Source organism: Phacochoerus africanus, chromosome 15 (assembly GCF_016906955.1).
Source record: "Phacochoerus africanus isolate WHEZ1 chromosome 15, ROS_Pafr_v1, whole genome shotgun sequence".
Classification (NCBI taxonomy): Eukaryota; Metazoa; Chordata; class Mammalia; order Artiodactyla; family Suidae; genus Phacochoerus; species Phacochoerus africanus.
In genome coordinates, this window is record NC_062558.1 from 721,369 (window position 1) to 835,437 (window position 114,069).

At 46.5% G+C, this 114,069-nt stretch overlaps 2 protein-coding genes across 2 annotated transcripts; one reads left to right on the forward strand and one right to left on the reverse strand.

The window, feature by feature from the left end:
• Positions 1 to 10,124: 10,124 nt before the first annotated feature.
• S1PR3 (sphingosine-1-phosphate receptor 3) lies at positions 10,125 to 22,641 on the forward strand. The gene is made up of 2 exons (XM_047761473.1): positions 10,125 to 10,407; positions 19,153 to 22,641. The coding sequence occupies exon 2, from the start codon at positions 19,296 to 19,298 to the stop codon at positions 20,427 to 20,429; it is 1,134 nt and encodes a 377-aa protein (XP_047617429.1). The 5' UTR covers positions 10,125 to 10,407; positions 19,153 to 19,295; the 3' UTR covers positions 20,430 to 22,641.
• Positions 22,642 to 50,622: 27,981 nt separating this feature from the next.
• LOC125116209 (SHC-transforming protein 3-like) lies at positions 50,623 to 103,887 on the reverse strand. The gene is made up of 11 exons (XM_047761225.1): positions 103,853 to 103,887; positions 101,566 to 101,713; positions 97,871 to 97,990; positions 95,452 to 95,505; positions 88,942 to 88,993; positions 78,452 to 78,578; positions 61,467 to 61,617; positions 60,108 to 60,207; positions 55,304 to 55,462; positions 51,239 to 51,534; positions 50,623 to 50,688 (listed from the first exon to the last, which is right to left on the reverse strand). The coding sequence occupies exons 1-11, from the start codon at positions 103,885 to 103,887 to the stop codon at positions 50,623 to 50,625; spliced, it is 1,308 nt and encodes a 435-aa protein (XP_047617181.1).
• Between the last annotated feature and the right edge of the window lie 10,182 nt (positions 103,888 to 114,069).

Sequence of the window (114,069 nt, forward strand, 5' to 3'; positions counted from 1 at the left end):
TGGAAGGCTATAAATTAAATGAAACCTCCTCTGCACACCCCTGGCCACCTCTGGGGCTACATGCCCCAGGTACATGGCCACCTGGCTGCAGGCTGTCAGGATTCCCAGATGCTTCTGGGACTGCCAGGTCCCAGCTTGGGGTGGCTGTGACATACCAGTGTGAGACAGAAACTGTCCCTACATCCTGAAAGGTCAATGAGGCTACATGTGCATTTTAATTACATAAATTCAAAAAATAAAAATAGCACTTCATGTAAAAAAGTTGAAAAAAAAATAGAAACCCCATTCCTTCTTCAAAAAAGAGGTCAGGAATTGCAGACTTCCTAGCAAGCCAGCAAAGTGAATGTAAATTATATTTCCTCTGTATGGGAGAACAGAACGCCCTCCATTGGGGCTGGCTTAAATGATGCAAAAAACCTTAGGAATGTGCTGTTTAAATACCACAGACATCCAAGCCCTCTTGATAAAGGAGCTTAGGGTCTGCTGCAGATGGGGGTGAGGGGAGGAAGAATTAGAGGTGCATTTACCTCTTCAGTGGCCAGGAAGGACCTTGAGAGAAACAGAGGCTTCAAGGAGGATTTTTGCAGGAACAGCCTCTTCATCTGGAAGCCAAAGTGTGTGCAGGATCTAATGAGACGAAAAGGGAGGCAAGTTCTCGGGGGGGGGGGGGGCAGCATTTGCAAAGGCCCTGTGGTAAGAAGCAGTGTGTCAAGGAAGAGGTTTCCAAAGGTGGAGGGGAAGAGCTGAGGGAGCGTGGGGTGTAACACAGCAAGAGGTAGGCTAAAGAAAGGACACATGTGGGAGTTCCCGTCGTGGTGTAGCAGAAACGAATCCGACTAGGAACTATGAGGTTTCAGGTTCAATCCCTGGCCTCGCTCAGTGGGTTGAGAATCCAGAATTGCCTTGAGCTGTGAGTAGGTCGCAGATGTGGCTCAGATCCTGTGTTGCTGTAGCTGTGGTCTAGGCCAGCAGACGTAGCTCCGATTTGACCCCTAGACTGGGAACCTCTATATGCCGAGAATGCAGCCCTAAAAAGCAAAAAATAAAAAATAGTTAAAAAAAAAAAAAAGAGGACACACATGGCACCAGGCCAAGAAAGAATGGGGAGCTGGGAGAAGCTAGTGGTGAAAAGTAAGGCAATCGCATGTGCATTTTGAAAAGATCCTTTAGGCTGCATTGTGAAGGGAGGATTAGCAGGAATTCGGCTGTGTTGGTGTATGAACATTATGGAAATTACAGATGAGAAGGCCTTAGATCCAGCCCTGAGGGAAGCCAAGGGTTAGCCTCAAGTGAAGCCAGGGTTACCCCCAAAGAAGGGTAAGGGAACATCAGGGAAGAAGAAAAAAGGACTGCCCAGAAGATGTGTCCACATGACAGTCCGTTGAGAGCTATGTAACTTATTCCTTTTTTCCCTTAATTGGCTGCTAGGACTTCCAGAACTATGTCGAAGAGAAGTGGTGTCAATTGGCAGCATTGTCTAATCTTAGAGAAAAGAATTCTGTTTCATTATCAGGTGTGATGCAAGCAGTAGGGGTTTTGCAGATGCTCTTTATCAAGACTCTCCCTAGATATCTGAGTGTCTTATCATAAATGAGTGTTGAATTTGGTCAAGTGCTTTTTATGCGTCCGTTGATAAGATCATGCGGTTGATCTTCTTTAGCCATAAGTATTGTGGATTATATTGCTTGATTTGTAAATATGAAACCAGCACTCTATCCTTAGAATGAACCCAACTTGCTCATTGTAATAACTATTTCATATACTGCTGAATTCCATTTGCTAATATTTTCTTCAGAATGTATGTGTCTACATTTATGAGGAATATTGGGCAGCAGTCTTTTTTTCATACTTTCTTTGTCTGATTTTGGTATCAGGATAATATTTACTTTATAAAATGAAGTGTTCTCTATTTTCTGAAAGAATTGTGCAGAATTGAGATTAATTCTTCTTTGGTAGAATTTTCAGTAAAACCATCTAGGCCTGAATATTTTTTTTTGAGAATTTAAAAATTATGAATTCCTTTTTCTTAATAATTACAGAGCTATTCAAATGGCTTATTTTATATTGGGAGAAACTGTGGTAGGTAGATTGTGTTTTTCGGGGAATTGTTTCATTATATCTAAGTTGCCAAATGTACATGTTTGGCATTGTTCCTAGTTTTCCCTTACTATCTATCTGATGTCTGCAGGGTATATAATGATCATTTGTTTCATTCCTGATACTGGTAATTTCCACCTTCCCTATTTTTTTCTTTTATTTTCTTTTTTTTGGAGGGGGGTCTTTTTTTTTTTATGGCTGCACCCTCGGGGTGCAATTCCCAGGCCAAGGGTCAGATCAGAGTTACAGCTGCTGGTCTACACCACAGCCATAGCAACACGGGATCCAAGCCGTGTCCTCAACCTACACCACAGCTCACAGCAATGCTGGATCCTTAACTCACTAAGTGAGGCCAGGGATCGAACCCACGTCCTCATGGATACTAGTCGGGTTCGTTAACCGCTGAGCCACCATGGGACCATGCCCATTGTTTTCTTGTCAGTCCTGTTAGAGGTTTGTCGATTTATTGATCTTCAAGAGAACCATCATTTATGTTTTTCTGTTTTAATTTAATTAATTTATACTCATCTTTCCTGCTTTCTTCCGTCTGCTGGTCTTGGGCTTATTTTGCCTTCTTTTTCTAGCTTCCTGAGTTGACAGCTTAGAAGATTGATCTGAGACTTTTTTCTTCTCTAATCTCAGCTTTTGAAGTCATGTTTTAATCAAGAAGAAAAGTTTATGCATGGTTTCAATTCAATTAATCTGGAAAGGAAACCTCCTCCTTTTTGTGAAAAGTTGTAGAATTTCTGCAATCTATTGAAATGTCCAAATAATATTGTACCCATTGAACATGGTACAGTGTACCCTTCTCCAGATGAGGACTCTGACACTCAGATGTTCAATGGTTTCTTCATTAATTAAGAATGATGGTGGAAGCAAGATTCCCCACCCTTCTCCCCACTACAGCACTCCAGCCCAGACTAGCCCTCCTCACAGGCGGGGGCAGAGGCTGTGCCCAGAAGGGATCTGGGCAGGTTCCGTCCAGTCTCCCCGAAACCAGCCATGCACAGTCCATAACTGACAGTAGATGTGGATGTGGGCAAGACCAAGGGTCAGTGGGTGGTGTCTGTTCTGCTCTTCCTGCCTTCAGGCTCCAGTGAAACCAGCTCAAGGGAACCAAGCCTTGGGCCTCTCTGCAGGCACCCAGTGATTGGTCATCCATGCCTAAAGTTCAGCCTTATGTCTTTCAGGAGATTTCAGTCGCCAAAGTGCTAAAATAAATCAACGAACTCCAAAGAGAGCATCCCAACTCTGCTCCTTCCTCAGCTAGGCTTTGGGCCAATATATGATCGTCTCTGTGTCTTAGTTTTCTCATCTGAAAAATGGGATGATATTGGTGTTCATCGCATAGGACTGTGGCGAGGGCTAAGGAGTTACTCTTGTGCAAAGCTCTCTGAACTGGTTTGCATATTTTCTCTGGTTCTAGTATCAGGATAACAGCAAGTAATAACCCCTGGCAGGACTGAGCACCAAGTCAACGCTGTTATTTGCTCTTACTGGCCCCATCCAAACTCTGTCAGCCCCTTCTGCCTAAGATCCACAGTCTCAGAGGGTAGAGGCGTTTCTCTCCACCCCCATCACTCACCAAAGGCTTCGGCAGCCAAGAAAATGCCAAGTTCTTCAACAATGTTGCAGACACTTGTTCTAAAAGCCAGGGGCATGGGAGGAATACACAGAACTGCTCCAAGCAGACCGCAGACAGGTTTGCACGAAACCATCCCATCTATTGCATGCTCTATGAAAGATGGGATAAACACGACCGGGGCATTTTCGTTGAATTACACCCCAGACTGTGTTCAGCAGCAGTCCTCCCTAAATGGAAAGTGCTGCTCCAACAAGTCAGCCCCCACCACGTTTTCCCAGGTGCTGCATCCAGCAAGAGAGGCACTTTTTTGGACTAATTTAACTCAGCATCAGGCCACCGAAGACTGAGCCACCTGGTTTGTGGGATTCAGGTGCAGGCATGCCCACTGCAAGCCGTCAGGCAGACCTCCTCATCAAAACAATGGAAAGAATCAAGAGTGCCTCCACCCAGAGCAGTGCCTTCCAACCAGGCCCTTCTCCTCTCAATGTCAGGGCACACAGTCTTCTACTGAAAACACACTACCAGGGCAAACACACAAACACGTTAGACCCTTGCCACCAACTCAGGCTGAGTTCACATTTTCCTGACTATATGCTCCCACTGAACCTTCTGCCAGGCTGACCACAAATTCGGAGGTTCCACACCCTCCTCAGGCTTGGTAATTTGCTAGAACAATTCACAGAACTCAGGGAAAGACTTATGTTACTGGTTTATTGTGAAGGATACTGCTCAGGAACAACCACGTGGAAGAGATGCGAAGAGCAAATGGATGGGATACAGCATCCATGCCCTCTGTGGGTGTACCACCGTCCCAACACATGGCGTGTTCACCAACCTAGAATCTCCCCAAACTCTGTTATTAGGGGCTTTTATGGAGGTTTCATTATGTAGGCTTCATTTATTAAATCATTGGCCTTGGGGGATTAACTCCATCTCCAGCCTCTCTCCCCTCCCCAGAGTGGGGCTAAAAGCTCTCTGTAATCACATAGTTGTTTCCTCTCCCAACCAGCCCCTCATCCTGACGCTGTCAAGGGCCCCAGCCAACAGTCATTTCATTAGCATGCAAAAAACAGTAGATTCAAGGATTTTTAGGAGCCTCGTGCCCAGAACCAGGAGCAAAATCCAAATACTTATTTATCTTTTTCATTTTAGGGCTGCACTTGTGGCACATGGAAGCTCCCAAGCTATGGGTCAAATTGGAACTGCAGCTGCCGGCATACGCCACAGCCATGGCAATGCGGGGGCCTACACAGCAGCTTGCAGCAATGCCAGATCCTTAACCCACTGAGGGAGGCCAGGGATTGAATCTACATCCTCATGGGCACTATGTCGGGTTCTTAACTCACTGAGCCACACTGGGGACTCCCACCAAATATTTATTTCGTGGTATACTACAAGGTCCATGGGCTAATCTTTCAGGGATAATAGAACATATGACCTACCTCAAAGGAGTACAGTCCCTCTGCAGCACACACACATGTACACACACACGTGCACACAAACACATCTATGCATATACTTACACATGCATACATACGCACGCATGCATGCATGCACACAGACACCTGTATGCATACACACACATACACTCATATACACATGCACATAGACACATGTACACACATGCACACAGTGACACACTTAAATGAATACACACATACACACACTAGTTAGATGTCTGAATATTAGAAACATCCTTACAAAACATGAAATGTGAAAAGAACAATTTCTGGAACCTCCAAGAATGAGAAAGGGGATGTATGAGGCATATAGATGGGGAAGGGCGATGGAGAAACAATGGAAGTTACAGAGTCACAAGGTCCAGCTTTGGGAAGTGTCTCCATCAATGAATGAATACTTCTTGGGAAAGAGTTTTGATAGTGAGCCAAAGGCTTCACTTGGCCCCAGACAGCGTTGTTAGGTACAAAATCCAAGTTTCATTTTGCAAATCTGATCCAGATCAATGTTTTAGAGCTCCTTCTCTCCAGCACTGTGTAAATGACTTCCATCGTTGCGATCTGTTGGAGAAACAGACCTGGGTTCCTCACATTGCCCAAGGCACCCCCAGGGGCTCTTTCTATCAGGTACCCTTCTCTGTGACCCACCTACCCTACCTCATCTACTGCCCGGGGCTCTGCCACAGCCTTGTCCACAGGTATGAACTCACACCACATTGTCCTGAGCGCTTGCAGAGTGGCATCTGAAACCCCCCAAAAAGGTGGCATGCACACTTAGGATAAAAGCTAAAACAGAGATCCAAGGAGCAGAGGCTGGGAGGGAGGAAAGAAGGAAGAAGGAGGTTGCATTTCATTTATAGGCACAAGGGTCTGGCCTTTCTTCTCAGTTGTGCAATTGGTTCCTGCAATGCCTCAGCTCTCCTGGGGAAGACTTCCCTACGGATTAGAGTCTTAAAACGGATGCCTTTTAACCACGTGGCATCTGCATGCCAGACTGCTAGCCCCAGTGTGTTGGGAAAGTGGAATATATTTCCTATTTAAAAATTACAAACAGGAGTTGCCATTGTGATGCAGCAGAAACGAATCCGACTAGGAACCATGAGGTTGCGGGTTCGATCCCTGGCCTCCTCAGTGGGTTAAGGATCTGGTGTTGCCGTGAGCTGTGGTATAGGTCACAGACGAGTCTCGGATCCTGCATTGCTGTGGCTGTGCTGTAGGCCAGCAGCCATAGCTCCGATTTGACCCCTGGCCTGGGAACTTCCACATGTGAAGGGTGCAGCTCTAAAAAGCCAAATAAATAAATAAATAAGTAAATTACAAATAAGAGTTCCCAGCAGGGTAAAAACCTGACATAGGGTCCATGAAGATATGTCTTCCATCCCTGGCCTCACTCAGTAAGTTAAAGACCCAGTGTTGCTGCAAGCTGTGGTGTAGGTCAGAGATGTGGCTCGGATCCCTCATGACTCTGGCTGTGGCGTCAGCCGGCAGCTGCAGCTCTGACTCGACCCCTAGCCCAGGAGCTTCCATCTGCTGCAAATGTGGCTGTAAAAAGAAAAATTAATTAATTAAAAATTACCAATAAATATTAATATCACAGTACTTATACATCATAATATGTAACACATTTGCTCAGATAACATTCAAGTTTGGGGTCACACGGTTTTCAGAAGTATTCAGTATAAGTCATCTTCTCTTTCTATTTTACTCCCATAAGCCTAGATATGATTTGATAATCTGAGCACAAAGGTGGAGAAATTTTTTAATTATTTAGTAACTGACACTCTATTTTTCACCAGTTTTTTATTATGGAGAAATTTCAGGCATATAGAGAAGAGGAACGCATCATGCAACTCCCTCCACCCACCCCCAAGATCCAATAACATTTTGTCATATCAGCTTTATGTGTACATCTGCTGAATCTTTTAAAAACAAGTTTCAGATAATAAGACATTCCATCCTTCAATAGCTCGTAGACATGTTCTAAAAATAAGGTAATCTTCTAGACAAGCAGTGTGCTATTATCAAATGTCATCGCAGGAACAATCATTCCACAGTATCATTCAATTCTCCATCATGTTGAAATGTCTTCCAAATCCATTCATGCCCCGGTTGGTTGATCCAGGAGTCAACCGAGATCTATGTTTTTGGTTAGAATGTCGGTTCTTTTTAGCTGTTTTGTACTGGAACCGTTCCCACTCTTTCTCTGACATTGACTTTTTTGAGGAGATCAGGCCAAGTGACACACAATGCCCTGCTCTCTGGACTTGTCTGATGTTTCTCCCTGGTGTCATTTGCCTGGCTGCTTGAGCTCCTCTTTCCCGGAAACTGCAAGTGAAGGCTAAAAATGCATCCGTGATGCTGTGTGGTGAGTGCTACATCCTTATATGATATAATATAATAGCAGGTCACTCCAGGGTGAGGGATGCCAAGTTTGTTCCCCATTTAAGTTCCTGAAAGCCAGTGTCTCCACTGAAAACGGGGGATGTTCTTCCTCGGCTGCTTAGCATTGTTCTCCGCACTTTCACTCTGTGCATTAAATTGCCTTCTCTGACTCAATTATTTCCTTGAGGGCTGCACAATGGGAACGTCCTCATTCTCCCATTCCTTCTATATTTATGAGCCACCATTCCCCTGTGAAGAGCTGTCCCTGCAGAGGGCATTTTTATTCAATAGACTCTTAGGGAAAGCTGGTTCTCTCCAGAGAAGTAATGAAGTCTCTAGGGGCTGGGGGGGGGGGGTGCACACAGCACCCCCCCGCCCCAGTCAGGGTCCAGTGTCTGAGCTTTAAGGCCCAGGGAGAGGGGAGCAAGCAGGGCTTAGCAGTGGACCAGTGAGAGGAGTTTCAGAAATGCCTTGTGTCAAATCTTCAGGTCTCCCTTGAGACACCTGCAGTGAAAAGCCCCACTGTTCCCCTGCTTCTGGAGTCCAAGTCCTGAGGCTGGTTTTAGAGGCATCACTAGGCATCAAGGTTGCCCTTGTATGTCTGGATGTGACCCTCTCCAGTGAATGAAAAAGACATGGTCACCAATCAAAACAGCTTCAGCCTGTAACCCAGCAGTGCATGTTTCATAGTGTGAAGCAACGAACTGAGCAGAGGTGTTGATGAACCAAGGGACCGTTTCAGTCAGGTGTAGGCACAGTGGCTGTGGCGAATGGCTCTTTTCCTGGCTTGATGCTGTAGGAGTATAAAGATGAAGGCACACTCAGTTCTCCTTGCACTGCAGTGAGCCAGTGTGGAAGGCTACACTGCTGGAGGGGACTTGGCAACACAGGCAGAGGAGATTCAGCAGACACAAGGACATGACAGCACCAGCCCTCCACTGAGCCCCAACAGCCAGCCAGAGCTCTGCAGCTGCCACCCCACCCCTCTCCCAAAACAACTTTTTCTCCAGGGCTTGGCTTTCCCAGTGGGGAACAACTGAGAAGACAGCAGAAGCCCTGGCAACTTGCCCTTCAGGCCTCAATCCCACCCCCTCATAAGCATTCGCTCCTGGCTCCAGGGGAAGGATGCTTGGGGCTCTTCCTAAGATTCCCCAACTTGCTCCAGGACCCCCTGGGCCGCAATCCGCTCTGCCCAGGAATGCGTAGTCTTGCTTTGGCAAGAAGGTCCCCTGGTGCCTTCTTCTTGCCTCTCTCCTTTTCCTACTCCTTTCTCTCTCTCTTTTGCTTTTTTTTTTTTTTTTTTGGCTTTTTTGTTGTTGTTGTTGCTATTTCTTTGGGCCGCTCCCGCGGCATATGGAGGCTCCCAGGCTAGGGGTCAAATCGGAGCTGTAGCCACCGGCCTACGCCAGAGCCACAGCAACGTGGGATCCGAGCCGCGTCTGCAACCTACACCACAGCTCACGGCAACGCCGGATCGTTAACCCACTGAGCAAGGGCAGGGACCGTACCCTCAAGCTCATGGTTCCTAGTCGGATTCGTTAACCACTGCGCCACGACAGGAACTCCTCTCTCTCTCTCTTTCTTTCTCCTTCTCCCTGAAAGCTTCAAGGGTTGATTGCAGTGATCGCTCACTCAGGGCCTTCGCTTTCCCTGTCCAATCTATTTGGTACTCCTCTCCCTGGGGATTCTTCTTTCAGAAGCGCTTTGCAAGGTAACTTCATTTAGCCACACAAAAGGAGCGAATCGCTGAGATCTGCCACTGCAGGGCCAGGAGCTCTTGTCCCGGTGTGGGTCTAGGGATTCGGAGCGAGTGTGCTCCCAGGAGTGGCCTCTGCCAAGAGGCTCAAAGAGGGAGGGTGGTTCCAGGCGCGAGGTCCAAACCAGATTTTTGCCTGATGTCACCCCTCAAGTCGGTGGTAGGTCTATTTCAAACAGCAATGATTGTGATGAAATGACAAGGATGATGATCACGCTAATACCAACCATCTGCCAAACCCTCGAGCTCGGTGCGCCCGGACCAAGCCTGGGACCCGGGGGTCGGCAGTCCGGAGCTCGTCAGAGCGGCACGGGGTCTGGAGCCCGTTCTGGGGGCCGAGGCGGAGGGGTGAGCCAAGCCCAGGAGGACTACGGGGCGGGGGGACGGGAGGCGGTGAGAGAAGGTCCAGGACGCGCCAGGTGCTTGACTGGGAGGCGGAGAGACTGGAGCAGGAATCCGGGGGCCGGAGGAAGGGGTCTGGAGGTGAGGACAGGTGCGGGATGCGGGAGGGTGGGATACAGGGTGAGGGTGGGGTCAGGGCCGGGGAGATAGGGGCAAGGCGCTGAGGGAGCGGGTCTGAGGGTGGCAGGGGACTGAGAAGTGAGCGAGGCGAGGGCGGTGGGTCGGAAGATGGGGGCGAAACCGCGGGAGGCAAAAGGAGGTGTGGATTTAGGCGGCGGGAAGATGCGGAGGCGGGTGCCGGGAGGAAGGGTGCTGGGGGGCGGGGAGATGGGCTGGTGGGCCCGGGAGGTGGGCGGGGCGCGGGGAGGTGGGGTCCAGGGAGCGGGGCCACGGGGGAGGGGCGGCGGGGCTGCGGGGGCGGGGGCGGCAGGGCCGCGGGACTGGAAGGCTGAGCGCGGCCCCGCCCCGGCGGGCGGCTGGAAAAGTTTGCTCCCAGCCCGGCGGGGGCAGAGGCTTGAGGAAGCCGGTGTGGGAGACACGCGACAGGAACCCGGCGCCAAGCGCGGTGGCAGGACGAATTCGAGCGAGAGACTCTCTCCGGCCCGGAAACGTGCCCCCCCCCCATCCCCGAGCCCCCAAGACGGACCCCGGCGTCCCAGCCCAGCTAGCATCTGAGCGGAGGAAGGGGGCCAGGATGCCGGTGGCCCAAGAGCCTTTCTCGGACCGAGGTGAGCTGGCGGCGCCGAGGGCCCGGGGCACCCGGGGTGGGTAGGGCCAGCCGTTCCCACCTCTCTTGTAAAATTCCAGCCAGTCCTCAGGCGCGACAGCGACCGGGACGGAGGAACCCTCCACTTCGGCATCACCCCTCCCCCAGGTCGTCCGTTCTGGTGTCTGAGCTGAGGCCGGGAGCGTGGGGAGGGCTCCTCCTTCACTACAGCTGGAGCATTGGGATCTAGCTGCATCTTAATAAGCCGAATGAAAGAGAAGTGACTCTTCACGGGGAAGTTCCATCAGTCGTTTTCTTGGGACAATTAAAAAATTAGGTGCCCTCCCAGGATGAGGAGGACCTGGGGACTCTGAAAGTGTGTGTGTGTGTGGTTTTTCTCTTGGGGAACTCATTCTATTTTGTCCTCCAAAAGCAATTCTAGTTTTCCTTCTATTTCTTGAACAAGGCCATCAGGGCTGTCAGAATCGGGGGCTGGAAGATAAAGTTCCTAGGATGCAGTAGTGAGGTTGCCAGGAGAGATCAGTATGTTACATGCATGACTGAGATAAAGCCTGGGGGAGGGGCAGGACTGGTTTTTCTTTGGCCTGATGCAGGAAAATGCTAACTTTGCCACTTTTAACCCCCCAGTCTCCAGATGGTTCTCTCTCCCTCTCACTGTCCCTCTCTGACTTTGGACACTCCCAAGGACATATTTCTTTGTGGTGTTTTTACATTTCAATATAAGAGAGGGACATCTTGTTAGTTTGGTTTTTTTGTTTTTGGTTTTGGTTTTTTGTCTCGTTGGGTTTTTAAAGGAAACATGCTTTGCTTTCAAGATGAAGAAAGGGTAGCAGCGTTAACAGAGTCTAGCTCTTCTGGAAGATTGTTTGAAGAATGGGAGGTTCACCCTCATAGTACCGGACCCCAGCCGGGAGCCCTGGGTACTTCTAGGCGTAGGCGTCTTTTAAGTCTGCACCATTAGACGTTGCAGATACTGTATATAATCACGGGTTCATAATTTATCTTTTCAACATTCATTTCTTCATTAATGAAAATCTTGCAGGCATGCATGGTAAGAAAAATGTAATTCCTAGAAAGAAAAAGGGCAGGATTATGTTCTGTGAGTGTATGCATAGCAAGGATGGCCCTGCCTGCTGCTGGTGTAGGTAGCGGTTCTGGGTGTGTGTGTGTGTGTGTGTGTGTGTGTGAGTGTGTGATACTCAAGGAGTTGTGAGACCGTCCAAATTTGTACAGTTTCTCACTTAGTTGATGCAGAGCTCAATGCCACTATGAATAATTCCGTTGCCCTAGTAGAACCACACAGTGGGTTTTCTCAGTCAGCAGACATTCACTATGCACTGGTTAGTTCAGGCGCTCTTGTCGCTTGACCCCAGGGATCCAAAACTCAAAGGCAGCCCTCAAGACGATATAGAGAAAATGATTGCTCAACCGACTTTCATCTCTGAAAATTCTGCTTTCCTCTTTACATTTGTGCGTTTCATTAAATGCATGACACTCCTAATTTTCTGCCCTATGTGGGTTGTGAAACTCCCATTTCCGGTACAAGGAGCCTCAGATATCAGCCTCCTGAGTTTATTTCTCAAAATTCAGAGGCCGATTTTCCTTTTTTCTGGAAATCGTGGTACAAGTTTGATTCCATGGTATCTCTTATATCTCCTAAAAGCGCTTCAGTACCTACAAAGTATGCATAGGTTTTTGTTACAGAGAAAGGAGAATTGGAGTGTGTCATAATCTTGAAAACATTTGAGGTTGCCCAACTGGAGAAACCCTTTTTTTTCTGCCAGGACTTGGAACTATGAGTCTGGCGCTGGCACAGCCTGCAAGGCACCCTTGGGCAATTGGTCATGTTGGCCGTTTAGCCAAGATTGTGGTGCCCTGGGCTAGACAAGCCGTTCTACTTGTATGCATCTGGCTTTGTGATTCCTTTCTTATCAGTTTTGGAGCCATTTCATATGATTCCTTTGCCATACAGTTTCTGTAAAAATTAATTCATTGCCTTAAGAGATATTCCATGAGCTTTTAGAGGGAATATTATCCTGTCTAGTTTTAGGTAATAGTATTTTTAGGTAGTTGTTATAGTTACTAGGCATGAAATTCTTTTTGTTTTGTTTTTAATGGCTGCACCTGCAGCGTATGGAAGGTCCTGGGCCAGGGATCAAACCCATGCCTCTATAGTGACCCAAGTTGGATTCTTAACCCACTGTACCACAGCAGGAACTCCCTCCTTTTGTTTTTCGTAGAATGTCCTCATTCTGTTTTTGAGGCATTATAAGCTGCATCTATAAGAGGCCAGGGAACAGGCCAGTCAGGAAAATTGGTGACAAGGTTGTTTAGAGGCGAGTGTGGCACTGATTGAGCATCTCTAAGGTCCCTTTGGCACCATGTGTTGGAGAGAGAGTCCTCTGAGTCAGTTAACTCAGCTCTTTGGCCTTAAAGACACTACTTCATTTCCTTAGGGCCAGAGCTTTCCGTATATTCCGTGTACTTCAGTAAAGCCCCCAGATTAGCGTCCCGGCATTTTGCTAGCAGAGTGGCAGAGAAGCAATTCAGTCTCAAGCATGCAACATTTCTTGTCACTCTCTAGGTGAGAAACACATGGAAGGGTGGCAGCCTCCGGAAGGGCTTATCCCTAACTTGGAGCACTGGAATCCGATGACACAGGCATGCAGCCCAGTGCAGTCTCTTCCAGGCTGTGCCCCTGAGGACAGTGACTCCCAGTCCTGGGCTCAGTTTCCTCCAGTGCACATTCAGAAAGTACATGCTGCAGTGGGGACCAAACACGGTACCTGCAATGTGTGATGCGTGTATTGTGGAATTGAGCAAGAGCACCCTCTGGGAAGGGGTGAAAGGGACTCCATAATTAGGACTTCCTGGGCGGGACTTCTCTTCTTTGCATATGCCTGGAGAAGCTCATTTCCGCAAACTTTCATTTACCTGGTGCCAGTTTGGGTAGGAATTCAATTCTGTGTCCTAACTTAGAGCAAGCAGAGAAGAGAAGGTTGGAGAAACCTGGCTGAAAGCAAGGAGGGAAAGATATCTTGCATTGAAAGCATTTGCCCTCCAAGCAACCAGCCTGGATGCCCAGGAGAGTGTGCATGGAGACAGATGCTTGCCAGTGCCAGGTCCTGGGCACAACCTGCGTGCCTGGGCTCCCTAGATAGTGCCCAGATCTGTGTCAGCCTCTGAGCCTTGTTTGTCAAGAGAATAACCTGTGGAAAAGCCACTGGGAAGCAGGAAACCGGACCAGGGGCTCACTCACTTCCATGCTTGGAGAAGAGAGGAGGAGAAATGGAATCTTGACGCCATTCATCTGTAACAGCCATTATCTCCCCAGGAGCACCACTAATGGGCCCCCAATAACTCGCAGGCATGACTGCTGGGTGTGTGAAGCTTCTTGCCACGCACCGTCTCTGAAAGCAGAGTGAGGTCACCTAGGAAACCCGAGTGAGGGAAAAATACTCTTTAGCAAAGGAGTTTTGTTGGGGCCATGAAACAGCCAACTCATTATTTCCTGTGTAAACCCTTCTACACAGACCAGAAAACCCCTTGCTTTCCAAGAAATTTTGCTTGTTGGCAAATGCTTCATATTTTAATTCAATTAAGGCATGCACTGGAAGAATGTGCCTTTAAGTATACAGCGTCCTGCCTCCGACCAGGAGCAATACATTTCTCACTATCCTAGGTTTTTGTTTGTTTGTTTGTTTTGTTTTCGTTTTTGCCATTAGAGAGAGACAGACTCCAGATTGTGGAAAGGTTTTACTTTTCCCCTTTTCCTTTGTTTTAGAGTTTTTTTTTTTTTTTTTTTTTTTTTCAAATTGAACGGCTAGCATGGCAAGCACATCTGGAATCCATCGGCCCCTGCCGGGCTCACCCCTCCCCACAGATGCTCCTCCTTGGAATGAAGGGAAGGGAATGAGATGCTGCTCCTCTGAACCACCTTCTAGAAGGTGTTTTAATCCTTCTCTGCACAAAGGAAAAGCCTTGGTGTTGAAATGCCGTGGGGTAGATCTGAAGACCCCAACTAAAGGAGCATGAAGTGAAAACCTTGGATAGCGGGTCCCTTTTAAGCAGGTCTCAGGCACGGGTGAGGTACTGCCTTTACCTTCACTCGCCAGCCCCACTGTCAAACCCTCACTCAGAGTGGTTGGGGGAAGGGGTCTGGGGATCCGGGCCCCGGAGCTCAGCTTGGAAGTAAGAGCTCTGCTAACGGATGTAACAAGGCCTGTTATGGGCACACATCTCTCACAAGCTGGGTTTACTGGAGGAGCCCTGCCGCGAGCAGAAGCATCTCTGGCTGAGTACCCGTGTAGCTTCTGTAATGTCCCCGGCTCTCCGCATATGCACAGGACTAGCCAGCACTCAGCCACACTTCTCAGCATCAGGCTGTATTTTCACGTGTTCAGGTGGAAATTAAGCAGTGATCAAACTCCTACAACATCAAAGCAGATGCTGGGCACTGCCAGCCCCAGACACTTAGCTTCTAAAATAAAGCAAAATGTGAGCATTTGTAATGTGTAACTATTGTCTTGTGGGGGCTTCAGCTCCCCCACAGACACCAGTTTGCAGGACCACTGGCCAAGCTCCATAAGCCTCTGTAAGGACCCTTCCATCAAAGCCCAACCCCGACATCAGCACAACGCTAGGAAATTCGCAATGCTGCCTGAAAACGCACAGGCTCGCCAAGAAGGTGTCCTCCCCCCATTCTGGCAGCACTGCTTAGGACAACCACACCTGGAAACCACGCCATGTCCACGACCAAGAATGGAGAATGCTACATCCATGCACATGCTGGGAACGAGAGGAAGGAGTCACCAGCATCTCCACATATAGTCATAGGAGCATCATATTAAGAGGAGGGTGCCAGGCGCGGCAGAACACTGTACAGCTCCATCTATGTGAAGGTCAGGCCCAGGCTAAGCTATGCTAGGAGATGAGAAGCCCAGAGAGTGGTCTCATTTGGGAGCAGGTAGTGACTAGAAGGGGCCAAGGGGGAGAGGACAGCCTGGTCTCCCAGAAGCACAGGTGCTGGCAGTGCCCAGCACTCCCGCAGTGACCTACAGCAGCAGGGTGGATGAACCAAGTAGGGCCGACGTCCCACGGCGCTCTGAGCAGGGTCCACTGATTCTTGGGGACTGGGGACCCTGGGATGCTCAGAGTCTTCTTCCGGCAAACACGGAGCCTGTGCTACACCCCATCAGGAGTGGAGGCCAGAACGCTCCAATGAGGTAGTTTCGACAACACACAGTGGTGTTCAGATGCATCCGAAATCAATCTGGCCGTTATCCCAGCACTTACCTCTCAGAGAGGTCTACTTTCCTAATGTTGATAATCCAAAGAAAATAAGCTTTGGGATTCCAGAGAGAGAGACGGCTCTCTTCCACTTAGAAAAAAATGCAGAGACTCACCTTCAACAAAAGAGGTTCTGAAAAAATATACTCCTTGAGTGATGAATATTTAATTAAGGGAAAGTATAAATCAAGCATTAATGGGAAAATATGTTCACTTGGGGTTCATGGTTTTGATGCGTTTATGTTTCTGGCATATCTTAGACTACGGACTATTTTTAGTTTGGTTATTTTCTTGCTGATTTTTAGTTTACTGTTTCCTTTTTTTCCTCTGCTCAATTCCATCAAAACTCTACATATTCAGGGGGGAAAAGTTGGTGTGAGTCTGCAGAGACTGCGGTCTGTTTTCCTCTGTTCTCTCTTCCCAAGAGAAGTCCAGATCCAGCAGTGTTAGAGGGACCGGCTTTCCTGCCGTCTACATTGGATGGTGGAGACTGCCCTGGAGGGGGCCAGGAGGTGTTTAAATGCCCTGGGAGTTATCGTGGGGGAAACTGAGGCACAGGAGACAAAATTCAGACCTACCCTGGTTGCAGATGCCTTTCAGATGCCAGTGTGAGTGGCAGTTCCTGTACCGTTCACATTCCCGTCCTTTTAGGTAACTTTGGTCTATTTTTGTCATTCAGACTGTTCCGGTGCTAAGTCAATTCCGATCATAACTCTTCGTGTTATGCTGGCCAGTATCAGATCCTGCAGTAGAAACCCCTGGTGGGAAAGCAGACGTCTCAGAGGCATTTGGGGGCAAACCAGACACGGCGGTGTCAAGGACACAGGGCTGGCCACCTGGGCATGGCAGCAGGGGGCCTCACGTGGGGGGGGGGGTGCAGCACGAGAAGGACCCTTGGGCCAGCAGTGTGGCCATGTTGTGTCAGTGACAGCCGCTCCCAGGATGCGGCTGAGGTGTGACTCTCAGTGGAGTGGCCCATGTGTTCCTGTTCCCTGCCTTAGTGCCGCACCTTTTCCTTGAACAGGGACACACGTGGCACAGGGACCGTGGCTCCCCATGGGGATATTGAGCATGCTCGGGTTGTGCTCTGGGGTGGGAGGTGGTGGGCACGTAACCAGGGGGCTGAGTTCTCCTGTGCCCGGTTTTCCGTGACGGCCAGGAAAGGCCAGCAGAGTGGGGGCACGGCTTCCCCGTGCACTGCCCACAGAGGAGAGAGGAAGCAGCACACAGGTGTCCCGGGCACCCTTTAGCGCACAAGGTGCTGAGAGGAGAGATGCGCCATCTTCACGGTGTCCTGCGAGGATTAAATAAGGGGCTCCAGGGAGGGTGCTCAGAGGGTGTCAGCTGCTACTCCTATTTCCACTGTTAAGAGGACAGCTTGCCATTTGCTTGGAAACCTGGCCTATGGGGGCAGTCACCAGGGACAGGATGATTCCAGAAAATGTTACAGAGCAGGTAGAAGTTAAAGGACGGACAAGATGTCAATAAGAATGGGGGAAGGGCAGGAGCAGGAAGGGGTGGGTAGGAAGGCTGCCCACTGAGCTGACCCCCCCCCTCACTTCTGTCCCTGCAAGACCTGCTGGCAGGGCCCCTTGTCCTTGCTGTGAGAGACCACAGGAAGCATTGGGGGTGGGTGGGGAGCCCTGTCTCCTGTCTGGGGCAGCCCTGGGGGCCTGTGCTGCCCCTGGGAGCTCATTAGCGATGGGGGGGGGAGACCTTGGCAGGCGCCCCTCCAGTATGTCGTCATTTTAGTCCAGCCTCAGAACCTGCCTACTTGTCTGTTTTGAAGTTAGAAGAGGTTTCGGCCAATGCTTGGCAGTCAAGCTGACCGCCTCAGTCCTTCGTGACCTCAGACGGCTATCGTGGAGAGAACTGGAAGGGTCCTGAAAAGGGCCAAGAAGCTGAGCACAGGTGTCAGCTCAGACCCAGGGGGCCCCCCTGGTTTCTAAAACAAGCTCCCATCGAAGCTCCAGAACGCTGGAGAAAAATCTCTGCAAAGAAGCAGTGGGGCCGTCTGTGCCCCATGTCAGAAAACTGGATGCCCCCAGATTAAGGGAGGGGAGGTTTAACAGCATCCTCTGGGCCCTGGGTCCAGCCCCCAAGTGGGAGGAAAGCAGTTACCTGGAGGGTCCCTTGGGCAGGGAGCCCTGTCCGCAGCCTCCTCTGCTTGTCACGCACAGAGCAGCCACCAATACTGAGGCCCAGGCTCCTTCCAGAACCAAAGTCTGGAGTTCAGTGAGTGGGCGACACCTTCAGGTTCCATCACAGCCCAAAATTCAGAGCCCCGGGTCATTGGAGAGCGGTCCTTTGCCTCTGAACCATAGTAACAGTTGTAACTTAAACGTTATAAAAGTTAAAAAAAAAAAAAAAAGACTTTACTGGCTCTATAGTAGGCTGCTATAATTTAATCTCACTTGATCTTAATTAGATACTTAAATATTCAAATAATTTTAATGTAGAACCGGTGCCTTTAGTGAAAACCATTTCTCCCTTGGTAGTGGGGTCTGCTTCGCCTTGGACATGACAGGAGGCCGGTGGAGGATGCCACAGGTGGGGGTGGGGGTGCCTCCAGGTCCAGTGGGGGAAGGGCTGTCTGAGGGCCTGGCTCTTGGTTCTCTGCCCAACTCTCCTAGTGGCCCCAGGTTGGCGCTTTCTTTGGGCTCACATACTCCGACTGAGCATTGAGGGGTTTTGGGACAGTTATATGGGAACTCTGAATTTTAAGCCAAATTCAGAAGTCCCCAAGGTAGTCCCTGCTTTTCTTCTGTTTGTCTCAATGGCAGTCGGGTATGATTTTGCAGGTTTGTATTCCTTTCTCCTCTGGCTCCACGTTCAGCGCTTTTGCTAGAGGAGTAGCCATACATGCCCTGTGTTGTTCTTCCTTTTGAGGCCACGTAGCCGGCCTCCGAGCTCTCCACTGGGCAGACCCAAGGGCCATCTAGACTCAATATCTGGCTGTGGCCCTGGCACCAGGGGTCCCATCTGGGAAGTGTGAGAACTTCCCACACTGCGGCTCCAAAACCCACCATGTAAGTTTCACACATTGGGTGTGCATTATTCCAGAGGCCATCCTGTTTTTTTGGACCTGACACAGTCCTCAGTTTCTCTCTGGATAACTGGGATGAGGGTTTACCTGCTCCTGAGCAGTAGATGCGGAAAGACTGGTGAGTGCTGAGGTTTCCAGATGGAGGTGTGATTATGGTTCCATGATTGAATGGTGGCAGTGCTCACACACTGAATTTTCCTCCTCACAACTGCAGACTCAGAACTGCTCCTTCTGGTCTCCACGGTCACTTAGGAACTTGGCGTGTGTTGAAAGGCTCTCTCTGGGGCCTTCAGGACCAGGCGTCCACACGTTTCAGCATTTTTTAGTGCCTTTCTCCAACTTTGCGGTAGTTGTGGCTCTTGGGTGCTGTTGCTTTATCACCGGGGACCCTCTCCTTTTATCTTTTTGCAGGAGCCCGGTCTCAGCACCTTCGCTGGGAGCTGGCCTGGATCACTATGGCAGCCTGAGCCGCCGTTGTTGTTTTCCCTGGAAATGGACGTTCCCAGGGCGCCCTCTGGTGGATTCTGGAGCTAACTGCTGGTACATTCCAAGTGATGGCCGTGCTTCTCACATCCGGCGCCAGACCCTACACCTCCAACGAGACTCTGCATGAACATTACAACTACGTAGGCAAACTTGAGGGCCGGCTGAAGGATGCCCCCGAGGGCAGCACGCTCACCACCGTGCTGTTCTTGATCATCTGCAGCTTCATTGTCCTGGAGAACCTGATGGTTTTGATTGCCATCTGGAAAAACAATAAATTTCACAACCGCATGTACTTTTTCATTGGCAACCTGGCTCTCTGCGACCTGCTGGCCGGCATAGCTTACAAGGTCAACATCCTGATGTCCGGCAAGAAGACGCTGAGCCTGTCTCTGACGGTGTGGTTCCTAAGGGAAGGCAGCATGTTCGTGGCCCTTGGGGCGTCCACCTGCAGCCTGCTGGCCATTGCTATCGAGCGGCACTTGACCATGATCAAAATGAGGCCTTACGACGCCAACAAGAAACACCGCGTCTTCCTTCTGATCGGGATGTGCTGGCTCATCGCGTTCTCCCTGGGCGCCTTGCCCATCCTGGGCTGGAATTGCCTGCACAACCTCCCCGACTGCTCCACCATCCTGCCGCTCTACTCCAAGAGGTACATCGCGTTCTGCGTCAGCGTCTTCACGGCCGTCCTGGTGGCCATCGTGATCCTGTACGCACGCATCTACTTCCTGGTGAAGTCCAGCAGCCGCAGGGTGGCCAGCCCCCACAACTCGGAGCGGTCCATGGCCCTGCTGCGGACCGTGGTGATCGTGGTGAGCGCCTTCATCGCCTGCTGGTCCCCGCTCTTCATCCTCTTCCTCGTGGACGTGGCCTGCAAGGTGAAGGAGTGCGCCGTCCTGTTCAAGGCCCAGTGGTTCATCGTGCTGGCCGTGCTCAACTCCGCCATGAACCCTGTCATCTACACGCTGGCCAGCAAGGAGATGCGCCGGGCCTTCTTCCGGCTGGTCTGCACCTGCCTGGTCAGGGCCCGGGCCGCACGCTCCTTGCCCAACCAGCCTGCGCTCGATCCTAGCCGAAGCAAATCCAGCGGCAGCAACAACAGCAGCCCCTCCCCAAAGAGCAAGGAAGACCCCCAGCTGGCTGCCTCACCCTGCATAACCGACAGAAACAAAACCCTGCAGAACGGGGTCTTCTGCAAGTGAGGGCGCCAGCCTCGAGGAACAGGGGATCCTTGCGTCCCCACAGTTGGAGCAGCAGCCAGCCCTGCAGCCTTATTGATTCATTGCATGCCTCACCCCTGGGGGCTTTTCCAGAGCTGGGACTCGGGAAATCTATGCTGCCAACAGCCCGCCTGGTGTGAACGTCTCTTCAGGAGGCGACCTGACGAATCACCAACCCACTGCAGTCTAGACGAGAGTGCCTGATCCATTTAGGCTCCAGGGTCTTCTGAATGTACCAAGCTGCTGAGGTCATCAGCTCCCCTCCCCAGAATCCCACCGGCCGCTGTCCACTGTGCCTGGAGAGGGAGGCTCGTGGACCACACAGCGTACAAGGTGTCTCCCAGAACATCTGGGTGGTGTTTGGTAACTTTACACTACATTGACTATGCACAGAATGGATGCTCTCTGTTCATCATTTCTGCGTTACAGAGCACTTGTCTTTCAAATGTCTGCCGTTGGTCCATGCATAAGCTTCAGTATATGGCCCAGTCATGTAACAGGGAGAACACGTATGTTCTGACTGAACCACCAGGTGTAATTATATGCTGGGCACTAGGTGGACATGCTGGTCCGAGTCTCCTTGAACTAGCAGGAAGTCTCAAGTTAAGCAGGTTTTGCAAAGCCCAGACACCCACCCCCCCCGCCGTTCCCCCTTCCCCCCAAGAGCTTGTTTAGGGCTGGTCTCAGATGTGTGAGCCTGACCCCAAACTGTCCTGGGACTTGCCCTTGACTTTGTCTGGAGGCTGCTGGTGAGAACAAGTAAATTCTGCGGGCATATGTCCCCCAAGGGGACCCCTGCTTCGCTTCTGTCATATGTCTCTGCAGAGTCTTAAGAACATCCAGAAGCCAAATTAGCCATGTTATGGAATTGGTTGGGGTTTCTCCAAATCACAGAAAAGCCAGCCAAGTATTTGAGGAGCCTGACCCCAGCCCAAGCAAAAAAAAAAAGAACCCATGAGGGAGAAGCAGAGGACAGGCCTCTGGCCCATTTCACCTTTCCAGGGGGAAGGGGAGTTTCTGTCTGATTAGAGTTGAGTTGGAAACTGTATCAGAAAAGCGCCAAGTCAGTCGCCCCCCTGTGTTGTCACAGCTGAGCAGCTGGGCCCCGTCCACAGTCTCAGATTCCCGAAAGCTGACCCTGACAGTGACCGTGAGGGCAGTTAAATCGTCATCCGGTGGTTTGTGCTTTCTTTACAGAAATGTAGTAATTCTGTAATCTTCCCCTTCAACACAGGTTGACCCCCTGTTTACCTTATGAAGGGATTCCTTAGAAGGCGTTTCTGTACACAGTCACCCCTAAGTATTCTTCATGCAGCACAAATGGATGAAAAAGAGACAAATTTGCAAAGCTATCATAAGCATTTAGTTGATGTGCTGAGTTCTTTTTTTGAAAGCAACCTTCAGAAGGATTCTTCCGTGGGTAAACCTCCTCCCATCAGAACCCCTGAAGTTTTTAGCTTCAGTGGGAATTTTAGTAAAGACTAGGAGAGAAGTCTTAATACATGAATAACTTTTCAAAGAGAAAGTGACTCCTCTTTGTTATCTGATGCAAGTTCCTCTTCATTTAGAAGCATTTCTCTAGGTCCTGGGCGATCCGATACCAACTGACATCTTCCTTAATTTTTTGTTACCAGTGAGACACATCCTATTTATAAGGAGAGGCTCATCAGCAACATTTTTGTTGCCTTCATTAAATCACTGAAAAGGAGCTTATTTTCTTGTCAAATAGTATGAGAAAACCCAGGCCATTTCTAGAAGAGGTAAGCGTTAAGGTACCGGGTTAAGAAAATGACAAGAAAAAAGCTGCCTCAAAAAGCCAAAACATTGGCTATTGCATTTTATCTTCGGTAATGGAATGGCTTGAGAACTTTCTTTTAGTTCTGACTTGCTTTGGGAAATCTGGACCTCTGGCACTGATAACAGTAACACTTTGCACAATAACCCCAACTTTTCTTGAAACCTGAATGAAAAATATGCCAAAAGAGAAACTGTGTCTGTTTGATAGGTGTTGAAAAAAATAATCAAATTTAGTACCAAGGTGTCCATGCGTAACTGGCTACCTGGACATCATTTAGACGTTGAATGCATCAAAGCCACAGGGAACCTGTGCGTTAGATCTCGCTCGGTTAGTAACCTTTACCGTGTCCCGTGTATGTTTGTTAAAGAAAAATAAAGCCGAGAGCCTTTGTATGAATTTGTTGTTGGGAGTCCACGTTGGGGGCTGTCTTCACCGGGCCACCCTTGCTGATATGCAGAATGGCAGCGTGACCTCTCAGTTGGTGCTGGTGTTTCTGCAGGAATTAAAGCACTCTTGGAGCTCCGATAACTTTTCCCTTACACATCCCAACTAGCACGGCTGGTGTTTCAGGAAACTCTGGGGTATTGGATGCTGCCAATTTGGGTGGGGGAAGAAAGGGCATGCTTTTGATGGTGAGAAAGAAGTCACGGCAGGCAAAGTACAGCCAAAAGAGATGAGACATATGGTTCTGCTTCCTTTGCTGTAATTGAAGCTATAGGAGAGACTAGGTCAGAACCAGCCTTTTCTCCGGTACCAGCGCTAATTTTTCACCTCTCCACACTACATTCTACATAGGAAGAAGCCACTGTTTGGCGCGACGAGTTGGTGGTGACATTCATGAAGAAATCTGCCCAGCTCAGCCAAGAGCTAGAGCCTTCAGCCACCTTTAATGCTGCCCAAGGCTGAGTGGGCAAAGGTTAACAAAAGTCCCACCAGGACTCTTTTAGCCAAGCTGCCATTTTCATTCCGCACCTTCAGTGTCCCAGGCAGAGCTTGTATTTTAAGAAGCCTCTTGGGGCATAATTGAGAATATCTGCTTTCTGTGGAAAGGCTGCAGGCTCCCTTCCCCTCCTTTTTGAGGCAAGACAAGAGCCACCATATGAATGAGAGACTTTTCACAATATTCTTTATTGCCCACAGACTCACATTGACAGTCAGGTAACATCAGACTATTTAGAGAACAGTTGTTTCTCTCCACCCTTGACCCACAGGTATTCTGCACTGGTAAAGAGCCTTTCACAGAAATGTAACAAGGTGTACAGGATAGAAAACGTCTAATTAAATTACCAAGTCCATGCTTTTAAATGGTATCTACGAGTGCAAAACCTCAACACCCAAATGTTTTTAGTATCTAATTCAAATATCAAAGGGTTTGCTACATACTCAGAAATGCACACACCACTATTCTGAAAATGAAGGCACATTTTCCGATAACCAGTGATAAGGAGAAGTGCAGCATTGCCTAAGTGAGCATGACAACCCTGCTCCTGGGCCACTGTGATGGCACGCATAGGACGCCATCCAATGTGTGGCGCCTCCAGCTGGCTGCCCTAGAAGCACAGGGATGTGCCTGGTGGCACACCAGGGCTCACGATTGGAAACCACATCATTTACTGAAGAGTGAAGTGGATTCATCGACGGCGAGGAGGGAATTTAAGCCAATTCTCTTTACCCATTGTGTTGGCAACGCTCCCAAATGTTGGCCACACAATTTAGGTTTTATTATTTTTCCTGTGACAGAGATTAGAAAACTTGAAATTGGTTTTGTAGTTCCACTCCTCCAGAAAGTCCAAATGCCAGTTCTGTTCCTGTATCAACATGGAAAGTAGTTAATTGGTAATAAACCCAGACAGAGACTTTTACATTCTTTTTTGTTTCACAAAAGTTAGTGGAAAACAAAACAGAACAAAACTTTTCAAATATTTATCAATATGTATAATTTGCCATCTAAATGCTTTTTAGAAAGTTGTATCTCATTATTACACATCAAATTTACACGGAGTTCTCTCCTAATCCTTGGATTTAAACATCAAATTTTCATTCTTATTTAATTCTGGATACAAAGAAACATTCATGTACTTCATTTTACAATATTTATTCTGGAACAAGTGATACTCAAAAGTCAAAAGAACAGAGAACATTCCGCTTGCAACCAACACACAGTTGTTACCAAAAAAGTTAATTCAGTGTTCAAAAATGGATGTGCCCGTGGATTTCTGCTTTAACTGTCGCTTGATTCATTGGATAGAAACTTTGGTTGTGATAAATATTTCCCAGACGTGTGTGAATTCGTCACCTCAAACACCCAATGCCACGACATGTTTCCCCCGGGTGCCTATTTTTCTGTCTACAACATTTCAAAGGGAAACAGCAAAGTAGAAACTTGTATGAGATTTCACTTCCAGAGCTTTCTCAACGAGAATGGCTCTTCCTCCTCTCAGGAGGGAGCCACGTGTCTGGGCCTAAGGGAGTCATTATTGTGGGCGTCTGCGGATGCTGGAAGGAGGTGAGAAGGAGAAGGGACCCGCCTCGGCTCCGCCTCCAGCATCCTCCCTAACGCCAATCACTGTTCAGGCACATGCGCACGAGGGGGGCCCCGCCCTTTCCTGGGCGGTCCATGCCTTGCCTGCTTGTCCTCACCCTCCCCGTGCCAACTGCCACCCGGTTTGCAAAACCTTCAGATTCCCTTAGACCCATGCGGGAGCTCTGCCCTCCAGGGTCCTATTGAATTTGGTCCTACCAGCCATCAGACTTGTCACCTTCCACACCGTGTGTGTGTGTGTGTGTGTCTGTGTGTGTTCATTTCCTGTTGGGTTATAACCTTGGGCAGGCAGAACATTTGCACCCTCACAGGAGCCCTGCACAGTGCCTGCCTCACGTGAACTAACCTAAGACGAGGCCAAGAGAAGGCTGGGCAGAAAAGCCAACAAGCCACGTGGAAGACAACGCTGGGCCCCCAGCACACCTACAGAGGCCTCCGCCCCCCACCCCCAATACCTGCCCTGCTTGTCTTTATACACTGCTGGATACACACAGGACGTAGGTCCAGACTTGCTGCCCCCATCCCCACTCCCGCTTCTTCTTCCTTTTTCCACCCCTGTCTTCCCAACCTCTCCTTTCCTGTCTTCCCCCACTAGCTTCTGTTCCCTTGTGTCCCTTTGTCACTTCCCACAGTGGGCCCCCTCGTGTCTTGTTCCTGCAGCATCCAGGACCCTCCTCCCTGTGTCTGAGGATGGCAGGACATGTCAGTCTCCAAACTCTCAGCATTAATAACTTTCTAGTTATCCTTGTTAGTTAAAATACTAAAATCCAGGGAGGAATCCTGGGATGCAAATCGCCCAGGCAACCTGCCTGTGCACACACGGACAGAGATGCGCAGCTGTTGTAATCAGCATAGGTATATGCATGTGTATATACGTATATACATACAGAGACGCACAGCCGTCGTAGTCAGTAGGTATATGTGTGTGTGTGTGTGTGTATATACATGTGCGGTTGATATTCACAAGTCCTGGTATAAAGTTGCAATTTTTCTGGCTGCTATAAAATGTGCCAGTTTCAAAACTGTGTTTGTTTCTTGCAAACTTATAAATATGTATAAACCCCATTATAAATAAATTGTGGCTGGCAGATGGCATTTTATCTGCCAGCAATGATTGCATGGAGTTATAAATGCTTATTAATCCTCCCCTTTTAAACCCACAGCACAGACTCCAGGATCTACTACGTGAAGTGGCATGAAAACATCATCATAAGTTAGAGAAGGAAAGCCCTCAAGGAGAGACGGGGGGAGCGCTAACAATTCACACCTGATGATGGTTCTCAAGGGCTAGATGCTGCCTGAAATGTATTAGAAATGCAAATTGTCTGGCCCCATCCAGACCTCTTGAGTCTGGAACTCTAGGGAGGGCCCCCAATGGCTCTGATGCCTGCCTTTCACCCCACGTCTGCTCAGGAAGGTCCATCTCTCTGCCTGAGAACTTCCTGGCTTGGTACGCACGGGGCCATCTGGGACACTGTGGCTGGAACCAGCCTTCCACCAGTGCTGGGCTGGGTGGATAAATGTCCAGCTCTGAACTGGCACCAGTGGGTTAGCTCTTGAGGCGTGTCCAGCCCTGCCTCCCCTGGTGACCTACCTGATCAGACCTTCCTTGTCAGCTTCCTTCCCTTCCCCACCCCTGGGTCATCACCCAGAAGATCCAGATACACTCAGAGTCCCTCTCAGGGTCTGCTTCTGAGGGACCTCAAACTAAGCAAAGGCATAGAAACATTTCCTTGTCCATGTAAACGACTCACACCTTTATGCATTTGGGAAAAAATACGGAACATAAATGTAAACTCAAAGAGGGAAGTCTTACCTGCCATTTCCCATCAGGGGCTGAGCTTTATGTACAAGCCCGAAAGGACCCTAATAAGTCCGCCACTCTATCCTGGATTCAGCCACTGACAGTCGCAACCCTCAGGCAAGTCAATTGGCTCTAGTTTCCTCATCGAAAAATGGGTCCCTCCAGCTGTAGGATCCCAAGACGCCCCCTTACTTGCTGTCCTCTGGGGAGCAGGGTCAGCTCCAGGTTTACAGCCTGTGCCCCTAAAGTAGTTTTTCCACTTCTTTCTCAGGACCAACTTAAACTTTCACTGCAGAGCCTGAGCGTATTATTATTATTTTTGTGTGTGTCTTTTTGTCTTTTTAGAGCCAAACCCGCAGCATATTGAGCTTCCCAGGCTAGGGGTCTAATCAGAGCTGTTGCTGCCAGCCTATGCCAGAGCCACAGAAACGCCAGACCTGAGCCGCATCTATGACCCACACCACAGCTCACAGCAACACCAGATCCTTAACCCACTGAGCAAGGCCAGGGATCGAACCCTCAATCTCATGGTTCCTAGCCGGATTCATTTCCACTGCACCATGAAGGGAACTCCTGAAAGTATTATTCTGACAGCCAAGGCCAAGATTTGTCTGTGTCCTGCAGTTACGTCTTTGCAATCTTTCCACAATCTCCTTCTCATTTCCAACCAGGCTGTCACCTTTCACGGAAAGACATTTATGGATGGTCCCCTATGCGCTCAGCCAACGAGAGAGCATAGACACTTTTGTGAGTGAAGCAGCCAGGAAACTCCTGTCCCTGGTGTTTAACCATATTCACAACCCGCCCCCGCCCAACGCCCTCTCAGGAAGGGAGTGCCCAGTCCTGCGGTGCAGGGGGTGAGCCAGGGCTCAGAGAAGCCCGGCAACTAGCTTGAGACCACGTGGCTCTGTGCATGTAGAAGCCCAGGTGAGCTGCCCCCGGGGAGCCTGGCATCCAAGGAAACGTGGGACTGGCCTTCACAAGGTGACCCATTCAGGGAAATAAAGACCCAGACACTCGTTTAAAGTGTTGCTTATATAAAGGAGCCACCCAGCATCTGATGCCACCTGAAAGGGGAGCTCCATTGCAGGGAGGGGGCATCTTCAAGATGCCAGGCTGGACCAGGAGACATGAGTCGATGCGGTCCCCGAGCACGGGACCCTTTTGGGGTTCATACAAAGTGCTACTCCATCTACCCCTCCCCCAGGCCTGCCTTCCCTTCAAGCAGGCCTTTCCCTTTGCACATGGCTTGTCACTTTCTGTCCTCATTGGAAATGACGGGTGCCACCCTCTGCCTTCGGGACACCCCCAGTTGGGCCTCTGTCCATTGACCCCCAATAGCCCAGATGGCCTGAAACAGAAGTGTTGCTCAAGTGAAACACAGGTTAAAGCCAGGCAGGCTCCCGATCCTCCGGCTTCTCAAATATAAAAGGCCTGGAAGTGGCAGCTTAAGCATAGGATTTAGATGGAAGTTATCCGAATGCACGCCTGCCTGGCTTCTACTCTGAACTGTTCAGGCAGGGTCTCCTCAGTAGTCAGGTATCAAAACTGACTGAAACCAGTGAGGAGCACCCCTCAGGAAGCCCCGCAGGCTCTCGGTGGACAAGAATGTCCTTGGAAAGCGCAGCTAATTCCCACAGGACGGTGTGGGTGGGAAGGGACATTGGGGGGAGGGCCGCTTAGCAAGAAGGGCCATTTTAGGACTGCTAGACCCCCCTTGATCTCCCAGCAGACACAGAGTCCTGGGTCAAAGTGGCAAAGGGCCCATGAGAGGAGCAGCAGGTCCTGGCATCCTTGCGGGCTCATGCTGGCCCGGTGCTCAGGGACCTCGCCCTGGGAGTCGGAGGCTTGGCGTGCACAGCAGCCTGGGTCTGCGTGGAGTTTGCCTCTGGGTCCTGAACTCCCAGTGCAGCAGAGCTCAGGAAGCACTGAGTGAGCGGCACATCTCTGCTGCCCGCCACCTGCGTGGCCTTGAGCAAGGTGGGCACCACCTGAGCCTCAGTTTCCCCATCTGTAGGTGAGGTTCCAAGATGCCCAGCGCACGGTGCTTGCAGAAGAGACGGGATGACCCAGGTGAGCTCTTACATGCTTTACAAATGGGAGAAAACAAAGACTGGGAAATCACAGCCATCTGCTCAGTTCTCACATCTGCTCCAAGGGCTACCAAGCAGTGCCAGTTCACCCCACTAGTGCTGTTCTGTGGGAGGCGACTTTGTCATCGGAGCTTCAAAATACTATTTTGAATTAATATTGAAACAGAATTAGATCGCCATTCCTTGTAATTTTATAAATTGATTCTCATGCAAAAAAAAAAAAAAAAACCCTCTATTGCTTATCACAACTGAGATAAACACTGACTTCAGAGCAGAGAGCTCCTAAAACTGCTGCTTACCAGTACTTATGCCCCCCAGAGAAGAAAGAAACAGATCAAATGTTCAGGGGCTATCAGTTCTTAACTCTCACTTCCTGCTTTGCTCTGCCCTTGTGGGACGTGCAGGACTGCTGAAAGAAGTCATATGACCCATGTCTTCTTCTTTTTACAGGTGCACCTGCAACATATAGAAGTTCCCAGGCTAGGGGTCGAATCGAAGCTCCAGCTGCCAGCCTACACTACAGCCACAGTAACACCAGATCCGAGACAAATCTCTGACCTACATCGCAGCTCATGGCGACACGGGATCCTTAACCCACTGAGCAAAGCCAGGGAATCGAACCCACATCCTCACGGACAATGGGTCTGGTTCTTCACCTGCTGAGCCACAACGGGAAACCCGTGATCCATTTTTATATGCGTGTACACTGGCACACAGAGAAGGCTCGTGTGTCCCCACAGAGGTCTGACCTTTGTTAGGTCTGCAGGATCGCAGGCCCCCAGGAGACAGAGTGCGGGGCCATTCTTACAGCCACCCCAAAGTCAACATTGTCACATGGTAGGAGCCTAAACCAGCTGCTGCCCTGCACCCCCGCTCAGCCCCCACAGCTTCTGGGTAACTTGGGGCAAGGTATCCATTCTGCGCCTGAAACCAGAACCATTCTAGGAAGAGGCAGAGTGATCTAGATTAGTGCCACACTGCCCACTGAGTTTCAGTTCACTGTAGAACACTCTGGAATCTGAAGCCACTGTGAACTGAGATTCACTGGACCTTCAAAAGGTCCAAACTCCACACAAGGCTGATATAAAGCCCTGGACCTGCCTCAACCCATCCTCAGTCATCACTTCATGCTCCCATCCCGGCCACAGACACCCCCTAAAAGTAGGAACGAGGTTCACACACTTAGCATAGGAACTTTGCAGAATTAATGCTCATCAGAAATTTTAAATCTACCTTTAACTCCTCATTCTGGAAGCATCAAATTTACTGCTATCCCGTGCTTAGCGTGTGCCTTGCTCTTGCACTGATGAAGGGGGCGCTTCTTGCCAAGGGATTTCACTGGAACAGGTGCCCACGTTGTAGCACCTGAGAAGGTGCCCATGAGGGAACGAATCCTTCTGTCTTTTCAAAGACAGCCCTTGTTCAATCGCATGGTACTCTCAGGCCAGACTTTTTTTTTTTTTTTTTTTTGAAGGTTAGAAACATCGTCAGCTTCCTAACACCAAATAACCCAGTGAGACATCAGTGTTTGATCCCAAAGGAGGGAGCTGAGACAGCCCTGCAACAGGGCACACCTCCTCTTCCTGGAGCAGCACTTGACCCACCAATCGCTCCCAAAGCGGGACCTCAAACTGATCCCCCAAACTCCTGGTCCCCTGCCTCAGGCAAACCTGAATCAGCCACGGTGGATGGAACATCTCCAGGCGTGAACTCTGAGCACTCGTGTTTGCACAGGTTTTTCTTGGAACAGCTCATACACATGCTTTTCCCTCTACTGAATATAAATGGGGGTGCGCTTTGCGAGCAGGTACCACAGCAGCCTGTCAGCTGAGAGGATGTCCAAAGCCCCACCTACCCAAGACTCCTCTACATAACCTCGTTTTATCATTTACAGATAAAAACAAAGGAAGCATTGACCAGTCAAGATCTTGATCAGTGAGGCTTATTTTGAGCTCTCCTTGGCAGTAAAGTGAATCCCCAAGAACCCCTGGACAGCCAGGGTCATGGGACACGGCGTTTCTGTGCTCGGCACTACCCGAAATGGCTGGAGTAGTGCCTGCTTTTTAATGCAGGAGCCTTCAACTCTGGTGCTGGAAACCCATGCACATGTGTGTGATGCAGACAGCCAGGAGGTATCACCAAGGAGGGGGGACAGCTGCGACAAGCAGCGCTTCCCAGTGCTTCCCACACAGAGCGTGGGCAGCATCTCACCTGCTTCTCTTACAATCCCAAGTGTTTACTTATTACCCGCCCTCCTGCTGTTTCTATCCCTTGTATTGTGCTTGGTAGGTAACACCTGCCCCGTGGACTTGAACTTGCCCAGTGGAAATGGGTCAGCTGAATTAACATTTTGCCTGGACAACTACAGTCAAACTTTTATCATTAAAAACATACAGCACAGAACATTAGTCTTACGTCTTTCTTAGTCTTAAAAAATATAAATATAGAGGGATCATTTGTACAGGATGTATAGGTATGTACACCTTTAATATGCACATGAGAATTCGCAACAAGTTTATGAAACTTGCATTTCACGGAGGCCTTCCTCCCGAGGCTTTTGAACAAAGCCCTGACCCAGTGGGCAGCCGCCCGGGTTCCCATGGCCCAATACCATCTAGCAGGAAGAGCGGAGTCTTCCTGACCACAGAGGCACATCAGGACAGGGCAGCTGGCAGGTCACGGGTTCCTCTCCACTGGCTGCTGGAGGCAGAGCTCGCTCCCAGCAGAGACGATGGGCAGGCTGTTCTCCAGGTGGTGGTTGATGAGGTGGCTGATACTGTCAAAGATCCTGTCCTTTGTCCGGACCTGTGAGGACGCGGAGGGAAGTCAGCATGACCCGTAGGCAGAAGAGAAAGACCACCCCCCCCCAGTGCGAGTCAGAACTGGAGCGGCTTGGAGTTCCCGTCGTGGCGCAGTGGTGAACGAATCCGACTGGGAACCATGAGGTTGCGGGTTCGGTCCCTGCCCTCGCTCAGTGGGTTAACGATCCGGCGTTGCCGTGAGCTGTGGTGTAGGTTGCAGACGCGGCTCGGATCCCGCGTTGCTGTGGCTCTGGCGTAGGCGGGTGGCTACAGCTCCGATTCGACCCCTAGCCTGGGAACCTCCATATGCCGCGGGAGCAGCCCAAGAAATAGCAAAAAGACAAAAAAAAAAAAAAAAGAACTGGAGCGGCAGCCTCCTTAGGAACCCGGCGGGGAGGGGGAGGCTCCTTCGCTTTCAGAGATGGTGTCTGCAAAGTCCCCGGCCACTGTCATAGACCGGTCGATTCGGTCAGTTCATCTGTCCCTCCCTCAGGGACTAAGCCATGGCCTCCCCCCGTCTTTAGCAACCCAGGGCCGTGGCGAGCTTCCCACCTCCCGTCAGCCGCCTCTCTCCTGCACCCCTCCTGTGCTCAGAGGATCCATCCCAGAAACCCCTGTCCTGTACCATCCACCAGGATCCACAGGCTCTCGTGCCCCTGCCCCCTGAAGCCCTGGGCTCAGTGGTCCCTGGCCCAGAATGTGCTTCTTCCACCTGGGACTCTGGCTCAGCTTCCATGTCAGCACCTGCAAGCCCCTTCCTTCCTTCCTCAACACCCCTCCCCAGGTCGGTCACCAGCATCCTGAGGAGCTCATGGTTGTGAGCAGGGGCCCCCAGCCTCCACTGGAGGGTGACCCTGGCTGGCATGGATGGGTCACTCAGGTCCAGAGCCTCGGATGGTGGACCTGAGATGGGGTGAGTGTCAGGAGGAGTTTTGCCGCTTCCCTCTGCTCCCCGGAGCCGATGCTTCAGTCCTTGGGAGCAACAAGTCCCCTCACCCTGAGCGGGTACATTCACGGTAGAGAGACCACACTCAGAGGAGGAAGTATGAGGTCTGGCCAGAAGCAGGCTCCCAGCATGCCCTGGACATGGCCCCAGATGCCTGCTCCTTAGAGGGGAAGAGGATGGGGCAGGGGAGCAGACACCCGCCTACACCCAGTAACGCTCCAGGCCCACAGATGGGCCTCATACTGGGTCTGGCTTGAGCAGGTATCCCAACCTCTCTCTCCAGCCTTATGTCCGGAAGCCCACCCCTCCCGCAGGGATCTGAGGGCACATCTGTTCTCCACACTTACTCTCATTCCCCTTCTCGAGTTCTTGCTCTCATCCCCCTTCTCTGATGTGGCTGCTCTTGTCTCTCTCCCTCCATCAACTCACCAACGGACGTTCACCTCTGGGCCTCCCGTCCCATATCTCACTCTCTCCCTAAATCTATGCTCCAAGCGTACATACCAGAAGCCCCTGCCTAAGCCATGTGCTCTGAGCTCTACTGACTAGAGGCCAAAGACAACAGAAAAAACTTTTAAAAATTAGGACCTTTTCCTCTCCTTGGATCCAACTCTGATGTGAGGCCCCCTCCCTGTCCATCTCGGTAAGCACTAGAGGGGAAGAGTCTTCCTGGGCCGTGGGGTCCCCTGAGCCTTGGGCATTAAGCCTTAGTAAGGATATAAGCTGATGGGCACACTCAGAAAAGAGCACACAAAAGAATAAGTCATATAAAGAAACAGGCAGTTTCCTTCACTCCCATAAATATTTGCTGAAACCCTGGTCTGCCTCCCTCCCAGAGAACTTGCAGCCCACAGAGCTGTCTTTGTGGACTCACCTGCCGCATGCTGGAAATGCCAATGCCAGCAGCCCCGACAAACCTCGGGCAAACTTCCCCAGATACAGAAAGGGATTCTGCTACGGTCATGACACATGGAATGTTAACCCCAGAAAGCTAGGTGAGGCTCTGCATTGGAAAAAGTGTAGAAAAACGAGGACGAAAGCCTTTGTTTTAGCCAGGCTGCAGGAGAATAGGATAAAATATGCATATATTGAAAAGGAAAACAGATCTGAAATCAGTAATCTAAGCTTTCACTTTGTGAAACTAGAAAAGGAAGAGCAAGTAAAGCTCAAAGTAAGTAAAGGGAAAGAAATAATAAAAATTGAGACGAAATCAATGAACTTGAAATAGGAAATTACCACAGAAGACCGATGATTCCCAAAGATATTTTCTTGAAAAGATAAAATCAATAAGCTTCTAACGAGGCTAAGGAAAAAAGAAAGCAGATACAAACTACTAATCAGAATCAAAAGAAGGATCATCACTAAAGACCTCATGGACACTATAAGGATAATAAAAGGTTATTATAAATAACTTGAAGCTGTCCCACTAAGACCAGGAACAAGGTAAGGAGGTCCCACCTCACTACTCTTTTTCCACTTCATAGTGGAAGTCCTAGTTACTCCAATAAGTCAAGAAAAGGAAATAAAATGTATGCTGATTGGGAAGGAAGAAATAAAACTGTCTTTGCTCACAAATGATATCATTGTCTATGAAGAAAACCCCAAAAAAAATCAACAGCAACAACAACAAAACCCTCCTGGAACTACTAAGTGATTGTAACAAGGTTGCAGGATAAGAGGTTAATATACAAAAGTGAAATGCTTTCCTATATACAAGCGATGAACAAGTTGAACTTGAAATTAAAAACACTATATTAGCACCCAAAAGTGATATACTTAGGTATACATCTAAAAATATATATACACAATTATCTGAGGAGAACTACAAACTCATAATGAAAGAAAAATTTTAAAACTACACAAATGAAGTGATATTCCACATTCACAGGTAGGAAGACTCAATGTTAATCAAGATGTCAGTTCTTCCCAACTTGATCCATGGACTCAATGCAATTTCAATCAAAATCCCAGCGAGATATTTTGTATTTATTGACAAACTTATTCTAAAGTTTACATGGAATGGCAGAAGCCAAGTATAGCCAACACGATACTGAAGAATAAAGTTGGAAGACCAATCATTTGAAACTTCAAGATTTACCTTAAAGCTACAGAAATCAAGACAGTGCGGTATTGGTGAGAGAGCAGACACGTAGACCAATGGGACAGAACAGAGAGCCCAGCATTAGACCCACACAAATACAGACAACATCTTTGACAAAGAAGCAAAGGCAATACAATGGAAGAAAGACTGTCTTTTCAACAAATGGTGCTGGAACAACTGGACATCCACATGCAGAAAAGTGAACCTGCACACAAACCTTACACTCTTCACAAAAATTAACTCAAAGCTGATGGCAAACTTCACTATAAAGTGCAAAACTATAAAACTCCTACAAAATAATGTAGGCAAAAACCCATATAATTATGGGTTTGGTGATGACTTTTCATTTATGACATCGCAGGCATAATCTATGAAAGAAGGAAATGAGAAGCTAGACTTCGTTAAAATTAAAAACCTCTGCTCAGCAAATAGCACCACCAAGAGAATGAAAAGCAGCACCACAGACAAGAAGAAAATATTTGCAAAAGACATATCTAATAAAGGACTATTACCCCAAATACACAAAGAACTCAAAACCAACAATAAGAAAACGAACAACCAGATTTTAAAATGGGTCAAATCAGGAATGTACAATGGGTAAAAACAGCCTCTTCAACACATGGTCTTGGGAAAACTGGACAGCTACATCCAAAAGTATCAAACTAGAATACTTTCTCACATAATATACAAAAATAAATTCGAAATGGATTAAAGACTTAAATGTGAGACCTGAAACCATAAAACTTCTAGGAGAAGACATAGGCAGTACGCTCTTTGATATCAGTTTCAATAATATTTTTTGGACATATCTCCTCAGGCAAGAGAAACAAAAGCAAAAATAAACGGGACTACATCAAACTAAAAAGCTTTTGCACAGCAAAGGGAACTATCAACAAAACAAAAGGCCACCTACAGAATGGGAGATGATGTTTGCATATGATATACCCAATAAGAGGTTAATATGCAAAAATATACAACGAAGTCACATAACTCAACATAAAAAAAAATAAGCTGATTAAAAATGGGCAGAGGACCTGAACAGGCACTCTTCCAAAGAAGATGTACAGATGGCAAATAGGCCCTTGAAAAATGCTCAACATCGCTAATCATCAGGGAAATGCAAATCAAAACCACCATGAAATATCACCTCACACCTGTCAGGATGGCTATGATCAAAAAGACAAGAGGAACAACAAATGTTGGGCAAGATATAGAGAAAAGGGAACACTCCTGCACTGTTGCTGGGAATGTAAATTGATGCAGCCACTATGGAAAACAGAATGGAGATCCCTCAAACATGTAGAACTAGGACTACCATATTAACCACCAATCCGCCCCGCTCTCCCAGCAACATCTGCAAGAGTGGGAGCAGGGGCAGAGGTGGGAAGCAGTGGGTCAACCTCAGGATGTTAATTTTTGGAGTAGGATATCCAGATTTGGGAACTGAGGGCACAGGCGAGATTGAGTGAAGTCTCTGAGCTCTTTGCACCCCCACTCCTGCACCTAATTGGTTCTGGACGTTTCCTCCATTAAGGTTGACTCAGCCAGGCATGGACACCTTTCAGAAGGGACATCCTACGCCTGGGCTTTGCTCTACAGTCTGTGCCCTTAACCTTGGAGAACATCGGGAGTGTCCAGCAGTGAAAGAGGGGGTGGTCCATGTGAGTACCACAAGGATGGGGTGATGCAGGTGGGGTGATGCCATCCAGGAAGGCAGAGTAGGGGACAGCCAAGTTGCAGCCTGCTTTGACAGTACCCGAAGATGCTACATGTGAGCTACCACGCCCTCACAGACATGGGCCTGCTGGATTTTTAACTTTCCAGTAGTATTGGGTTTGTAAAATTTTCCTCCAACTGATCAGAAAGTGTAGTAACTCCTAACCGTTAGTATCAACCAGCACAGCTCATGCTACTTTTAAAATGACTTTTTAGGAGTTCCCATCATGGCTCAGCAGAAATGAATCTGACTAGTATCCATGAGGACAAAGGTTCCATCTCTGGCCTCTCTCAGTGGGTTAAGGATCCAGCATTGCCGTGAGTTGTGGTGGAGTTTGCAGATGTGGCTCGGATCCGGCATGGCTGTGGCTGTGGTGTAGGCCGGCAGCTACAGCTCCAATATGACCTCTAGCTTGGGAACCTCCCTATGCAGAGGGTTTGGCCCTTAAAAAAAAAAAAGGCACTCAACATCACTCATTATTAGAGAAATGCAAATCAAAACCACTATGAGGTACCACCTTACACCAGCCAGAATGGTCATTGTCAAAAAGTCTACAAACAATAAGTGCTGGAGTGGCTGTGGAGAAAAGGGAACCCTATTACACTGTTGGTGGGATTGTAAATTGGTGCAACCACGGTGGAAAACAGCATGGAGAGTCCTCAGAAAACTAAAAATAGAACTACCATTTGATCCAGCAATCCCACTCCTGGGCATCTATCCAGAGAAAACCATGACTCGAAAAGACACATGTACTCCAATGTTCATTGCAGCACTATTTTCAATAGCCAAGGCATGGAAACACCCTAAATGTCCATCGACAGAGGAGTGGATCCAGAAGATGTGGTCCATATACACAATGGAATATTACTCAGCCATTAAAAGGAATGAAATACTGGCATTTTTAGCAACCTAGAAATTATCATGCTAAGTGAAATCATTCATACAATGAGATACCAACATCAAATGCTTTCACTGACATGTGGAATCTGAAAAAAAGACAGAATGAACTTCTTCGCGGAACAGATACTGACCCACAGACTTCAAAAAACTTACGGTTTCCAAAGGAGACAGTTTGGGGGGTGGGGGGATGTGCTGGGGTTGTGGGATGGAAACCCTATAAAATTGGATTGTGATGCTCATTGTACAACTGCAAATGTAATAAATTCATTGAGTAATAAAGAAAAACCCCCTGAGAATAAAAAAAAAAGGCATTAACAATGACTTTTTAGGAGTTCTGCAGGAGAAGGGCTCCAGCGCCCTGCTAGTTCCCAGTTCTCACTTCAAAGAGGGCCCTAGGATGCCAGCTGATAAGTCGCTGCTCAAGAAAGCACACGAAAAAGTCCTAATTCCTACTCAAGGGAGGAAGGCTGGGACACTCAATACATCCCTAGGCTGTCTGACTCTGCAGAGCCCTCCACCACCAGAAACCACGTTAAATGTATTCATTCATCCAGGATGCAGACCCAGAGAGGACAGAACCTTCCCACAAAGCTAACCTGATAGCTTTGTAAAAATCTGTAGATACAGAGCAAAGGAGGAAGACCAGCAGCACAAAGTGGTGTGGGTAGTGGGCTCTCCTGCAGGCCTGGCTGGGCTGTTGGAGGCGGGACACTCACCTGTGCCCTTACAGGTGAGGCCACGCCCCCACGCCCCTCCTCGGCGCCGCAGAGTGGAAGCAGGGTGCTTTCTGCTCCCCCTAGTGGCCAGCAGAGCACAACGGCGGAAGAAATTGAACCGAGAGCTGAAAGCTTCCTTGGGTATGCTCTGGTGTTGCCCTCCCCAGACATTTTCTTCTGAGCCATGTCACACAAGGCCCCAGGCAGAGGCCCCAAAATGTTCAGGCCAGGAAGGATGCATTCACTAGAGAGTCGTTTTCAACTTGAGGAGCATCAAGAGCCCCTGAGGTCTTCTGGAAGCACAGACGGCCTGACCCACCCCCTCCCCACCAGAGGGTCTGACTCAGCAGGAGGGGCCTGAGAATTTGCATTTCTAGCAGATTCCAGGTGATGCTGATGCTGCTGGACAGGACACCCCACTCAGAACTACTGGCCTTGAAGGGCACAGCTGGAAGCCTGTTTGTCTAACTGCGTTGTTGACAGCACCTACCCAGCTCATTCAGCCCCTCCCAGTCTCCAAACAGAAACAGCGGGGCCTTCTTAGGATGGTCCACTGAGATGGCAACTAGCCTGGGGTCCCAAGCCAGACCCAGGGCCTTTCCCTCCTCACCCCGTGGGGGTGCACCAGCACCATCCTGAGTGCTGTTAAGCACCATCGGACCCGCATGTGACCCCCCTGAGAACCTGTCATGAGCACCGGGTGTCATGAGCGCCTGGGTTCCCATCCTCAGTTTCCACCTCCTAATGGTGCCCTCTGGGCAAGGTACGGACTTCTCTGAGCCTCCACTTCCACGTGCAATGGTCATCCCCAGAGGCCTACTTCACAGGATGCTCATCAGAAGTAACTGACTGACGTGCATGAAGAAGTCGGCACAGTGCAGGGCCCCTACAACATGCTCAGTAAATGTCTGCTGATCCTACTTTTCATACCACACTGAGCAGTTTAAAGAAGGCAGCGAGCATCCTGGAGAGATTCAGAGTGGGGAGTGACCCTAGCGGAGGCTCCTGCTGGCGGGGGGTGGGGGGGGTATCTACTGACAGTCCAGGAAGAGGGGGACACTTTCAGAGAAATTTAGGAGTCTGGTCAGTCAGGATTTGGAGTGTGAAGGGAGAGATGCTGGTGGTGGAGCCTTGGTTCCAGCTTGATAACTGGGCAAGCCCCTCTGTGGTCCAGGGGAGTTGAGCCAAGGAGATGGGAACGATGCAGTGATGCTTCTTCCCCTCCAGACATGGTGGGCTCCAGTTGCCTAGAAAGTGTGTGTGGACTTGCCCTGCAGGCAGTAAGAAACTGTTCATTTAAAAATTGTGCATTGGAGTTCCTGTCGTGGCTCAGTGGTTAATGAATCCGACTAAGAACCATGAGCTTGCGGGTTCGATCCCTGCCCTTGCTCAGCAGGTTAAGGATCAGGCGTTGCCGTGAGCTGTGGTGTAGGTCGCAGACTCGGCTTGGATCCCGAGTTGCTGTGGCTCTGGTGTAGGCCGGTGGCTACAGCTCCGATTGGACCCCTAGCCTGGGAACCTCCATATGCCGAGGGAGCGGCCCAAGAAATGGCAAAAAGACAAAAAAAAAAATGTGCATTAACGAGTATACTCTTTCAATGACAGAAAGATTACTTTCGGTCCCTTCCAAAGAATGGCAGTAGAAAGTGCAAAGCCATCAAATGAAGATGGCTCCTATTGAAAATTGTGTTTCAGTTGTACACACAAAGCTGTGGCCCTCTGACTACTGTCTCAGCTTTGGCTGCAGCCTCTGGGAGACCCTCCAACCCACAAAGGTGCATGCCTGAATGCAGCCTAACCCAGAAGGGATGCAGACCCAACCTGATCACATTACCTGGCCTTTTATAAGGTGTGGTCCAGGTCCTTCCTAAACCCAATGGCCACAGTGCTGGTTCCCTGGGACTGTAATTCCAGGAGTCACACTTAGACTTGTATGTCCATTGCTTTCATCTTCCTGTCAATACATAGCCCCACATGAGCACTCATTTTCTATACAAATTATAAGCCTGGCCATGAATCCCTGCACAGCTGGCATCCTGGATAGCTTCCAATACCCACTTCCTCCCCTGTAGTTTCCCTGACCAGCCACATCCAGGATGAGGGGGGAATACTTCTGGGATCCCTGGCCCTGGTTTCTTCTGTATCTAACTTCCCTTCTTTTCCCAGTTCCAAGGTACTAAGAAGCCTCCATAATCCCCAAGTGTGCCCAAGAGCCTGCAAAGTCTGTTTTCAATCATAGAAAAGAGATGGAAGGCTAACCACGCTGACGAAGAGGAAAATCAGAGGAAAATTAGATGGTCACTAATCAGGGTTTCTTCAGAGCAATGCCAGAGAAGCTCAGCAATGCTGTGGACACATCAGCTCCAAGCTCCCCCAGGGCAAGACTCAGCCCTGGTCATTGGTGTATTTATAGAGAAAATGAGCAAAGGTTCCTTAGCAAATATTGAGTGGGGAAGATACTCAAATGTACCTATGTGGTTTTTTTAATTTTTATTATAGTTGATTTACAATGTTCTGTCAATTTCTACTGTAGAGCCAAGTGGCCCAGTTATACCTTCTTTTTCTCACATTATCCTCCATCCTGTTCCATCACAAGGGATTAGATATAGCTCTCTGTGCCACACAGCAGGATTTCATTGCCTATCCACTCCAAATGCAACAGTTTGCATCCACTAACCCCAAACTCTAGTCCATCCCTCCCCCTCCCCCTCGGAAACCACAAGTCTATTCTCCATATCCATGAGTTTGTTTCTTTCCTATAGATAGGTTATTTGTGCTGTGTATTAGATTCCAGATATAAGTAATATCATAGGGTATTTGTCTTTCTCTTTCTTACTTACTTCACTGAGTATGAGACTCTCTAGTTGCATCCATGCTGCTGCAAATAGCATTGTTTTGTTCTTTTTTATGGCTGAGTAGTAGTCCATACCTATGTGTTTTTAGTTTGAATTCTGCAGTCTTTGATAGCAAACAGAGATATGAAGAGCTGATGTTTTACATCATCAAATGATTCTATTTTTATAGAAAAAGCATGAGTAAAAGAATTCTCATTTGAAACATAAGGCTGTGAACAGACATTGTCTTAACCTATCTTCGCCAACTCTGGTGAAACGACAGTAGAGGAATAAACTTCTAAAACAAAAGAGATGGAGGTGGATTGCCAGAGGATACTGTACCCTTGGCACTCTGTGGGACAGCAGCAGAGTTGAGATAAAAGAAGGAGGAGGAGGGTAGCTGGGGGTGGGAGCCTTCAGCTCTGGAGAGAGGGAGAGCCATTAGCTGCCTGGAAGACGGCTCTAGCTCCCAGTTCCACCTCCTCCTTCCCCTTTGCCTCCTTACAGCCAGACTAGAATTTGACCTGCAGGGAAGAAGCCAGAGTGTTTATCCAAACACATTAAATAAGATGCCCAGGGAAAAGTAAGGCTAGAGGAAAGTAATGCTGATTCCAAGGAAAGTGCTCCTGGGAGGCATCCAGCCTATGAGTCCAAGTCTCTTCCTCTCCTTCTCAACCTACAGTCATCTAATCTGTCAGATGCCATTGCCCTGATCTCATCACCCCCCCAATCTCCCTATCCTATGTCTCACCCACCACACACACACATCCAATCAGTCAGTCACCGATGCCAATGCCAGGAAAGACTGGGGAGAAAGAGACCCAAATGTATTACAGCAGAGGAGACCCATCCTAGGAAAATCAGTCCAGTGTTTTGTTCTTTGTGGCGGGGAAATGTACTGGGCGTCTTAATAACGCCAGTACTGAGAAAAGAAAAATCATGATGAGCAAACAAACACCTGACCCTAGAAGATAATTTGGAAAAGAGACAAAATATTTAAAACAACTCATTTTCATAACCTCAAAAAATGGAGTTCCCATTGTGGCTCAGCAGTAACAAACCTGACTGGTATCCATGAGGATGTGGGTTCGATTCCCAGCCTCACTCAGTGGGTTAAGGATCTGGCATTACCGTGAGCTGTGGTGTAGGTGGCAGACGCAGCTCGGATCTGGCATTGCTGTGGCTGTGGTGTAGGCTGGCAGCTATACTCTGATTCAACCCCTAGCCTGGAACCCTCCATATGCCCTCGGTGCAGCCCCCAAAAGACAAAAACAAAAACCCAAAAAGTAAAAAATATACTTCTTTTTTTAACCATTAAAAAGAACAAGATGCGCAAAAAATAAGACAATCAGAAGACAACAAATTTTTCTTTAGAAATTAAATACATATTTTGTAAAATTATACATATATTAAGTTTGGAAGGAAAGCTTTGAGAACAGAGCAAATTTTCAAAGAACTGGAAACTTGCAGGAAAGAAGACACAGAAGGTCAATCCAAGAGGCCAGCTCCCCGACCAGTTGTTCCAAAAGGAAAGACTATAGAAGGCAAGACATTATCAAAGAAATAATATGAGGAAAATTGTGCTCTGACCTAAGAAAAACAAAAGTTTTCAGATTGAAAGAGTATGTCACATACCTCTAAAAATGAATGAGAACAGGAACACACCTGGATTCATGACCAGGTCATTGCAGAAGATAAAAGAGAAAAACTAAAAATCTCTAGAAGGTAAAGAAAAAGAAACTCACAAAAGATCAAGAATTGGAGGAGTTAACAAATCCGACTAGGAACCATGAGGTTGCAGGTTCGATCCCTGCCCTTGCTCAGTGGGTTGACGATCCGGCGTTGCCGTGAGCTGTGGTGTAGGTTGCAGATGCGGCTCGGATCCCGCGTTGCTGTGGCTCTGGTGTAGGCTGGTGGCTACAGCTCCGATTCGACCCCTAGCCTGGGAACCTCCATATGCCACAGGAGCGGCCCAAGAAATGGCAATAAGACAAAAAAAAAAAAAAAAAAGAAAAGAATTGGAGCAGCCATGTAAGTGAATCAAAGTGACATCAAAATATATTTTCAAACATGCAGAGATGAGAAAGGTCCTGCCCGTGCACCTGTTTTGAGAACACTTCAGTGAGTGAAAAAAATCACAAAAGAGAGAGATACAGTAGACACAGCAGGTTGAAACCCACCCAGAATGCCAATGAAAATAAGTCCATAGAACAATGGATTTGTTTTAGAAATCTATTAGTCCACATTAGAGTGGGACATCAGACTGGCTTCATGGGTATTCCAAAAATAGAATAAGCTGGATAATAGCAATGACACGGTGAGGAATACTTAGGTCTCTTCTCTCAAGAAGAGGGCAGTGAGAAACTTCAGGATTAACTTATTTAAAAGTAAGGAGTTCCCACTGTGGCTCAGCAGTAAGGAACCCGACTAGGATCCATGAAGATGTGGGATCGATCCCTGGCCTCCCTCAGTGGGTTAAGGATCCGGCATTGCCGTGAGCTGTGGTGGAGGTCGAAGATGCGGTTCAGATCCTGCACCGCCGTGGCTGTGTGGTAGGCTGGCAGCTGCAGCTCCGACTGGACCCCTAGTCTGGAAACTCCCATATGCTGTGGGTGTGGCCCGAAAGAAAGAAAGAAAGAAAAGAAAAGAAAGAACAAGAAGGAAAAAAAAGGAAAGAAGAAAGAAAAAGAAAGAAAGAAAAATATATAGGAACAACTATAATCCACTGAATAAAACAAGAAACCATGCGTCCTTATCAACACAAATAAATGAATAGGTTGAAAGTTTGATCCGAAAGAGGGTATTTGCACAGTTTCAAAGTACCTCCCTCCAAATATTAATTCAAGGGAAAGGAGAGAGTCTGACATGGAGAACACCTCCTCAGTGAAGCTGCCCAGGTGAACACTCACAAACTGCCAGCCTTGCCCCGGAGAGGCACGTGGTGACGTCAGCAGCACTGTTTCAGCCAAGTTGCGTCCCCTGAACCCAGTGAGGAGGAAGCCTCAGAGGAGGCCAGAGGTCCCAGGCTAAGGGCGACTAAAGGGATGTGGCCACTAAATGCGGCACGTGATGCTGAACTGGATCCTTTCAGGACAAAGGACGTCCTGGAGCAATGAAAGGGCTCTGGGAGGATGCGGCAGTGGTGATGCCCCAGGTGAAAGGCCTGATGTGGATGCCTGCGCACAGTTAGGAAGGAGGCTGGTTCGCTGGAATTCATCCTTAAGTACTCGTGGGAGGTGACAGGATAGCTGGGCAACTTACTTTCAAATGACTCTGGAGCGAAAAGGTTTTCGTCCTGTGCTTTCAAAAGATACTCCAAAAAAATTCACAGAGAGAGATACAGGCGAACGATATTGGAACAACATTGGTAATTTTTGCAATGGGTAACAAGTCTACGGGAATTCATTAGACCATTTTCTTTACACTTGTGCATTAACGGAAACAACAAAGCTACTGCTGACAGAAGACAGAAGGGAAGGAGGTGGAGGAAAGAAAGGACCAGCAGGTGCCCATTCCCCACAGGCAGGGGAGGATGTGCTGAGACACTCCCCTCGACACTGAGGGAACAAGAGAGGCTTGGCAGGTTTTAAAACACTGAAACAACCACAAGAAAAACTACAGCACTTGTCCAAAAAAGAAAGAAGTGGCAAAAAGGAGGCAAACTGGAGTTCCCCTCATGGCTCAGTGGCAACGAACCTGACTGGTATCCATGAAGATGCGGGTTCCGTCCCTGGCCTTGATCAGTGGGTCAGGGACCCGGTGTTGCCGTGAGCTGTTGGTATAGGTCAGAGATGCAGCTTGGATTGTGTTGCTGTGGTGTAGGCCGGTGGCTACAGATCTGATTCGACCCCTAGCCTGGGAACTTCCATACGCCGAGGGTACGGCCCTAAAAAGACAAAAACAAAAAACAACCACCAAAAAAATGAGGCAAACTACTAAAGAGTTTTCACAAAGAACATTACAACATGATGTCCTGAAATACTGAATCAATGAATAGCCATCCCAGCAGTTTCGAGAGAATTTTGAAGAGAAACTGTTGGCTGGGCTTGTCTCTCAGAATTGAGAGTGGGCTGAGGAGGGGCAGGGAGCTATTATTCTTCACTAAAGTCTTCCTGTAGTATCTTATGTGTTTTCTATTTTGGGGATGTCACATTGACAGAAAGTTTAAAGACCTGCCACTGAGGTGGCTTATCAGTCAAGCACTCTTCGCACTTCCTTACATTTTTCCACCTCTCTTGGGGTCAGGGCAGGACTAATGGACCATGAGGTGAGTGACATGTGTCCCTTCCTCAGGGAAGCCACTGAGAGCCAATGTGCTTCCTCCAGCCCTCTCATCTCCATGGCAACAAGGCAGCCCAGTAACGCGCTTGCATCCTTGAGCCACCCAAGCAAGGACCAGGGAGCCGCCCAACACACACAGGCTTGGTTGAAGCTCTGCTGGGTTCAACCGCATTTAACCAGAATCCACCTTGTATTTGTTACAGCAGCACAGCCCAGACTGTACAATGGGAATTCTAAAATAACAACAGGGCTTATTAAGTGGAAGGATCGGGGGACTTTTTTGTCTTCTTAATTATTCTGGGAAGAAAATTAAAACCAAATAAATGTGGATGATGGATGGTGGTCATGGTTTGGTGATGTTTTTGAAAGCAGAAGCCTCTGCGTGGGCTCTGAACCATGCCAAAACCTGAGACCATGTGAATGAAGCCCACGGAACACCCGGCCACACGTGGCGGCAGCTTATTTAAATGCAAGCCCGGAGCCCATCTCACTTTGCTGGCCAAAGTGATGAATCAAGGAGAAATGACTCAGGGAATAATTTTAGACACAGAGGGCTGACTAAATGATTCTGAAAGATGTTCAAAAGAAAAAAAAAAAAAGGGGGGCACCAGACTCCATCTCTGAGGCTGTGTTCATAGAGACCCACTCACCGGCCTCTTTCCAGCTGCTCTTATCTAGGGTCGGTAGCCTCAGCCCCTCCCCAGGAGCTCAGAAGCCCTGCCACGAGCGTGCTTGTCACCCACGTTTCCAGCACTCTCAGGCGCCCTCGTCTTGAACAGTCAGTGCACAGCAGGATGGCACTCAGGTTGGTGTCCTCTGGGGTAAATTTAGACGCAGAACTGCTTTGCATCCTCGTCTCTCTGAGTAATCTGTTCTGCCAAGTTTCCCCCTTTATAGTCAGGGACCAACCAATTACCATGAAAATCAGATGAATAAATATTGAAGAGAATGTGTTCATCGTCTATTTCGGTGTCCTCACAGCAAGGAAGCGGCATTGCATTTTTAATTAAGTCTTCCATTTCCATGTTCTTTTTAGACTAAAGCCGCTGTCTGTGGGATCCACTAAGCTAGATCATCAGATCCAGGAAAAGGCCCCCCAAAAGACCAGTTATTAGTCGGGGTGATTTACACATTTTCCTAAACACACTGAAAAGTTCTCCTCCAAAATTTAAGTTGTATAGCCAGCATAGCATGGGGTGTTTGGGGCTCAGACATCTGGTCTACGTTCATTTTCTTCCACTTATCTTGACACTGGTTTGTGAATGTGTAACACATTTGGAGTAGGACATAACTTTTGCGTAGGTCATCCTTTTGTTATTATGACTGAGTAAACAAAAAAATAAATCATCTTTGGTCTATAAGAGGGTATAATTTAGCTAAACTTCAACTTTTTGTTTTTTAAAAATACTCAAAATTTTCCATTGAAATATTGATATTCCCATAGCATTGCTTAGAAATTTTCTCTCCTATTTTCTTTCAGATAACAACTGATTTCCTAGGCAGCCAGCGAAGACGGAAAGAACTCTGGAAAAGCCTGAAGTTGATTGATGTATTCAATTGTCTAACGCTTAATGAACATCAACTATGTGCCAGGCACTATTCCAGATGGTGGCAAGTACTGCAGTCTAAGGGGGAGAGTCTGTGGGCTCTGCAAATAAAAGAGTGCTTATTTGTGACAAGTGCTTAAGGGTAAAAAAAACCCAAAGGAACATGGGCTTTGATACGGTTATTGATTAACATCCGTGCCTTGAGGGTTCCAAGGACTAACATCCCCACAGGCCTTGTTTGTTACTGGAAGTATATCTGTTTTATGCCCAGGTGGACCTTAATCTCTAGCCCACTCCTCAACTGAAAGAGAAGAAATGAGAGGCATTTCCCCGTCTAGGAAAGAGAAGAACAAAGGGACCATAAGACTTACGGGATGTATCCACCTCTAAGACCCCCTATTGGACAAGGACTGATATAGGTAAACTGGGCAAGACCAATGAGAAAAAGAGCTTATAGCTAAACCCCACCCCACGTTGGTACTCCTGTCTTTGAGAAATTAAAAAACCTCCATAGAACAATACAAAGGAGGACCCTTCCTGCGCCTTCCAGTGTCTGTGCTGTGAGCTATTTGCTTTCCTGTAATGAAGACTTTCGGCTTACCTGCTGCCTGTGTGTGTTCTCGAAGTTCATTCTTCGGCTCCGTGAACAAGAACCCGGACTCGAATAATAATTATGAGAGGTGAGTGTGACACCCAAACCAGATGAACACATGCAGGCCAAGGAAACAAAGGAAGTGAAGACAATAGAGACAGATTTCTCTTATGAACAGCATCCAAAAAAAAACCCTGAGTGGACTAGGAGAACCTGAAATCCACGATTACTATGTCAAGACCAAGCAGGGTTTATACCATGATGCAACATCAGAAAAATCTGCCAGCCTGATTTCCCCCCATAAATGGACTGAAGGGGGAGAAAAAGGCAGTATTATCTCAAAAACTGCTGAAAAGACATTTGATAATGTTTGGTACCCACATAGGATAAAAGTAGTTATGTAATTAACATATATGCTAGCGAGAGCAGAAAATGTCCTTGTAATGGGTTTATAGACATATCCCAGGTGCCAAAAACAATGCCTGGATTAGTTGTCATTCGGCACACATTTATTGAGTGAGTGAATGAATGAATGAAATTCTCTAGGCGGGTAAAGACATCTACCAAAAGCTTAAATCATCCTTAAGGAGACAAAACCTCAAACAGTTCCTTTCATGTTGGAAACTGGACAAGGGCGCCCTCTCCTGGTCAATGCTCAACGGTGCCCTGGTCAGCTCAGCGGCTCCCTGCAAGGTTTGGGATTGGAAGGTAGAAGAAAAAACTGTCAGTGTTTGCAATGGCATGACTGCCGGTCCAGTAAAACTACCACAGTGGCAACAGTTCCCGGCCCAGGGTCACACGATATTCCTCTCCCTGCAGCAGTAACTATTGAGAAAAAGTAATCAAAAATAACATACCACTTACAATAGTAACTCAAACTAGACATTCTAGGAAGTAACCTAACAAAGAAAGGAAACAGAAGAACTTTCTGGAGAGCATTTTAAAATTCTCACAAAAGACATCCTAAAACTAAATAAGTGGAGACTTAGGCAATGTTCACGTATATGATGATTTAATATTGCAAAAAGTCAGCTCTCCCTAAATTAATCTATAAACTCAGTGCAGGTTCTACCAAAACCCCAGCATGTATTTTTTGGTGACTTGATAAATTGAATCTAAAATCAGAACAAAGAATAAAGGTCTGCGAATGGCCAAAACAACTTATTAAAAAGGAGACTCAAGAGGAAGGGCTCGTACTCCCAGGTGTTATGTTAAGTCAATTTAAAGCCACAGTGACTGATGCAGGATGGAATTTATACAAGGAACAGTCGAATCAATAGCACAGAACAGATTCAGAGACAGAATCATGACTCAGAGACCTGAGCGTGTGATAGAAGGACATTACTACCAAAGACGAAAGATGAATTATGTAGAAACAGTGCCTGGGAAAATGGTTCACTACAGGGAGTTTTGTTTTGTTTTATTGTGGGTTTTTGTTTTTTTTTTTTGGTCTTTTTAAGCCGCACCCACGACATATGGAAGTTCCTAGGCTAGGGGTTGAATCAGAGCTGTAGCCACCAGCCTACACCACAGCCACAGCAATGCTGGATCCAAGCTGCATCTATGACCCACACCACAGCTCATGGGAACGCCAGATCCTTAACCCACTGAGCGAGGCCAGGGATTGAACCCACATCCTCCTGGATACTAGTCAGGTTCATTATTGCGGAGCCACAACGGGAACTCCCAGGGACTTTTTCTTAAAATGTTAATCAACTACCTTATATCATCTTCAAAAGTAGCTTCAGTTGGAATTGGAAGGTAAATTTGAAAGAGGAAACTACAAAGCCAATAAGAGAAACCATAGAAGGATACCATATATCTGATTTGTAGGTGAGAAATCTCTTCAAGGTCAAACCTGAAAACCATAAAGGGGAAAACTTATGGGTTCAGCTACATTCCAGAAAAAAAAGACTTTGTTGATGAAAAACATCACAGACAAAATTATTTGATGGTGAAGAAGCGGGAGAGTAGGCTGGGAAAAGTTCGGGAAAACCCAGTAAGATTAAAAGAGAAACATGGTGAAAAGATAGGAACATAAAATGTAGAGAGAAACCTGATAAAGTACACTTGAAGAATTGCACAGCAAACACTGAGACATCACTCCCCACCCCCACCAAATTAGCAAGACTAGAGAAGAGGCCGATGTGGGACCCTAGGCTCTGCTGCTGTGCCTGTTGGTAGCCCAGCTATTCTGGAAGCAGATGCAACCCCCTGTGGCGTTAAATGCCTGGGATTATATCCTGGGACCAAAAACTCTATTCCTGTGATGTATGTGCCCCAGCGAGACCACCCCGGGTTCAGGGGAAACAGGCACAAGGTTTGCAGTGCCTGCAGTTTTTCAGTCTTCATGAGAAAGCTTGAGAATTGACATGCAGATCCTATATCCAGGGAACCCCAGGCAGACTACCTAAGTAACAAATCAGTACACAGAAGGTACCACGGACAGATCTCAAACATGGGTCCCAAAGAGAAAAAGAAAGAAATGATTTGTGGAACAATATCACATTTGCAAATTTCTAAAACACACAAAGACAAAATATGTATGTTCCCTGGCATGCGTGTATGTAAAAAAAAAAGTCCACACAACTAAAGAAGGTAGATGGGGGAGTTCCCACCATGGCTCAGCAGGTTAAGAACCCGACCTAGTATCTATGAGGATGCAGGTTCGATTGCTAGTCTTTCTCAGTGGGTTAAGGATCTGGCATTGCCATGAGCTGCAGTATAGGTCAAATGCTGCTTGGTTCTGGCATTGCTGTGGCTGTGGCTGTGGCTGTGGCGTAGGCTGGCAGCTGCAGCTCCAATTAGACCCCTAGCCTGGGAACTTCCATATGCCACAGGTATGGCCTTAAAAAAATAAAAAAGGAATGGAAAGAAAAGAAAAAAAAAGAAAGAAGGTGGATTGGAAGATAAACGCTATGTTCCTGGGAAGGGTCGGGGGTGGGGAGGGGAGAAGGCGCTGAGACAGACGTCCAGGGAGATGAGGTGTGCAGACAACTCAGTCTGGACACTGGAGGCAACAAATTTTCTCAGGTAAGACCACCTCCTTCCCCCCTCACACAGTGCAGGAGTGTTCAAGTCCACTTGAAAAACAAGTCTATGTCCCTACCTGTCAATCAAAAAGATACAAAGTCTTTAAACCACTGTTTTGATCACTCTACCTGCTGCTTTGTTTTCACTGGATAAAAGCTTTTGAACAAAAATCTTCGAATTTACTCAGTGGTTAGGTTAATGTAATTACTATTTTTTTTTTTTTTAAGGGCTGCTCCTTCAGCATATAGAGGTTCCCAGGCTAGATGTCTCATCAGAGCTACAGCTGCTGGTCTACGCCACAGCCACGGCAACACCAGATCCAAGCTGCATCTTTGACCTACACCACAGCTCACAGCAACACCGGATCCTTAACCCACTGAGTGAGGCCAGGGATGGAACCCGAAAGGTCACGGTTCCTAGTTGGATTCATTTCCGCTGTGCCACACGACGGGCGCTCCCTAATTCCTTTGTTAAACGTAGTCAGGCTTGGACTGTGTCAGGGTGAGGTCAGATTTGTTTATTGACTGGAAGATGGCCTATTCAGTCAAAGAGGCAGAATTATTTAGACACAATGGTATTACCAGGAAGAACCAAACTGACTGTCAGGCAGCATTACTTCTCTGGGTGGGAAAGCAAGAGCTCTATTAATAGGGGGTTTACTTATGGCCTCACCACATTCCACAACCTGCAAGTGAACACCTGTGATTCAACTTTTGGAGATACTTGAGGTCAATATTAAAAGCCCAGGAGCCTTCCACTTCTTTGTCCACTGTGAATACACTTGGAAGAAAAACTTTCTCGGGTTTTGCATTTATTTTCATAAGCATGAGAATTAAGGCTTTCAACCTGGGCTCTGGTGGTGTTCCAAGCTTTCTAACTTGCACGGGGCCTGATCACGGCCTCCTGCGGCCTGGCTCTGACCTGAAAGCTTACGTCCTCTGAGCCTGGTCTGGAGGGTCCTAGAGGAGTGATTGGTGGGACTCAGTGGGCATGTGTGAGAAGAAGAGGGAAAGCGGTCCCCCAGTGCAATGAACCAGGGCAGACTGTGGGAGGGAGGCTGGTTGTTGTAGCCCGCCCTGTGCTCACCGTGCCTTCTGGGTCCACGAGCAGCAGATGCTTGGCCTGGCCGTTGTGCATGCCGGTGAGGACGAAGGAGCCCGGGTTGGTGGTGCTCTTCCTGACCAGGAAATCTCCATCTCTCTTCAGCAGCCCCTCCGCCTCCTTCCTGCTCATCTCCCCTTGGTACCAAGGCTCCGCTTTTAGCTCTTCCAGCATCTTTGCGTCGGGGGCTCTGGGGGAGACGGGGCTGATGCACTCCACAGAGGCCGCCTTGCTCAACACAGGCCCCAAAGACTGGTTCTTGAGAGCATCTTCGAAAGGTTCTGCCAACAACATTCCCCAGCAACACGTCAATCCCAAGGAAGGCAAATGATAAACAGTACTTTGTGAAGGCTGGAAATGCAAAGGCAACTTCTACCAGAAAACAAAGAAGTAGAGAAAAGGACTGGCTGGAAATATAACGAAAGTCATCATAACGAGCCTTTGAAAGCACAGCCCAAATCTTGGAATGACTCTTTCTGATGAGTCTGCTTTCCCCAGACAGCTAGGTATTGTGTCACATAACAAAGATTCAAGTGCACACCTTTTCCAACTAGTTAGAATGACTTCATTTTTGCACTCTGCCAGAGGCCATGTATCTTACATACCACCCACTTTCTCCCAAACATTGGCTGGCCTCTTCAACAAACGTGCACTCTTCTGAACAAAAAAAAAAACCTGCCAACACTGAAGAAAACACGCAAAGGAAAAGACAAGCTGCAAGTTTTTTGATATCATGCAGAACCTAAACCCAACCCAACAAAAGTTTCTTTCAAAATCTTTGTATTAAGTGAATTTTTAAAAGAGAAGAAAACTGGCACAATCGTGGGTGCCTTTTGGGCAACTTGCCCCAGGCTAGCAGCTCTGCATCCCCTGGACCTTCACTTGTTTCCCTGTGGAACAAGGCTCTTGTGTAAGTGTCTGAGATTGAACTTAGCTTCCTGCCCTTCAGAACGCACTTCTCTGTGCAGGGCATCGGTGAATGCTGAGACTGCTGCTCTAACGGCAATGAATATCAACAGCAAGAGAAGGGAGTTCCCATCGTGGCGCAGTGGTTAACGAATCCGACTAGGAACCATGAGGTTGCGGGTTCCATCCCTGGCCTTGCTCCGTGGGTTAACGATCCGGCGTTGCCGTGAGCTGTGGTGTAGGTCGCAGATGTGGCTTGGATCCCATGTTGCTGTGGCTGTGGCGTGGGCTGGCAGCTACAGCTCCAATTAGACCCCTAGCCTGGGAACCTCCATATGCCCCGGGAGCGGCCCAAGAAATGGCAAAAAAAGACAAAAAAAAAAGGCAAGAGAAGCCGCCAGGCACATCTAATGAAATCTCTCTGTACAACAGCACTCTGAGAAATGCACTGCATTACGCAAGTGTTAGGCGTTATGATGATTCTTTAGGACCACACTGCCGACCCAGTACACTACAAGTATCACAACAACAGGAATGGGTTTCTCCTGGGCACAACTTTGTCTTCAGAGCCCAACATTGTTCCTGAGATATAGTTTGTACCTGAACTATTCAGTGAGTGCTATAAAATCAGACCAGTTTGTTTAATGTCAGAAGAGACTGTGCAGAAGTGAGGGGAATAAAATGAAACCAAAATTATTTTGACACCTGTTTAATCATTTACAGATTTGGGGAGAAAAAGAGGTGAAAACTACTGGCTAGCATTATGTTTGTGGATTTTCTCCTCTTCTCAAACATTTTCCTTGATTCCCGGCAGTCGTGGGAAATTTGTACTCTGTTTCTGTACCACCACCAGCACCATCACTGCCATCAGAGTCACTAGCCCCTCAGGCCCACCACCAGCATCACCGTTACCACACCGCTATCAACACCATCATCGTCGTCGTCTCGAGCATCACCAACACCACTGACAGCAGTTCATCGTTGTCGTCGCCTTCCTTCCTGCCACTACCCTCGTCATCACCGCCATCACCGCCATCACCACAATCATCATCACCTCGGCTCCACCAGCAGCATCATCATCACCAGCAGCATCACCAGCAGCATCACCAGCAGCATCACCAGCAGCTTCACCATCAGCATCACCAGCAGCATCACCAGCAGCATCAGCAGCAGCATCACCAGCAGCATCAGCATCAGCATCACCATCAGCATCACCATCAGCATCACCAGCAGCATCACCATCAGCATCACCATCAGCATCACCAGCAGCATCACCATCAGCATCACCAGCAGCATCACCAGCAGCATCAGCAGCAGCATCACCAGCAGCATCACCAGCAGCATCACCATCAGCATCACCAGCAGCATCACCATCAGCATCAGCATCAGCATCATCACCAACATCACTAGCAGCATCTCATCATCATCATCACCTTCCTTCCTGCCATTACCAACATCATCATCCCCACTGCCATCAGTACCACCACCATCACTTTCAGCGCCGCTACCGCTATCATCATTTTGCTACGGTGGTTCAAGATGAATACGAAGTGGCAAGTTTGTTTTTCCATACTTTTCAATAGATACTCGTCTCTCCAGGGCTCTTTCTACCTTCTGTCTCCCCATGTCTAGTTTTGGGAGTAGGAGTAGAAATGGATGGATGAGAAAAGGCTAGTTCTGGCTTTCACTTTTGCCATCTCAGATCCCAGCCTAATCCAACTCTCCTCAGGCTCTGGAACCCAGGGTCACTGGTAAATTGACTAAATTAAACAGTGAAACTTGTCTGGCCATAAATACAACTATGAAACTAAGGTCGGGAGATATCATTATAGCTGGAGCACAGGCTTTGCATCTTGGGAAGTCGCTTCATAACTCTTGGGATATTTCCTCATTTTTTTTTTAAATGAAGAGATTGGATTAGATGATTCTACAGTTCTTCCGGCTGTGTGATTTCAGTGAGTCAGAATGGGAGTCTGGCCTCTGGAAATCAAAGTGGCTGAGGAGAAACAGACTTGTGTTGTCATGGTACAGCCTCCTCATGAAAGCACTCAAGCCTGTCCTCAACCGCATCCAATACCAAATGTGGACCCTGTGGTAAAGTTCCTGACTTTCTAAGATTCTCCTCTGTAAAATAGTAATAACGATAACACTCCCTACTTGTAGGACCACTGCAAAAGTTCAGTAAAATCATAAGCACCTAGACACATAGTGGACCCTCATTAGATACTAGTCTCCTCCCCCTCCCTCTTCAGCCTGTAAAACTCTCAAGGAATTTGAAAACGAAAGTGGGGACATAAAGCTGTTTGTGAGCTTGGGAAGCTCTTTTGAAATCCCTTAGCAATTTACACTTGCATTAATCAGTTCACAGATGATTTATTTGTCCCAATCCATATGACAGAAACCCATGGTACACATGGCACTCTAGCAGTTTGGGGTCATTCTTCTTATCTCATTTTCTTTTTCATCAGAGCTCTTGTAATACATGGTGGTTATTTAAACTCATGAGAGTAGGGACTTTGTCTCTTTTGTTTTCCTGTGTTTTGTGTTCCTGTATATCCCCAGGGAGTAGAATAGCATTTAACACGTGGTAGGTGTTCAATGGAGAGGGAGGGGACGAGAGAAAGAGAGAGAAAAGTGAGAGACAAACAAAATTATATATTACAATTGCCTCCTTATATGTTAGCCTGGCTCAACAGACTAAAAGTTGCGAAGACAGATGCCATGCCACGTCATCTTGGCATCCTTAGTAACTGATACAGTATTCGCCACACAGCATCCAGTTAATATCGAAGTGAATAAATAAATGGATGTATTTATTTATGTATACCAGTTGTCTCAATACATGTGCAGATCTTCAGGAGCAAAGTCAATTACCAAAAGGCAGGGGGATGTCACTTTGCCTCTGGACTGCAGCAAAGGCTGTAATCCCCAAGCAGAGGTTGGCCAAGTTCAAAGCCTTGAAAAGCCCCCTTGTAATCCAGGAAGGTACAGCTAATCAGCAACATTAATCCAAACCGCACTAGCAGAAAATTCAGTAATTGCACTGCAAGATTTCAAACAAAAGACAGTAAACGAACAAAACAAACAAACAAAAACTCAAAAGAGAGAGGAGAAAAATAAAAACAGTGGCAAATGGAAACGCACTCATGTCAAAGAGGTCTTTCCTTGGGCTGCTCTCTGCACTGCTGCCTGCAGCCGGCCCGGGCTGCAGCGGGATGCGCTGGGTGTTGACATAGGTGGGGGCTTCTCCTATTGGGGTCACATGCGATTTCCCTTCGGGCACGCTATAGACATCCAAGGACCCTGCAACAACAACAATAAAAGTCCTCTTTTCTCTTCTAAAGGTAATATTGTTTTTTTTATTTTTTTGTCTTTTTGCTTTTTCTAGGGCAGCTTCCCGCGTTCCCAGGCTAGGGGTCGAATCAGAGCTGTAGCCACCAGCCTACACCAGAGCCACAGCAATGTGGGATCCGAGCCGCGTCTGCAACCTACACCACAGCTCATGGCAACGCCAGATCCTTAACCCACTGAGCAAGGTCAGGGATCGAACCTGCAACCTCATGGTTCCTAGTTGGATTCTCTAACCACTGAGCCACCACAGGAACTCCCTAAAGGTAGTATTATTCATGTGTGAAGCTACTCAATATTTCACAGAGAAGTTCCTTTAGCCCATGGATAAAAAATCCTTGTAAAAGCCCATCCACTTCATCTCTGACCCTTTCATACCCTGTTGTGCTCCGGCTAGGATGCTCTCTGCCAGCCCATGGCGGAAAGAGGTGGGGCTTGTAGGGGGAGCAGAGGGGGCCAGGCCTACCGCAGAAGCTGCTTCCTCCTCCCAACCCCTTCACAAAAGGCCTGAGATCAAAACAACTGGGAAGAACAAGTCAATTTCAATTTCTTTATTTCTCTCAATTTCTTTCTTTGTTTTTTAAGTGTAGGTGAATGCTTGGTAAATTAACTCCATTAGAAATGCAATGTAGGAGTTCCAGCCATGGCTCAGTGGTTAACGAATCCGACTAGGAACCATGAGGTTGCAGGTTCAATCCCTGGCCTTGCTCAGTGGGTTAAGGACCCGGCGTTGCCGTGAGCTGTGGTGTAGGTTGCAGACGCGGCTCGGATCCTGCGTTGCTGTGGCTCTGGCGTAGGCTGGCAGCTACAGCTCCGAATTAGACCCCTAGCCTGGGAACCTCCATATGCCGCGGGAGCAGCCCAAGAAATGGCTAAAAGACAAAAATAAATAAATAAAATAAAATAAAAGGAGAAGATCAAAGAGTTCCCTGGTGGTTCAGCAGGTTAAGGATCTGGTGTTGTCACTGCTGTGGCATTGATCCCTGGCCCAGGAATTTCTACATACTGTGGGCAAGCCAAAAAAAAAAAAAAAAAGGAAGAAGAAGAAGATCAAAAGCCCAATGAATAAATTGCTGGCTGGCTAAGGCCCTTTCCCACTTCGGATGATGGAGGGTGCTAGGTTCAGGGCAAGGAGACACACACCATGGTGCTACCCAGAGTTCAGTTTCATTTAGTGGCAACAGCTGCTAAGAATTTGATAAGGGACATTCTTAGTTGTTCTCTGGGAGAGATATTTACTGCTTTCAAATAAGAAATTGAGGTTATTGAGAGTTATGAATCTTGAGTTCCAGGCCAAGAACTTGCTTAAGGTTCTTTTATGCCCTAGTGAATTTCTTACATTGTTTTTGATCTGGCCTAAATAACTTGTATTTTAAAAAGATACCAGGAGTTCCCATTCTAGTGCAGTGGTTAACGAATCCAACTAGGAACCATGAGGTTGCGCGTTCAATCCCTGCCCTTGCTCGGTGGGTTAAGGATCTGGCGTTGCCGTGAGCTGTGGTGCAGGTGGCAGACATGGCTTGGATCTGGCATTGCTGTGGCTCTGGCGTAGGCCAGTGGCTACAGCTCCAATTCGACCCCTTGCCTGGGAACCTCCATATGCTGCAGGAGGGGCCCTAGAAAAGGCAAAAAGACAAAAAAAAAAAGACCTCATTTTCAAATAAACCTGATGAATTTTTCAACAGAGTAAACACAGCAGTAATGTGTCTCCTTTAGCCCTTATCAATTATTATATATGTACACAATTGTATAATATTTTTTAAATGTATATAAAGCAAAGATGAAAACTGTAAAAAAGTCCCTCTGGCAAAGTTATAACTTTAATTTGCTATTTCCATTCTAGTCTGAAGTAGAGACATGGTGTATTAACTGGGCCTTATGGTTTACTGACTGAGCCAGCGTGTACGGGCCAGCTTTCAGCTAGGACAGGCGAGACATAAAATTGTCTCACGAGGGGGAGGATTTTGTAAATATATTGTCATTCACTCACCCACACCAATGGCAATAATGAAAGGAAGAGCCTTCATATTAAACCAATAAATGGTTAAACTTATATACCTAGAAGCGTAAAGTGGATCTTAATTCATTTGTCACTCCGTCTCCTTCAGGCCTCATAAGGTTAGTAGCCAGGACCCCAGAGGTACTGAAAGTTAGGGAAATGTTTGAGGCAGGAAAAAGTTTTAAAGGTTTAAAAGAAACCTTTAAAATACATATATACATACATATATATACATATATATATATATATATATATATATATATATAGTCAAAGGGGAAGGGAAGAGAGTGGGATAGACTGGGATTTTGGAACTAGTAGATGCAAACCCTTATATTTAGAATGGATAAGCAGGAGTTCCCGTCATGGCTCAGTGGAAACGAATCTGACTAGCATCCATGAGGATGCAGGTTCAATCCCTGGCCCCACTCAGTAGGTTAAGGAACCGGCATTGCTGTGAGCTGTGGTGTAGATCGCAGACGTGGCTCGGATCTGGCGGTGCTCTGGCTGTGGTGCAGGCCAGCAGCTACAGCTCCTATTCAGCCCCTAGCCTAGGAACCTCCATACGCCTTGGGTGTGGCCCTAAAAAAAATAAAAAGATTTTAAAAAATTTTTTTCTAATTTAAAAATAGAATGGATAAGAAATGGGGTCCTGCTGTATAGCGCAGGGAACTATATCTAACCACTTGTAATAGAACATGATGGAAGATAATATGAGAAGAAGAATGTATAGATATGTATGACTGGGCCACTTTGCTGTACAGTAGAAATTGACAGAACATTGTAAATCAACTAAAATTTAAAAATTAAAAAAATACGTATATACATACATGTCGCGAGACATGTTTCTACAGTATTTTCTTAGCCTCTTTGCTGAAAACTCTATCTTGTCCTGCTTTACTTTACCCCATCTTCCTGCTTGAAAAAGTCACAGAGCTGGTAAATGACTTAAGCTTAAGAACAAAGACCTGAAGGCATAAGTTATTCATATGTTCAGCTGAATGAGGGCATAAGGCGTTGGTCTAGGCACTCAGATGCACAGCACAGATTGGCACACCGTTTGCACAGCATGGTATGTCCCCTTAAGAATAAGAGAAAGAGGAACCTCATGGCCCCAAGTGGTTTATGAAGGGTCTTTGGCAGAATATGCATTAGCAAAGAGAACCAAGTTGCAAACCTAGGCACACCAGGAAGCACAGTGAGGATTCTCTAGATGCTGTGCATAGATAGCTAACACCAAGCTTCCTCAAATGCTAATGATTGTTAAATGCCTGAAGATCAGAGTAAAAGCTTAACCATCTACCAGCTATGTGACTTTTTTAAAATAATAATAAAAAAAACTATATTCTGCACCTATAGCCGGCTCCTCACTTGACGTCATCCCAAAGAGCACAATAAAAGCAGTGTGGTTTCTTGAGGCGGCGCTCTTGGTCCCGGAGACCTTGAGTCCCCGGGTTCCCACCTTTAATTAAGACAAAGGTCTCTGTGTCTTGTTTTATGTTAACTTCTTCCTTAAGTTTCACAGCACCCGTTCTTCAGCCCTCACCTGCTGCACTGGTCTTGGCACATACACACACATATATGTATGTATAGAAATAACTGTCTAGAGAATAGAGACTTAATGTTAGAACTCAAGTTTAAACTCAACAGTCCTGGGAGTTCCCGTCGTGGCGCAGTGGTTCACGAATCCGACGAGGAACCATGAGGTTGCGGGTTCGGTCCCTTCCCTTGCTCAGTGGGTTAAGGATCCGGCGTTGCCGTGAGCTGGGGTGTAGGTTGCAGACGCGGCTCGGATCCAGCGTTGCTGTGGCTCTGGCATAGGCTGGTGGCTACAGCTCCGATTCGACCCCTAGCCTGGGAACCTCCATATGCCGCAGGAGCGGCCCAAGAAATAGCAAAAAGACCAAAAAAAAAATAAAAAAATAAAAATAAAAATAAATAAATAAATAAATAAACTCAACAGTCCTTAACTGGTCTTATCTGAATTCTTTTGAATGTGGGATGCAGGTACACATGCTAATAAGTTTGACAAGAGGTAGAACTGTCCTCTAAAAGGACCCAGCCCCTGTGAGGGACTTGTATCCCTCTAGTGCCATCTCTAAGAAGGGTCATTGTTGCTCCACTCTTCCTGAAGCTGACCCTGGATAGGTAAAGCGGGGGTGAGGCAAAGAAGGGAAAGCTTCAGGGCACTGTTAGGAGCCACTGAGGTTCAGCCCCACTGGGGAGCTGAGGGACAGCTTCCAACCCAGTTCCATTTGAAATGGGTGCGGGTGCCCCTAGGGAGGTGCATTCCTCTGCCCCGGGGTGAGCAAGCCCTCCTGCCAGAGAAAGGCCTAGGTGGAAAGTCCCAGTGCAGGAGAAGAGGAAGCTCCGGGCAGGGGGGCGGTGAGCTGGCCCTGGTGCCAGAGAAGCAATGCCTCGTGTGTGCCCTCGGACAGCCCCGACAGTCATTATTCTATTTCTACGATCTGGTCGAGAATCTGCAGCCCCACCCCCAGCAGGTATTTCCAGTGGGTCACTCTGCCGCTCCACAGGGAGGGAGATACCCACTAAGGAGCACATCATCTTTGCAAAGTATTTTTTTATATTTCTTACCCATCTCACCTTGCCTCTCGCCTTGCCTGACAGGTGTCTGCTGCCAGTCTTCGCCAAACGGGTCTCCCAAGTGTCTCCCCTGGTAGTAAGTTTGCTCTTTTCCTGCAAACTATAGGCATATGTAAATACACAAAGAAAAAAAAATCATCCTCTTCTTATTTCTCCACCTTTCAAAGCCATAATACATAATGCATAAAAGGACTTCAATGGCCAATGGATGGCCTCCCTATTACAATTTCCCCTCCCAGCCTCACGACCGACATTAATATCTGGGAAATAAGTTTGTCGGGGTGTGAGAAAGAGGCTGCATCTCATCAAAACTACAAATGCCCCCCCGGTTTTCACGACCCTCCGCATCCCTTCCCTAAGGGTAACCATAAATTGAGCTTTTCCACAAGCAGCCACATTGCTCGACATGTCCTAAAACAGAGTTCAGTTAGAGATTTTCCGTGTGTGAGGACATACTTTCCACCAGATATACACCTATAATAACCACTCAGGCCTAGGCAAGTACATGATTCCTTCTCAGTTAGAGCTATTGACACTTGGTTTCAATGTTATTTTTCTACTTTTACAGGTGTTACTGTCATTCACACAAAATTCCCTCTAACGAAGAGAGGCCACAGAGGTAGCACAACTCTTGAACGTTAGCACCTTACTAGAATTTTGATTTGGAGGGAAAAACCAAGAAAATGAGTAACACGAAAAACTCAAAAGTTTTTTTTTTTTCCTCCTCTTAAAGGCTTCCATCCACTCTCTTCACAGAGAACCCAAAGCACCTCAGGACTTTTAAAAGTCTTGAGTTTGTGGTTGCCAAGGGGGAAGGGGAGAGAGTGGGATGGACTGAGAATTTAAGGTTAATAGATGCAAACTATTACCTTTGGAATGGATAAGCAATGAGGTCCTGCTGTATAGCACTGGGAACTATGACTAGTCACTTATGATGGAGCAGGATAATGTGACAAAAAAGAATGTATACATGTATGTGTGACTGGGTCACCACGCTGTACAGTAGAAAATGGACAGATTTTTTTTTAATAAAAATCATTAAAGGAAAAAAACTAAATAAAAGTCTTGAATTCTCTTTTTTCCTCATTACATTCACAGTATAATGGGATGGGTCCTGGGATGAAGAGGGAACTCCCAGGCTTGTATCTCAGGAATCACAATAAAGCTCCAAGGCATTTGACTAAGGCTTGGGATGGTCAAACACAAGCCTCTTCTACTTGCCGGCTTTGTGAAATTCAAGGAGAAAAATCCTGTAAATCATTCTATTTGGAAAGAACACCAGCCTAAAAGTAAAGGGGAAGAAAGCAAAGGGAGCTATTTTCCTTAGCCATCGCCCAGAGAAAAAAGTGTAAGACTCACCTGCGCTGTGTCAGGCCCATGGGATCTGGCTTTCAGTCGAGCATCGACAAATCCCCCTGGAGGAGGTGTCTTGCTTGGAACGCTGTTGTAGTACGGGTGGTCTGAGCCATCGCCCTCCTCTTCAGTCCAGGGCTCATCTAGACTCTGCATTCTGTTAAAAGATGATTTTCAAGGACTTTAGCCAAAAGTTGAGCTTGCCATCAAAATGAAAAAAAAAAAAATCGTAGCTAGGACCGGTCACCCCAGAAAGCAGTTTAGTTACTACGCCTTCAACCGTCTATGTCTCAGGCATAAATGAAAAGCAGATGAGGGGTTTGGCCAAATATCCCTGCCTTATTCACAGTTCCACTCTTTAGAAAATCCCAGTCGGAGTTCCCATCGTGGCGCAGTGGTTCACGAATCCGACTAGGAACCATGAGGTTGCGGGTTCGGTCCCTGCCCTTGCTCAGTGGGTTAACGATCCGGTGTTGCCGTGAGCTGTGGTGTAGGTCGCAGACGCGGCTCGGATCCAGCGTTGCTGTGGCTCTGGCGTAGGCCGGTGGCTACAGCTCCAATTCTACCCCTAGCCTGGGAACCTCCATATGCCGCGGGAGCGGCCCAATAAATAGCAAAAAGACAAAATAAATAAATAAATAAATAAATAGAAAATCCCAGTCATATTTGAAACAAGGAAGAACTTGTTTTTAAAAAGTACATTGAGAAAAGACATACATGATATGTAAGGATAACCAGTTAGTCAAGGTACAGACACACATTTTAGTATACCATGAAATTTACCTAGAACAAAATTGACTTTAAAATGGAGATAAATGACATCAGAGAAAATGGTAGAACAAGGAGCTCTGAATATTCTCTTCTCTATAATAACCACAAGAACACTAGCAAAAAAATTTTTTTCATAATCAACATTTTCAGACCTCTGGAAATAAACCAGAAGCTTATAGCAACCTAGAGAGTGTTTAATAAACAAGCAAACACAAACAGCTGTCAGAACAACAACTTTGTTCTGTTTTAACTTGCTCTATTGCTGTCTCCACGATCGCCTTAAAACCCAAAATCCCACAGTCCCAGGGAAAATCAGCAGCCTGATAGCCATGGGAGGGGGCAAAATTGTGTTGAGGCTCCTTCAAAGCTCTATTCCCAGAGAACTGTCATTATGACTTGTTTGGTCATTCTCTAGAAGAATCCACTCCTAAAGCTGTCTTTATTTGACCTGATTCAGAGCTTTTCCAAGGAAAACAGCTTCTTCACCAGGGTTATTTGTCAGAAAAAATTAGAGGAAATTGTTTAACATTGCTACTCCCTGAAACAGTGGATTACATTTAGGGTAAAGAGTAAGCTCATTAAAACCTTAAAAGAAAAAGTGAGGGAGTTCCCATCGTGGCTCAGTGGTTAACGAATCCAACTAGGAACCATGAGGTTGCAGGTTCGATCCCTGGTCTCACTCAGTGGGTTGAGGATCCGACACTGCCATGAGCTACGGGGTAGTTCACAGACGCAACTCGGATCGGGCATTGCTGTGGCAGTGGTGTAGGCCAGCGGCTACAGCTCCAATTAGACCCCTAGCCTGGGAACCTCCACATGTCGAGGGTGCAGCCCTCGAAAGACAAAAAGACAAAAATATACATATATATGAGCCATGCAAAGAAACAAAAAAATTTGGCTAATACACAAGAAAAAAAAAGCAATCAATAGAAACTGTCAGAGTTCCCATTGTGGCTCAGTGGTTAACGAATCCGACTAAGAACCATGAGGTTTCGGACTCGATCCCTGGCCTTGCCCAGTGGGTTAAGGATCTGGTGTTGCCATGAGCCGTGGTGTAGGTCGCAGACGCGGCTCTGATCCTGCGTTGCTGTGGCTCTGGTGTAGGCCGGTGGCTACAGCTCTGATTCGACCCCTAGCCTGGGAACCTCCATATGCCACAGAAGCAGCCCAAGAAATGGCAAAAAAAAAAAAAAAAAAATAGAAACAGTCCCTGAGGAAACTCAGGTTTTGGACTCACTAGATGAAGACTTTAAATTAGCTACTTTAAATATGTTTTGAGAACTAAGGGAAACAAAAAATCAAACATTGACAATGTTCTCATCAAATGGGATATATCAATGATATTCACACCTAGATACCTCACAATCAAACTGATTCCAACCAAAATTAAAGAATGATGAAGCAGCAAGAGAGAAGCAGCTCATCATGGACAAGTGACCCTCAATAATACTAACAGTTGATTTCTTATCAGAACCAATGAAGACCAGAAGGGCAGTGGGATGGCACATTCCAAGCACTGAAGGAAAAATACTGTCTACCAAGAACTCTAATCAGGCATGTCCTGTTTTATTGTGCTTCACTTTACACAGACCTTACAATTTGCATTTTTTCACAAATTGAAGGTTTATAGCAGCTCTGCATTGAGCAAGTCTATCAGTGCCATTTTTCCTATAGCATTTCCTCCCTTCATGTCTCTGTGTCACATTTTGGTAATTTTCATGCTATTTCAAACTTTTTCATTATTGTCATATTTGTTATAGTGCTCTGTGATCATTGATCTCTGAGGTTACTATTGTAATTGTTTTGGGGTGCCACAAACTGCATCCATGTAAGATGGCAATTTTTTTTTGTCTTTTGTCCTTTTAGGGTTGCACTAGTGGTATATGGAAGTTCCCAGGCTAGGGGTCAAATCAGATCTGCAGCCGCCGGCCTACACCACAGCCACAGCAAGGCCAGATCCAAGCCGCATCTGCGACCTACACCACAGCTCATGGCAACACCGGATCCTTAACCCACTGAGCAAGGCCAGGGATCGAACCCGCAACCTTATGGCTCCTAGTCGGATTCATTTCCACTGAACCACGACAGGAACTCCTAAGATGGCAAACTTAATGTGTGTGTTCTGACTGCTCCACTGACTGACTGTTCCCCCATCTTTATCCCTCTTCTTTGGCCTCCCTATTCCCCAAGACACAACAATATTGAAATTAGACCATTAATAAGCCTACTATGACCTCTAAGTGTTCAAGAGAAAGGAAAAGTCATACGTCTCTCACTTTAAAAGAAAAGCTAGAAATGATTAGGCTCAGTGAGGAACGCATGTCAAAAGCTGAGACAGGCCAAAAGATAGGCCTCTTGTGTCAAAGAGTTAGCCAAATTACGAATGCAAAGGAAACATTCTTGAACGAAATTAAAGTGAATGTATGAATGATATGCCACTGAACATATGAATGAATTAAAAAAAAGTGAATCTGCCTTATTGCTGATATGGAGAAAGTTTTTGGTCTGGATAGAAGATAAAACCAGCCACAACATGACCTTAAGCTAAAGCCTAATCCTGAGCAAGACTCTAACTCTCTTAACTCTATGCGGGCTGAGAGATGAGGAAGCTGTAGAAGAAAAGCTTGACTCTAGCAGAGGTTGGTTCACGAGGCTAAAGAAAAGAAGCCATTTCCATAATGGCACAGTGCAAGGTGAAGCAGCAAATGCTAAAGCAGAAGCTACGGCAAGCTAACCGGAATACCTAGCTAAGATAATTAATGAAGGTGCCTACACTAAATAACAAATTTTTGGTGTAGATAAAACAGCCTTGTATTGGAAGAAGATGCCAAGTCAATGCCTGTCTTCAAAACTTCAAAAGATAGACTGACTCTCTCGTTGGGGGCTAACGCAGCCAGTGACTTTAAGTTGAAGCCAATGCTCATTGACCATTCTGAAAATCCTAGGGCCCTTAAGAATTATGCTAAACCAGAGTTCCTGTCGTGGCTCAGCAGTAACAAACCCGACTAGTACCCATGAGGATGCAGGTTCGATCCCTGGGTTAAGGATCTGGTGTTGCCGTGAGCTGTGGTGTAGGTTGCAGATGCAGCTTGGATTACCCCATTGTTGTGACTGTGCTGTAGGCTGGCAGCTACAGCTCTGGTTCGACCCCTAGCCTGGGAACTTCCATGTGCTGAAGGTGTGGCCTTACAAAGACAAAAATAATAATAATAATAATAACAATAATAATAATGCTAAACATACTCTGCCTATTCTTTATAATTGGAATAATAAAGCTGAATGACAACCCATCAGTTTACAGCATGATTTACTGAATATTTTAGGCCCGCTGTTGAGACCCACAGTTCAGAAAAACATAGACTCTTTTCAAAATATTACTGCTGGTTGATAATGCCCCTGGTCACCCAAGAGCTCTGATAGAGATGTCCGTGAAATTAATGTTGTTTTCATGCTTGTTAACACAACATCCATTCTACAGCCCATGGATCAAGGAGTAATTTCCATTTCAAGTCTTATTATTTAAGAAACACATTGCATAAGCTGTAGTTGTCATAGATAGGGGTTCTTCTAACTGATCTGGGCAAAGTCAACTGAAAGCCCTCTGGAAAGGACGGACCATTCTAGATGCCATAAGAACATGTGTGACTCATGGAAACAGGTAAAATTATCAATAGTAACAGGAGTTTGGAAGAATTTAATCCCAAACCTCATGGATGACTTTGAGGGGTTCAAGACTTCAGAGGAGGAAGTAACTGCAGACATGGTGACAATAGCAAAAGAACTAGAATTAGAAGTGGAACTTGAAAATGTGACTGAATTGCTGCAGTTTTATGACACAAATTTAATGAATGAAGAGCTGTGTCTTGGGATGAGCAAAGAAAGTGGTTTCTGGTTTGTTTGTTTGTTTTTGTCTTTTCTGGGGCCGCATCTACAGCATATGGAGGTTCCCAGGCTAGGGGTCGAATCGGAGCTGTAGCCTCTGGCCTATGCCACAGCCACAGCCACGCCAGATCTGAGCCGAGTCTGCAAACTACCCCATAGCTCACGGCAATTCCGGATCCTTATCCCACTGAGTGAGGCCAGAGATCAAACCCACAACCTCATGGTTCCTAGTTGGATTCGTTAACCACTGAGCCATGACTGGAACTCCAGAGAGTGTTTTCTTGACATGGAATCTACTCCTGGTGAAGATGCTGTGAAAACTGTTGAACAATAACAAAGGGTTAGAATGTTCCATATACCTAGTTGATAAAGCAGAGTTTAAGAAGAGTGACTCCAATTTAGAAGGTAGTTCTATGAGGGAAATGCTTTCAAACTGCACTACATGATACAAAGAAATCATTCATGAAAGGAAGAATCAAAGAATGAGGCAAAATTCATTGTTGTCTTGTTTGAAGCATTTGTCACAGCCACCCCAACACTCAGCAACCATCGTCCCTGACCGGTCAACACCATCAACCCTGAGGCAAGATCCCCTACCAGTAAAAAGATTAAACTAGCCCAGATGATGACTAGCAATTTTTAGAAGCAAAGCATTTTTAATTAAGGAATGTACAATATTTTTTAAGCCATAATGCTATTGCACACTTAATAGACTACAGTACAGTATAAACATATCTTTTAAAGGCACTGGAAAAACCAAAAGAAATGTGTGACTTGCTTTATTGCGATACCCACTTTATTGCACTGGTCTGGAATCAAACCCTCAGTATCTCTGCAGTATGCCTGTATCCAGCAAAACTATTCTTCAAAATGAATCAAAAGTTAAGACAGCCGTGAGCTGTGGTGTAGGTTGCAGACGCGGCTCAGATCCTGCGTTGCTGTGGCTCTGGTGTAGGCTGAAGACTACAGCTCTGATTTGACCCCTAGCTTGGGAACCTCCATATGCCTCGGGAAGCGGCCCTGGAAAAGGCAAAAAGACAAAAAAAAAAAAGTTAAGACAATTCCAGATAAGTAGAAACCTAGAAAATTCATCACTAACAGATTTGCCCCACAAAAAATATTAAAGGAAGTACTTCTAGATAAAATAAAGGCCACTAGTTGCCATTGGGCTCAGTGGGTTAACAACCCAACGTGGTCTCTGTGGGGATTCCAGTTCGATCCCCGCCTCACTCAGTGGATTAAGGATCTGGTGATGCCACAGCTGTGGCGTAGGAGGCAAATGCAAATCAGACCTGGTGTTGCTGTGGCTGTGGTGTAGGCCGGCAGCTAAAACTCCAATTCAACCCCTAGCCTGGGAACTTCCATATGCTGCAGGTATGGCCTTTAAAAGAGCTAATTAATTAATTAAAAGCCTCTAGACAATAATTCCTGTCAACATGAAAAAATAGATAGTGGTAAAGTTAAATACATAGGTAAGTATAAAAGCCTATAAATGTAGGTTTTTTGGTTTTTGGGGGGGATTTTTTTGGATGTGCTCCAGCATGCAGAAGTTCTTGGGCCAGGGAATGAACCTGAACCACAGCAGTGACACTGCCAGATCCGTAACCACTAGCCCATCAGGGAATTCCTATCTCCTTTCTGAATTAAAAGACAACTGAATAAAGCAATAATTATAAACATATGTTGATGAGCACTCAATGTAGAAATATGGAATCTTTATGACATAACAGCACAACGGAGGATGGAGAAATGGAGCCACACAGGAGCAAAGTTTTTATATACTATTGAAATTAAGTTGGTGTTGTCTGAATTAAATTATTACAAATTAAGATGGTAATTGCAATTCTCAGGACAATCACTGAGAAAATAACTTTTAAAAGATAGTTTAAAAAAAGCAAAGTACTTAAAAAATTGACTCAAAATATTTATTTAACATGAAAGAAAGCAGTTATGGAGAAATAAAGGGACAAAAAAATGACATGACATGTAGAAAAAAATAGCAAAATAGCAGGTAAAAATCCTAATTTATCAGTAACTACATTAAGTATAAATACATTAAACACTGCAATTAAAAGGCAGAGATTAGCAGAATGGATTTTTTTTTTTGTCTTTTTGCCTTTTCTAGGGCCGCTCCTGCGGCATATGGAGGTTCCCAGGCTAGGGGTCTAATCAGAGCTGTAGCCACCAGCCTAAGCCAGAGCAACAGCAACACAGGATCCAAGCCACGTCTACGACCTACACCACAGCTCATGGCAACACCAGATCCTTAACCCATTCAGCAAGGCCAGGGATCGAACCCGAAACCTCATGGTTCCTAGTCAGATTCCTTAACCACTGAATCATGACGGGAACTCCTGGATTTTTTTTTTAATGATTTTTTTTTTTCCATTATAGCTGGTTTACAGTGTTCTATCAATTTTCTACTGTACAGCAAAGTGACCCAGTCACACATACACATAGACATTCCTTTTTCTCCCATTATCATGCTCCATCATAAGTGACTAGTCATAGTTCCCAGTGCTATACAGCAGGAACTCATTGCTTATCCATTCCAAAGGCAATAGTTTGCATCTATTAACCCCAAATTCCCAGTCCATCCCATTCCCTCCCTCTCCCCCTTGGCAACCACAAATCTGTTCTCCAAGTCTATGAGTATGTTCCTTTTCTGTAGAAAGGTTCGTTTGTGCCATATATTAAATTCCAGATATAAGTGATGCCATATGGTATTTATCTTTCTCTTTCTGACTTACTTCACTTGGTATGAGAGTTTCTAGTTCCATCCATGTTGCTGCAAATGGCATTATTTTGTTCTTTTTTATGACTGAGTAATATTCCATTGTGTATATACATACCACATCTTCTTAATCTAGGTTGGATTTTTTTTAATGATCTGACTATGCGTTTCCTACAATAGATTTTAGAGTTAAAGATAAAAATAGAGAGTTCTCATAGTGGCATAGTGGAAACAAAGCCAACTAGTATCCATGAGGATGTGGGTTCAACCCCTGGCTTTGCGCAGTGAGTTGGGGATCCAACATTGCTGTGAGCCCATGAGCTGTGGTGTGGGTTGCAGATGCGGCTCAGATTCCACGTTGCTGTGGCCATGGCAGAGGCTGGCAGCTGTAGCTCCAATTCAACCCCCATCTTGGGAATTTTCATATGCCACGAGTGCAGCCCTAAAAAGAGCAAAAAAAAAAAGATAAAAATAGATTGAAAGTAAAAAGATGTAAAAAGATATTGCATGCAAAGAGCAACCAAAAGAGAGCTGTGGTAGTTCTATCAGGCAAATAGACTTTAAGACAGAGAATTTTACTAGAGATAAAGAAATTTTATAATGATATATAAGAGCAACCCATCAAGAAGATGTAATAATTATAAGCCTTAATGTACCTCACTACAGACCCTAAAATATATGAAGCAAAATCTGGCGGAATCAAAGGGAGAAAGAGTATAATATTAATAGTTGAAGATATCAATGCACACTTTCAATAACAGATAGAACAAACAGAGAGGACTGGAAAATAGAAAATTGAACAACACTATATATCAACTAGACATAACAGACAGCTATAGAACACTCAAATCAGTAACAGGAGAATACAAATTTTTCTCAAGCGCACATGGGACATTCTCCAGGATAGACCTTATGCTAAGCCACAAAAAAAGATTCAAAAATTGTAAAGGATTGAAATCATACAATGTACGTTTTCAGGCCATAATGGAATCAAAGAAGAAATTAATATCAGAAAGGAATTTAGGAAATTTACATGTACGTAGAAATTAAACCACACATTCCTAAGTAACAAATGGATCAAAAAATAAATCACAGGGAAGTTAGAACAAACTTTCAAATGAATGAAAACAATAAAAAACATATTTATGGGATGAATATAAAGCAGTGCTTAGAGGGAAATTTTGACTGTAAATACTTATATGATAACAGTCAATCTCCAATCAATTACTTGACCTTCTACTTTAATAAACCAGAAAATAAGAGCCAACTAAACCCAAAGCAAGCAGAAGAGAGAAAATAATAAATATTAGAGTGGAAATAAAGTAGTTAGTAAAAAAAAATAGAGAAAAACAATGAAATCAAGAACTGGTTCTTAGAACAATTAACAAAATTGACAAATCTATAGCTAGAGTGACCAAGAAAAAAGAATGAAGACTCAACTTACCAAAATCAGGAAGAAATGAGGAAAAACTACTACCAACCATACAGGAAGTAAAAGGATTAGAAGAGAAACTATTAAAAATTATATACCAACAAATTAGATAACCTAGACAAAACGGGAAAAAATTCCTACAAAGACTCAAGCCACAAAGATTAACTCAAGAAGAAATAGAAAATCTGAATGGACCTGTAACAGATAAAGAAATTAAATTAGTAATCAAAATCTTGCATTCCAAGAAAAGCCCAGAATTATATGGCTTCCCGGTGAATTCTGTCTAACATCCAAAGGAGAATTTGCAGCAATTCTTCATAATTGTTCCAAAAAATAGAACAGGAGGGAAATTTCCAGACTCAGTCTATGTGGCCAGTATTAACCTGATACCAAAATCAGACAAAGACACCACAAGAAAAAAAAAAAAAACTGTAGACCCATATCTTATGAATATGAACAGGAAAATCCTCAACAAAATGCTAGCAAACCAAATCCAGCAACATACAAAAAGAATCATACACCATGACTAAGTGGGATTTCTCCCAGTAGTGCAAGTTTGGTTCAACATTTAAATGTCAGCTAATGTAATATATCATACCAATAGAATAAAAACAAATACCAAATAATCATCTCAATAGACACAGAAAAATCATTTGACAAAATCCAATGCTTTGCATGAAAAAAAAACACTCAAAAAATTTGAAATAGAAGAGCATTTTCTCAACCTAAAAAAGAGAGTCTATGACAAGCCCACAATTAATAACACAATTAATGGTGTGCATGTACTATTTGCATAGTACATGATTCGTATATAAAAAATACTAAGGAGCAGCTCCTGTTGTGGCTCAGAGGATTTCAAACCCAACTAGTATCCATGAGGATGCAGGTTGGATCCCTGGCCTTGCTCAGTGGGTTAAGGATCTGACATTGTAGTAAGCTGTGGTATAGATTGCAGACACAACTCAGTGCCATGCTGCTGTGGTTGTGATAGGCCAGCAGCTGAAGCTCCAAATTGACCCCTATCCTGGAAACTTCCATATGCCACAGGCGCAGCCCCCAAAAGACAAAACAAACAGAAAAAAAGCAAAATGCTAAGAATTACACACACACACACACACACACAAATGATTAGCACTAATAAAAGTATTCAGAAAGTGTGCAGGATACATAATCAATATACAAAAGTTAATTATATATGTTACCAATGGGAAAAAATTAACAATTCCATTCACTACAGTATTAAAAAGAATAAAGTATTGTTTTTCTGCTTTTTTTTTGGCTGTGCCTTCAGCTTGAAAAATTTCCCAAGCCAGGGATAAAACCCATGCCACAGCAGTGACCGAAGCCACATCAGTGACAATGTTGAATCTTTAACCCACTGAGCCACCAAGGAGTTCCCAAAATATTTATTCTTTTGGTAATAAAAGTTACCAAAACAAATGCAAGACTTATACACTGAAAATAACAAAACTTTATTGAAAGAAATTAAAGAAAATCTAAATAAGTGGAAAGGCTGTTCATGGATTGGAAGACTTAATATTGTTGATATGGAAGCACTCCTCAAATTGGTGTACATATTCAGTGTAATCCCTACAAAATGCCAATTGTCTTTTTTGTAAAAATAGATGAGCTAGGGGAGTTCCCCTTGTGGCGCAGCAGAAACGAATCCGACAAGGAACCGTGAGGTTGCAGGTTCGATCCCTGTCCTCGCTCAGTGGTTTAAGGATGCGGCATTGCCATGAGCTGTGGTGTAGGTCGCAGACTCAGCTCAGATCTGGCGCTGCTGTGGCTCTGGCATAGGCAGATTAGACCCCTAGCCTCGGAACCTCCATATGCTACAGGGTGCGGCCCTAAAAAGATCAAAAAAGAAAAAAAAAATGAGCTAGGCTAAAATTGATTTGACATTGCAAGGGGCCCAAAACAGTCAAAATAATCTTGACAAAGAATAGCATAGTTGGAATACTCATTCTTCCTGATTTCAAACTAACTATAAAGCTATATTATTCAAGACTATGCGGTACTGGCATAAGGACAGACATATAAATCAATGGAATGCAATTAAGACTCCATAAATAAGCCCACACATTTTTGGTCAATTGATTTCAACAAGGATGCCCAGACAATTCAATGTGTAAAAGAAGAGTCTTTTCAACAAATGGTGCTTGACAACGGGGCCGCCATTTGTGAAAAAATGAAGTTAGACCCTTACTTCACACCTTATACAAAAATTAACTCAAATGGATTAGAGACCTGAATGTAAGAGCTAAAACTTAGAAGTAAACATAGGTGTAAATCTTTTATGACTTTGGCTTAGGCAATGGTTTTGTACACGTGACACCAAAGGCAAAAGCAGTCAAAGAGAAAATAATTAATCAGACTTCATCAAAATTAAAAACCATTGTGCTTCAAAGGGCTTAATTAAGAAAATGCAAAGAAAACAAAAAAATGGGAGAAAATATTTGTTAATCATATATCCAAGAGGAGACTTGCATCCAGAATATATAAAGAACTTCTACAAGTCAATGACAAAAAGACAAATAACTCAATCTTAAAAATACACTAAAGATTTCAGCAGACGTTTCTCCAAAGATATACAAATAGTCAATAAGCACCTGAAAAGATGTCCAACATCATTTGTCATCGGGGAAGGGCACATACCTATCAGAATGGCTAAAATTAAAATGATAGACAATAACAAGTATTGGTGAAATTGGAACCCTCATCATATTTTGTTGGTGAAAATGTGAAATAGTACAGTCACTTCGGAAAACAGCTGGCTGTTTCTCAAAATTTCAACATAGAGTTACCGTATGACTGAGCAATTCCACTCCTAGTTATACACCCAAGAGTAATGAAACATCTGTTAATATAGGAATCTTCAGAGTAGCATTTTTCGTAAGAACTAAAAGGTGAAAACAGGATTTCCCATTGTGGTGCAGCAGAAACAAATCCGACCAGTATCCATGAGGATGTGGGTTCCATCCCTGGCCTCACTCATTGGGTTAAGGATCTGGTATTGCCATGAGCTGTGGTGTAGGGCACAGACACAGCTCAGATCTGGTGTTGCTGTGGCTGTGGCATAGGCCAGCAGCTGTAGCTCCCACTGGACTCCTAGCCTGGGAACTTCCATATGCCACCAGTGCAGCCCTAAAAAGCAAAATAAAATAAAAGGTGAAAACAACCCAAATGTCCATAAACTGATGAATAAACAAAAGATAACATGTGCATACAATGCAGTATTATTCAACCCTAAAAACGTCATAGTGATACATGCTACGCTATGGATTAGCCTTGAAAATATTCCAGTAAGTGAAAGTCAGGCACATCTTTTATGATTCCATTTATATAAAATGTCCAGAATTGGCAAATCAATGAAGACAGAAAGTGACAGTCTGGGGAGAGGGGGTTGAAAAATGGGGAACAACTGCTAATAAGTATGGGTTTTCTTTCTTGCGTGGTGAAAATGTTCTTGATTTAGACTACGGTGATAGCGAAATCTTTGACAATACTGAATACCACAGAACTGTGTGTGTATATATATATTTTTTTTTGGCTTTTTTTTTTTGGCTTTTTGCTATTTCTTTGGGCCGCTCCTGCGGCATATGGAGGTTCCCAGGCTAGGGGTCTAATCAGAGCTGTAGCCGCCGGCCTACGCCACAGCCACAGCAACGCAGGATCCGAGCCATGTCTGTAACCTACACCACAGCTCACGGCAACGCCGGATCATTAACCCACTGAGCAAGGGCAGGGACCGAACCCGCAACCTCATGGTTCCTAGTCGGATTCATAAACCACTGCGCCACGACGGGAACTCCTGCTTATTTTTTTAAGGGCCACACTCACAGCATGTGGCAGTTCCCAGGCTAGGGGTCAAATCGGAGCTGTAGTTGCCGGCCTACACCAGAGCCACAGCAACATGGGATCCGAGCCACATCTTCGACCTACACCACAGCTCGTGGCAATGCCAGAGCCCTGACCTACTGACGGGGATGGAAACCCCGTCCTCATGGATCTTAATCAGGTCCGATACCACTAAGCCACGACAGGTACTCCAGAACTATATACTTCAAAAGAGTAATTTTATTGTTTATGAATTATATATCAGTTTTAACAAATAATAAATGGAGTTTTAACTAATTTTTCATTGTCTTCTCTGGTTTTGTGTTGAAAATGACCTTGGATTTCTACAAGAAAGATCAGAGGAAAACTCTTCCAAGGAAAATAATACCACTCCAAAAACCTATTCATCTAAAAATACTTTTATGGAGTTCCGGTCGCGGCTCAGTGGTTAACGAATCCAACTAGGAACCATGAGGTTGCAGGTTCGATCCCTGGCCTTGCTCAGTGGGTTAAGGACCCGGCGTTGCCGTGAGCTGTGGTGTAGGTTGCAGACTCGGCTCAGATCCCGTGTTGCTGTGGCTGTGGTGTAGGCCAGCAGCCACAGCTGCGATTAGACCCTAGCCTGGGAACCTCCATATGCCTCGGATTCCGCCCTAAAAAAAAGACCAAAAAAAATAAAAAAATAAAAAATAAAAGTACTTTTATTTTCATTTTTGGCTGCCCCACAGCATATGGCGTTCCCAGTCCAGGGATCAGATCCGAGCCTCCATTGCAACGTAAGACACAGCTGTGGCAACACCAAATCCTTACCTCACTGTGCCTGCCCAGAGATCAACCCGATTCCATTATGCCATAGTGGGAACTCCAAAAGTAATATTTTTCATTTCCAGGTGGAGGTGGATGATGAATTCAGATCACAGAGTCTCTCCACCAATAATTCATACAATGGATAAAAAAAAAAAATCCACAAATAAGTAAAGCCATTCACTCATGAGCAGCAAGAGACAAAGGAAAGAAGAAGCCATGTGCCACCAGCATGAAACTAGAGATGCTAGAGCAGCTTAAGGAGGCCTAAGACTCCATGCTCCATTGCTCCAGGCTCACCTGTCCCAACTCTACTCCAAGAGACATGGGCAAAGAAGTGGACTGTACCAAGTTCTCATACATAGCTCACATTTCCCAATCTGAAGAGAAACGGCCTGAGCAAATGAGCAGAAAACCCAAGGAGAGCTCCTCATAGACAGAACCTCCTGCCTTGGGATCTCAGTATTTAGAAGGAAAATGAGCCAGTGTCCCCTGCATCCAGGGTCCCCAGGACAAGGCAAGGTGGGGAGGAGCAGGGGTAGCAGCTATAGGCAAAGTGGATTCTCTCATGGCCCAGGATGTCCCTCGCTGAGACAGGAGGTGGTGTGTCCCCACCTGCTCCCTCCATCGCACACCTGCTCAATGGACTCACAGGCAGCTTGTCAGACAAGGTGGGATGGATGTCAGGGAATGCAGGTCCCCTTGCTTCTGCTCTGCTTTAGAAATTTTATATTAGGAGTTCCTGTCGTGGTGCAGCGGAAACGAATCCGACTAGGAACCGTGAGGCTGAGGGTTCGATCCCTGGCCTCATTCAGCAGGTTAAGGATCTGGTGTTGCTGTGGCTATGGTGTAGGCCGGTGGCTACAGCTCCTATTAGACCTCTAGCCTGGGAACCTCCATGTACCATGCATGCAGCCATAAAAAGACAAAAAGAAAAGAAATTTTATATTAATATTTGCATTGGGGGTTGAACGTTTTCTCCGTAGATAAGCTCTCTCTACTTCATTTTCTTTCCCCAAAACTTCTTCAAACTTTTAAATATAGAAATATACACATGGCTTCATACCTTTAGTATATCAGGGAAGTATAGTAGTTCAATTGACTCCCCCCATCTCATTTTTGTACATATTATTTTAATAGTATTTATTTGACTTTATGCAATATTTTAAAAGGACCAAAAGGCATAATAATTGATATAAAAGACACCTACACATCCACCACTGAGATTAAATAAGTGTGACCATTTTGCTATATTTGATTCCTTTTTTAAAATGAAATAAAAATTGTCAAACTCTCTTTGGATGAATAAACATATGATATTAACAATAAAATGTTATGGGTAGAATCTAGATGGTGGGTATGCAGGTGTTCCCTGCAAAATTCTTTTTTTTTTTTTGTCTTTTCTAGGGCCGCACCTTCGGCATATGGAAGTTTCCAGGCTGGGGGTCTAATTGGAGCTGCAGCTGCCGGCCTACACCACAGCCACAGCATCGCGGGATCCGAGCCACGTCTGCAAACTACACCACAGCTCACGGCAACGCCAGGTTGTTAACCCACTGAGCAAGGCCAGGGATCGAACCGAGTCCACATGGATGTTAGTTGGGTTTGTTGACCACTGAGATACAACAGGAACTCCAGAGTATTAAAATTCTTTTTGTATATTGGAACATTTTTATTATAAAATTTTAAGAAGGAAATATACTCAACAGAAACAGTTAAAGCCCACCTCCTCCCCCTGTCACCCTCGGATACCCTAGAGTAGGTATGTAATATATATACATGTTTGTATACTCTTTATAAACCTGCATTTATCCATGAACTATATATACATTTATTTATGTGCTTCAAAAAATTTCCATAGGGAGTTCCCATTGTGGCTCAGCTGTAATGAACCCAACTAGTATCAATGAGGCTGCAGGTTCGATCCTTGGCCGAGCTCAGTGGGTAAAGGATCTCGCATTGTCGTGAGCTGTGTTGTGGTGTAGGTTGGCAGCTATAGCTCCTGTTTGACCCCTGGGCCGGGAACTTCCATTTGCCACAGGTGCGGCCCTAAAAAGCAAAAAAAATTTTAAGTAATAACAAATAAAGAATGTTTAAAGAAAAATTTTCCATAGGTGGTTCATATCCTTTTTCACTCCATTTACAGCGTTTTGAGATTCACTTCAGTAATACACATGCACTGACGAACTCCTTTTAATGACTATGTTTCATCACATATAAAATTTAAAATTTTGTTGACCCACTCTCCTGCCAAGTTCTATGAGGCCCCCAGCACTTTCTAACGCTAACTTTTTTTGCACACAGCTTGTCTGAGTTTGCAGAAGCCTCTATCAACTGAGAGAAAAAAGGGTCTTCACAGGTGCCTCCAGAATGAATGTCTTAAAAAGAAATTTTCCAGTGGATGAAGGGAAAAAAATGAAGTCTCGTTCAAGAAAGGTGAAGACTTCCGAAAGATGAAAAGTTGTCTTCACAATAATGAAGGTGGAGGTGGGCCCGGCCTTCTTAACTAAGTCCCAGAATTTAGATGCAGAGTTAGAAAAAATGTGAGAGGTAAATTCAAAAGAAATAAAATAAAGTTTTATTGACAGTGAACACATCATTGGAATAAAGGCTTTCAATAGGACAGATGACTGAATGACCAAAATACCCCATATTACTTTTTTTAATGCTCTATGTTACCCAGAATATTCTTATGTCTACAAAGAAACTCAACGGTAGACCCCGAACATTTTTTATAATTAACTAAATATCTCAATTTCTGTTTACATTTACTATTTCATTCAACACTTTAAAACAAACATGGAGTTCGCTGGTGGCTCAGTGGGTTAAGAATCCGGCATTGTCACTGCAGTGGCTCAGGTTGCTGCTGTGGCACGGGTTCAATCCTTGGCCCAGGAACTTCTGCATGCCATGGACAAAGCCAAAAAAAAAAAAAAAAAAAAAAAACGCCAAGCCACTACTATTCTTGTCTTTCAGAGAAAACTGCTGAGACCCAGACTGGTTAGAGAAACTGCCCAGGACCTCACAGGCCAGTCTGAAAGCTACAAAGGCCAGTAAAGCAGAACCTATGCTGGTCACCCCAAGCACAGGGCCTCACAGAGGAAGCCTCTAAAGCAGGACATTGGCTTTGTCCCCAATGACGAGAACAACACGACAGGTAGGACCCGTGGTGACACTGACCCAAGGAAGCAGCATAAGGAAACATCACATGCGTGCAGAAGAAACAGAACAGACTCATATCATAGTGTTTTTTGGTAACCTTGGCTACGGTCACTATAGTTTCAAAAAAATGTTTTCCTAAGCATTGGGCGCATCACCCATAATTCATCTTCCATCTGTCGGTCTCCTGAGCCACAGGCCGGCACTGGCCAGGTGTCTCCCAGCCCAAGAAGCCCTGTGACCAACTGTGTCTGTCCAGAGCACTTCTCAGGGAGGTGGTCTGTGGTTTTCTCCTTTTAAGTGTTGTTTAAGAGGAAAGATCAGAAAACGCAGACAGGCCCCTGTAAAGGGTGTCGCAGTGCTACTCACCGGTCATGGAGAGCGGGGATCTTAGAAGGACACTGCAGATACTGCTTAAACCGGAGCTCGAAGGCTTGTCCAATGGAGCCAATGACGTCCTGGGCCAGCCCGTCACAACACTCCAGAATATGACAAGCTGCGGGAGCAAGAGACACAGGCCCATTAGAGACAGACACTGAAGCTACCCAGGCACCGCCTTCCTGCCTGTGAAGCCCTATAGCCTAGGGAAGAAGCGAGGGACAAAGGGATGCAGAGGTGCCTTTCAGAACACGTCCTGGCAGCTTGGCCTGCTGCTTAATCTCTAGGGGCTGTACAGTTTCAACAGAGCATCCATTTCTTAATCACCTATTCTCACCAAAAGTAAAAGTTCTATTTATAAGTACATTTAAAATATTTTAAGGTCAACTTGATTGCTCTTCAAGTGTTTTAGAGTTGATAAAATATCGATTCAACAGGGAAACAGAATTTGGAAGGAAAACCTTAACACTGTAAAGAATCTGGCAGTAGCAAGAAATGTCTTTTTTTCTTTTTCTTTCTTTTCTTTTTTTTTTTTTTTGTCTTTTTAAGGCCGCACCCATGGCATATGGAGGCTCCCAGGCTAGGGGTCTAATCAGAGCTGTAGCCGTTGACCTATACCACAGCTCACAGCAACACCCGATCCTTAACCCACTGAGTGGGGCCAGGGATTGAACCTGCCGCCTCACAGATGCTAGTCAGATTTGTTTTTGCTGAGCCACTATGGGAACTCCTCTTTTCTTTCTTTTTTTTTTTTTTTTTAGGGCCTCACCTGGGGCATATGGAAGTTCTCAGGCTAGGGGTTAAATTGGAGCTGCAGCTGCCGACCTACACCACAGTCACAGCAACACCAGGTCTGAGTCACGTCTGCAACCTGCACTGAACCTCACAGCAACACTGGATCCTTAACCCACTGAGCAGGGCCAGGGATACTAGCTGGGTTCTTAACCCACTAAGCCACAGTGGGAACTCCTGATATTAGCATTTATTATCAACCCAGGTAAGCACAAAGCATACTGAGCAGCTGTGGAAGTTGTATGGCCGTTTGTTAACTGAGAGGAGGGGGGGTGTCTTTCCAGCCAATCAGGAAGACACCTGGCCCTCCTTCCTGGCCTGTTTCCAACCACACATGCCCCCTCCACCCCGATGCTCACCAGCATTGGCTCCAGCCAAGGTAACTGGCTGCCCAGAACTTTGGAAAACCAGAATAACAACTGAGGACAGCCCAGAATATAAAACAGTGCCCTGGGAGTTCCCGTCGAATCTGACTAGGAACCATGAGGTTGCGGGTCCGGTCCCTGCTCTTGCTCAGTGGGTTAACGATCCGGCGTTGCCGTGAGCTGTGGTGTAGGTTGCAGACGCGGCTCGGATCCCGCGTTGCTGTGGCTCTGGTGTAGGCCGGTGGCTATGGCTCCGATTCAACCCCTAGCCTGGGAACCTCCATATGCCGCGGGAGCGGCCCAAGAAATAGCAACAACAACAACAACAACAACAAAGACAAAAAGACAAAAATAAATAAATAAATAAATAAATAAAACAGTGCCCTAGCCTTTAACATAGTGAACAAAGAATAACGTTTCTGGGAGTTCCTGTCATGGCTCAGCAGAAAAAAAATCTGACTAGTATCCATGAGGACACAGGTTCGATCCCTGGCCTCCTCAGTGGGTTAAGGATATGGTGTTGCCATGAGGTGTGGTGTAGGTCAAAGGCATGGCTTGGATCTGGTGTTGCTGTGGCTGTGGCATAGGCCAGCAGCTACAGCTCTGATTCAACCCTAGCTTGGGAACTTCCATATGCGGCGGGCACAGCCCTTAAAAAAAAAACAAATACAAACAAACAAAAAAGAATGATGTTTCTGTAGGGGGGTCCATGTATCGATCCACGCCACCCCTTCATCTTCCACACAGCAGAGAACAGTGAGAGTAGAACTCTGGTATCTACTAGGGTGTGACAGAACCTGCAGGTGCAGAATTAAGCCACGACTCCAGCTCTGGGACCTGGCTCGGTCCTCAGTGGACTGAGAAAACATCATCTGTTGGCTGGCTCTGAGCATCCTTCTGCAGAATGACCTCTCCGTGTTGCAAACTCCAAATCCAAAGCTAACCCTGGCTGATAATCTCTCTGGGCCTGGTATTCTCTCTGAGTTTTGTACCTGGTCTTTAGCTAAACACCCCTATCTTCTAACCTCTCCTGTGTGACTCAGTGGGTGTGAGGAGTGGTGACATCCTCGCCTAAGGCGACCATCAGGGATGCTCGTGTCACATCCCACGAGGAAAGGATGGAGCCAGAGCTGCCATCCACGAGCAAGACGAAGAAGGAGATGAGAGAGGCATATACGGGGGGGGGGTGCCCGGAGGCAAGACTCAAAAGCCTAAAATGTGGCCCCAAACAAACAAAGAGGCAGAAAAATGGGGTCACTCCTCATTCTATCCCTTCTTGAGGAAACTGGCCCTTCTGCTGTCATGGGGGTGGTCTGGGTGGGTGGGGGATGCTTGTTTGCACCCATTGGTCTCTCTCCCTGACCAATACACAAGGCTGACACCACTCTCCAGGAGGGCTAGCTCAGACCCCACAGCAGCCAGCTCAGCCATAACACTAGGGAGGGGACTTCATCAGGCTTCCCCACAGAGGCAACTCCCCACCTGGGATGAGCTGTGGCCCTTGTAATCACACCAGAAAAAAAACTTGGACATGGCATCATTCCTCCTACCGCAGCCTCCTGATAGGTCAACCACATATCTTCCAGTCACAGTAGACACTGGCAGGCCAGGAGCCACTCTGCAGGATGGCGGTTCAGTTTCCCCATGGTTTCAAATAAGTCCAGGAGTGAGTGGCTGTACCTGCCGGTTGCTGTTCAAGGCTGCTCTGGCCATTAGACTGCTAAACGGACTCTGGGCCAGCAGGGGCTTCCATTCATCACAGCATGATCTCTGAGCCCTCCCTGGGACAGCTGTCCTGTTAGTCAGCACAGGGAAGTGATGCCACAATAACAAACAGCATCCCTGTGACTAAAAATAATCCCATTCTTACATGCTCATTCCTGGGCAACTCTCCAGGTGGCAAGTCTGTGAGCCAGGCTGCTTTGCTCTTTCAAGCCTGAATTTCAACACAAGGCCTCCTCCACAAGCCAGGGAAAAGAAAGAGACAGCAGGACTTTGCACCAGCCTCACTCATTCTGCTCTCAGCCCATCACACAGAAGTGTCACCTGGCTCCTCCAGGGGTCTCCTGTGAGCTTGAGAGGAGCAAGGTCAGGACATCAGCATGCACCATCCATGCCTCTCATATGCACCAGACACCCAAAAGGATTTCCTTCTGTACATCAGAAGTTGCCAAGGTTTTTTCATGCTTATCAGTAAAGAACTCTTTACTAGATTGAGCATGTGTCCCAAATATATGTCTACTTATTTGTAAATGATTCACATATATACCCCTGTTAATATAATAGTATGTATATTATAAAAAATATCTTCTGAAAGTTGTTAAAAAAATGATTAAGGATAAACAAAAGTTCAAGATGTCTTGTTGGCCCTGAAGGCACCACACTGTCAGTTATTCCCCCAAAGTGCCATAAATATTTTGGGTAAAGTTCCTCATTAATAACGATGGATAGAAATTCATCTTTCTACCTTTGAAATATTTTTCTTAATAATTTTGAGTTTACAACAATAAAGAAACCAACAAGCCAATTGAAAAATGGGCAAAAGACTGGAATAGACATTTCACCAAAGATATACAGATGGCCAACAAGCACATGAAAAAATGCTTAACATCCCTGATTATTAGAGAAATGCAATCGAAACTACGGTGAGGTACCATCTCACACCTGTCAGAATGGCCATCATTAATAAGTCCACAAACAAAAAATGCTGGAGAGGGTGTGGAGAAAAGGGAACCCTCCTGCACTGTTGGTGGGAATGTAAATTGGTACAACCACTATGGAGAACAGTATGTAGGTACCTTAGAAAACTAAATATAGAACTATCATATGACCCAGCAATCCCCCTCCTGGGCATATATCCGGACAAAACTTTCCTTGAACAAGACACATGCACCCGCATGTTCATTGTAGCACTATTCGCAATAGCCAAGATAGGGAAACAACCTAAATGTCCATCAACAGATGAATGGATTAAGAAGATGTGGTACCGATACACAATGAAATATTACTCAGCCATAAAAAAAGAACAAAATAATGCCATTTGCAGCAACATGGATGGAACTAGAGACTCTCATACCAAGTGAAGTAAGTCAGAAAGAGAAAGACAAATACCATATGATATCACTCATATCTGGAATCTAATATATGGCACAAACGAACCTTTCTATAGAAAAAGAACATACTCATGGACTTGGAGAACAGACATGTGGTTGCCGAGGGGGAGAGGGAGGGAGTGGGATGGACTGGGAGTTTGGAGTTAGTAGATGCAAACTATGGCATCTGAAGTGGATAAGCAATGAGATCCTGCTGTATATAGCACTGGGAACTATATCTAGTCATTTGTGATAGAACATGATGGAGGATAATGAGAGAAAAAGAATGTGTGTATATATATATATATGTATATATATGACTGGGTCACTTTGCTGTACAGCAGAAATTGACAGAGCAATGTAAATCAACTATAATAGAAAAAATAAAAAACTAAAAAACATAATTTTGAAGGGTTTTTTTTGTCTTTTTTAGGGCCGCACCTATGGCATATGGAGGTTCCCAGGCTAGGGGTCGAATCGGAGCTGTAGCCACCGGCCTACGCCACAGCCACAGCAATGCCAGATCTGAGCCGTGTCTGCAACCTATACTACAGCTCACAGCAATGCTGGATCCTTAACCCGCTGAGCGAGGCTAGGGATCGAACCTGCAACGTGATGGTTCCTAGTCAGATTCATTTCCATTGCGCCAAGATGGAACTCCTAATTTTGAGTTTAAAGAGGTGGATTCCTTATCTTATCTGATTATATTTTTTTGGGGGGGGGGGGCAGCTGACATACAGAAAGTCTGTCACCAGCTCATTGCACCCATTACATATGATTATGGGGTAATGTCCCCTCTATCTTAGCTTATGTTTCCCACAACAATGGCTGCTTCCACACTCTGCGGGATGGGCCCGCAGCTTAGTGGGCACAATTTTCAAGGGGAACCTATACACGTAGGGTCAGAAGAGCTCTCAGGATCTGTGCTGCCGCTTTTGGGGATCATGGCTTCTCCCACCTGCACGCACCCCCACTTCACACTTCACAGCCATCCGGGCTCCCCAAGGCAGCCCAGCCCTTGCAGAGGTCCCATTTTGGACTGACCCTCTTATCTAGGGTCCTCTTATCTAGATTCACAGGCTCTCCAAGAGTTAAAATTCAGGAGTTCCCATTGTGGCTTAGCAGGTTAAGAATCCAACTAGTATACATGAGGATGGGGGTTCGATCCCCGGCCTCTGTCAGTGGGTTAAGGAGCCAGCATTGCCGCCAGCTGAGGTGTCAGTCACAGATGTGGCTCGGATTCCATGTTGCTGTGGCTGTGGTATAGGCCAAAGGCTACAGCTCCAATTTGAACCCTAGCATGGGAACTTCCATATGCCATGGTTTTGGCCCTAAAAAGCAAAAAAAAGAAAAGAGTTAAATTCACAGCTGACTATGAATTCTCTACCAACAGGTGACCACGTAGGGAATTTCGGAGACACCAGGAGTCATCAGTCAATCAGAAAAAATCCTACCTGCTTTCTCTTCCTCTTAGTGGGCTGATGACTCTAACCCTTTAAAAGGGACACTGAGCACAGTGAATTCTTACCAGAGTGGTGGAGACTCCAAACTCAAGCATTGTTTCCAGCCAGTCCTCGTCTGTTCACTTAATATATCCAAATGCTCCTCATTGCTCCAGACAAGCAAGAACTCCAAGATTCGGCTCCCAACCTCTTAGCTAAGAGTTGTTTAATACGTGTCCTAGCCCCAGAGAAGTAAACTAAAACTATAAGGAGATAAATTTGCACTCATCGGACTGGCAGGAATTTGCCAGCTGAAAATGCCAGCTATTGAGTAAGAGATAAAGCCAAAGAGACTTCCTGTGCCAATGGTGGAAATTATAGAGTAGGGAAAAAAAAAAAACATTTTTAAAGAGTTGGTAGTTCCTGTTGTGGCTCAGCTTTAATGAACCCAACGAGTAACCATGAGGACATGGGTTTGATCCCTGGTCTCTCTCAATGGGTTAAGGATCTGGCATTGCCGTGAGCTGTAGTGTAGGTCGCAGACACAGCTGGGATCCTGCATTGCTGTGGCTCTGGTGTAGGCCGGCAGCTACAGCTCCAATTAGATCCCTAGCCTGGGAACCTCCATATGCCTGAGTGTGGCCCTAAAAAGACCAAAAAATAAAAAATAAATAAAGAGCTGAATACGCCCCATACACATTGCTTGATTTATCCTGGAAGTATAAACCCTAGGAAAAGTCTTACAAATGAATACAAGGTAAACAAACAAAATATTTACTAAAGACCTCGCCCAAAAGACACTGACTGAGCATCACCTGTTCTAGGGTCATCCTACACGTCACCCTACGCCATCACATCATCTTTGTCTTTCATTATTGTCTTCGTGATTGTAATCGTTTTCTGAGACGGCTGTGTCAAATTACCGTAAACTTTGTGACTTAAGACACGAAAAGTTTACTTTCACAGTTCTAGAGGCTAGGGGTCTGAAACTGAGGTGTCACCAGGACCACGCTCCCTCCAGCGTTTCCAGGGGAGGAGCCTTCCTGCCTCTTGCAGCGTCTGGTGGCTCCAGAGTCCTTGCCTCCATCTGAAGATGACATCACCGCCGCCTCCTCCTCCGTGTCCGTCATCTCTTTTGTCCCTAATAAGACACTTGTCGTTGGATTTAGGGCCTGCCCTAATCCCGAATGAACTCATCTTGAGGTCCTGCATGACATCTGCAAAGGCCTCTTTTTTTTTTTATTCATTTCTTTCTTTTCTTTTAACAGCCTCACCTGCAGCACATGGAAGTTCACGGGCTAAGGGTCGAATCGGAGCTATAGCTGCTGGCCTATGCCACAGCTTATGGTGAATCCTGAATACTTAACCCACCAAGCGAGGCCAAGGAGTGAACCCACATCCTCATGGATACTTGTCCTATTCTTAACCCACTGAGCCACAGTGGCAACTCCATAGCAGAGGCCACTCTTACTCAATTAAACTCTCTGCCCGGCCTAAGGGAGGAGGAAGGAGAACAGAGCAGCCAGGGGGACTCCCACCAGCTCCTGACAGGAAGGAGGTAATTGTGGGCTGGACACAAATGGAATGGAGGAAAAGCGTGCTCCAAGATACTGTTGGTCCCTTGCCTCCCCTCCCTAACCACCTCCCAGGGGGCTGGCCCTGCCCGTGTGCAGGAACAGAGCTGTGATGGATAAAGGCTGCAAATTCCCATTGGAGGGCAGGTCCGACTCCCCTCCCCTGAACCTGAACTAGCTGGCACTACTTTGACTAGGAAATTGTGACAGAGGTGAAACTGTGCCTGGCCTTTCAGAGCACTGGGAACATGCACTTTGGCATAAGAATCCACGTGGAGAGTCCTACGGCCCTGATGGAAGAGCAGCTGGGAGGGACCCTGAGACCTCATGCAGAGGGAGAAGGACCTTGCTGGCTTAGATGTCTAGTCTCCCTGCTAAGGTCTGAGGCTTGGAAGAGAAGTCAACTTGACCCTCTAGACCAGGCCAGCCACCAGCCAAAGATGACCCACTACCCCCACTGATGCCACATGGAGCAGAAGAATCGGCCAACTGAGCCCTGCTTGGCTCTTAACACTGAGTTGTATCAAGGGCTATTTTGTATATGATGGCTGTTAAGCCACTAAGCTCTGTTACAGGCAACAGAAAACTGGAAGGAAGGAGTGAACAACTCCCAAGTATCTCAAAGGACCCCTGCGTTGGTGGGGCTCCCAAATCACCAGCAGCAGCACAGAGGCCTGGGGTTTGTCTTCACACCAGCACAGCCTGTGGGTCTCAAAGGGAGCTGGTCCCACAACCACCCAGCACGTAGAGTGGATCCTGACTTCCATGGCCAGGCACTGCAGGCAGAGGCACTGCTGATTTGCACGTGTCAAACAAGCTAACAGCCTGAAGGCTTCTATGGCCCTAAGTCAAAAAGCATGGGGTTAACCTCCTTCAGGGTCTGGACCTAGAGCCTTGCCTGTACATGGGAATGATCTGGAAAGCTTTTAAAAATACCATATACCAGGAGTTCCTGTGGTGGCACAGCAGAAATGAATCCGACTGGGAACCATGAGGTTGAAGGGTCAATCCCTGGCCTTGCTCAGTGGGTTAAGGATCTGGCGTTGCCAAGAGCTGTGGTGCAGATTGCAGACTCGGCTCGGATCTGGCGTTGCTGTGGCTGTGGTGTAGGCCGGTTGCCCCTAGCCTGATATTAGACCCCTAGCTTGGGAACCTCCCTATGTCTCGGGTGCAGCCCTAAAAAGCCAAAAAATAAAAAATAAAAATACTGTATATCACATACATGTGGCAGCTAAACTATGGCAAAAATGATCCTATACACAAAACAGAGACAGATCACAGACATGGAGCGCAGACTTGCGGTTGCCAGGCCAGGAGGGAGGAAGTGGGATGGATGGGAGTTTGGGGTTGGTGGACGCAAACTCACATTTGGAATGGAGGGGCAACTGGGGTCCTACTGTATAGCACAGGGAACTGCGTGTGACTGCGTCACTTTGCTGTACAACAGAATTGAAGAAACATCCTAAATCAAATATAGTTTAATAAAAAAAAAAAATACAGTTGTTTGGGGAACCCCCCTCTCCGAGGCCTGAGCTTAGAGATTTTTTTAAAGCTCCCCAGGTGATTCTAAAGTACAGTCTATTTTGAGAAACATTGCCCTAGAGGCCTTTAAAGGTGTCCCAAAACAGTCTAGGATTACTTGAGGCCCACCTGGAACAAATAAAAATAAAGGAAAAACTTCACCAACTGGTAACTTTAGGATAAAGGGCAGCCTTCCACCTCCCGCTCCCCCAAGACTGGCGGGAAAGCAGAAGGCTAAAATCTCATCCATATTGAATTTTTTTTTTTTTTTTGGTCTTTTTAGGGCCACACCTGCGGCATATGGAGGTTCCCAGGCTAGGGGGTCTAATATCAGGCTAGGGGCCACCGGCCTACACCACAGCCACAGCAACACTGGATCCGAGCCACGTCTGTGACCTACACTACAGCTCAAGGCCATGCCGGATCCTTCCTTAACCCACTGAGTGAGGCCAGGGATTGAACCTGCAACCTCATGGTTCCTAGTCGGATTCATTTCCGCTGCGCCACAACAGGAATTCTCCATGTTGAAATTTTAAAAGACGAGACTATCTGTGTGTGCAGACAGAGACAGAAATCCTGCCAAGCAAACTAGGAATGTTTTTTTTCTTTTCAGGGCCGCACCTGCAGCATATGGAAGTTCCCAGACTCAGAGTCAAATCAGAGTTACAGCTGCCGACCTACAGCACAGCCACAGCAACACAGCATCCAAGCTGTGTCTGCGACCTACACCACAGCTCATGGCAATGCTGGATCCTTAACCCACTGAGTGAGGCCAGGGATTGAACCCCCAGCCTCATGGATACTAGTCAGATTTGTTTCCGCTGTGCCATGACAGGAACTCTGGAAATCTTAACGATTCGTACCTAGGGTAGAGGGTGGGGGGAAAGAGGAACCAATGGCGGTGCAGGGAAGGGCCATCGTGCGGTGGTACAAAAGCCACCGGCGATCTTCATCAAAGGGTTCTAACTCGGAGTTGCCAGGAACATGGTGGCCGCCTGGGAGTCAAGGGTAGCGCCCCCTCGTCAGTGCCACCCGCCCAGGCTTGCTAACATCAGCGGGAGGTGTTTGGTTTTGTAAATAATGAAAGAAATCAGCGGGTGGTGAGTACAGAGGGAATACCTAGGAATAAAGGGTCTATGAGGATGGGAAGTTAGTACTTGGATGCTTTAAATCCTCTGGGTGTCTGAGGTCCTAGCTCCTTTGTGGGGCAGGAGTTCGGAAGAGTGGTTAGGGGACGGCACCCAAGCTGGGACACTGGCCTCCAGGGCCGTGCGGGGCAGTGGAAGGTTTCTTGGGGAAATCGAGTTGCCAGTGGATGCCCAGGAAACTGGAGCTCATGAGGAAGCCAGGAGGTTTGTAAAGTCTTCAGAAAAACTGAGGCCCCCTTGAGACCATGAGTGAGAACTGAGGCCCCCTTGAGACCATGAGTGAGAACTGCAGATGCAGGTCAGGTGGACCAAGCTGTATCCATCTGGATGCTGGTGTGTGTTTGAGGCTCACAGACACCCAGCATCTCCTAAGCCAGCCAGGTGTGCTGCCACACTTCACTGCCTAGGAACCTCAATTGCCGCTCACACTACAATATGACACTGGCTCTTCTGGGTGAAGAGGGATGAGATAATGAGAACCATCTGGAATCTGCATTAAGCCTGGCTGCACATGAGTGAGAGACGACAAAGGCCACACATTGCTCACCTCTGCGATTAACGGGGTCCTTAGCTACATATGCAACGTAGTCTGTTGTGTCCTGTGAAAGAAAAAATGAGATATCACATCATGAATCACAAGACAGCAGACATACGGTAACCAAGAGCAGCCCAAATAACAGCCCAGCCAAATGGCATTTCTCAGACTGCACCGTGGGCAGGAATCCCTGGGGACTGCGAGAGATGTGGATTCTGACTCGTCAGGCCAGAAGCAGGGCCCGGCCATCTCTGTGTGGCACCAAGGATGCTCCGCCACACCCACACTTAGCGCAGCAAAGACGTGAGGGGCACCGGTTTTCGGCACATGAGATCACACGAGGCGCTTTAAAACACTAATACCTGAGTCCCACCTGCCAGACGATCTGACTTAACTGGCCTGGATGCAAGGCCCGGGGAGCAAGGATTTTTAAAAGTTCCCCAGATGATGCCAGCATGAACCAAGGCTGAGAACCACCTCAGGTCAGCCAGGACTTGTTACAACCCAGATTGCTGAGCCCCATCCCAAGGCGTTTCCGATCCATCAGGTCCGAGGTGAGGCTCCCTCATGTGCATTTCGGACAAGCTTCTGGATACTACTGTTGCTGGTCTGGAGGCCACACTGAGAAAATCAGAGCAGATGTTTAAAGGTTGGCCGCCAACCCTCCTCGTGGGTGGATGAGGGGTGATGACATAAGGACTCATTTTAATCCGCCGAAGATGCTTCAAAAGTATGAGCTCTACTGAGAAGTCTCACCTTTATACATGGAATATAAGGTCCCTTGCCTGCCTCATCTATTCTGTGTGCAGAGGAAATGATGACCCCAGGAGTGGAATGAGGCCACCATGTGGGTTTTTGGTTTTGAACAGTCAGCGGAAATAACCATTCTCTGACTTCTTGAGAGTGAAAGAAAGATTTTCCTGCAAAGTTGACATTTTCAACATTCAAAAAACTCTCAGGAGGACAACTAGTAAAGGTCTCCCCCAATGCGGCAGCAATTTCCCCAGTGGGATGCTTCAGTGGGCTCCAACGTTATTAGTTAGATCCCGATGTTTCAGCATCTGGAAGAATCTCTGTCGTGAGTTCCTTCATTGTGATTCTCTACGGGCAGCAGAGCTGCCCCCTTCTCTCCCTCCTCCAATGAGAGAGGAGAAGAGGTGAGTGAGGCAGGTGTCGAGTGGGGTTGGGGGGTGCCAAGGGTAGGGGCGTGCCAGTTAGAAGCACCCACTGCAGGGAGTTCGTGGTGGAAGACACTTCAAACATCACTGCCTCAGAACTCACAACCACCCTCTCAGACCGAGAAAGGAGAGAGCTCTTCCAGCTTCTGTTGACTCCTGGGTAGCTACTCTGGGGTCATTCTCCAGCACGGAGCCTCTCTCCTCTTCCTCCTCCTCTCGCTCTTCCTACTCAGGGCACCGTCCTTTCGTGTATTCACAGATGGACCCGGGAAAGGGGGTGGGAGATGGTCCAACCAATCAACCTGACTCCCTGTCACTTCATCAAGGAAGATCAAGGCAGGACCTGAAGCTATTGGCAAAAATAAGGATTGCAGCTTGCGATCACAGATACTCTTCCTGGGTTCAGCAGATATGAATGTCAGAAGTGGCCACTAGTGTTTCTCCATCTGAAATCCATGGAACCCTAGGGTGGGGCAGGTAAATTCTCCAGTGTTTGAGACATGACCAGAATTTCTTTTCAATTTTATGTTTTCATTTCCATAATAATCTTCGAAGTTAACATGAGACCATGTGGGACCATCCCAGCGACAACAATGCCATTGAGTTCCACACGCAATTTCAGTGCCAAGATTTTCAGGGGGGTGGTTTCCAACTTTATGGGTGCCAGGTTTTTAAAGAATTAGAGAGGAGTTCCCTTCGTGGCGCAGTGGTTAACGAATCTGACTAGGAACGATGAGGTTGGGGGTTCGATCCCTGGCCTTGCTCAGTGGGTTAAGGATCCGGCGTTGCCATGAGCTGTGGGGTAGGTCGCAGACACGGCTCGGATCCCATGTTACTGTGACTCTGGCGTAGGCCGGCAGCTACAGCTCCAATTCGACCCCTAGCCTGGGAACCTCCATATGCCGTGGGAGCGGCCCTAGAAAAGGCAAAAAGACCAAAAAAAAAAAAAAAAAAGAAAGAAAGAATGGTCAGACTAAATGTCTTTGCTCCAGCTGAAGCAAGTTAGTGTCACATTTGGACACAATGATGTACGACTCGTTTACTTGAATAGAAGAAATTTGTAGGAGGAGTGAGTCATCCAGCACCTGGGGTAAAAGAGAGATGCTGACCTCAAAGTCTTCTGCACTGTGGCGGCCAGTGCTAGAGCCACAATGGGAGCAGAGATTTAGTTTCAGCACAACTTTACTCATCCCAGTGAATTAATTTTACTTTGTTATTGACTTACTGCATTTATCTGTACTTCACTTCCAAGTTGGACTGGGATTTACAATAAAAAGTATAAACATGAGGGGTCTATACATAATTTGTTGGTGTACGTATCTGGGTAACAAAACTAAAGTTCACACTAGTGGCATATACAAGGAAGTTCTTCTTTTTAAATTATTGCTCCAGTCTGAGACACTCTGCTCTGGCTCCAAGCTATGGCGGGAAGACCAAGCAAGAGATGGGATGCATCCCTGTCACTCAGATGGTCAATGGCCAAACCAAGGACACAGTTTCTTTGATGCCAATATTGCTGCATTTCTGGTGCAGTGGGGGAGTGTATTGCTGCTCAAAACCAAATTCTTGGCATCACTCCATCATGCAGTGAGTGCTCCAAGTTCAAAGATGGGGCTGCCAAGTGCTTGTTGTTTCTGTATTTATCCACGACTGTTGTCCCTCCCCAAGTTTTCCAGAGCCTGACCATAATTCTGGCATTCTTTTGGTGATCTTTGAAGACTGCTGATGACAGCAGATTGTAATTATAGTGTGCTTTTTTAATGTAGGGATTAACAGTGTTTTCCAGTCTGTCTTACTTGACATTTCAAAATCGCATTTTCTTACCCGGGAAACTGAGGCACAAAGCAAAAAAGTAGGTCCATACATAACCAGGAATAGAACCTAAAGTTGTTGTTTTTATTTAAAACATCTACCAGTTGTAATGGTGACAAACGACTTTGGAATGGGAACTCACGTACAATATGATATGCATTAGGACTGGTTAAAATAAAAAATAGCCAGGCTTCCTATTCCCTGGAATCATGATGTTTTCAGTATCAGAAAAAAATATAAAGAGTTACGAATTTTTTTAAGGGCCACTGAATGTTTCCCTTTTATAAGAAGAGGTGATAGGGAAACTGAAAATCGTCCACAGATCGTGTGCTTCCTGGAGATTTAAATAATTTTAATGCAGGGAATTTATCTGGCTTTCCATTTTCGGGATCTCTGCATCTCTACTCACTGTGTCATTGTGAAGATGAGGTTCGAGGCCAGTTCTTGAAAGGAGATGCTGAAACCAGTGTGCACTGCTTCTGCCTCTTACTGTTCAAACTGGGTTACCTTCCAAACTTAAGACACTATGACTCTAAGCATTGCATAAGGCAAGCACATAGACAGCCACTGCAAATTAACAAGCCCCGGTTACAGATACAGGTGTAGATACATGTATTGCTATAGTGCAGGTACATACATGTCTAGATATAATCTTCAGAAATGCTCCTTGGATGGGCTCAACTCTAGAAGACTTCCAGTTTCTAAACATACATCTCAATGATGTATTTCATTTAACAATGGAAGGTAAGAAATTCAAGGCTTAGAAAGACAGCAAAGGAAGGAAAGGGAAGGAAAAAAAGAAAAGGAAAGTATCACAGAAGGCTGTGAAAAAGTAGACCTTAAGTACGAAATAAGGCGAAATCAGTGGAACTCAATGAATGAGGCGCTTAAACAATGCTCTGGGGCATCCGGTGACACTTTAGCAGAGGTTTCAGGGCAAGGAACCATCAGCAGGATGGCCAAATCCCTCTCCTGCCAGTTCTTTGGCTCAAGAGTCTGCAACAGGGAGATGCCCAGGGCTCTTCCTGCAGCTGCATCTCCAGGCAGGAGCAATGATGGGGCAAAGTGAGTGACGTTTCCCTGGGGGCTGTGGCAGGTGGGGGAGAGGGGGGCCAGGCACAGGTTTCTTGTAGCTAAGACACCCAGTGCCAAAATTATACTGTTCTTTGGAAACGTAGAGGCTAGAGGCAACAGTGGAAATCACTCCAATTTGGCTTTTTTTTTTTTTTTAATTTTATAGCTGTATCTGCAGCACATGGAAGTTTCCTAGGGGTTGAATCGTAGCTGAAGCTGCCAGCCACAGTCACAGCAACTCAGGATCCAAGCCGTGTCTGTGACCTATACCACAGTTCATGGCAACACTGGATCCTTAACCCACTGAGCAAGGCCAGGGATTGAACCCGCATCCTCATGGATACCAGTCAGGTTCATTACCCCTGAGCCACAACGGGAACTCCTCGAGTTGGCTTTCAATGTGCCAACAGCAGTTCTACAGTCAGTTTACCCAGGTAGGGAATATGGGAAGAAAGGTACATAATGGAAACACAAGGTGTGGGGAAAAAAATCCCCTTCTCGGGCTAGAAATAGATGAGATCCCTGGCCTTGGAATAGGGGCTAACACACTGATTCCTCAGGCTGCCTTGGACCAGTAAACTGTTACATAAAATCTGAGCATTGCCTACTGATAATCTGACAAAATACTACAGACAGCAATAAGAATAACTACCCTGACTGGGGAGGAAATGGTTTTTGGAGTCCTGTCCTCCCTGACACTAAAACTGAACGTTGGCATCACGTGGTAACATCCTAACTGAATGTGGGGAGCAAGTTTGCCTGCTTAATAAAAGAAGCAATGAGGAGTTCCCGTCGTGGCGCAGTGGTTCACGAATCCGACTAGGAACCATGAGGTTGCGGGTTCGGTCCCTGGCCTTGCTCAGTGGGTTAAGGATCCGGCGTTGCCGGGAGCTGTGGTGTAGGTTGCAGACGCGGCTCGGATCCCGAGTTGCTGTGGCTCTGGCGTAGGCCGGTGGCTGCAGCTCCGATTGGACCCCTAGCCTGGGAACCTCCATATGCTGCGGGAGCGGCCCAAGAAATAGCAACAACAACAACAACAAAAAAGACAAAAGACAAAAAATAAATTAAAAAAAATAAAAAAAAGAAGCAATGAAAACTAGAACATTCTCATTCTCTTTATTCTCCCTCTTCCTCTCTCCAACTCTGCCACTCCTTCCCTGTTGGCAAAGCATGCCATTAAAAGATTGCAGGGTTAAATTTGGAAAGAAGAAAGACCAATTTCAAATATTTATGAAGTAACCAGACAAAGTAAGTTCTCAGCCTTCAAAGAGACATAAAATAGGAAAATGAAGGCCCCCAGGGGAGGACCAAAAGAAAAACAGGAACAGGAGTTCTTGTCGTGGCTCAGTAGTTAACAAATCCGGACTAGGAACCATGAGGTTGTGTGTTCAATCCCTGGCCTCGCTCAGTGGGTTAAGGATCTGGCATTGCCATGAGCTATGGTGGGAGTTGCAGACATGACTCGGATCCAGTGTTGCTGTGGCTGTGGTGTAGGCTGGCAGCTGTAGCTCCAATTCGACCCCTAGCCTGGAAACCTCCATACGCTGCGGGTGCAGCCCTAGAAAAGACAAAAAAAAAAAGAAAGGAAAACAGGAACAAAGCCAGACTCCAGGGTGGACTGGCAGAGTTACCAGCACAGCCCAGCAACTGGAAAGCCAGGGAGCACTGTCATTATCTCTTAAGAAAGCCCATGCTTTGAGAGTTTTTGACAGATTTAACTAATGAAATCAAATTTTTTCTTTTTCTTTTTAGGGCTGTACCAGCGGCATATGGAAGTTACCAGGCTAGGGGTCAAATTGGAGCTGCGGCTGCCGGCCTACACCACAGCCACAGCAATGTCAGATCCGAGCCACAGCTGTGACCTACACCACAGTTCATGGCAACGGAGCCCCAACCCAGTGAGCAAGGCCAGGGATCAAACCTGCATCCTCACGGACATTATGTCGGGTTCTTAACCCTCCGAGCTACAGTGGGAACTCCATAAAATGAAATTTAAAGGCAGATGTTTGCCATTTGTTATCCCTTTAAAAATGAGAGTCAAGGAGTTCCAGTTGTGGCACAGCTGAAACCAACCCAACTAGGAACCATGAGGTTGCGGGTTCGATCCCTGGCCTCGCTCAGTGGGTTAGGGATCCAGCATTGCCGTGAGCTGTGATGTAGGTCACAGACGAGACTCAGATCCCATGTTGCTGTGGCTGTGGTGTAGACCGGTAGCTAGAGCTCCAATTAGACCCCCAGCCTGGGAACCTCCATATGCTGCGGATGTGGCCCTAAAAAGACAAAAAGACAAAAAAAAAAGAGAGAGTCAAGAACAGCTTATGAAACCGGAAAGGGGAAATAGTTGGCAGCACAGTTAGCTTTCTTGCTAGGGTCCTAAGAGGCGCACTTTGGAAGCAGGGCCCCTTCTCAGCAATTCCAACTAGACAGAAAGAGAGAAAACAGCTCCAAAGCCACTTACCGGGTCTCCCCCGGAGGCGAAAGAAATGGACTGCATGTGATGATTCGCTATAATCTGCCAGGCCCAAAACAAGAAACGAGAGGTGCCATTATTACCCTTCCCATGTCTTGGAAAACTGTTGGCAGGCAATACAACGCGACAAGGTTCCCTGAAAATTGGTAAAATCAGTCCCCGATGAAAATAACAGTTACCAAGGTAACAATAGATAACCTTGAGTGAACTTTCACAGTATGTCAGCTGCTCATGAGCTGCTCTGCCAGAACTGTCCCGTTTAAGTCGCACAGCAGCTCTGTGAGGTGGGAACTATGGCGATCCCGTTTTTTTTACAGATGGGGAGCCTGCGGCGGACCCTGAGGCCAGGCAGCAAGGCTGCAGGCTCTGCAGCCAGTTAGAAGACAGAGTTGTGACCGACAAGGGGGCTCTTAACAACTATGCCTCTTTGAGGAGGAAAGCATCTCCCCCACACACCAAAACACTGCAGCACTGCAGATTCTGTTTCCGAAGACATATGGGGTCTTCAGTACAGACCCCATGGCTGGAGAAGACGGAGCATGGCTGACCCTATCTGATCCCATTTGTATCACGGGCACGTCAATTTGAAAGCCTGCATCTAAGATCAAAATCGGTGCCCTCTCGGGGCCCTCTTGCAATTTATCAATTTAAAAACCAGCAAGGATGGTCCAAGTTAATTTCAAAATGGGAATTTTCCATTAGCATTATAAACTGCAGCACACAGTGGAATTTAGGAGGCACGGAGTAAATTAGAAGCTGCCCTAAATTTAAAAAGCTACATAAGTCTTCCATGCTATTTTTAGCTTTTTAAAGACAATGTAATGACATTGAAGTAAATTTTCGGGGGTGGGAACAGCACTCTTGCCTCCATCCCAGTATAACCAGGTTTATTTCTGCACGGCCCCCTCAGGCCCTCGCCAGCAGGCAGGCAGGCAGGCAGAATTTACAGAGCCGTAATCCTACCAGCCAAGGGATTTTTCCAACCATGCTCCAGTAAAACTGAAAGCAAAAACTATCACTGAATCAGAAGATAAAATTAGATATTTTTAAATGGTTATTTCAATTCTTGGCACTTGCAGAACTACTCAGGATCTAGAAAAACCTGAGCATAGAAATGAAGAAAAACAATGAGTCCAGCTCGGTGGCCCATGCCCAAACCCAGCTGGATAAAACAATCAGCTGCCCCTCCCAGCCTTCCAAATCCTGCCTCTTGTCAGGGCTTCTGGGAGAGCAACAAGGACAGAGCGGTCCCCAGAGGATAACAAAGTGTGACTTCTAAAGTTGTTCCGTCTTGCTTGTTTAATTTTTGAGCCTAAAGTCGCCTTCAAACTGGGGTTTGGAGATTCAGGTGGACATGAAGATTTAAGGGGGAAAAATGGAAACTGGATTTGGTCAACATGGCCACACCTGGGTGACTGCCTGCTGTCCCCTGGGGTAAGCCAGAAATTGAAAAGGAGAGTAAGACAATTAGAGCTAATTAAGTAAAGGCTGGGTTTTGCTCTGAGGATGCTTCATCTTGCTTCTTCTCTTTGAGGGCTCTGCAGAGGGGAGCGAGCTAGCATGGCCTTTCTTTCTCTTTGGGTTGGCAAGGGAGGGACTGCCCACTTGGCCTCATTCTCAGTTTGCTATAACTAGACCCTGCTCTCAGGAGAGGCAGAGGGATGTGAGCTCTGGCTCCTGCCAAACCTTGCTCAGACTCTTGTCATCCAAGCTGGCATCCCCTGGGTCCCCTGAGCCCAGCCCCCACTCCCACCCACCTCAACCAAGGCCAGGACAACGGGACCCAGCCCCTCCCAACTGGCCCCCAATCTCAGGATGGGAAAGGCCAACCATGGGGACCTCATCCTTTCTGCTCAGAGAGTCTGCCTCCCTCTCCTCTCTTCTATCCCCATTCCCCTCCCTCCCCTCTCCCTTCCTCCTCCTCCTCCTCCTTCTCACTCTCTCTCTCTTTCTCTCGCTGGAAGAGGGAATTAGGAGATACAATCCCACAGAATTGAGGACTGGGGTTTGAGGAGTCCTAAAAACAAAAGCTGCCACAGCCACCATTTCAAAGATGATACATGTGAAACTCAAGCGTGGGCTGTAGAGCCAACAGAATATAATAGAGAACAAAATGGGGCAAGGACATGGAGAGGAGAATCTGTACATACACGCACTGCTTTTTGACACTGTAAGTAAACCCATGATTTCATGCATCATCCTCCCCCGAGAAAGGGTAATTTATAGCAGAATTCAAGGGACCCAATTCCACCTATCATTCTGTTGGAGTCCTTTGCAAGCGGCCAGTGTAGACTGGTGGAGAGACTAGGCAGGTGTGCTAGACCCGGTCCAGCTGGAAGCAGGAAGCCCTGCAAAACAGCCACAGTTTGGGGGCTCTGGGCAGGGCTGGGCCTAGGCACTTACAGACCTGTTTCGAGTCCGGCGTCCGCAGGTTCAGGCTGGCGGTGGAAATGGTCAGGGAGATGCTCATCCCCGCAAACTGGAGGTTGCTCTTGCCCAGGATGCTGGACAGCATTTTGCTGGGAGGCTATAAAACCAAGCAGGGTTATTTCAGCTCTCCATTCACAGAAGGCCACGCTCTCAGGGCCGATCCGCTGCAGCCTCTGCCACACCTCCAACCTCCACTGACCCCTCTCACCCTCTCAGCAGGCACATGGAGGCAAGGTGCCAGGAATCGCCCAGGAGGGTGGGATCCGATACTAACACACAAATTCCAGAGTATGCAACATGCAAATTGTAAAGTGCCTACTGGGTGTATATGGAGATGTGGGCCCTGGCAGGAAGGTTGCAGGTGTCAGCACACCAGCTCATGTTGAGATGCATCTCATGGGGTCACTCATAAGCCCGGGAGGGCACACAGGCCAGGGCTTGAAGTTCTACAGCCTCAGAAACCAGTTTCATCCTAGCAGGAGTCAAACGCCTCAGGACCAGACTGAAATGGACCAGCTCATGGGGATCATGAGTCATAAAATGGTCCAATTAAAACCAATAGGTCTGGAACCAGCACACAGAGGACAGGCTTGGTTCTGCTCTAACTGCTGCATCAATTAGCCCTTCAGAACTGTCCTTGGCACAGGGTGCAACAGGCTACCCCATCCTTCCTTTTCTGTTTAGAATATGCCCTCTTTGAAGATGCCAATTAACACTAGTTCTTAACAACACGGGCACTGTTTTTGACTCTTCTGCTAGAGCTATTTAAAAATAGAAAGGCCTGGGCCCCACCCAGGAGATTCTGATTAAGCATAGCAGGGGTGGAGCCCCGAAATCAACACTGTTTCCAAAGACTTTCACCAAGAGGACCATAAGGGGAGTTCCCATTGTGGCGCAGTGGTTAACGGATCCGACTAGGAACCATGAGGTTGCGGGTTCGGTCCCTGCCCTTGCTCAGTGGGTTAACGATCCGGCGTTGCCGTGAGCTGTGGTGTAGGTCGCAGATGCGGCTCGGATCCTGCGTTGCTGTGGCTCTGGAGTAGGCCGGTGGCTACAGCTCCGATTAGACCCCTAGCCTGGGAAATCTCCATATGCCGAGGGAGCGGCCCAAGAAATAGCAAAAAGACAAAAAAAAAAAAAAAAAAGAGGACCATAAGGGAACCCTGAAACTTGCTGGTTGGGTTTGAAAGAGGAGTTTCCCTGTCTCTGTTCTTGACACCCTCTCCAAGTTCCTGTATTCAAGATCCTGGAGACTTCAACACCATTAGTTATTAGAGAAATGCAAATCCAAACTACAGTGAGCTACCACCTCACGCCAGTCAGAATGGCCATCATTAATAAGTCTACAAATAACAAAGGCTGGAGCGGGTGGTTCCTGCACTATTGGTGGGAATGTAAACTGATACAACCACTTTGGAAAACAGTATGGAGGTACCTCAGAAAACTAAATATAGAACTACCTTATGACCTAGCAAGCCCGCTCTTGGGCATATATCTGGACAAAACTTTCATTCAAAAAGATACATGCACCCCTATGTTCATTAGAGCGCTTTCACAATAGCCAAGGCATGGACACAACCTAAGTGCCCATTGACAGATGAGTGGATTAAGAAGATATGGTATGTATATATATATATATATATATATACATACATATATATATATATATATATATATATTCACAATGGAATACGACTCAGCCATAAAAAAGAACAAAATAATGCCATTTGCAGCAATGTGATAGAAATAGAGATTCTCATATTAAGTGAAATAAGTCAGAAAGAGAAAGACCTTATGTTATCATTTATATGTGGAATCTAAAGTATGGCACAGATGAACCTATCTACAGAACAGAAACAGACTCACAGACATGGACAACAGCCTTGTGGTTGCCAAGGGGACAGGGGAATGGGATGGACTGGGAATTCGGTGTTAATAGATACAAACTGTTACATTTAGAATGGACAGACAATGAGGTCCTGCTGTAAAGCACAGGGAATTAGGTCCAATCACTTGTGATGGAACATGATAAAAGATAATATGAGAAAGGGAGTGTGTATAGATGTATGCCTGGGTCATTTTGCTGTACAGCAGAAATTGACAGAACATTGTAAATCAACTGTACTAAAAAAATTTTTAAAAATTGGAGTTCCTGTCCTGGCGCAATGGTTAATGAATCCAAGAGGAACCACGAGGTTGTGGGTTTCATTCCTGGCCTCGCTCAGTGGGTTAAGGATCCGGCGTTGCCATGAGCTATGGTGTAGGCTTGGATCTGGCGTTGCTGTGGCTATGGCATAGGCCAGAGGCAACAGCTCCGGTCGGACCCCTAGACTGGGAACCTCCATATGCCGCAGGTTCGGCCCTAGAAAAGACAAAAAAAAATTTAAAAAATAAAATACATCTTTAAAACAAAATAAATAAATAAGTAAATAAATAAATACAAATTAAAAAAATTTTTTTAATCCTGTAGCCTTGCCTAGTTCTCTATGTCTGTCTCCTGTAGGCTGATTGGAACAAAGGCCAGAACATCTAAATGAGACTTCATCCAAAGTTCTCAGCCTCTGCCTGAAACCCAGTTGCTCTGTGGGCTCACAGATGTCTCCAAGCTTCGAAGATGGAGCTGACCCACAGCCTTGGGAGCAGCTGAAGCAATCCTGCAACCTGCCCCAGAGCCCCAGCCTCAGGACAGACTCTGAGATACCCACAGGGCTGTAATCCCTACTATTCAGTCCAGGAATAGAAAAGTCCAGATGGTGGGTATTAATGAGGATTTCGCTAAGTAAATTAAGTAAATAATTTAAGACTTTTCTGAGCTTCCTCTTAATCCATTTTGTTTCTTCTGGTCCAACCACCTCCGGGATGAAAAGGTCATCCAGGGGTTGAACCTGCAGCCTGTGGAGCCAGGCAGTCTGAGCCTGAGCTCAGGTCCACCACCTTCCCATCTTTCCGGTTCTCATCTCTGCACCTCAATTTTTTTTTGTCTTTTTGCCATTTTCTTGGGCCGCTCCTGCAGCATATGGAGGTTCCCAGGCTAGGGGTCGAATCTGAGCCATAGCCACCGGCCTTCACCTGAGCCACAGCAACCAGAGCCACAGCAACTCGGGATCCGAGCCACATCTGCAACCTACATCACAGCTCACAGCAACACTGGATCCTCAACCCACTGAGCAAGGCCAGGGATCGAACCCGCAACCTCATGGTTCCTAGTCGGATTTGTTAACCACTGCGCCACGACGGGAACTCCTGCACCTCAATTTTTATCACCTGTAAAATGGGAACATCCAACCGTGTTCTAGAGCTGGCTTTTTCCAGTTAACAAGAGAGACGGCAACGGCAGATCCGAGCCACATTTGTGATCTACACCACTGCTCACAGCAACGCCGGATCCTTAACTCACTGAGCGGGGCCAGAGATCAAATCCACATCCTCATGGATACCTGTCAGGTTCTTAACCCGCTGAGCCACAGCAGGAACTCCAAGTTACCCCCTTTAAGCCAAGGGATATCTTTTGGTTCCTGCCACCCAGCCTCCCCCCACCCCCCGCCCAAAATAAAGTGACAAGAGGCAGGCCGTGGAAAAAGGAAACACAGCAATCATGTGTGATTACAGCTGCTGAGTGACGTCAGAAGAGAGGAAAAGGAGAAGACAGACACAGAGCCAGGAAGACAGTACCTTTCTCTTCCTGAAGGCTCCCTTGGCACCAGGGACGGCTTCGCAAACCCGGCTGATGGCTTCCCTTGAGAGGACGGGAAGAGAGACCCATTTTATCACCTCCATCAGGATGACAAAACCCAGAGACCTCACCCGTGCAAACACAAGACTAATAAGCAAAACACAAACAGCTCATCTTAGAACCTCTGGCAGGCAGGATCCTAGTCTTTCCTGCGGCTGGGATCGTCTCCGAAGTGTGTAACACATATCAATGCCACCCTTTTATTTTAAACATTTGGTTAAGATTCCATTTTAGAAAATCGGTGCCCTGAAGCACTGAAGGGTACTCTTCTGGATGTTCTCTTCATGGCCATAGTCATGGCACAAGGCTCAAAGCTAATCAAGCGCTGCTATTGATCTCTGAAGTGAGTCAGAATGCAATTAAAGGAAATTTGGTCCTTTGGGTGTTATTCCCAGCTTCTGCAGTTCCTAAATATCCTAAAATCAAGAGGGTTTTGAAGGAGAAGAGGAACTCCAGGGGTATACAAATGAGCCGGAAATGAGGCTCTATGCTGGACAGTTCCATGGAGCCGGTGTTTATAGAGCAGCTACAATGTCAGGGCACAGTCCTGAGGAAGGCGGCAAGGGGCATCCTAGGTAGTGAGTGAGGGGGCCCGACAGGAGCATCAGAGGCAGAGGATCTGACCCACAGGTCTGCCTGGGACAGGAGAGCAAGGGAGCAGTGGGAGGACCAAAAGTAAGACCAGGTGGAGGCTGCTACGGTCCAGATGCTAGAGGCTGGGGAGGGCATGGTTTGGGCAGGTGCTTGGAAACACAGCTCAACTTTGTGACTTCGCCTCAGTGAGAAATGACGGGTGATATGCCAAAGTCAGGGAGCCCAGAAAGGAGCTGGGTGAACTTCTCAACTCCCACATTGGAAAGGACGAAATAGTAAAAGAATACTTTTTTTTTTTGATGGGGGAGGGGGCATGGGATGGACTGGGAGTCTGGCGTTCGTAGATACAAACTATTGCATTTGGAGTGGATAAGCAATGAGATCCTGCTGTAGAGCACAGGGAACTACATCCAGTCACTCATGATAGAACATGATAGAGGATAATGACAGAAAAAGAGCATATATATATATGCGTGTATATATATATATATATGTATATATACACATACACATTCTGAGTCACTTTGCTGTACAGCAGAAATTAACATAAAATTGTAAATCAACTATAACAGAAAAAATAAAAAGCTTACCCCCCCAAAAAAAAGTTCTGAGAAACTTTAAAAAAAAAAAGAATATTAAAAAAAATAAATAGGAATTTAGAGATACACTAAAGGATAAAGACCATAATGGGTCCTCGGAAACATTCCACAAACTTTCTCAGCTGAATACTTCTGGAAATTATTTTCTATCCTCTAGAAAAGTAATTACTGTCACAATAGAATGCTTTTAAGACAAATATGACCTTGTTAAATTAGCTAAGAGTCTATTAAAAAAAAAAAAAAAGCTTCACATTTGCCATTCAATTCATTGTACAGAGGGGAGGAAGAAATGCTATTCTAAAAGTTCGGATGCCATAAAAGCTGTAGACTATGAATCACCATGACTCAGAAAAAAGTTTATTTAAAAGAAACAAATGTTTTTGATGTTTTGTGCTTAGTCATTTCTTTTATAATAATATCCTAAGAATGGTTCTATCAAAATGATCACCCCAAGTATTTTCTGAAAGCAAGTTCCTTATGGAAAAGAGTCAAGTTGTTTCTCTGGAGAAACATATATAAAAATTATCTCTATTTTTATCTGTTCAGCTTTTTTTTTTTTTTTTGTCTTTTTGTCTTTTCAGGGCCATACCTGTGGCACATGGAGGTTCCCAGGCTAGGAGTCAAATCAGAGCTACAGTCGCTGGCCTACACCACAGCCACAGCAACGCAGGATCTAAGCCACATCTGCGACCTACACCACAGCTCACGGCAACGCTGGATCCTTAACCCACTGAGCGAGGCCAGGGATAGAACCCACGTCCTCATGGATACTAGACAGGTTTGTTAACCACTGAGCCATGATGAGAACTCCTGTTTAGCTTTTTAACAGCATTGTGCTTGTTATATCAAATGATGTATTTAGCTGAGGAAAGCAGTTAAATAGTCCCAGCAGGCTAAAGGGACATTATTCAGTGGAAAGTTTCCTGTATAAGCATCAGATTTTTTTCTCCATCCACACAAGAGAAAAAAATCATTCTTGGATGACAGTTTTCAAAAAGGAAATGTCAAATGTCTAACTTATTACACAGTTTACACATCATCATCAGTCCGCGCGTGAAGCTTGGGCATCGGGCCTTGCTAGTTACATGCCCCTCTAGGAGATGGAGGTAAGCAGCACCCATGAGCAATTCAGAATTGGATTGTGGGAGTTTCTATTGTGGCTTAGGGGAAAAGAACCCAACTAGTATCCATGAGGATGCAGGTTTGATCCCTGGCCTCGCTCAGTGGGTTAAGGATCCGGCATTGCCATGAGCTGTGGCATAGGTCGCAGACACGGCTCAGATCCTATGTTGCTGTGGCTGTGGTGTAGGTTTTGATTTGACCCCTAGCCTGGGAACATCCATATGCCTCAGTTGTGGCCCTTAAAAAAAATGGGATTGTGGAGAAAACGTTTCAAATCATAAACATGGACCGTCTAACAAATCCACCCATAGAGAGACAAGCAAGCACATTCAGAGACTCACACTTTGGGCTTTAAAATTTGCAAATGCAAGAAATTCCAGAAATTTCTCAGAGCTCATGGACTCAAAGAAAGTCCAAAGGATTACCCTAGTGAGCCCCAAAGAGGGTGGCAAAACTGCTTTTCAGATAAATGCTCTCCCTTCATCATTGGCATAAATGTGTTTCTGATGTTTGCATGATAACTCGTGTGTGCAAATTCCCATTTCAACCAGGTTGACAGTATCTATGTCTGTTTGAAATAGAAATGTGACGTAACTATTAATAATTGCATATTTCGATGACTGACATGAGTAACTTGAACTCCAAGGTCTAATTTAAATGTAACAGTTCTTATTGTCCCTTCCTACTGCCTAGCAGAGTGCCTTGAGGTGAGCAGTACTGCCTTAATTGGTTGAGTTAGCAATAATTATTTAGCTTTGTGTAAATCCATTTAATCCCAGTTTTGAGTCTCAGGTAGCAATTTGGCCGTGTTTTTAATAATGGAGAGTGCTTCCTAACATTCTGTTCAGTACCACCCATTTCAGTAAGCCAAACTATGACCCTGAAGTTCAGTTAATATAAAAATGGAATATTTGGCACCTCCAGGGACATCTAAAAGTAACTGAAGGAGTTCCCATGGTGGCTCAGCAAAAATGAATCTGATAGCATCCAAGAGGACACAGGTTCGATCCCTGGCCTTGCTCAGTGGGTTAAGGATCCAGTGTCCCCGTGGTTGTGGCGTAGGCCGGCAGCTACAGCTCCAATTCGACCCCTAGCCTGGAGACCTTCATGTGTCAGCCCCCCCAAATGTTTTAAATAAAATAAATAAAAATTAAAAACTTTAAAAAGTAACTGAAGCCAGCCCCAAATGCTAACCCTTATGTTCTCATGATTTCACCATCTTCCCCTATTCTGTCGAAATTCCTCCTCTTTAGAGCCAGTACCTTTCACAATGAAGAGTTTTTTCCCTTGGAATGCAGTAGTTTAGACCTGGATTCTTTGAAATCATGTAGCACCATCTTCCTTCCTACTCACCTAACTTCTTGCTGCCTACTTGACCTCCTCAGACACACACACACACACACAAACACACACACACATATTTTACAGACAGAAAAAAAAAACAATTTAAAAAGTCAGACATCTGGGTTATTTCAATACTTGATCACATTCTAGTAGGGAGGTGCAGCAACAAATACATGAGGGCAAATTGCGATCAATTTCATCAAGCAACAAAAAGGAGAGATAGGTGGAACAAGTAGACCCACCACCCCTAACGATGCCACCCTGGCATAAGGATCAGTCTGAGCTGAAGGCAATGGAGAAGAAACAGATACAAGAAAGGCACCCTGCCTTTCTGCTATTTGCCTACAAACAGGTCATCAATTTTTAAAGGCATCCCCCTCCCTTCTCTACCACAAAAGACAGAAGTTAGTCACTGGAGACCACTTTAGACCCTTGTCAACTAACAGATGCACCAGAAGAATCTGCAAAACAAACCTTATCTTCCATTAGTTTTCCCCTGCATGTACCTTCCCACAATTCACCACCCCTAGAAACTCCAAGTCTTTTCCTGTGTCTTGTCACTTGTGCACAGATGTATTTTTCTTTGATTAGGAAGTAAGCCAGAGTTCTAACCACTTCTCGGAGCTACACAGCCCTGAGTTTCCCTGCGTGCATGTACACTGCATGCATTAATGAGCAATCTGTTTTTCCCTTGCTAATCTGTCTTCTGTCAGTCTAATTTGCAGGGCCCTGACCAGAGAAGATAGGAGGGCAGAGCCAAAAAGTTTTCTCACCCCTACAGAATAAAGGTGGAAATTCACATCAGTAGGGGAAAGAGCTACACAGTGACTGGCCTTTGAGTGCCTGGGCAACTATCCAGGGAAAAATAAGTTGAGTTCCTATCTTATGACTTATATGAAAATAAATCCTAGATGGATCACAAATCTAATTTGTTTTGAAAGTATAAAAGTACTAAAAGGAGTTCCTGTTGTGGCTCAGTGGGTTACGAACCCGACTAGTATCCATGAGGATGCAGGTTTAATCCCTGGCCTCACTCAGTGAGTTAAGGGATGTTACCATGAGCTGTGGCATAGGCCACAGATTTGGCTTGGATCCTGCATTGCTGCAGCTGTGGTGTAGGCCTCAGCTGCAGCTCCCATTTGACCCCTAGCCTGGGAACTTCCATGCGCCACAGGATTGGCCCTAAAAAGAGGGAAAAAAAAAAAAAAAACGTTCAAAGAAAACTGGGAACATTTTTTCTTTTTTAAATCTTTGAATCTTTAAGTAATACAGAAACCATAGAAGAAAATACTGACACAATATCAGAAAAACAAGAAAAAATTGTAGCACTTTGCAAAGAGGTAATCGTCTTGATATAAGTCAATAAGGAAAACATCAAAAACCCAATGGAAAAGGGGCAAAATACATGAGCAAAGAGTTCACACAGGAAATACAAATGGCTTCTGAAAATCAGAAAAGACTCTCAGCTTTACTCGTAGTAAGAATATAAATTACAGAGTTCCCACTGTGGCTTAGCAGTAACAAACCTGACTAGGCTCCATGAGGACATGGGTTCAACCCCTGGCCTCACTCAGTGGGTTAAGCCTTGAGCTGAGGTGTAGATCAAAGACTCGGCTCAGATTCACCTTGCTGTGGCTGTGGCACAGGCCAACAGCTACAGCTCCGATTCGACCCCTAGCCTGGGAACTTCCACATGCCACACATGTGGCCCTGAAAAGCAAAAAGCAAAAAAATAAAAAATAAAAAAATATATATACATATATATAAATTAAAGCCTATACTGAAATTCAATTTTCACAGCTGAAGATTTAAGCTCGATAAGACTTTGTAGGGGAATTACCCGGCACTAGTGAGAAAGTAGGTCCACGTAGCCTCCCCGGGGCCGATTGGTCATATCCCTACAAAACAAAAGATGCTGAGACCCTTTCTTTCATCCAATTGTTTTACTTATGGGAATGCATCCTCTGAATACTCGGAAACAGCCAGAAGACTCGCGCGCACCACCGTTGATGGCAGGAAGGATTTCAATACACTGATGGGAAACAAGCAATGTCTATCGTGGAGCCAGTTCACTAAATTATGGTACCTCCATAAAATGGGCCACCAACAGCATCGTTGATGGTGCCCTCTTCCTCTCACCTCTTTTTCTCTCCTCAGCTCCCTCCAAGCCAGTCTTGTTCCCACAAGGTGTCCCTGCAAAATCACCAACACCCACCTGGCACAAAACAGACAGGCAACCTGCTGCCCTCACCTCCTTGACACACTTCCTTTTCTCTACTTTTCTTTTCTTTTCTTTTTCTTTTTTTTTTTATTAGAGTGTAATTGATTTACAGTGGTTGTGCCAATTTCTGCTGTAGGACATGCTGACCCAATCATATATATATATATATATACATTCATTTTCTCATACTTTCTTCCATCATGGTCTATCCCAAGATATTGGACATAGTTCCCTGGGCTGTACAGTGGGACCCCATTGCTTATCCATTCTGAATGTAACAGTTTGCATCGACTCACCCCAAACTCCTAGTCCATCCCACTCCCTCCCCCACCTCCTTGGCAACCACCAGTCTGTTCTCCATGTCCATGAAGCTGTTTCTTCTCTGTACTTCTTGATCCCATGCTCTTCTGACATCCTCCACCCTCCTGGGCGCTCACAGTCAGTTTCTTGCCTTCTCAGTGGCTCTAGCTCTAAATGCTGAAAAGCCCCAGGGGTCCGCTCTGCTCACACCTCTCTGTCCTTTGTGTGACCTGTATAAGTGGATGATACAATCTTAGAACGAGTTTGCTGTGCCTACATTTTCTGTCCAAATCCATTCAGGGGTCCAGCTCCTCCCCAGAGCATGCCCCACATTGAGTCCACACACTTCCAGGGAAGAAAATGCCCTCAGTCACAACCTACTGCATCTTCCCATCTCCAGTGATTGAAAGTGCTCAGTCCTCATTGCTTATCCAAATGTTATCGTCTGCATCTACCAACTTCAAACTCGCAGTCTATTCCACTTCCTCCCTCCTCCACCCTGGCAAGCATAAAGTCTGCTCTCCGCGACCTGTTTCTGTTTTGTAAATAGGATTGTCTGTGCCATATTTTAGATGCTACATATAAGTGATATCATACGGCATTTGTCTTTCTCTTTCTGACTTCACTCAGCATGAGAATCTCTAGTTGCCTCCATGTTGCTGCACAGGGAACTTTGTCCGATCTCTCCGAGTAGAAGAGGATGGAAGATGGTGTGAGAAAAAAGTATGTGTAGATGTGTATGACTGGGTCACTATGCTGTATAGAAAAAACTGAAAGAACACTACAAATCAACTATACTCTAATTGAAAAATAAATAAATAAGAAATAAAAGTGCTCAGACCCAGCATAATAGGGAAAGCCTGGAACATCCCATAAATTTAGGGCTCTCTTTCCTCCCTTAGCACTGCCTGGGGCAGAAATGCTCCCGGTGGCCAAGGAAGGAGGTTCCCCCCCGCCCCAGCCTTCTGCAGCGTCTGACCCCTTGGCTGGGGGCACATAGGAAGAAGTCAGGGAGCACTCAGAACAGTGCCAGCCCCGGGGCTGGGCACTCTGGCCAGGGCTGAGGTTTGCAGCCACATCTTCTCACAGGCATCCTTTTCACTTCTTTGAAGCCTCCTCCGTTCAAATACCCAAGGGATATTTGGGTGCCCAAGCTGTAAAATGAATATTGTCTGTCCATCACCTGCCCACACACCTGCCCCCTCCTGGCATCCACGTCTGTAGGGTATCTCCAGCCCCTTGCTTCTGACATGGCCCAATCTTTAGTGGAAAGTTTTCAGAGGTGGGTATAATGGGCTCATGGCCCATTAGCCTGCCTCCTGCCCACAGCACCTGCCATTAGCAGGTGGAAGTGTCTCCCCACACACACCTACCCCTGCTTCAGGTCTCACTGCTGTGAGACCATTGGTCCACTAGGTCCCCCAGGCTCTGGGTGACACATGCCAAAATCTGTGTCATCCTCTCTAAGTCCCTCACTCTATCTGAAGCAAGAGGGAACAACCTGGCCCCTCCCACACTAACAGGATAGGGATCATGGGATCTAGCCAAAGAAATCCTCCCTGTAATTCCCAACCTCATTCATTATATCTTCCCTGTAAGTGTTGGCAAATAACAGCAAAATAGATCCCAGCCCCATCATCTCTTTCCAAGCCCCGCCTGGGTGGTCCCACACCATAGCCTTTCAGGACCACTGGAGCCATGCCCATCTTGGTCCTCAGCCAAACAAGACAGTGTCCAAGTCTACTCTGCAGTTACCTCCATCCACTCCCGTTCTAAGGTGTCTTACTGTCTCTAGCTCCAAGTGCCTCAATACCTTCCAGGATGCTGCTACCAGGATTTTATAGACAATTATCACAAGCAATTGATGTTTACAATTCACTATCTTAGAGCCTGTTCAGGCTAAATGTTTTCAAACCAAGCCTCGACTGTCCTCACGCAAAGCATTCGTCCCCTGGTCTTTCCACGGCAGAAAATGGGGCTATGGTCCAGCATGCTGTCCCCACCCCACACCCAGGAGCTGTCCTTGATCCCCTCAAGCCACCGCCACACCAAGCCCATCACAGTCCTGACCACCACACAGAAGGCAAGACAGTCTGTGTTCTCAAGAAACTGACACAGCAGCGGAGGAGACCAACAACTCGTGGGAAAGTCTAGAGAAGACAGCAGTCAGAGCACTGTGTGCATTATTAACTACTAGAGGGCAATTCCGTCCTTCAGAGAAACAAGAGGGCAGGTACAGCCGGTGAGTAGGGATGCCTCAGTGCTCAGGGGGCAGAAGACCAGGGCTGGTAGGAGATCTCATGAGAAAATACAGATGGGAACTGTGACCAGAGGAGGGACAAACAACAGAGCTGTTTTTTCTTCTCTCTCTCTCTCCTTTTTTTTTTTTTCTTCAGTTTTTAGTTTTTACTTCCATACCTGCAGCATATGGAAGTTCCTGGAGCTAGAGGTGGAATGGGAGATACAGCTACAGGCATACACCACCATCACTGTAACACCAGATTCAAGCCACATTCGAGACTTATGCCACAGCTTGCAGAAAGGCCAGATCCTTCATCCACTGAGCGAGGCCAGGAATCGAACCTGAATCCTCACAGACACAATGTCAGGTTCCTAACCCACTGAGCCACAATGGGAACTCCATCAGAGGCCTTTTAAATAGGGCTGATGAGATAGAAACAGGACGGAGTGGACATCAATCTAGCAGCGGTGTGCAGAACACTGAGAGGGCTGAGAAACAGCAGGCAGGGACACCCGCTCAGACATCTGCGGAGAAAGTGACTGTGAAAAGAGGCCCATTGGAGAAGACCCACAGGCCTGCCTGATCATGGCAAGTGGAGCTGCAGGTGGGACCACAGATGCCTCATTCTCACCATGGGGACAGCCTCTCTCCATCCCCAAAGACACAGAAAAGCAGCTCATTGCCTCCATTGTGAAGCCATGAGGCACAGGTCATCAGTGTCTGAGAGCTGATGCCCAGAAGGGTGGGGCCAGGGGGCCGCCAGCCAGGGTGAGAGGGCACACAGGGGCCCAGGGTGCTCAGAAGGGCACCTGGACCAAGTGGCTTCTGCCCAGCTTCATCCACACAAATGAATCAAAACTTCCCAACACCTACAAACTAAAGCATCCAAGTTTAACCAAACCATCTGGCAAACATGCAGAGTTAAACATAATTTTAGGCATCCAAAAGACCTCAAACTTAAATTTCTCAAAAGTGATTTCACCAGGAGGGATTGAAACCACTTAAATCTTCTAATAACAGGTATGTTGCCAGCATAACCAGAGCCAGGAATTTTGAAATCCATGCACCACTTAAGAAATCAGCGAGACGCCAAAGCAAGTTTCGATTGTCGTAATTTTATGTCATCATTACCCCAAAATTCTCAATGTTTGTGACTTCCCCAACACGCATACACAATAAGTGTCAATACGTACTGGCTGATAATTATCAAACAGATGTTAAAAAAAATAGTATCCTATAATTTCTCATTTTCAAAAGTCCAATAGAAAACTAGAAAAGAGATTACTTAACCATGCCGTATGATATCTCACAAGATGAAAGATGACCCCCTGGAATTGCTAAAAATGCATGGACCAAAGAATAAAGCCTCTGGAGGCAATATTGAAGCTATTGAAGTTATTCAAACCAATATTCTTAATGGTTTGAATAACTAAAGTTCATTCCAAGTCACAGGTGGTGGTGTCACAAATGTCTTCGTTTGAGAGATAAGGGACTTGCCTGATTCTTATGAACAATCTCACTGAGTTTTCTTTTCTCCTTTAATATTCTAACCATTGTGTTAGAAAAAGTTCTCTGCTCCCAATCCAACTGCTTCAAGATGCGGATAAGTCAATCAAAGAGAAAGGTACACCTCTTTTTGGTGGGCACAATTTTATAAAAAGCCAAGTTCTCAGGCAATCATGTTGGATCCATGCAGTCGCTCTACCCTCCAGGCAAGACGGTGCCACTAGACTTCAGAGCGCCGGCCACCCCGTGGCCAAGGGAGCGTGGAATCTACAGACCTTGGAAACCCTGGGTATATCTGTCTTCACTGCCAACTTTTCAGAGTCATTTATCTTTCTGGAGAGATGCATCTTCTGAGATCAATTACCCAAGCTCTAAAGAACCCAATTCTACTGAAATCTGCTTTCCTATATAACAAGGCAAGAATACAGGAGAAGCAAGCAAACTGGACCCCCAAATCTCCAACTCTCTAGATACACAATACCAAAAACAAAAGGGGACCTGACATCTGCCAGGCTTTATTCTACATGCTTTCAAAGTATGGCTTCATTTCATCCTCACACATCCTTGGAAGGTAAGACCACGGATGCTAGCTTTATAGTTGAGACGGAGGCACAGAGTTAAGCAACATGCCGGCGGTCACACAGCCCACAAGCACCTAAGCCCACTCGGATCCCAGGGAGTGAACCCACAGCTATGAGGTGAGGTCATGTGGGAAGCCCACAGAGATGACCCACTTTCTGAACTCCAGTCTGTGAACCTCAGGAGAGCACCATCTGCTTGTTCATCAGCCAGGTCACCCACAACAGGACACAGATGCTCAGAGTCCTTCCAATCATAGAACCAGGTAAGGCCTTGGCAATCCTCAATTCGAACCCCCCAGGAAGCTTGAGCGGTGGGTAAGATGGGGGCCATGGGGACTAGAAACCAGGGGCCATAATGTCCAAAATCTCCCTTGAGTGGAAAAACACATCACAGTCAGAGGGCACCAGTGAAACTGTGCTGGGCGTGTAAAAGAGCAGAGTAGGGTCACACACACAACATGAAGGAGTCTGAACAGAGCCCTGCGACTGAGGGAGGCCAGACAAAAGAGAGCACAGGGTGCATGGTTCCATGTCTATAAAAATTCCAGGAAGTGCTCACTAATCTACAGTGAGAGTCTGTATGGGTGACTGGGAGGCTGCAGGGGGCAGAAAGGGGCCTGTTCCCGTACATCCTGGCAGAAGCCTGTGTCCAGGAGTTACGACCCTGTCCAGCGAAGCTCAAGGCCGGCCTCGGTCACAAAGTCTCTCTACGGCTCTAGTTCTGACAGCACCGCCCCCACCTGGACCAAACACCTGGTCTTCCTCCTCTCCATCCTCCGTGTTCACTTCTCTTTGTAAAGCGGCAGCCACATCACTGTGGGTGCCCCCTCTGGCCAGGCAGCTCAGACACGCGGGCTGTGCCTGCTCTCTAGGGCATTGCAGACCCAGAACATGTTCCGCAAAGAGCTCTTCCGCTTCAGGATCCTTCCGACCAATCAATGCAGGTCTCGGAGGCGGCAGCTAAAAATAGGTCAAGCCAACAGGAAGATTTCCCATGCAGCCCTGTTTAACAGCCCCAGGCCACACACGGTCACGTCCCCTGTATTTTCCATATATCATGAGGTTTTGACATCTTTTTTTTTTCCTTTTTAGGGCTGCACCCGCGGCATACGGAGGTTCCCAAGCTAGGGGTCGAATCAGAGCTACACCTGCCAGCCTACACCACAGTCGCAACAACATGGGATCTGAGCCACATCTTTTACCTACATCACAGCTCATGGTAACACGGATCCTTAACCCACTGAGCAGCCAGGGATTGAACCCATATCCTCATGGTTACTAGTCGGTTCATAACCCACTGTGCCACAAGGGGAACTCCCCATTTTGACATCTTAAAAGAACCTTTCTTGGAGTTCCCATGTGGCACAGTGAAAACAAATCCGACTAGTATCCATGAGGACCCAGGTTTGATCCCCGGCCTCACTCACTGGGTTAAGGATCCAGCATTGCCATGAGCTTCGGTGTAGATCGCAGGCCTGGCTTGCATCATGCATTGCAGTGGCTTGTGGCTGTGGCGCAGGCCAGCAGCTGCAGCTCTGAGTCGACCCCTAGCCTGGGAACTTCCATATGCCGTGGGTGCAGCCTTAAAAAGCAAAAAAAAAAAAAAAAAAAAAAGAACCGTTCTTGCTGGGGAGAGACCACCGTTCTGGGATCAGCTGATTCTTAGAGAGAGCAAAGTGTACCATCTGAGCACCTATGACAAGTAAACTAACCAATGCAGAGCCAGGCCTCCTCCCTCAGGCCCCTCTGCTCCCAGAGGCAACATTCCAGCCTTACTCACCTCAGGACCAGGTGCCAGGCAACTGCGACCACCTCTACAGGGTGATTCTAACTAGCCTTCCTGAACTGTTTGCACTGTCCTGCCTTGCCTCTCTCCTGGAAACCCCAGCACAGGCTCTGGCCTAAACTTCATCTCTCCTGTCCTCTCTGCCTCC

Bases quoted from the DNA above. Each gene is read 5' to 3' on its own strand.
- S1PR3 (XM_047761473.1), top strand. From the start codon at position 19,296: ATGGCCGTGCTTCTCACATCCGGCGCCAGACCCTACACCTCCAACGAG.
- LOC125116209 (XM_047761225.1), bottom strand. From the start codon at position 103,887: ATGCCCAAGCTTCACGCGCGGACTGATGATGATGT. The intron at 88,994-95,451 runs GTAAGTGGCTTT...TTTCTTTCACAG, and splicing joins TCGCCTCCGGGGGAGACCCG to GACACAACAGACTACGTTGC. The intron at 61,618-78,451 runs GTGAGTAGCACT...ATCTTTTAACAG, and splicing joins ATCCCCGCTCTCCATGACCG to AATGCAGAGTCTAGATGAGC.